This window comes from Anser cygnoides, chromosome 2 (genome assembly GCF_040182565.1).
Source record: "Anser cygnoides isolate HZ-2024a breed goose chromosome 2, Taihu_goose_T2T_genome, whole genome shotgun sequence".
In the NCBI taxonomy this organism is placed as follows: domain Eukaryota; kingdom Metazoa; phylum Chordata; class Aves; order Anseriformes; family Anatidae; genus Anser; species Anser cygnoides.
This window is the reverse complement of record NC_089874.1, coordinates 83996585-84125000: the sequence shown is the minus strand read 5'-3', so window position 1 is coordinate 84125000 and position 128416 is coordinate 83996585. Positions and strand designations below refer to the sequence as shown.

The window sequence follows — 128416 nt, the reverse complement described above, 5'->3', positions numbered from 1 at the left end:
TGCATCACCTGCTTTCATTCAACTCACCTGAAGGCAGCTAATAAACCAGTAGACAAGGTAATGTGTGTGTCTGAAAGAAATATCCTTCCCTCTTCCCTTTGCTGGCAATTAAGTAGCTGTCTTCTGTTGACCTGCACTTTTCTTTGGTGTAGAGTACAATTTAGCACCTTCTCAGGAACATCAACTCCTACACGTAACGGTCAAAAGCTGATTTTACATGCCAGCAACTGAACTGCTTCTGGAAAAAAAAAAAAAAAAAAAAAAAGGTGGAACCAAAATAAGACCACTTAAGAGTTTTTCTCACTTGCAACAGAAATAATTCTGGTGGTGCATTGAGTACGATTTTGCTGCCTAGTCCATAAGAAGATGCGTGGATCTGATGTGTAAAGAAAGACTTTGCCTGAGCTGCCAACAGCTCATGGCTGCTCGTGTGCTTTCTCTGAGCCAGCTGTAGGGATCACTGGATCCCTCCACAGGATGACACAACTCCCTGAACCAGAATGAAGTTATACCTGCAAAAAGGAGAGGGGAAAAATTCTTTCTGGTGTTTTCAGGAAGTTGAATTGCCTCAGCAGAGGCCAGTGCATGCCAGAACTACCACAGGGGAGTGCAGGGCCTTGTGACCAAGGGGCATGGGGTGAGGGAGCCAGGCCTTCCCTTTTTGGCAGCAGGAAGGGATCACGTTGGCTGGGTTTCCTGCGGAAGTGCAGCCCAAGCCTCCTGCCAAATGCTCAATCACCAGGCTGGAAGCAAGGTGAGGTCCCCAGGCTCTTCAGGCTGGAGCTGGCACCTTGCCTGGCACCCCAGGCCATTCCCCGGACACAGCCATGTGGGCAGCAGGGCGCATGCAGCAGGCCTTCCCCTCTTATAACTAAGAGAGGCAGGTCCATGCAGCAGAGTGCCAAACTTGGCAGGGCCAGGGAACCTTCATGATGCTCTAGCCTAGCTAACTTTCTTTGCTTTCTGCTTGGACCACGGCAGTATAGCTATCTATGCCCTCTCTGGCAGAGGGAGGATATGAAGTTGTGTCTCCTGCCACCATGGAGGGGTCAACTGAGGCTAAACCACTACTTCCTCGAGCTGCGCTATTTATTTTTGTGATCAGGAGACAATCAGGCCTTCTCAAAGGGTGTTTGTCAGAGATCTCATTCGTGGATGCCATTAGGGGTTAAACATTAGCTGGGTGTCTACTTACTGAGCACAGGGAGGGAGGGAAAAAAAAAAAAAAGAAAGAAAAAAAAAAGAAAGAAAAGCCAAAGGGAGTTCCAGGCATGCCCAGGAGCAGACCTTTGGGCACCTCAGGAATTTTCCTGGCAGGAGTGTAGGCACTTGCAGACTTCAGACGCCTCCAGGGTTAGGCAGTAGCTGAACAGGGGTTTTGAGGATCTAAATTTTGGCCGCGGATACCTACAGAGGCAGTTAGGCAGAGCTTACATGCCTAAACCTTTTTTGTGGCTCTAGCCCTAAACTAATATTATGGAAAATACCAGCAATTATTAGGGACTTCTTATCAGATTGGATACATATTCCCTTTGCATAACTTTACCATGGCCTCATTCATGTGGTGCTTAAAGAGGATGAATACCTGTTCTGCATGAGTAATTATGCCAAAGGCTCATGTGAGGGAGGTCGTTTATGACCGCTGAACAAGGCCAGCTATGTTTACCTACAGAGCTTCATCACTTAAACTAAAAATTGGTCTTACCACTAAGTCTCCCTTGCCACTTTGTTTGCCTGATTGCAAACAGATCCTGAATATGTAGTTGTGCTAAGATGATTGATGCCAAGATGCTGCACTGAACGGGAAATATTCTTTTAAGTGTTATCACATCCATGAGCATAAGCAAAGCCGTGTCACATGACAAAATGTAAACAGAGCATTTCTTAGAAAAGCCATTTATTTGCCTCCATGATTTATTATTCAGTGACATGTAGGCTATTTTTTCTTTGTTGTTGGCACTCACATTCATAATAACAAGGTACTTGACTTGAAGGTATTTGGCCAACCTTTCCAAAGTGCTATGTAAGCAGTAATCAGAGAGAGCTAAGTTCGTGAGTCAACAAATTGCTCTCCCATGCTGATCAAACAGTCTTGGCATCTCTATAAAAAAAAAATACAAAAGCAGATTTTGGACTAGCCTACCCAGTTCTCTCTCTAAAATTATTTATTGTATTTGCATTTGGCAGAGTTGAGGCTTGAAATAACCAAAGGTGCCAGTTGTTTTATTAATAATATTTTACATGTGATTTTCATTTACATTTAGAAGGATAAATGAGATATCCAGTTAGCCTCATGTTTTTTCTTGCCATAAACTCTGTTTCATTTACTTGACCTAGGGACAGATGCTTCTCTCATTTTACGCCATGCCCCCACAGCCTGTCATGGAAAGCAGCCTAATACTCGGGTCAAAGCTAGTCAGGTCAGTAGAGCTGAGGTTTATTGTGGAAAGCTTTCATTCCATCCCACACAGGGTTGTTATTATTAAAGCAAGTAACAATCAGATAATAATGCACAAGCTCCAGGCTTTAACAGGAGAAGGAACTCAAATAAATCTAAGTGGAATTTGTATTCATTTTCTATCGTCCATGTCCATCGTATGTGCTCAAAAATCCAGGCCCTGAATCTGAAACATATATTCCCATGCTTAGTCTTGCTACTTCACTGTGTAAACGAATGCCTTAAAATGAAATATATGTATTTGTGTAACTCATTGCTACTGTGTGCAAAGTGCATAGGGCTGCATGAATAATTGCATTTATTTTCAGCACAACTGCCAACTGGGAAACATTTTGGAAGCTTGGATTAAACTGAAATAACTTCCGCCCTCATTTCTTACATGAAATAAAAAACAAGAAAATGTCATTTTGAACTGAAAAGCTCCTTCTGACCCCCAAAATGAAACACTTCATTTTTGGACACATATAGTAAAAACAAAGGAAATTAAAAGGCTAGATTTCACAAAGCAAGAAGTGATGTTCTGTCCCCTTTTTGTTCAGTAACCTGTAAAAAAGATAACTCCTTCAGCTTCATGGGGTGTCTGAAGTCGTTGTCTCTCCTCCCTGAGGATGCCACTCACTGTTTCTGAAGTTAAGGGAGACAACCAGACTGTGACTTTCCAAGCTGTCTGCCAGCTGCTCAGCTTTCCTCCATGCCATCTGTTTTGTGCTGTCCCGAAGATGGAAGTGATACGTGGGGAAATAAGGTGAGGTACGGCACCAGAGCCTGAACCACTGCCTCCAAAGGAGCATGTTACCTTGCTATAGATGTTCTCCTGATGTACAAGTGGGGGTGGAAGCAGTTTCAAGCCATCTTCCTTTTGGTGCTGTTTCCTTTGGTCTGTATAATTAAATGTTCCCTGAACCAAGGGGCTGCTCTTTCTCGGGGAGAGAGTCCTTACCATCAGGCTACACAGTTAAGCCACTTTTTAAGGAAAGGGTTGCTTCAGCATTTGGTTTCTACCAAAGTGCTGTTAAAATAGTTTCACTTATTGCAGGACCACAAACATCTGTTAATTACGGGTCCAGGTTTTATTTCTTTCTTTATTTTAATAGCTAGGTCTTATTGACCTTCACTTAAGCACTTTTGAAAATTTTACCCCAAATAAAGACTGCTGTGTTGAAAAGTGCAAGCAATTGCCATCATGGGAGTCTTGGTTTCAAAGGCAGCTTGCAGACCTCATTAAGCCAATGAGCTTGCCAAGTACACTCTTCTCAATTCAGTGCAAGCAACGGTTAAGCCCCTACATATAGCAAAACAGCTGCTAACAGTAGAGGTTGTCTGACATGGGCAGAGAGAACTAAGTTCACCCAAGCAGACTTCTCTGTTTTGATATTAGAAGATCGTGGCTTACACTGGTAACAGTGGGAGCTGTGAAAGGAACCCTGAAAAGAAGCAGAACAGGACTGCTTCAACTTGGGGCTGATTGGTGAAGCAGAGCCAGGATCTCTGAGCCATTAAAAAGCTTCCTGATTGTCCTTTGTCCCAGGACTTCTGTATAGTCTTTGTCAAGAAGCATGGTTACAGTGAGAAATCTTGACTGATGCAAAACAAGTGATGGGCTAGCATGCCAGAAGGTCTGCATTATGCCATTGAGAAATCTTGTCTTGTGTGCAGGACAAAAACAGATTTTTGAGACATTTTGAGAAAGCAAGATAAGCAGAACCAACTCTCCAAAGAGTGGTAAGATGCTCCGGGCATTCAACAGATCCCCAAAACAGACTACATATTTGCATACTAAACATGGAGGGAGGAAAATGCCTCAGGTTAAACAGTGTTTCTATGCACATAATGCTTTCCAGCTGTTTGTGTGAAGGATACACTACAGGCACCCAGCTACACCAGTCTGAGGGGAGCAGATCCACCTTACATTATCATGGTGATATTCATAGAGCAAGACTAGCTTAAAAATCTTCCAGTCTAAAAAAGCAAGACAGATCATGTTAGTGGCATTGGTATTTCAACTCAAAAAAGTAAAGGGCAACACACAGACTCACAGAAGCATAGAGGCTACTGAGTTCAGCACAATATAGGTACTTTATACCCATGAGGGAAAATCCATGATGGGTCTCCTGATTCCAAGGCCGGTAGGCCAGTGCTGTCCACAAAATCCATCCTTCCTCTTGGCTAAATCATCCTTAGCACAGGATGTTTTCAAAAATAAGAGTATTTTCAAAGGGCAAGTGCCCTTTCCAATCTATTTGCAGTGAAGTTGCTAACATGAGCCCTCAATTCTAACTCAGCACAGCCCCTCAGGACATGTTTGGCTAAAAACACTCTTAGATTTAGGAATATCCCTACACTTTTATTCAGCCATAAACCCTTGCAAGCACCAACCCAGTACAAGAGCCAGAAGCTGCCCAAACACAGTTCCCAAGAAGTGAGATATAAGTGAATATCTTACAGTGGCACCACCATTAACAAGCGTTATAGCAAAAAGAAAATAAAGATTTTCTCTGGAACACAAATGCATGATAAAATCCCCAAGTGAACAGATCTGAGACCTTGTTTTTACATTTAATTTACAGTTTCCAAGTCTTTATCACTTCAGGTGGGATTTCACATATTGACCATAAGTAGAACACACCCCATTTTATAATTCCCTTATCTTACCTAAACAGGAGACAGATAATGACTTCTATACCTGCTCACACTTTGATAATAGAAAGCAGTGATGTATTGAAAGTTTCCTTATCACCTTCAGTTCCCACACAGGTGTTCTGGGTGATAAACTACTGAATGATATAAACAATGATTTCGGGTAAAAAGTAACAATTGATCGGTTAGAAAGGAACAACAACAAAAAAATTAAACATTTTCTGAGGGAGAATTGGCACTGAAATTACTCAAATACAGGAGCATAAGTGTGAATTTTGTCACTGACCATGAAGCAAAAATATTGAGGACTTCTCTGCAGTAATGCTTGATCTCACATCTCACAACTTGCACACATCTTCTCTTGAATTTTGCATTGATCTTGTTAGAGACTCACAGATATGATAGGAACAGTATGTTATTCCCTCTCTTTTTAGTCAATGATATGAAAATTAGAACAAAATATTCATTTGTTCACTGACAAGTCTGTCTCCAAGGGATGTTGTTATAGTACAGCCTTTCTGCAGCTATTCCTGAACAACTGTGTGGGTGAACTTTACTGAAGTTTTACTGTGAGGGCGGTGAGGCACTGGCACAGGCTGCCCAGAGAAGTTGTGGCTGCCCCATCCCTGGAGGTGCTCAAGGCCAGGCTGGATGGGGCTTGGGCAGCCTGGTCTGGTGGGAGGTGTCCCTGCCCATGGCAGGGGGTTGGAACTGGGTGATACTTCAGGGTCTCTTCCAAGCCAAACAATCCTATGATTCTATGAACTGTAATAAGAAAGCAGTTTTGGAAGAAGAAATCTCCATTCTGAATTAGCTCTATCATTTTTTCAGTTAAACTCTTTATTTTCCTGCAACTTTTTTTTGTTTGTTTGTTCTTGTTTGTTTGTTTTAAGATGCAATAGAGAACATATATTATTTTAACCATCTTTTCCTGGTGAAAGAAACTGAACTTAAAAGTCTTCAAGGCTTTATCTTATAGTCTTACCTGCGTTGCTGCCATTGTGCAATGAATCACCTCAGTTACACAGAGAATTATAAGAATTTTTTCTCTATGTTGCCTTTGAGTGTTTTCATTTTACTACTCTGAGGAAAACTAGTATTACCAAACCCAGACAGACCACTAGAAGTCTGAAAAAAAAAGCAAATGCACACCTGTTATTCTAAAAGTGCATGGCCACATCTCTGCTCCTCTGAAGACCACAGCTTTCTTGCCAGCCTGCTTTCTGGTCATTAGAGACAAAACTGGAAACCACAGCATGTGATGGTGTTTTTGAAACGGCACCCTCTGGCACATTTCCACAATCTGCATTTATTATTCAATAATGGGATCAACTAAGATAAGTAATACACAGAAACTTCTACGAAATATCAGGGAATAGAATACCATTTTAACAGAAAAGGGAATTCAAACATACTTTTAATTTCACAAGAAACATTCCAAGATTGTCTCTAGGACTTTCTCTAGAACAGCACAATCTCATGCTACCCTCCAGGGCAGGGCTCTGGCTTGGTGTTTATTCATGTGTCACCAATGAGCTTCATTGGCTACACTCAGCCAGTCAGACTCTTCATCTAAAGAACAGCATTGCCATTCTCTTATCAATTTCCTGTCAAGTTTCTTCCAACCTATCAGGAATAAAAGGTATTTCCAAAAAGGAAGTGGTTGGGGGAGAAAAAGAGTTCTTTACTCAGTGGCTTGTTGATTATTTCTGTCCAGTAATTGAGTCTCACTGAATACGGAAGTCCCTCTTAGATTCTGGAGATAACTTTTTCTTAAAAAAAAAAAAAAAATCAGATCTATCAATTTTTTTCTTATGTCTGCATCACACGTTTTCTGTATTTGTTTTATACCAGTCTGCCTCCAGGTTGAAAACGCCTTGACAGACTTTTCCATAATCACCTGTCTTTCACGTTTAGTTGTCTTTCTACCTAATTTCTGGAACTTGGCGTGAGACAACTGGTTAATAAGTTGGTTTTACTAGTGAGAGAAGAGTGAGAGAATGAGATTCTTTACCTTCCTTTTATCAAAGCCACTGTTTTTAGCTAACAGTTTAAAAACTTGGATATTTTCCATAAGGTAAAGTCTTGTCTAAATAGGTTTCTTTGTGCACCTACAAGAGTAACCAAGTTAAAGGTAGTGGTTTCCAAGCCTACAGTTTGTGATTAATTAATCTCAGGATTCAGTGGACCTCAGCTTCCCAGTGCTTCCTGTTTCTCCATATGATATGCACAGTGCCAGTACACAGGTGCAGTGTGGCACTACGCAACCTAACAGTACCATCCTTACAACATCTACTTAGCAAGAATTGTTTTCTCAAGCCCTCTCAGAGAGTGTTCTTCACTCAAGGCAGATAAGATAGGAGTTTAGATTAACAGCAGTGCTGGCAGAACAGTTATTCCAAGGGCAACTGTACAGAGTATCAAAGATCTCTTGATTATTCCTAAGCCTTCTGGATAAGCATCAAAAGTGATTAACACTTCTCAAGAAATCTCTTCATAGAATCAGGACCCCATAGATATAACCTAACATGCATTAAACAAAATAGGATAGAGCTTTTGAAGTATCTCTGCATTATTTTTATCTGGAGTTGCCACAAGCAGTCACGTAAGTATTTTTCATTCTTGCTGCAGTTCTTGTGAGTGTTGGCTGTGGATTTTGCCTCACACTCCAGCACCACTGCTGCTGTATCATGTCATTGGCTCTTTCTTGCTTTGCTCAGTCAGAGTCCAGTAGGATGCCACCATCTGTCAGAGCCCACGAGGAGGCACAGGGATTAAGAGTGGATTCTCGTGAGAAAGACAGCAATGTGAACAGGAAGTGGCCCACCAGGAATTCTTTCTTGGGACGGGCTCCTGTGGAAAAGAACAAACCTTTATTGTCACTATTGCAGCTTTAACTTTATATCTTTGTGCTCATCCTTTGATTCATTCTCTCTCCCCCCACTCTATTCCCATCCTTCGGGTGGGAAACAGGATATCTTGTGAAATTCTTTCCTTCCTGTGTGGGTCCACATGACATCTTTAATTAGCAACTCTCTGCAATGGAAGTGAAGAAATAAAAAAGCACAACTGTCCTGCTGAGGAGCTCCCAATAAAATTGCTTTTTGAACAGGTATTTAAGGCACTTTCTGTTATTTGCTAAGATAGTTGAGGTTAATATTTAACAATATTACAAAAAAAAAAAAAAACACCCCACAAAAATTAAAACATACTTTCCTGCTGAATGGGTGTCCATGAAGAACTTTATAAACATCATCCCTCTTTGTGTCTCTTTGAAGAAGCAAGAGTGATGTGAGGGAGACCTCTGCCTTCTTCCCTGGGCAGCTCCAGCCAGCTGCCAACTGCCATTGCACCTAGGCTGAGTGGAAATGCTTATTTCATTAATTTTACGCTGGGAGCTGGTCAGAGCTAGGTAGCCTTCTGTGGACAACCCCTGTGGCTGCAAGACCTTTTCTGAGGGTGGGATTTGATGTTACAGAGGAACACACAAGAGCGCTGGTTTGGAATGAGATAAAAACATGGACAAGACTGGCAAGCTCAGAGGATCTGGCCCTGATCCTTCGCCGCTTTGTCACTGTATAATGGTAACTATAAAATGCTATTAAGACTTATCTGTTTAGTATCTTTGTCAGCAACATGCACACTGGGATTGAGTGCCCTCTCAGCAAGTTTTCTGATGACACCAAGCTGTGTGGTGCAGGGATGCCATCCAGAGGGACCTGGACAGGCTTGAGAAGTGGGCCTGTGCAAACCTCATGTGGTTCAACAAGGCCAACTGCAAGGTCCTGCACCTGGGTTGGGGCAATCCCAAGCACAAATACAGGCTGGGCAGAGAATGGATTGAGAGCAGGTCTTAGAAGGACCTGGGGGTGTTGGTTGATGAGAAGCTCAGCGTGAGCTGGCAAGGTGCACTTGCAGCCCAGAAAGCCAACTGTATCCTGGGCTGCATCAAGAGAAACATGGCCAGCAGGGTGAGGGAGGTGATTCTGCCTCTCTGATCTGCTCTCATAAGACCCCACCTGAAGACCTTTCAGCTCTGGGGTCCCCAGCACAAGAAGGACATGGACCTGTTAGGGTGAGCCGACAGGAGGACAATGAAGACCATCAAAGGGCTGGAGCACAGACTGAAGGGAGGCTGAGGGAGTTGGGGTTGTTCAGTCTGGAAAAGAGAAGGCTCCATGGAGACTAAAGTCTCTAGAGGCCTTCCAGTACATAAACGGGATCTGCAGTAAAGCTGGGGAGGGACTCTTTGTCAGGGAGTGTAGTGATAGGACAAGGGGAAATGGCCTTAAACTAAAAGAGGGTAGATTTAGACTAGATATAAGGAAGAAATTCTTCACTCAGCGGGTGGTGAGGCCCTGGCACAGGCTGCCCAGAGAAGCTGTGGATGCCCCATCCCTGGAGGTGTTCAAGGCCAGGCTGGATGGCGCTTTGAGCAGAATTGGTCTGGTGGGAGGTGTCCCTGCCTGTGGCGGGGGGTGGAACCAGGTGATCCTTAAAGGTCCCTTCTAACCCAAAACATTCTGTGATTCTGTAATTATCTGATAAGGTTATCCTTAAATACCAGCAGTCCAAGTAACTGCCTCGACTTATGGATCTCTTATAGGATTGGCCTGTTCCTCACTTCAAGACTCACTGAGCTGAAATTTCATTTTCTAAAGGTCTCCAGGCTGCTAGTAGGGCTGCACAGCCCCAGGGGACATTAAGATGATCATGTTTTCTGATTTTCTTTTTTTTTTTTTTTCCTTTGGTTTGATTCTCTGATGTTTACCGGCATCTGGTAAAAATTATTTACACCACTACAGAGCAGCCTGCACTCACTTTGTGAAAACAAACAGTAACCACACAAGAAGCCAGAGTGGGGAAAAAAACAGGCTCTGTGTGCCAATATGACATTCCTTCAGCACCAAAAGTGCGAGGGTGTGAACCAGGAGAACTGCAGAGTGAAGTACGGGGTTGTGCTCTTGGCAATGTGTTTGTCACACCCCAAATGTGCCTGAAGGTGCAAACCAATGGAGGATCTCACCAGACAGTAGAACACATCTGAGAAGAGTCTCGCAGAAAAAAATATTCGAGACATTTTCATGCTGTGTTTATGCACCAGAGCTCTCAGCTGATCTCCTTTATTGTCCCATTGATGTGTTTGTCCACAGCTACTTCATAGCATAAAGTAACTGGAGTCAATTCCTCTTGATTTTCATACAGATCTAATCATGGAACAAGAATGTGCTTGGTCATATTCGTACTGGAACTGCATGTACAAAGTAAAGTTTGCACACCCCGATCAATTGGCTTGCAGCAGAAAATAGGAACTGGTATTGGTAATGGCTGAACCCATAACTCTGAGCAAAGATTACTAGTGTTTGAATATTACTAATGGTATTAAACGTCTTTATCATATCTTGTAAAGTGTTATCAATCAAACTACAGGTGTTAAGCAGGTAAAGGCTGTAGCTTGAGGCAATAGATAAGAACTTTTCCCTTGGATCTTAAGCACTGTTGCCTACCAGAGCTTTCCTTAGAGAAAGTGTCAGAGTATCAAAGGAAAAAAAAAATTTTTTTAGGGCTTGGGGCAGAAGAGGGAGGGGATTTTGTAGATAGTTTTAGGGCAAGCATTATAAACCTCTCAGAATGACTTTCAATGCCAATCTCCTTCCCAATCACAACCAGATGTTGCTTATATTTACAAAAGAATCTGTCTTTTTTTTTTTTTTTTTAAACAAGAACTTTCTGGTGTTAATAACAAGTATGTCTTGTGAACTTGTGAAATATATGGAAAGACAGTCAAGAATATGTGAGCCATGGGAGCTTGTCATACACCAAAGGCACCCAGAATAAAATGTGCAGCAACATTACACTGAGACATCTTAGCTGAAATGGGACCTAACACACATCACTTGGTTTGCTCTGGTCCTCTGCATAACACAACACAGCAAGTGTTATGAATATTTAATACACAGAAGGTAAAGAAATCAATTGCAATGCTATAACTGAAAGCCACTATAAAATTCTACTATTACTGCTGTGCTGTAAATTACATATGTTATTGATTCCTCTAGCCTCTTTTATAAGTAAGGTGACTTGGTGGGTTGGGGCCTCAGCCTTTAATCTGCTTTCAGATCCTGCTTGACTTTCAGAGTGAAAATTAATCTGATGGCCTTACCCTAAGCTTCCATTTAGGTATGTTATTAAGCCACCAGCCTGCTCAGGGCTCCTGTGAAAGTGGGCTCTGCAGAACAGTACTGATGTACCTCCACAGAGTGGCACAATGAAACTCTCAGAGCTGGGCCCACTTTCTCTGTTAAAATATGTGTGTTTCTTTCTGCAAGACCAGAAACAGCTGCACACATACCAAGGAAAAAGATCATACCAATGCCCAGCTGTAGTTTGAACCACAAGTTTGAATTTTTGAGAGATGAAAATTTGTAATTCATAGTAAACATTATTGTTATTGTTTTTATTGTTAACCACAATTTTTTCTTAAGTAGCTTTCTTTATACATTCTCCTTACTCCAAGGAGGAGAAGAAATTACCAAAAGGAAAGATTGGCTTAAGAGGCGTAAGTCTTAAGCAGCCTAAAAACAGGTGGAAAAGTAAAAGACCTTTTCACTTCCATAGCCACTCAAAGGCTTCAACTCACTTTTAAGATGGACACAAGTTTTGATAGTTGCTTTACTGGCTGGGAAGAAGGGCAGAGATGTATGAAGGGACCTTGCTTAAGGCTGGTACCAGGAAGCAAAGACCAGAAAATTGGCTACACATCTCCAGTTCTCAGTCCTTGCTACCAAACCTAAATTCTGAAACCATGGAAAATGCAAGTCAAAACCAGTTGTGAAATTTGCTCTGCTAGAAAAAGGCTCTGCAAAATTTTCTACTTATAAACTGATATCAGAACTACCTACCTCCTAAAATAAATCATTACAGATGAAACAAATTAAACTTCCTCATACACAGGTGCATCTTTAAATGAGTTGATTTTGTCAACATTTCAGCTGGCATCTGACCATCCTGTTGGTTCAGTTAAGATATTTTTAATATCTTTTATCACAGTGAAACTCTCCTGTAGCCTCTCAGCTATCATGAAGAGTCACACACTATGTATATATGAATAGAGTTATGCTATTGGATTTCTAAGGCAATGACCCTGTAAAGGTGAGAACTGCTTTGTGCCCAAACTGGTGGTGGGTCAAAATTCATACCCTTACGCTGAGCCTTTTAGATGCTGGAGACAACAGCCTTGGAATTGTGAGCTCAGGTTATAGCTACCTCTGTGGTCCAGATATGGATGAGCTAGCTGTCTAGATGCCTAGCCACAGCATTAAGAAATATGTAAGTTAATTTATCCCACTTACTACTGTAATCTAACAGTAGGAGATCAGCCCCTGATCAGCCCCAATCCCACTTACTAAGATTAACTAATTTGAGTAATTGAAGTGATCTTACTTAACATTTGCCTTAAATGATCTGGCAGTCTGATTCAGATAAGGTTTCAAACAGTCTCTGTGCTTTTGATCTCAAATTAGCTTCAAAATTAACACAGGCTTGGCTCAGATGCAGTCCAAAATCCCTTAAGTATATCCTGCACTGTAACCACGTTCAAGCCCTCTTCCTGATTCCACCAGCTTAACTAAATCTCATCTCAACCTCATACATCTCTATTGCAAAGAGGTGCTAGGGATGGTCTAAACTGTAGGATAATGCTGGAGAGCTGAGGGGAGCAGCAACACAGCACTTTCAGAAACTCCTGTGGCTAAAAAGTACAGGAAGGGAGGAAGGAGGGAGATCTCTCTGCCTCTTTCTTTCAAGTACTGTGATTTGATGGAATCTTTCTTATCTCTCTGATATATAAAAAACTGCCTGTGAGCAATAAGATCAAGAGCCAACATATCCTTTCAGCACAATTGACACTAAATTAATTTATATAAGACATGGTTAAAAAAAATATTTCTACAAGTGAAGCTCAAAGCGAGTCAGTGCCTTTAAGGAGTTTTCCTTCTACCTTATGTTGACTTCACAGCACTGGTTCAGAGAGAAGAGCTGCTAACATTAGAAGGCACGCTACACATGACATACCATTTCTTTTATCATAAAAAGCCTTCTTTAGCTGTAAGTATTTGCTTTTAACAACTATTCCTTTGTGCTTTCATTTACTAGGTCCAGTAAAGTTACTTCAGAACAACTCTAAAGACAGTATTTTCAACAGTGACTTAGAACCCTAACTACCAGGTGTGGAGCGCTTAGCTCACTGGTTTTCTAAATAGTGTGCCCCCTAAGTATGCAGACAGATGCCTGGCAGGATATTTCAAGTTACTTCTGCAACTCTTACAAAAAAAAAAAAACACCTTTCTCAGGCACCTTATTTACAACCTGATGTAACAGTATACCTTTGAAAATTGCTTTCTAAAGATACTTTGGCTCACATTTCTCTGCTCATGCTTAGGTGTTTCAGTGTTAATTCCCAGTTTTAAAAGCAAGGGAGCTAAGCTCAGGCTTTTAAAAGTACATAGGTGCAAATAGCTGTAGAAGTTCACCCAGGCACCTGAGGCCTATTGAAAGTAGCACCTATAATTTGCAGCTCTCTCTTTATCATTTGCCCTTTGCTTCTGTTGAAAGCAAAGATTCAAAAATCTGGTCCTATGTAGTGAAGTAACTTCAGAACGTGAGACTGAGGTGCTTAATTCCCTTAGAAATGCTCTACTTCGTTAACCTCAGGTCTACAGGAGTGTTTGTATATTACCTAAAACCACAAAGCCTGATTTTGATTAGGCCGTGTGTACCACTACTAGGTTATTATTCTAAGATAGCATCATGGAAAAACTTCAGTTATAACTTAATTAATTTAAACACTGTCATTACTTTTGAATGGAAGCATTTTATCCAAGCAAAGGATCACCCCAAATGGCTATATTTATACTGCAGAATACACAGGGCTCTAGGGTTCAGCTAAGGTCTGCAGTCAAAGTTATTGTATTAACACTTGGGTTACACTGCTGCCTACAGTTCCATATTTAAAGTTAGGGTGTAATGCTAGCTTGTGTTTAAACAAGGCTCCCATCCCAAACCTTATAAAATAAGCAAGATAAGAAAGGTATGGGAGAAGGTGCCTAGGTGAATCCATTTCAACTTTCATGGTTATGTTTGTAATTGTATGTATCTCTTCGACTACCCTGAAGCCACTACAGAAGGGGCTGTTTTCTCAGTGGAACTGCATGTGGATAAGCAAGTTAAAAGGAAGAAAAGGATGAAGGTTGGGCCTGTGGTAGGGGTACTATGGAAGAAAGCACAGAAATACTACAAATGATAGCCCTCCACACAAAAGGCAGGTATCTGTTGAACCTTGCTAAGGTGTTTGTAGCAACCTGTGACTTCCACTTGTGGAAAAGTGCAAATTTTCTAAAGCAAACACACATTTTGTAATTCTCACTTATGTAGGTTGTGCACAGAATATATGAACTTTCTTTTCCTAATTTGTGGTCTACAGATCCCTTACAAACAGCCCAAAGACATCAAGGGCTTCTCATGTTGCAGCTCACTATATTAAGAAAAAAACAGCATGGCACATGCCACACATATCAGCCAAATAAAAACATAATTCTTGGGAATGCTGGGATAGAGAGGGGGTAGTTTTCCTCTTCAGTTCATATTCACAGGTTTGGGTTTTTTTGGTAACTGCCTCTAATTGCCACAAACATATTTTGGATTTTAAAATATTTTCCGAGTACTGGAAGAGATTTCAGCTTAGTGTCTGTAGAGGAGACAGGCACTTCTATAGGCACTGCTTCTCCTCCTTACACGAATGATTTTGACAATCCAGGATACCGATGGCTTCAGCTAAACCTAATGGCAGCTAAAATGCTGTTCCTTGGTATGCGACAGGCCAATCTTTTTTTTTCTTTTTTTTTCTTTTTTTTTTTTTTTTTTTTTTTTTTTTTTTTTTTAAAGGAGACCCCCTTATTTGAACTATTAGCAGACTGCCATCACATAAGATCATATAAATTAATAGAAATGTTAGCATTTAGTTTTCAACATCCTCTGCACCCTGGAGGCTGGATAAGGTATTAGTCATCTCTAATTAACGTCGTCTAATGCTAGGCAGTTTCCAATGACTGCCACTATACAATTGCTTATGTAATGATTGGTCAATTTGTTGCAATATATCATCAGGATTACTGAATTATTGGTCATAATTACAATTGCAGAGTCAATAGCAGTGTCACAGCAAGGGTAAGTAAACACTACAAAATTATGAGGGATGGGAATACTTTTCTAACAGCTATAGCATGTTAGTGGCACAGAGACCACCCACAGCAACAGCTAAGCATGATGATAAATTCCTACTTTGAGAAGGTGGAAATGGGTATTTTCTCCTTAATGAACTGCAGTCAACTTGGTGACATCCCCTTAAAGCACCTTGCAGGTTTCCACCCACCAGCTGTGGAGCACATGTGTTGCTTGGTTTAAACTAGTTAAAAACTATCCACCTTGCCAGATTTGATATTAGAGACACCATTGTGAAACCATTCACACTTCAATCACCCCAGTTCCTGGTTTCAGAATTGGTCCGATCAGGAGCCCACCTTCCACGGCCTGTCAGAAGGATGCAGATGCTTCATTCTCCAAAGCCCAGATCCTCAAACAGTGTCTAGACATTTGATTTCAGGTATTGTTGACAGGTTGTGTGACATCTTGGAGAATTCACACCTCGCATATTCCTGAGAACAGCACCACATGGTCCTCTATGGAAGAAGAGTTTGATAGAAGTGACTACTGCTCTTCATTATACTTTTCAAAGAACAGAGTATTTGCTCATAATACTAATGGGGAAAAAAAAGTCTCTATATCAAGTTTAGTACTTTCGAGGAATCAAAACAAAAACTGTTTCAGATAAGATATTTCAGGTTTCACTCTAAGTTCAAGGTGTATTGGGAAATGGCCAGAGAGTTCAGTGAGTGGAAACATGACCAGCAAAGTCCAGCATATACTGCAAGAACCAAAGTCTAATCAGGGGAGTTGCCGAGATTTTTATATTATCTAGCTAATGCCCAACCACAGCCTCACAGGTTGAAAATGTGACTTCATCTCTTTAAACCAAGAAACAAATCATTAAAATTCAGTCAGCACAACTAAAGTTACACTCATTTAACAAAACAGTAGATAAATATATATATATATATATCCACATCAGAGACATTTATAGAAACTGCAGACTTGACTACCTATCTTCCTCCATTGGTTTCAAGTGAAACAGGCATGGAGGCTTTCTTTGACACAGCCAAACCCTGTTCAACCAGCTGTGGGTTTCAATCAAGTCACCCTTTTAGAGGAATTTGAAGTCAAACATTTCTAATTATTGTTATTATTATCATTTTAGAGCTGCCACAAAAGCCAAAAATCTGGGTAGGCCTCAGCAGTCGCGGTGCTGAAGCCAGCTGGGCCTGCTGCAGCAGCCACCCAGAGCCAACAAAGTCATGGGCCTGCACGCCTGCAGTCTGCTCCAACAGACCTTGCTCAGGCTGCCTTGGTGGGAAAGAAGTGTGCTCACAACTCAGCTAGAGTGAAAGTGACAGGTAATTTCTGAGGAACAAAACTGTAGCTGTAGCCCTGCACCCTTTTTTGGAAATCTGGCACAGACGTTTCTGGGAGAGGAGGTCTCGATCTGAGCTGGCTGGGTGACAGTGGAATAAGTTGATTTCAAAACTTTGTAGGTATTCCAGTTTTGTCTATGATCTTGAAATGAAAACAAAAGCTTTTCAGCTGGAAGGGTGTTGAAACATCTATTTCTGGGTTAGATGGATCAAGTTTTCAATCAGGCTTTCAGATCAGACGTGACCAGAGACCTCATCCTGGGGTAGTGAAAACTCCCCATTCATCAACACCAGCCTCTCTGCAAAATGTTTTGGCGGCCAAGCAGCAGCATATTTCAGTTAAAATATATTTCATCAAACATGTTCTGACCAATTCCAATCTTGAGATTGTGTCACCAGTTTGTGGAAAGATCAGTGTTAAAGAAACCTCATAAAAATAGAGGATTGGAAAAGAAGTAGAGGAGCTACCAGTCGGTCAGAAGACATTTTTCAGCAAAATTAAATATAGGTGCAGGCATATTCTGTTTCATCACATACTGTTCCTTCTAGGGGCCAGACAATGTCATTTCTCTATTTTGGAATAAGACTGTAAGACAAACATTTTATCTTCAGCTTGGGAAAAGAAAGTTACATTAATGTCCACCAAGACAAAAGCAGTGCAAAACAGAAAATATTAGAATTTAAATAGTTTCTTCTTCAGCTGTGTGCAAACTAATTTATTTTTTTTTTTTTTTTCCACAGGTTGTAATTGAATATCAGTGCCTTGATAGAAAAGTTCCTAGTAATCTGGAAAACACAAACCCATGTATACACACACACATATATAGTATGTAGGACCTATACATATATATGTTTGTGTGTACACACACACAGACACACCCCACATCTGGAGTTCCATTCCCACCTCCTTAATAACCACAGTTACAGTAATCAATTTCCCTAGAAGGAAGAGAACACGGCTAAGCTCAACAGTCTCTAATTACCACTATTTGTACAAGGTAATTTTACATTTCATTTGCACTAGAGTTGACAATCAAGTTAGAACTTTTCCCTCATAAGAATTTTTCCAGAAGAAAGAATGTTTGAAACGTTGAAAGATTGTCCCAAAGAAAGGTTCAGGGAATAAATGGGAGCTTGTTTATCTTTTTCAATACCTTTTCAAGTTGCAAAATAGGGAAAAAAAATAGGAATGTGTCTCCTCACACTATTGTGTTATCATGCTACAATGAGGTCCATATTGAATTCTTTCTCATAAAAGAAAAAATGAAAAAAAGAAAAATCAGAGAAAGCATAGTGTTTAAAAGCCAATCTCCTAATCAGCGGAAACATTACTATTTTCCATTTTAAGAATCTTACCACCTTCTTAGAGGAAGGTGAATTGAAATGTGATGCACATTTTCCACTGAATTTGAAACAATATTTTTAAAACACCTTTCTTTCCATGAGATTTCATAATTTGTTCTTTTATTTATTTTGAAACAAATTTCAGCCTATTCTACTTTGCATTTTGGATTCTCTCAAAACTGAAATTCAAAACTTCAAAGCAAGCCATCTCCACAGCCATTACTTTTGCATGATTTTGATCAAAGCCATGGAAATTCCTGGTTCCACCCCGGAATAATGAACCAGTCCAGGTTTCATTTGAAATCCAGCTCTGAGGAGCTGACTTACCTATCTGGTTTGCAAGAATCCTGCTGTCTTCACCTGACCTGAGAGCATCTCCTCAGAACAAAGCTCTCCTCCAGCTGGAGGATGTCCACGCAACACAGTCCCCATCCCCACTATGAAGGGGGGCACCAATGTTTTGCTGTCAGCCTCTAGTTTACCAATCTTCTCCAAGTTCAGAAAGCTCCTTCTTTCCGTGTCTTGAAGATCAAGGATTTTTAGCAATTCACTCACTAGCTGTGTTTGCCTGAAGAGACCCTCCCACTGCTCTTTTATCCTCTGAAGGCAGGCCAATTTTCAGCTACAGCCTGATGGTTGCCTGGGTTAACCTCTGCCTTGTTTCATGAGGCTTAGAAGGCCCGATACACCATTCAAATAGCGTGTCTGATCACACTCCCCTGGCAAATAAGCAGAAAATTAGAATTAGCTTCTTTAGGAAAGTGCCAGCATGAAGCTGCTGTCATCTTCCGGGGGGAATGCCCAGCAGGCAGGCATGCAGGTAACCCTTCTTTTATATTTAGATTGCAATGGGGACACAGAAAAGACAGCTCTGCAAGAACACTGTAACAACACTATTTCAATGTATCTACGAGGCAAGGCCACGGCGTTGTGTTTACTCCTACAGGGACTTTGAGATGAGCATCCTGATAGCACTTTTTAGCCCTTAGATACTGTGTGTATGACACTAGGATGGCTGTTCAAGATGAAGGCCACCCCTAACTTGCTCCACATACTTCATATTCAGGTATTCTAGATTTGAATCTCCATTTTTCAGTTCAAGGCCTTTTGTCCTGTAGGTCATCCTATTATCTGTAAGATTTTTTCCATCACACTGGTAGCCTTTTCCTCTCTTCTCGTTAACAGTGACTGCATGCTGAAGCCCTATCTAATGGCACAGGCAACAAGACATGATTTACTTCAACTTATTTTTCACTGTCCATACTTTAGTAAGGGGGGTGGGAGGTATCTGTAAGCAGGTCCAGGTTCAAATGCAAACATCACTGCAAAGGAAATGTCAGGTCTCGTGGCTGGTTTAGACTGCAGTCAACATTTAAATTATCCCTGGTGGGAGTGGTATCAATGCAGAGCAGCCCTCCAGGCACCTCTAGCTGACTCTGGGGATCTAATCCATCCTCTAGACATCCAGAATTCCTGGGGCACTTTAACCTTCCTAAACCTGGACGTTGCCAAAATGAGTGGAATTTTAAAAATACATTTTTACTTCAATGTTTGAAGTGTTTTCTTTCTTTTTCTTTCCTTTTATTGTTATATATATATATATATTTTTTTTTTAATTTGAAAAACTATGGAGCTCAGTATTCATCGTGAAATTCCATCTCCTTAGGACTCCATTCTCTCCTGTGCATTTCACTGATTTCCCCCAAAGCCTAAACATACATTTAACCATCTCCTGCTAAGGTCAATGGGATTTACTCGAATCCCCGTTCCCCGTGAAACACAGAGAAACCCAGCTCCCCTGTGCTTATAGCATCTAAGCTTCTCAGATTCATTCCACAGCGTGGCCTGGGAGAGAAATTGTTTCAAGGTGTGCACAGCAACTGCTGGTGTCAGTGAAGTAAAACCACCAAGGAGCTGTTGCCAAGGGAAGGAAAAATAAATAAATAAATAAATAAATAAATAAATAAATAAATAAATAAATCCCTGGAGCAAAAAGGAACACACAGGAGGAGAAAAGGGAGCAGAGCTGGAGGTGCAGGGTGCCCCCCGGATGCAGCCCTCCTTTCAAAATCACAGAGCTCACCACAGGCACAGGGTTTGGCTGAGCTTCTGTACCTGCCTGCATGTATCTGTCTGACCTCACAAAGGTCTTTTAAAAACAGCAGCTCTTACATTACTTCCTGGCATTTAATTACCCAATGGTGTGTCAAACGAGGGCATCCAAAACTGCTCAGTTTAGAAATGAGGGTGCCTGTGCAGAAGCACCAGAAAATGCCTCCCTGAAGACACCTGTGTAGCTGGGAGAAGGAGGGGAAAGAGGCAAAGGTGTGTCACTTATTCACGATTTGAAACACACCGAAATGTTTTCTCACCCACATTGATTTGTTGATATCCATTTATGGTGCAAGAAAATGGATTTACAGACCTGGAGGCAACAGTGTTAAAATTTATACAACCACTCCATGGAGCCAAATCTCCTTGGAATGCACTGCAAAAGATTCAAAAAGAAGGTAAGCCAGGCACAGGAAGGGAAGCATGAGACTGAGGGCAAAAGCTAAGGGAAAGACCTGCCACCTGATAGTCCTTCCCTTGATCCCGAGTCTTAAATTTTCTATTGTACATGCTGCCTGCCCAGAACAGTTTTCTCAGATTGATGCAGCAAGTATACAAGTATACGGCTCTCATGAAGCAACATGATACATTGACATGAGTCAAGTCAGAATCCAACTGTTAGAGCTTTAAAAAATAAAGCAATAAAATGGCTAGATAAGCAATCCTACTTTTTTTCACTTGCTTTGGGGTCATGTACATATGAAACTTTCTCTTCTGTTACATCTTTCATGGTTTCCAACCGAGGCTTCCTCCGCACAACCTCAGTGATAAAACAGTTTTGTCCTTGCTAACGACACCACCAGTTTCTATCACAGGTTTGAGTGGGTGCCTAAAACAGGTGCTTTGTCTCTTAATTCATCTTTTTTTCCCACCATGCTTTGAAAACACATTACACTTTCTGAAGTCTGGGACTGACTATCAGAATGGGATATTCCTTAACAGAAGCTTTTATAATTCCTTTCAGTATACAGCAGACAATAAACGACAATCCCTTATCCATTTTATTTCACAGATTTTTTCAAACTATTTTAATGGAGGTTTTACCCCAGAAAAACAGTTGAATCCAAACCTCAATTTTATACAACAAAGCTCACCAAAAGACAGAACAAATGTCATTAAGGCAGCGGTTGGTTTACACACTAAGCGTATTTTCCAACTAAGTTCTATTTGATCTAATAATGCAATGCTTTGTTTCAAAGCAAGTTCTACTACTACTACTCAAAAAACGTTCCCCAATGTCACAGTGAGAACATATTTCTCAAATATTAATTCACAGCATTTATTTTGAGGACATGTTTATAGAGGCTGTAAGGAAGTTCAGATAAAGTTGATGCATTGTGGCAGTATGTGAAATGAATTGTTTTAATTGGGAAGAAGTTTAAGATAATCTCTCAGATCTGTTTCCTTTACTGGTTAAAACCCTTTTGGTCGTGTCTGTGAAAGTAATGTTGGCCACTTTTGTTTATTTCTCTTTAATTGAAAGTTTTTAACCCTGATAGGAAAGCTGAAAATAAAGATGCTAGTTCGAGGGGCATCATGCTCCCCCAGTGCGTGTCCTTGTGTCCAGTTGCAGATATCTTAGTATGTAAGTGAAGAGATGATTTTTGCCTTTTTCCCTGAGTTTCTGTTCCAGTTGTCGTAACTACCATCTGCAGAAAGTAGCTTGGCTTTGCTGTGTGCCAATTCTAGGTAGGCTAGGGAGCTGCACAAAAAGGGGATGTAAATGCAGCTAGCTGTAAAATTTGTAAAGTTGGTAGAAACAGGACAGACTGACAAGCAAAGGGGAAATCCTCAGAGGTGTCTTACTGTAGCACAGAAAACTGGACATGAAGAAGTTATACAACTCAAATGCAATACTACCTTCTTGAACCGTAGTAAAACAATTAGGATTTTGCTGGTGAAGTCCGAGTGGAGGTCTGAAATCCAGAGGCTCTTCTCAACAATTCCAGTGATCCTGTGGCCTTGCTCAGATAAGAAAATATTTCTCGTTCCTGGCAGATTGCCAAAGTTATCTTTCTCCTCTGTTATTGTATTTTTTTTTCATTTTTTTTTCTTTTTTTTAATTATTATTATGTTTTTTTCCCCACCAACAAAGAGGGCTAAACATACAGATACTTAAGGAATTTCTCATATATTTGAAGAAGAAAAGAAGGGGGCTAAACAGACAATACTAAGTCACTACTGTTCCTTTCTCCAACAAACTAGAAACCAGGGACTTTTTCCAGCAGTCTCGGGTATGTTTGTCTAGATCTCACATCTCTCTAGTCCAGGGCAGAGATCCAAGGTCCTTGTGTCCCATGCAAGTTTTCTGTGAACCAGGACTGAGGACTCTGAGCAGAAGCCTGACCAATGCAGCCTCACTGCATCTGGGGTCCAAGCAGTGTTTCACTTTGCTGGGTAGCTATACCAACAGGCCTGGAACTTGTCCAAGTATCTCTAGGTCAGCCTTGATGTGGACATGTCACCAATATGCCCTACCTTCAGCTCTACAGAAAGGCACTGGCAACAAGTACCCATCTGTCCTAGTGCTCAGCAGGTACACCAGGTCACCCTCTGGTTGGTGAGAGATCCTTTTGAGAGATCCTTGTGTTGTCCAAGGCCTTCCACATGGCGCTTAGACAACATATGGGCCAGTGACAAAACACCTGCCTTTCCTCAGAGACTGTTTCCCATCTCAGACATAGGAAAATATTATTTGTTCAGCTACAGGTAAACAAATCTGACCCAATGGCTTTCTGCTAGTTTTTCTGTGCCTGGCACCCTTTGCCAGAACCAGCCACAATCAACACCCAATCAACCACAAAGCCTACAACTCATGATGTACTTGAGCATAACAAAAGCATTTCAACACTGGACTAGTTATGTCCATCAGGCTCTCAAGGAACCTTTGCAGATTTTAGCGGTCTCTTAAAGGTTTAGGGTAACACTTAACGAGCAAACAAACAAACAAAAAACAACAAAACACCCATGACTCCATTTCCCATTATCAGCAAGGAGACTTGCCTAAAACTTAGGATCAAACCACACTGACTGCAAGGGAACATGCTCATTTCTGCATTGCCTGGTAACCAGGTGATTTTTACTGAGGTGCTCAACATGCCTAACACTGGCCACTCACATATTAAAATGTTAGCTAGTAGCTTCTTTTTATACTGCCTCTGGAAATGTTGTACATTTGAAAATTTGGTGAGGGGTAGAACTGGCCTGCCCGATACATTTATGAATGTTGAAATGTAATTCATAGTTACTGCTGAGATTTAATCCAAATAATTTTTCTCAAGACCACAGTCATGTCCAGTTCTGCAATTGAATTAATTTTAATGTAAGTGAAAAATATCTTGGTATTAAGATATGACAGAGAACTAGATGTACTTCTTTGCCAAACAAAAGGACAGCTTAAGTCCCCAAATATGAGAATGACTTTTCTGAGTTGTTTTTTTTTTTTTTTTTTTTTTTTTTTTTCTCAGAAAGCACTATAGACAGAAAGTGGGGCAGGCAGATTTTCCATTCAAGTGGACAATTTTTGCAAAGGTTTAACTTCCTTGTTTAAATTACCTGAGCAGTAGGAGGGTGGAGCACCTTAATAATTTGCTTCTCTCTTTTATTACTGAATTAAATATTTAAAATATCTGAGGGTGTTGGGAGAGCGGTCGCTCTTATTGCATTCCTTTGCAGGCGGCATTGCTTTTGCAAGACACCTGTCTGCATGAAACTCTGTAAACGCTTCTTAACAGGTCCCCAGGTAGCAGAAAGAACACAGCTGCTAAAGAGCGTTAATGGCAGGACAGCTGCTTGGCTGACAGAATTGGAACTGGCACGATGCATGTGCTGGGACTGTAAACAGGAATGAATTTTCCTAAAAGCTTTATAAGTAAAAATGTTTATTTTTGGAATATTAGCAAAATAAAAGGAGTTACAATGTTCCTTTAATTTTAAGTCAAAACATAACGACATGCAGCTTTTAAGAAGGTTTATTTTATAGAAAAATCTTAAATTGAAACAAGGTGGCTTAGAAACAACTTCAGAAATACCAGGGATTTCTTCTATATGTATATATAAAACACACTTGGGCATTTTTTTGCCCTTAATGCATAGTAAAATTGGTCATGAAATCCTTCTTTCCATAAACCACACATCAGGTATTGGGGAACACTTTTCTGGCTGCCAAACCTGCCATTGATGGAAAATGCTTTGTGTGTGGTGCAAAGAGATATTACAAAGTGGGTGCAACAGGTTGTTGTTCACATGCTAAGATGGTGAAATAGAGGTCTTCTGTTTTAAGGACAGGCACTGAAAAAGACTCTTGATTCCTAGACTTCACTCAGCCACATCCTTCCCCTCTGAGCCAGAAGAACTCATTCAATGCCAAAAAAGTGCCCTATTTTGGTGGACACAACCTAGGCATGGACTCACCACTGCAATTATGAACCCAGCTGGACAGCCAGCGTCAGACTGGTTGCAAACAACTGACATCCTTGTGGAATCTCATGGACCTCTTGCTCAGATCAGTGTTGCCTTCTGGGCTTCAACTTTCACATGTGTAAGATGGAGATAGCACTATTTACAAAGTTTACATCGCCAGCTGCTGCAGTGATTTAGGAATGTTTAGAAAGTCTTAAGTCTCCTTTGAAGGAAGACAGAGCATAATTTGTGTTGGTAAAGAGCCCTATTTGCCTTGGAAAGTTCATTTCAGGACAGCAGAACTCAAACCCCTAGCAAGTGCTACGAGGGGAGTAGCAATGCAGCACTCTAGTCTTTACGATGTGAGCAGTACACACCTTGTCCTCTTGAAATCCTTCCTTGTTAGGATCAACAGAGACCTTTAAAAACCTGCAGAGACTTCATCATATTTCTTAAATTCACTCAAAGGCATTTTCCACCATCCCTACACTACACGGCCACGAAACTGTTGGTGTGCTGCATGAAGGGATGGAGACAGCGGATCTGTTACCTCTACATAGTTGTTTACAGCTTCTCATCTGGGGCTCAGTTTAGAGTTATTAATTGCCTTTTTCACAGCTGGCAGCAGAAGCCTCACATGTTGACTCAAAGCATGATGTGATAATTAGGCAGGGTGAGGAATCTTTATAGGTTTTGCTCTTTGGTAGTATTTTGCTTTTGATCTTCTCTGCTCTCCTTTCCAGGAGCATTATAGCATGCCAGCAGGAGCTGGGGGTGGGCCTTTCATCAACCTGGGGGGAAAACTTCCTCCCGTGCCCCACAGCAATCTGCTCTCAGTCCTAAACTTCCCATTTGGTTGACTGCTATGTGCTATCTGGAGCGCCTGTGAGGTGCCTGTAGTCAGAAGAGCACATATAGTGCACCTTCCACCAAAACACAGATCAAATCAACACATTAAAAGAGAAGCAGGAACAGAGTTCAGTAACAAAATGCACAGGCTTTTAATAATGTCTTCTCTACATTAACTTGGTTGAAACCTTGTATTTTGCTCTGCAGGTTAGGAAGGGTGAAGGCACATTGACCATAAAATATTCTGCAAAAACCAATGGACCTTTCTTGCTTGGGCTCCAAAGCTCCCCTTACTGCAAACTTGTAGAGACATTAAACTTATCCATTTTGCTGTTATTTATTGGATAATTACAAACAGAAGGTGTGGAAATAGTTATAAATATTAAGGAGTAAGTCCTAGAGCATTTATAGTTTTCTGAATGAATTGTTTCCCCAAATGTTCATTCTTGGGCTATTATCTCTTATCATTTCTTCCATATCTGGCCTATTTGTTGCACCCTATCCCTCTCCAGACTTGGGCTGACATGTAGCACAAAGGCAGCAGGCAGGTCTGAACTTCACAAATCGTCCCCCTGCCACTCTGCTAGGCTTTTAGAAACACAGCATAGTAAATAGAAGAAAAGTATCTGCCCTCAGAGGCCTAGCTGGTAAGAGTTTGGCAATATGCACAGAATAAATGAATGAGAGAAGAGTTTGTGTAGCTATTTGCTTTTTCTCCCCTGCAAGGGAAACAGAGATTGACGTTAATTAGGAAACAGCACACAGTACAATTACCTCTTACTCTGGGATGTGTGCTGAACTAAGTCCTAGAGCTGCTTTGAAAATGTCACTAGAAATCAGACATGGCTAAGATGCCTGTGAGACAGGTATGTAACTACAGACATGACAATGAAGTTGCTACCAAAGCATGTATACATTAAGAAATCAACAGCTGTATGATATGCTACACATAAAGAGTAGCTCTTTCCAAGATGATATCCTCACAATCTCATCTTGTCCTTCCAAACTGGTGAAAGTGCAAGTGTATCAGCCTGTTAGCAGGTTTAGCGTGTTGCCATGACTGTTTAAACTGTGGCAATGTAGAGAGGTATTGCACATCTTCTGGGCAAATGAACAGAAATTTCCATAGGAGACTTCATGCAGGTGCTCAGGAACTGAAGCGGGAACAGGAGCAGATATCTGGCTGTTACATCTTATCTGATGGCTAACATGTTGCTGCTCTTACCCCAGAGGTAGTTGAAAGGAGTAATCCCCTCTAGGGATATTAGACCTCCCTTTCACACACACAACAGGCTGAGCTGTGGCATTTTTTGCCCTCATACCTCTCTGCCTTCCCCTACTTCCAACTTCTATGCTGTGCTCCTGGCAGCAGCTGGCCAAGGCTGACATTAAGGAGCAAGTACACAAACCAGCAGCTCACAGGTTGCTGTTAAACAGCCATAGCAATGCACTACAGAGGTGGAAAAGGGCAAAGAAAAAGAAAAAACACCCTGTATTTTTTATTTTTATTTTTTTTTTTCTGGACTGGACCAAAGAAGTGGCCCAATTCTGAGAACCAAGGAAGGCAACACAGTCCTCTGCCACGTAAGCACTGGACTGTAACAAGTCAGTCCTTGTTCTTTCATGGCTTAAGCTTCAGCAGGAATTTTTAAAATCTGCATTCCTAAGGTTGCATCTTACAGAGCGTCTTCCACATAGACAGGAAGCAGTCATAGGAGTGAGACAAGCAATAAACTGGGCTAAATATGACCTACCTCTGCTCTATGATGACCACTTACATCATTAATTCCTGATTCATTCCTGATGAAGTTAAAGATACTATTCTAAAGTGTGCCTCAATCCTAACTGAAATACCATGCACAGCTTCATGGCTGACCATGGTGAGCGTTCTTTATGGCATCTCCAAATTAGTTCTACTCCACAAGTACCATCAGTCGTTGGACTGATTTTTGTGCCTTCAGCAGGTGGAGCTTAAACCATTCCTTTTGTTACTAAGGCTTTTGTCTTTATGCTTTGAGTTTTCCAGGAGGGGTCTGTTTGGGCTTCAGTCAGACTCATGTTATGAGCATCCAGATGGAACCAGACCTAGAAATAAAAGGCTCATCTCTTCCATGTCCAAATTTAAGTACCTAATGATCACTGAACTTTGAGTGCTACACATATGAAAGAGATAAGACAATATATTGGTGGGAAAATGGCACACCCAGAAGCTCCACTGGAGCTGAATCTCTTTGAGATTACACTAAACTGGAATGATACAGCAAGTTGTTTATTTTGAGTCTGAGATCCCAGATGTTAGGAAAAAATATAAACAGAGCATCTTCTTGTTTCTGACAACAGTGGGTTCTGAAGCTGTTGACAGGTTTTTACAGTCTTTAGTTAATCCAGACAGAAAGAAGAAAAAGTGAAATCCCATCACAAAAATTTGAAGCCTGCTATATTCCAAGGAAAAAATGAAATGTGATAGACGGCTGTTCTTTAACAGAGAATACAAACAGAAATAATAATAATAATATAATAATAATAATAATAAATCGGATATTTGCAAATGAACCTAGGCTGCAGAGCCTTGCAGTCTTTATGAAGGGAAAAATCTTATGCTGAGTGAAAGACACACATGCAACAGGGGCAAAGAGCTCCAGGGCAAAACACTGGAGGACAAACAGACCTTGACAAAATACTCAGGATCACACAAATGAAGAAGCCCACTGGATTTACCTGAGAAAATCCAAAGATGACAAAAGACTGGAGGCAATAAGGCAGTTTAATTTGGAACCCAGCAACAGATGACCCACGTAACTCATGGTATTATGACAGCTAACGCTTACCACAATAATGCCCAACGAGTCTGGACAGATACAACACTTTAAGTGACATTACTTCCTTAAAATGCATTTGGGTTGATTTCAAGACACAAAAATTACATCAGAACACACAAGGGCTTAAATTGCCTAGGTCTACAATAGGCATTAGGTTCAACAGAAGCAGCATTTTCTGACTATGGGAAAACCAGTGGAAGAATACGATTAGAGCCTCAGGGTAACTTGGGAAAAAGAAAAAACGTGCTATATCTAGACTGACAATAACAAGAAAAACTCCATGTAAAGGGAGAAAGCATCTATGGCAAAAAGGACAACACAGAAAAGGGTACTTCAGTTGAGACCCAACCCCAAAAGACAAAAAAGGAACACAAACATCCTCCAGAATAACAAACTATATATTGAGAAATTTGTGGCTCATTGATCTAGTGGAGCAGGAACAGTGTAAAAAGATGGAGCAATGGAAGAATTAAAGATGGCTCAGAACTCCCTATATATCAGAAAGCATAACATTTAAATCACCCAAGAAAGTTGCTTTTTTCAGTTTCTGAGAGCAAAATCCAGTCACAACTGACAACTTATGGCTTGAAACATCAAGAGCTCCAGCAGTGAGAGAAGACAGTTGTAATTCTTAGCTGTTGATAGAAAAAGGTTGAAATCTTTACTGACAGGAGTCTGTATTAGCTTGTTTAACTATCATCTCTTCACTGTTTGTGCCAAAAAGGACCTGGCAAACATTTTGAAAAAAGTGAATTAATATTTATTTTTTTTTCCCATCTACCGTATATATGATCTGCAAAACAAATTTAACTGAGGCTCATGCTGCAGGCATACACATTTCAGCCTTCAAGGAAAGTCTAGGATAGAACACTAAATTTGATAGAAGTCAATCTGATTTTAAAAGCCCTGTCCAAGCAGAATACAGAGCATAAAATCTTTTCATGCTGGAACAACTGCTTAGGATGTGACCCCACCGAGAGAGCATAACAATCTGTAGTTTGTTTTAGAGCTACTGGGTTGCTATTTCTCCACTGAGAGGAGGAAAAAAAAAAAAAAAAAAAAAGGAAAAAAAAAAAGGTCCTGAGAATAGTGCCTTAAAGCTTAAGCTACACAGAGACTCAAGGGCTGAGTTGGGACTCTGTAGCTCTTATCAGCATTAGGCACAGCCAGTTGGGATGCAGTAAAATGTAGTTCTTTCATGTATGCACTAGATGATCCCTGAATGCCATGCTGCTCCCTCTGAATCAGTGCTTTATTATTCAACTCCAGTGGCTTCCTACCAACTGAAGCAGTATTAAGCGTTGCACAGGACTTTATTAATAAACTTGTACATCCGCTTGAGTTTAACATATCCTAAGCTCGTACTTGCCATTGGAATCATAAATGAATCAAAACATTAGGATTATTGTTATTGCCTGGTCTGTACTTTCTGTCCTATACCCTGAAGGCCAAAGTCTTTTGATGCTTGTTCTGCTCAAGATCATACTACTGACCCAAAGCATGTCCTTGGGGAGTCCTTTTTGTATGCTTCAGGTTCAACATCTGTAAACCTGAGAAAATGCACTGAGCTCCAAAGAGAAACCATGTGAAACTCCTAATATCTGTCAAAAATCAGCAAAGAAATTGCTTTGAAATATCTTCAGGTATGAAGTCCATCAAATGCAAAAAGTGGCTGCCTACAATAAGTTTGGGATCAGGCCTTGGGGGAAAGCTCTATTATTACTGACTGAATAGTGAAAATAAAGTTTTTAAAACAGTTTTCTAATGTATCACTACGCTAAGACGCCACAATTTTGAAACCAAACTGTGGGACAAGAAAGCTGTTTCTTGCCCGGTTCTAGCCATTGTAATGGCAGACACCCACCTTCACAAGCACAAGAGTACCACTTCTGACTCTTAACCTGCTGTGGTCAGAGAGGATATGAGTATTCACCTTGGCAAACTGAAGAAGTGTGTTGAGCTCCTCTGGAATGGCACAGATAAGCTAGGGCTAAGTGCTTGTTCTCATAAAGTTAAAGAATCTGCTTGCAAGTTAAAGAAAAAAAGGAAAGCAGAAAATTCAGAAATCGTGAACCCATAGCTGCTTTCTGAATTGATTCCGTTTTTAAGAATTTGAATAGGACAAAGGAAGGAAAGTTACATACTGCTGTGGGTAACAAAGCAAGCAGGAAATATGGCTTAGCAGTCAAAAGAACACACACGATAAAGCTCACCCAAGCTCACAAACAAGAACAATATTTATCTCCTCTTCCCACCGCTATCAGAAAAATAGAGTCCCATATAAAGAGTGTCTCCATGAGCAAAGTGCTCAGATAGGAAGGGATCAGAAAAAGTAAGAAGGAAACAAAAATCTGAAGAAGTGGAGGCAGAAGAATGTGGTACCACAAATCAAAGAGAGAACAATGTGAACCTGAGATGAAAAAGAAAAGGAGATCTACTTTGTGATATCTAAATAGAGTGGGGTACAAGCCTCAAAATCAAAATGAATGTTTCAAACACCTACACTGAATTACCAGCTCAGCAGTTATAAAGACAGAGGTTAAGCTATACTCTTCATGTTTAAGTGCAATATATGTGTACCTAAAACATGGCAGTCTCTGAGCCCCAGTATTACCGAGAAGATGCTCTCTTGTGTTGCTGGAGATGCAACATGAGGGAGATGCATATAATGAAGGTGGAGATTTCAAACAGCCCCAAAGTTTAAAAATATCTAGGGGACAGGATCTGTTTTGGACCCAACTATAACAAGCAAAAATGAACCAAAGTTGCATTGAAGGAGTAATCAGCCTGAATCTATATCACAGATTGTTTGAAACCCACATTACTTTTTCAAGTAAGAAGTCTGCCTGTCCCATGCCTATTGTATCAGTTACTGTGCCTTTGTAATTAGGTTTCTGTCCCTTTCTTTATATATATATATTTATATATAATCCCTACACTTCCTGGCTTTAACTGGCTGAAGAAATGCTGAAATAGCATGAAAAAGTACTCCTTTCAAAATGTCTCCAATGCAGCCAAATGCTGTCCGTACCAGAAATCTTTCAAGAAAATTTGTTCTTATTTCCAGCTGGGCTATATCCAATTCCAAAAGTATTTGTTGATGGTGTGAGAGAAGTGTCTGGATATGGATAGTTATTTGAAATGAGCTTCTGAATTTTGGGTTCTGGATAAAACCAATACTAGAATGACCAGAGATATGTGGTAAGAAGCCACACTGAGGACAGTAAGACAAGGGGAGAGGTGAGTTGAGATAGCTCCCTCTCCTGAGGAAAGGCCTCCCAGTTTCCGTGGTCCTGCTGTTAGTGCTATTGCTGTTTCACAGGTGTTTCCCTGCACTTCCCAGACTTATTCTTCTGTCACCTCCATTATTCTCACTGCCAAAGGCAGCAGCTCATAACTACAGCCTCCCCTACCCACTTTCTAGACGTTTCATCCACACGCAACTTTCTCTTTTCTTCTTGTTTTGAAAAAAAAAAAAAAAAGAAGTCCATGAACACCTGCACAGACCTCCCCTATATCCCTCAAAATGTCTTGTAAAATTCTCCTCTGTCATGACACCTAAAAAAAAAAAAACTGAGAAGAGGCTGCTGGGGTACCAATACACTGCCTAAGCAATGCCAATGCACAACCTAAATACTGATCAGTGTAGCTGTAGTGTTTTCCCATGTTCCCTCATATCTTGGTAGGTACCTGTTTGGCAAGCCTTAAGGAGGCTGTCTTTTCACTCTGTTTATACAACAAGGAGTTTCTTATCTGTGGCTAGGACTCCTTGATCCTATCATCACACAAATAACAACAGGTAATGATTCAAAAGAAGTGCCAAGCAAAACATACAGTTGAGTTGTTTGAATTACTTTCACAATGTTGGAAAAAAAAAAATCATTATTTGATAGTAACAGAAGTGACTGAATCATGTGTTGGTTTTTGTTGTTGTTGTTGTTGTTTTCTTTTCTTAAGTGCTGTGTTTTTCCAAGGTTTTTGTCAACAATCATTGTCAGTTCTAATTCTCCAAACAGCCAAAAATCTCAGTGGAAATCCTGGCTCCACTGAAACCAAGTGCCAAATTTCCATTGGCCTCCACAGGCCTGGAATTCACCCGGTCACAACCTAGAGGAAGAATATTTGTAGTAGCAAGCCAAATAAATATATCCATGTTTTTTTATGAAAAAAATCAAATTGAGACCCTTTTTTCCTGGCACAACTAGCCAGGAGTTACACACAGCGATATAATATGAGATATGGCAGTGCTTAGAACAGGAAATGACTGTGGACACATTGTCAGGACAGTGTTATGCTATGCCAACGACTGAAGCAGAGAAAACTCCTAAGAACTTCTTAAAATGTTCCAGGAAATAAAATAAAATGAAATAAAAAAACAAACCCAGAAATATAATAGAATGCACAATGAAAATACCACAGTTGAAATTGCTGTGAGATTAAGATGAGACAAAGAGATAGTAAACTGTATTGAAAGAAAAACAGCATTGCATATTGGTTGCTGATAAGGTGACAGATGTTGCCCTTTGCAAGAGAGAGAAAGCATCCTGAGAGAGCTTTTCAAGAACTACATAGAGTAGCAACACAACAGAGTACCTTAGGAAGTAACAACCCTCCCAAATGCACGTCTTGATACAGAAATTGGTGATGGAATGGAACCAATTCATTGCATATCCAAAGAGCGACTTTCCTTTTCAATGGAATTAACGTTAGCTGAAGCATATGTGTGTGTACTCAACAGATCACACAAAACAGAAAATGACTTTTTCATGGATTATTAACAACTCATGTCTAAACAGGGGCAACTCATCCCTAAAGACTAGGATGCCTATGCAGAAATACTAGGAGCGAAACATCACTGTCAAAGGACATTAAAAATGCTTTCTACATCAGATGTCTATGATACTTTCAAATAATTAATAATTTTGCTTAAGGGAACACTTACTCATTGCATTAAGCCAGTGTGTTATATCACATTGAGTATAATTATTCAGTGAAGGAAGAAACAGCCTAGAAACATAGAAAAAATGTGTGCGCAAAATGAGTGACTTGGTGTCTGAATGTGCCTAGAGGCATACTGTAATAGACACACCAGTTCAGTATTCTGGGGGAGATAACTTTCTTTCCTGCTAACTGATCACTTCATGAAAATATTTATCTCATTCATTTTTTCAAAATTATAAAATTAGTCTACTTTCCTCCCACTGAAAATACAGACTTTTTGCAGTAGTTCTGGAGTCATACAGACAAAATCAGCCTGCAGCTTTCAGGTGAATAATTTAATAATAAAATTTGAGAGAATTGCTACTGGAACACCAACTTGCAAGGGAAATGGTGAATTCCCATGATGATTTAAAGTCATTATTGGAACATAAGATACATTTTTGGAACATTAGCTACTGCAATACACAGTTTATATGGCATAATAAAGGATATTTTTATGTAAGCATAAGAACATCATCAAAATCAAGTGTTTCTTCAAAAGCTTAATTGGCAAAGCTCCAAATTGCATTGAAATTGACAATCATTTATAACATATCAGTCACATCCTGCTAGTAACATGTTTCTACACTGCAGTACATGTTGCACGACTCAAAATTACATGCACTCCAACATACTGCATAATCAATTTCAATGTTTTAATAGTACCTTACTTGTTCTAGATGAGGTACCACTAAACAGTTTCCATATATATACTTCTAACTTTTAAAATCATTCTTTAGTGCATTTGATATGAACATCCAGCAGGGGGTTTTGCTGTCAGGAACTGGATCTTTGGACACAGACTCAATGGACAGAGGCATGATATAAGTGCACTCAGACCAGTCCTGTGAGGGAAGCAAACGCTACACAGGTGTACTCCACTCACCCATATCAGCCCACATCAGCACAAAACAGACTTGAGATGTAAGTGGATCTGCCACATATATGGACCAGAATAATGTTTGTTTTTTTTTTTTTACTATCTTTTCACCGAATTTTGCTCCATTTCTCTGTGGCTCATACACTTAGATCTTCAGACTTGCTTGAACCCCAGAAGATGCAAGTTTTCTTGCTAAAGAGTGATATTTTTTTTTAATTTTTGAATTATATTTTGAAACACAAATATTTTTTGTTCAAAATATTTTGTAGTAATACAAAAGAGTTTGTGAAAGAGGGTCTCTTCCGACTCACAGACCCAGGACAATAGTTGCACTGAACTATTGTGATTAGAGGGCTTCTCTTTGTTTCCTTTCTTACTCATGTTAACACTCCCCTGCAGCTCCACCTCACAGTCCCCAGCTCTCCAAATTGTATAAGAGGAAGATGGTTGGACCTTAGAGCAGTATTTTCATGTTATAGATGGATGTGCATTGTCCATTTTATGCCAAGTTTTTATACTTGTAATAATATTTTAATTTTCCCACTATTCTCTTTCTTTATCCTCTCTTTAACTAGACCGAAGGGGGTGATTTGTGTGTATGTGGAGCAGGGAAAAAGGGGGACAACCACAATAAGGACTTTTTTTTTTTTAATTTTAATATCATTAGAAATAATAAAAAATAAATGGAAGAATGAAATAAGAGCTCATGGAAACAATTTCCCTCTTCTCCTTCCTTTTTATCTTCACAACACAGTTTTCGTTCATTCAAACCACTGTTATATGACAAACTTATCTGACATCCTGGCAGTGACAAAGGTTATAAAGAGGTAGATCCAATGACAAAGATAGCTCTGCTATCACCTTTGTGATACGCAAGCAGCTTTATCTGCACATTGGGTGTTTTGCCTTCCTTTATTTTAATAAAGGAAAGAGAAGCAAGAATAAATCATACAAACAAAAATGCCATACTATGTGCCACAGTCATATCAGAAGGAAATGCTCCTCTGGCAATGAACTTCTCAGGGTTACTTCAGACCAGTCCAGGCAGAAAGATGACCTTAGAGAGTAAATGCAATTTATTTTTATTAAATGTACCTGTTGCTCATTTTCTAACTACAAATTTAATGTTATACATTAGCTATAGTGCTTTCAGTAGGAGGAGGGCTGTAATCAATAATTAGTTCCATATCCAGGAATTTTAAGCATGTGTTCCCATCTTCTAGATTACTATTCCACAGTGCATGGAATGGGTGGTTACTTCATCATCTAAAGCAACAAAGCTGAACTGAGCTCTCACAGCAATGATATATATATTATATTCATTGAGCATGCAACAACAGCACTGCTCTTAATGAAGAAAGATGAAAGAATACATTTGAACAGAAAGACCAAGCCAACAGAGGCAGAAGTGAGCTAATTCCACAAGAATAAACTCACAATATTGATATAGTTCAGCACTTTCTGCATTTGGTATAAAACTGGCACAGTTCTAGGGCACAAGGAAGTTACTCGAGGAATCATGCCAGTTATGTGGTAGAAACAGGACATATGTCAAAACAGCTTTGTTGGAGCAAACAATGCACATTGTACAAGTGTGTAAAGGCAGATGTGACTTTGCAGGTCTAGAAAGCACAACAAAGGAGCACACAATAGTGGGTACAATGATTAGAAGCCAGATGTCTCACAGGCATGAACCTTTGTTTTGGTTGAGGGAAAGAAGTATTTTCAGTTTGAAGGGCCCCGCTATACAACATCATGGGCACTCAGCCACAGAAATAAGCTATTTCAGTGAGTAGAATAGCAGGGGAAAACATAAAGGAAGTATGAGCTAATGGAGAATAACTGAATTCCAAAAAATCCAGTCTAAAAAGCCATAATAGTCTAACATTGGAAGAGACATTCTGTTAGAAGCTGTTTCAAGTCCTTTCTTCTTCACTATTTGCTTAGGTGTTTTGCCCTCACTTTAGATGGTTTCTTTACCTCTATTATTCCTTTGGGAACAATGAAAGCATAGCCCTGGCAATTGATTTTTATTTTTTTTTTTCTGCAGGATAAACAGATGAGTAAAGCTGTTTCCTTAGGCAACCCTAACTACTCTTTGCATGGGCTTTCTTAGATACTGTTCACAAGAAATTGTCTTTACAACAGAGGCAAATTCCTAAGTGACAAGAAAATAAAGACCCACTTATGTTTCCACACCTCACACTGAAGTCCCCCAGCCCCATGTATACCATCAACATGTTTATAAACATCACACTATTTTAATTTACTTGCTGGTTATTTAAGTTTACATATCAGCAAAAGAGAAGAAAGTTGTAAGACACAGCAATTTGGAACCCTTCCCACAGAGCAAGAGCAGCATCAGAGTGAAGTCCAACCACGTATGAAGCCTGTGTTACAACGCATAAAAGAAATTATCTTAACACACTGTTCTTGAACATCGCTCAGGATATGTGTTAAAAATATACCCAGCAGTTTTCTCATAGGGTCTGTAAAATTAAAAATCCGGAGTCGTTTTCAACAGTGACCATGCTGTGACTGCATACACAGAATGCAACAAGATAACACATGAATGCATGAATCTTGAACATACAAGATAATGAAAAAAAAAAAAGCCCAACAAACAGAGAACTGCTGACCAAACAGTGTTTTGAGAATATTTTTTTTTATATCAAATACAATAATGATAGGCAGGTTAACAATATATGAAGAGAAAATAGTTAATGTCTCAGAAGCATCAATATTTTATTAAGACCTAGATTAGATAACAGCTTGTTCTCAGTTCGTTTGTTAGCAGAACTTGTTTTGCCCCCAGCATCACCACGGGTAAGCTATGGCAGAATGAGCATGAAGACCTTGTAAAGAACCTGGTTACCCAACTATTTTATTGTTCCACTCAAAGCAATACTTGTCTTTTTTTTTTTTTTTAAAAAAAAAAAAAAAAGCTCTTTGGTAAAAATATCACACAACAGACAAGTCTAAGATAGGACTTTAAAGGGGTTTTTTGAACAGACTTTTTCTTTTTTATTTTTTTATGAAACCCTTTGATTTTAGGAGTCAGAATTACCTGGAAACACATTCTATTTTTAATCAGATTCAAGATCATTTCTTACCTGCAGAATACACTGGGAAAATACAAGAAGAGTAAGAGTGGAAAGAGAAATACAAGAGAAGACCTCTGTTGAATATGTTGAATGGGAATCCTATAGCTAGCAGAAATGAATGCCAAAGTCCCAATTACAGCTATTTATTTTTCCTAGGCACAATAGAAATTCACCTCATCCACAGACAAGAAGATGAAAAAAAACAGATACTCATTTTCCAAATAAGAGGGGGAAAGTAGCCCAAACCCCTCACTTTTTCACCTCATTTTACGGTCTACAGAGACACGAATGTCACTGTGTCATCTTGTCAATACTGCTGTCAGTGTGTACACAAACACATCTGTCTTCTTTATTTATTCAGTCATCAAAATTCCAAGTCTGCAAGCTAGTCATAATTATGGCTTCCAAAAGAGGCAGGCACCTGCCATTTACTCCACCTTTTTCAATTACATCTAATTGAAGACTTGAGCTCAAATAGAGGAAGGGAGACAAGAGTTCTTCAAACTGTCTAAACATTTTCTGTTGAATAGGGAAAAAAAAAAAAAAAAAAGACATCTACCACAGCTCAAAATAAGCCCTCCAACATGTCTGGCATAATAAAGAACTGGGATATGAGATACATTTCGTTCCTTTAAACACCCCACACCATGGAGTTGCTTTCTGCATGGATGAGTGCTCACAGCCAGAAGAAAAGTCAACCCACCCTCCAAGTCACTGCTGAAGCTAAACTATGAGTGAATTTCTTGGGTATGAGAAACTGTCTTGGGTGCTCCAGTAATTTCCTCCTTTGAAGAACAACCACATGATGGAGGGCAACATGTCAGAAAAAGGGGAAACAAGCAAGGGTGATGAAGTGCTCTTGAAGAAACCAAGCTTACCTGTGATCATACAGATGAGATGGACTGATCACAGATTATCTTCTCTAAGTACAGCTGTAAAATCCTAGGCAACAGCAACCTGATAGGCACTGAGCTAGAGTAACCTTCTAGGAATTAAAGGAGCTGGAAAAAAAAAAAAAAAAAAAAAACAGCTGGCTCCACTTATATAAGGGATGTAATTAGGCCTAACAGAGAGGCTGATTTTAGCCTGTGTGATCTGCATTAAGAGTAAATCCTTTCTGAAAGCATTTTTGAGAGGATGCTTCTGGTACTCACGTGTATGCATGTGTGTTGGGATTTTCCCTCTCCTCAGGCAGTGCTGTGAAAGTTTCTATCAAGAGATAGTAGGATGGTATCATCTGGAGAGAAGATAGGGAGAGTTAAAGAAAGGAATCCTTGTGCCAAATGATGCAATGAGAGAAGTTGACCATGTGGGTTGGTCTCCAGAAATCATAGGCAAGAAAAAATAGCTGATGTATTGTTAGCAAATTAGACTTATGCTAAAAACAAAACAGCCAAATGAAAAATATCTCACATCCATCAACAGAAGAACCACTGGTAACTTGTATAACACATGCATAGGGAAACCAGAGAAGCTAAAAATATAATAAATCATCATCACATCCATGATACATCCACAAAGGTGCACCAGTCCTGATAATTCAGTTCCCTTATAATCAAAGTTAAGATGATACTCGTAATCTGAATAAATGATATTACTAGACCAGCACTTCCCAGCCCCATTACTAGCTTCCTACATGCAGAGGGAACCTGTAGTGATTATAGGCCTAATTTTAAGATAATGGATGATGAGTGCTATTTAACCGTTGAGAATTTTGTTTGTACATAAAAATCTAAGCTGGAGGAATAAAACATAATGATATAATGGAGTTGTCCTAATGGAGTTGTCCTAACTGTTTGAAAGCCTAAAGGATTTAATGCTTTTGACTAGAAAGAATTGAGATGTCAGCTATTTTTCATCATTTATTCTGGCAGCTGGAAAATGCAAACAACTGTACCAAAAGCCGAAGTATGTGAGATTCTCTTTTGCTGCCTTTCTGCACATTTTATGGTTTCTACAGGGAAATGTGAGCTCATCACCAAACAGTTTACCAAAGCGATTCTTCTGGACAGTGGTGTTCCCTCGAATATATTTATGGAGAACACGATAGCATGGGTGCTTCCTCATCAGGGACTATTACCTAGGCCTTTAACTAGCTAAGCTGTATGCATCTGCTCTGTTTTTATACTGTTTCAAGGGGTGAGAAATTACAGCAGATAACAGTTCATTTTATTTCCTAGTCAGATGCTATAGCAGAAGATATATTTGACAGGTCACAAGAGCATAGCAGGAAAACGAGAGGTATTCTGTGGGTTGTAATAAATACGTACTCTTTATGCTGTCATGTATCCTTCCTTGTAATACGTAAAGACAAGAAGAGCTTGATTTGTCAGATTTCATCACTGAATATCTTTTTGTATTCTGATTTTTTTTTTTTGTAGCACTGTGTTTCTGGTGCTTGTTTATTTTTCCTATTGTCTCCATTTTTTATTAGCATTTTCAATCAGTTCCTATGCAGATGACATTGCCTCTCAGACAAGAGGGCTGATATGCAACTCATTACTTCCAGATATAATATAGTTTCCTGCAAGGATACATGTTGACACTGATAGGGGGTGCCAGATCTGATGATGCAAAACATGCAGAACTTCAAGTATGCTAAGAATCACATTGAATTCCTTGGGATTTCTTACATGCTTAACCAGAAACAGGTGTGATAATCTTTGCAAGACCAAGGTCTTAGTCTTTAAAATAAAATAGCAGGTCAAATTCATTTCAGAGATCACCCCACTGGCCAAAATATAAAAATAAATTAAAAAAAAATGCAAAATTGGGGAGCTTAGTGGAGTGACTTGAAAGATTAATTTGGCTTACTATCTTCACTGTTTGCTCATTCATTCATTCATTCAGAAATCCACCTGGGAAACTAGCGTGATTTCACTAAATCTGCTTCACAATTTGTGTGCAGTTGTAAGGGGATATAAAGACACAATATGCATGTACATTATTCTTTCATTTACCTCGGTAGCATCATTCTCCCTTTCTGTTGTGGTTTATAAACCTGACATTAACAATACGGGCTTCAATTCAATTCTCTTTCACTGACATGAGCAGAAAGCCTTGTTATTTGACAGCATGGATTAACCAGGTTCATGATGACCTCTGAGTTCAGAGAGAGATTGAGAAACTATACTCAAGTCTTTCCTTCTCCACCAAAGGTCTGAGCACTAATTAAGATTTGGAGGGGAAAGCAAAAACAAAACAGGCCTAACTGGGCTTAGGTAGACGACAAGTGATGCAGGTGAGGAAACCAACACAAAGTGGCATATCGCTAGTCTACTGGCTTGGAAACATGGAATTACTGTGGCAGGCTCAGGGCACTGCAAGTGTACTCTTCTCACAACACTGAAAACAGATTTCAGAATTGTATGAACAAATACACAATTACTAAACTAAGAAAATTCTTATATTTGCAATGAGGGTACGCTAAGGGTAAATTACCTCTTAGGACTGAATGTGTCTCTTATTAGACCTTGTTTCATCCATGCACAGCAAACGTAGTACCTAACACTGAGTGGTATTGAAAAACAGAAGTTTCTTTATATCTTTTGTGTCAATATACTAAACACATTGCTACCTAGTGCACCTTATCCTAAACTAGCATTCCCTGCTTTGTTGTTCCTTTTACTTCATAGTCACTGTTATTACAATGGCCATGTAGTTTCTTGTTCACGTACTTCAAATAATGAAGATAATGAACAACATTTGTGGTTTGCCTTCTGTACTGCTGTTTTTTTTTTTGTTTGTTTTGTTTTTTATTGCTTATTCCCAAGAGGGCTACCCTGTTCATTCCTTTTATACATACGTGATTGATAGCTCCAATTTTCTTATTCAATGTAACACAATTAACAGGGCTTTTTTAAAAGACCCAGCAGCCTCACAGACTTTCTAAATGGGGAAGCTGTGGGTGAGACTACATTTACTACAGTGCAAACAGAATAAATAAAAGGTAGGCAGGGTATATTGAACTTGAGCTTCCAAAGCGTGTTTTAACTCCCAGATCTGAACAAAGCCCTTTCATACACATGAAGGGGTGAAAGGAAGGCAAGGTACATTTCTCAGTGCAATATGACAGGGCTCAGGACCTGCAGGCTGCCCCTGAGCTCAGTGGAGACTCCTGATGAGGGCTGCCCTCAGGCAGAGCTGAGACCCAGGGGCAACTGCTTCTCCCAGACACGAGAGCCTGGTTTCACAAGCAGCCTGAAGATGCCCCTTCCAACTGAAAATAGACGTGAGCCCATCCTAATAGAAAGATGTGGCAAGGTAACCCCAGCTCAAGCACCCTGCAAGACAGGCAGAACTGCTCTGACAATGCTGAGCTGCAATGCCACCAAGCTCTGACAAGCAAGCACTGGTGGTACAGGGGTAGTTTAAGAAGTTACCTAACGTAGCTATGTCCAACTGTGTGATGCTGCTTAGGAATATTGTGTTGGCTCTGCACAGCATTGTGGCATGTTGACATAATCCTAGCTTTTCTTGCTAGATGGATTGTCTCTTTCTTGTCCTCCCCCCTTTACTCTGTCCTCACCTTGCTTCAGACCTAATTTGTCTCCTGAGCATTTGTTTTAAGGGTTGCGTGAATCAGGGTGACACAAACTTTCCCAAGCCAGTGTTGACATTCCAAGTGTGGTGAGATGGTGCAACATGCACGAGAAAAGACTGCAGATATTCACTCAAGCAAAAAGGCAGGTTTGTTTTTTCTAGAAATGTTTCATTTGTTCTAGCAGGTGTGTCTGATACCTTTTGCATAATGATAAACCCACACACATTCTTCATGCAAATAGTGACCCAACAGTTGCTTTTAGCTGTTTCAAGTAGTAAGTGCATGTAACAACCTGCACTTACATATACACACGTGTTTACAGAGCATTCATACCGTGCAAAGTAAACAGAGCCCATTGTGCTAAGGGAGGGACGCAAAGCACTGCTGCAGCAGAGGTGCCATACCATAGCCAACACAGTCCAAGTCAGTTAAAAATTGTCAGAAAAGCTCTTCAGAGATATGGGAATAATACCACAAACCTTATCTTTCTTCTCATGTCTGCAGCCAGATAATATTTTTTCTCTCAAGTGTGTTATTTGAAATGCCTCACATATCTCAACTATTCCTGTTCCTCAAAGGCTGTGGGAGCAGTGCACAGGGGCTGCTCGAAATGTAAAACATGAACAGCTGTGAGCAGGAGCACATCACCAACATCTCGCTGAAGGAACGAGCACTGTATTCATGGTATGGCTGCTGAGATTCGCAGATTTGTACCCTACCTTCTGAAGGGCTGCAGATAGTCCTCATTTGGGTATCTATGTATGCTCCATATAACTGCCCTTGCAAACTCAGGCTTGGCCAGCAGAGAGCTTCTCAAGTCCTCTATCACATCCTCTGCTAGCTTTCTCTTTCCTTAAATATTCCAGTGCTGTGCCTCAAAGGTCTGCAGAGCACTCCTTGCTCCAGCCCTCACTATTAACCAGATCAGATTATTACTAAGAGCTTCATTTTTGTTGTTAGTGTTTTCATTTAACAATTGAGCCTAATCTTGATAGATTGTTAAACAGTTTCTCACCAGAAAAAATAAATAAGACTATTTGTCAAAATGGTTGCTCTGACTAATGTCTGTGAACTATCTTCTTGAAGATCCTTCAAGGGAAGGGAAGGGAAGGGAAGAAAAGGGAAGGGACTCCTGTCTATGTGGTGATGTCTGTACATACCTAAATCTATTTTCTTAACACAGAATTACAACTCAAGCATGCAACTCTGCTACTCTAATGATACATTCATACAGTTAGCATACCTGAACTTTCTACTCAGTGCCAGTCGGTCAAATCAGTATCCTTGTTTGATGTAGGACTTTCACAACACTGCAGCACCTAACAACAAGCTTGGAGGGGTGATTTATAACAGATGAGTGGAAGTTGTTGGTCTGCCTCTCTGTTATACTTGCTGTTGTGAGCACTCTCAGGCATCTCTGCTGAGTTTAGTTTAACTTCACCCTTCTGATCCTACACCAAAATGAACTGAAGTGCTGACACCACCCACCAATGAGTGTTAACTGAAGCTGTAACCACTTAAGACCAAGTTTCCTGATTTACTTTTCAGACCTGGTGGCTCACCTGCATGTTTTTAATGTTTTCAGGACTGTCAGAGACACAGCTTTAAGCCATGCAAGCCACCTACAGGAGCAGTTCACATTTCCAGGTGTGACTGCGCACTGAAACATATTGGGAGTGCCCAATCAGTAGAAATACATTTGCAGAAGCTGGTGGCCCTGCACAGAGACATGGCACCATGGGTGAATGCCCAGCCTGGCAGCTCCTCTTTCACACAGTGCTCATTTATTCCTGTCACTTCATCTGACATGAGCAACGTGGTGGCTTCTGGAGCCAGTGTGAACATGGGCAACAGTCTATAATGGGAGTGTTTCAGGAGGTTGTAAATGAAAGGCAGGTATGCTCCCCATCAGGACTGAGATACTCTCCTTTGGGAGTTTTACTTTGAATTCAGTGGGGTCAGGATTTCATCCTGTAATATATTTACCATTCTAAAACAAGCAAAGTGACACAGACGTTGATAGCCAGATGACTAATTGTGGTTCACGCAGAGAGTTTCTGCTGTAGTTTCTGCTGTTTCTCCACTGTAGGACAATAAATATTTTATGCCTATTTGGGTATAACTGCAACATGCCATAAGAAGTAGACCAAATAAAGCCAGAAATTTCAAATAGGTTTTGATGCTGCTTGGGAGAGATTTTGATCTCCACATCTTCTAATATGTCAAATGTCTGATGAGCCTCATCTTTCCCTGTGAGTAGTTTCATTCATTTCATATTTTTCAGTTTTAGAAAAAGCACTAGAATCTGTCTCAATGTGACTAAGAAAATACCTAATAATTGTCATCAAGCTTATCTGATTGGCATTTTAGCTCAAGTTCCTACTAATAAAAAACTATTTGAGACTTTAACAGAAATGTAAATGTTGAAGTTTCACAGGTCATTGAGTTTTATAATATTGAGTCATTGGACTATTATACATTGATCGAGCAAATAGCAAACGGTGTGACTTGCCAAAGAGCATTACACAAATATTGACTAGGAATTGATGACAGTCGGCTACTCTCCAAGGGCTGCAAAAGTTAACAGGAAATTTTTACCCAGGGCAACTGCAAGCTTCTGCCTTAAGACAGACAAGTTTTTTTGGTTCCTTTTTGTTACCATCTTTTCTAGTCTCCTATGCTAAATCTAGGCAGTATACTTCCATTTATGTCAATTTGCTAGCTTATCTCTCAGTCATTTCTTAGCTCCAGCCATCTCTATTGCTCTCTTTAATTAAAAATATAAATTAAACAAGCAGGAATGCAAATATATGCAGTGTACTGCTCCATTTTGAACTATGATTTGTATACAGTGCAATACATTTTATCTTGAACAAAGAATATTTAATTACAAGCTTCTAGCATGGCTAGTCTTGATTTTACTTCTCCACCAAAGTCATGAGTTTGATCCCAGCGTTCTTTTGTGGACGACAGCATTTCAGTTCAGAAAGGAGAAAAAATGCACTGCCCTCATACAGACCTTCTCAGAGCACCACCTAGAGCAAAGGCCTTTTTTTCTAGCATAAGGTTGTCCACATGTATCACACACTAGGGTTTCTACAGAACAGAAAGTGCTGTTGAAAAGACCCTATGTTAAATCTGACCTTTTTCTAGGACATAGGATACTCTTACAGGGGTTTCAAACCATGTACCACAGTCAGACCCTGTTATGGTCTGAGGTAGGAGCATGCTCCATTTTTCTCCAAGCACAGCTGGAGGATGTTACCCCTGGTTTATCCACCTGGCTCAGAACCAGAGACCTCACCCACATCCACAGGGGAATGGGCTTCAATTTCCCCCCTCACCACAAAAGAATTTGAATTAATTCTCTTGAAGAGCCTGTAAGGCAGTTTGGGATTAACATCCTCTATTCCCATGGAAGCTGTTCCACACTACTTGGAATAATCAGATATTTTCTTGGCCAGGGAGAGCGTGTAGTCTCTTAGACATTCTGCTGGAGGGAAGAAAACAGTGTCAGTCCTTGTTCTGCTGCCTATTTCAAACTTTTGTGCTGCATGTTTAATAAAACAGAAACTGACATCAGTGTCTTCTCTCCCATGAAAGTGGTTAACACGAGATCACAGAATCACACTCAATCTCCTTCTTCCTTTTAATCTCCTTCCTTTTTAATCCAATAGATGCTGCATTAGTCCCTGAAAATTAGCCTAATTTCTGCAGGACAACAGTAGGCCAAGTGATACCTCTGCCAACAGAATGAGATACATCTTCACCATCCCCTGCTGCAGAGGAGGACCAGCCGAGCTCAGTCCCCAGGCTGCTCGCGAGACTAAAAGAGGGCCAGGCTGGGGCCATTCTGCTTCTCTTCCCAGCCACTGTTACACCATCAGCTAAACAAAAGGAACACCTCCATGGTCGGCTATGTCGACATGCCTTGAGAGGCTTTCCGTCACCACCTAGCACTCAGAGTCAGACATATTGCAAGGAAATACCTGTCAACACCAGAGCTGTGAATATTGCAATGCTGTCCTTTGTGTAAAATGCAATAAGCTTTTCTTTGGATTTGCATTCTCATCATTATTTTCCATCCTTCAGTATAGCTCTAAGCCACAAGCTTGAAGGGGATTATGTTCTGCTTCTAGTTTAGGAGCAGAAGTGTCTCACGAACAGCTTTTGCAATTTTCTGCCAGCAGAGGATACCCAGGACCAAACCTTCCCATAGGCTTGAGTACAGATTCTGCTTTGAGGATACAAGCACTCACTTCCACCATCTGTTTACGAGGAGCACTCAACATCCAACACCCCATTTCAGTCACCTCTACAATTCAGAGGAAAATACATAAAGCTACTTTTGAAAATCTACCATTTTTGTCCAGGCTCGCAACGTTTTCCAGCAGCTGGAGCTTTAGCTTTTAGTTTTAAGAAAGCTGAAATGGAACTAGTGCACCTCACCAAGAACATTTATCTTGACACAAACTCATGATGGATAGATCAATAGCTTCTTGAATCCTCATATCCTTTTCAAATTACTGCCCCTGATATATACCTGAGTAGGCCATCTTATCTGATAACTTAAACAAGCAACCTGTCTACACTTTAATTGTTATTGAGGATTAATGTTGTTTATAAAATGAAATCAATACAATCTCTATTGCTTATTAACTGAAACATTCTGGGCTCTGCTCTGTTTGCTTTGCTTTTCAATTAGTTTCTATTATTTTCCCTATTAGCTTTTACCAAATAGCTGTAGAAATAAACTTAATGGTTGTGAAACTGTTATCAGAGTCAACAAAGCCCCTTAATGGAAAGTCTTGTATATTTAAATGTAAAAAAGAATCCACTGTTTAATCATTTGACATTATGAGATAAGTTTATTACTATACATCTGTTCTGTGCTGGGCCTCGACTTTTTTTTCAAGCCAAGCAGTTAAGAGTTCTTGAGGGTTCTCGAAAGTTCAGGTGTCAGAACTGTTAAGCTGCTCATTACATGTAAGATGAATAAACTCCACAGTCTAATAGTCTCTGGTAAAAAACAGAAAACTGAGAGTGGGTAGAAAACAATGGATTTGCCAAGAACCTAATAACCGTTGTCCAATTACATTGTAAAAGTGTACTCAGTGCTGTGCAGCCGCTTAGTGTCTGAAATATCTTCCGGACACTATCCATGCTTCCTCCGTGATCCCAATTTACACCAGTTACACTGACTGTTGCAATTGCAAGGGCTTGTTCCTCCCTATCAGAATGAAAGGAAAGCAAGAAGTGTCAAAGTTTCTCAGCTCCAGCTGCACTCTTTAGCCTGAGCTAAGGTCCAGGAGGTGAGCAGATGATTGTGAAGGGCAATGGCTGTGTGGCAGGGAAGGATAGTTTTGAGGGTACTGAAAGGCAGCAATCTAGGCAACAAATCTCAAGGTATAACATGGTAGCAGTGCTTCATGCTCTGGTCAGAATCAAGAGGGTACAAATACGTTTTCTCAGTCTTTTGTTCTTCAAAGGAAGAAGACTTTGCTTCCATATTACTCAGCATGTAGAATAAGGAATTGTGAGTGTTAACAGACCTTGCAGCAGAAACTTTCTGTCTGTGGAAACACAGTTCTAGCATCCATGCTGAAAGCTACACCTTTACATGCCTCTTCTGTGCCATATCATGACCCATCGCTACTCAAAGCCAGACTCATTGGCAAATCTAACCCTCTTCGTGCATTGTTTGTGTGCTCTTGGTAGTTTATCAGGGCTTGGTCATTAAGCAAGCAAATTTCCACAGACAGTTATATAGCTGAGCGGTTGTGCACTGCCTGCTGCAGCTCAAACAACAGGCACTAAAAACAGTGGCACGATTCCTGCACGTCTGTGCAAAATGAGTCTGATTTGGCAGCGCCACCTCCACTCTGCCTTCACTGACGTAAGCAGAGAACTGATAAAAATGCAAGGCGCTGTTAAACAGGCCCACGACACACAGAGACTTTTGGATGCAAGCACATAATCCCTGCACAGACAGCGAGGACAGTCCACTCCCTTTACCATTTTGCTCCCGTCTGTGTATTCAGAATTACACTTAAGTAAATAGGTCTAAAAGTCACTGCAAACAGCACAAGAGCTGGCTAGCAGAGCCCATCTCGGGACAGCTCTGCACTCTTTTGGTTTGAAATAATTCAGTTGACTGAAATGTTCCTAGCCTTCACACAGCACAGATACATTCCAGGGTAGGGCGAGGCAAAAGGTTATGAAACTTGCTCAGGTGTCATTTATTTCATGAAAGTTTGCCGGTTATTATAATCAAATGTCAATTGTCTGTAATTGCTGTATGCAATGGAAAATCCCTACTTAGGACATGTTCTGCCACTAGCTGTTAAAGTACACTAACCCTCAACAATGAAGCAATACTTTAAAAATAGTTTTGACATGTAAGCAGGTCCAGGAGTGTAATTAGCACATGTTTATTTTGATTTTTTTTTTTCTTATGGCTTTTGCTGTAAGGAAACCACCCTATGTTTCAAAAGAAAGGTTCAATGCAGAATTAAAGAAATCTTCCTACTCATTGTAATTCATTGTAGTAATCTAAGTACTAATTAATAACACTTCTGCTTTGATGGCCTCTGTCTTGCCTTAGCTTAACAAATGTGGATGATTCTTGCAGTAATCTCACAAGACATGACTGTGTTGGTGGCTTATGGGGTAAAGATCAGATCACGGAGCACAACTGGAGCTCACCTCAGATGCAGTCATAAGGCAATATTCTCTGAGAGGGAGCTAGCAGTAAGAACTGCAAAATGAGTTGAAAACTGTTTTAATCTAGAGGGATTATTGTTCTATTTGAGAACAGAGAAATAAAAATTGGTGTAATAACTTTGACCAGGTGTTGGGCTGGGTGTGGCAAGGAACATCACTTTATTTTATATTTTTTCTTTAAAATGAAATGAATTAAAGGATTAGACACCAACGAAGTGAAAACTTAGAAAATCTTCCATTAGCCAACACCTTTTCAGTCTAGCAGGCCACGGAAAATAAAACCATAATGACAGTTTATATTTTGGAGCTGAGGATAAAGAAATTCAGATCAGAATCTAACCCCTGGGTCGGTTCATACATGGATGCAGTAGACTTGCCGTCACTTGCAGCTTAAAGTTGAGTCTGGCTTTCAGAAAAGATGCTAGGGTTCATATAGTCACTCTGGGCTTGATGCAGAAATTGTACTGTGCAGTTCTATGCCTTGTTCTATGTATATGGGAAAACACGATCCATATCTAGCCTTAAAATCTTTGGCTCTGTGGAAAGAAAAGACATTAATAGTGTTTCAGTAGTCAAGCAATCAGGATAGTTTACGATGAGACGTACTTTAAAAATTAAGAGGGCAGAGGAAAGAGATGGAGGAATTTCGGTAAGGATTTCATTAGCATGCCAAGACAGTCTAATGTTCCTCATCAGTGTCTGTACACTGTTTGTGTTATATTTTTGTTACAGCTGGCCCACTGTAGATGAAAATATAAGTGAAAGTGGGCAAAGGTTCCCTGAGCCTTTACCTGAAGAAGTCTTACATTCTTACTGAAATTATCACTACTCATTTTAACTGGCAAGCATAAGATAAATATCCAGATTTTGTGCAGGTACATAGAAAAGCTGCATTAGGTTGATCTGTATTATTCATTCCAGTGATCACATCAGCACTTTTAAATATATACATTTTCACTTTCCACAATGAGAAATGATGTAAATATGAGACCCAGTGGGACGACTTTTTTTTTTTTTTCCAACCACCGAATGCATGTTTACACGTGTATATACAATGAAGAATGGAAATTATGGAACAAACCTGAATAAAGGCACTGTTAAAGAAAATGCATGTTAGTATGCACCTACATAAAGACATAATTATGCATGCTGATTATTTTGAGAAACCACATTCTGCAAAATGACTTAATTCTGGTTATTTGGATTATTAGCATAAAAGGATGTAAAATTATATGTATTGGTATAGTGATACACTTCTTTACATTTACTTATGGAACTGTGCAACAATACAAACAATATTCCTAGAGCTCACATTTTCACAGCTTGAACTATTATGATTTTAGCTGCTATATTACAGCTCTCCTCTCACCATCTGCATCTATTCACTCCTTTGGACTCCTGTGACTTCATTTTAAACAACCCTGACCTTCATTAAATGACTTGGTTAAGGCTGATTTAGAGGCACAACTTTATTCTTATTAATATGCACGCCTGTAGGAAAATTGGAGAAATGGTCTGCAAAAACAGTATTCAATTTAGTAGAGACAAGAACAAAGTATTATGGTTTTGGCACAAATATACAACTCTACAGTCATAGGATGGAGAATAATTGGTTAGCAGTTCTTCAAAAAAGGATTGCAGAGTTATAATAAACTGCAGGCTGAACTTGAAATAACAGTGCTGGAGCTCTGAGCAAGATTAACCACAGACTGAAATTTTCAGAGAGAAGACATTTCAGGAAAGCACCTTGTAATGGTATATTTTATAAGCAGAACATGAAAGTGGTTGAAGTTCCATACCCAGTTTGCAAATGGCAGATCATTTTCAGAGGCTAATAACGGCTACACTTAATAGTTACTGTAAATATATAGGAATAACATGAGCATTCAAGAGAATATATGCCTAAGGGGGAAGAGAGAGAGAGAGACTAAGTGACTGCAAATGCTTGGCATGCTACCAAGTTTACAGGCGAAATGCCCCCAGATATTGCCATAGGAACACCTGTATTGGCTTGCACGTAAACTAGAATATCTGACCGTGGTCAGTGTCCTAGTGGGGCAGACGCTGCCCTGTGATCAGTTTGCTCCATCTGCACAAACACCAAGTGCTTGCTGTGGGCACACAACCCTAGGAGGAGAGGTGCAAAGCACAGCAACTGCAGAGAACTCAAGTAGCACAAAAAAATCCTTCAGATATCTAGAGAAGAAGCAAGAGAGTGCAATATGTACTTTATGGGCTTCTTCTCCTGAATGGTTTCTATTCTTAAAATTGATTACATATATTATTATTTATTTTGATATTATGTGTATATCATAACTTTCTTTATAGAAAGAAGCCCAAAGAAGCCAACAATATTTTAAAGAGTTATCCCACGTTTAGACTGATAACTCAAGTTTCACATGTTCCTTCTGGGTCCAACTTTGCTCAAAGTTGTCAGTGTTGTCTTATTTGCATTTAATTTCTGTCCCAATCTCATAAAAAAAGAAAAGTAAAATAGGATGTTACAGTGCACGTTCATAGACACCCAGATCGGATGCATTCAGTCAGCATCCATCCCTCTGAAATATCAGAAATGCCTGCTAAGAGTTAACCAAAATTTGCACAAAATACCAGTATGCATAATTAAAAGCTCTAATGAATGCTTGGCAAAACAGTGGCCATTTCTCACAAAAAGTTATAAATAGAAGGAATAGTGAAAAAAAGCCTGGCTGGAGGGTCTTTTCAAATGCCTAATTTTTACATGAAGCTTTATTTATTTATTTGAAGCAGTAGGATACAAAGTGTACCTTGCAAAGCTGATTAAACCTCACCACAGGTCACATACCCAGCTGAAGGGGTTTTATTTTTTTGCCTCCCAGACCAGTTCATATGAACACTACTTTGCAATAACAACTCTGGAAGCGATCTAGCTATACCTGGGAGCCAAAGCACTCTGCAGCAAGAACGGAAACAGCAATATCCTCTCCCAGCAGACCTGAGGATCTCCTGGTGAGATGCCAGTTTTCTGGTGGAAAGTCCCCCACGTTTTCCTGGATCGGTCTGTGCCTCCAACCTGTATCTCTCTCTTCCTGCCCTCTGGCTCAGCAACCCACCTTCTCCCCGGTCCTCCCTCCACCAAGCTGCCAGCATCAACACCGCTCCATAGCCTGTTGGGAGAGCATTTTTGGCTGAGCTCTCGGAGGCTTGGTACCGAGCTGCAGAGAAAGTGGCTCCGGAGCAAAGTTGTGGGCAGCGACTATGCGAGGCTGAGCGCTGTTGTGGCACCTCCAGACCCACCCTGAAGCAATTTAGTTTTGCCCTGTGAAGAGCCCCGTGGAAACCAGGGCAGCTTCTTCCTACAGCATACTCTCACCTGCGTTCCTGAATGCTGTGACTGAGCACACAGTGGGACTGAATCCTAAGAGAGGAATGATGTGATTTATGACCTAGCCGAGGAAATCGTCTGCATATTACACAGATCGTCAGCACTAGCCTGGAAGGAACATTTAAGAGCTAAGGCACCAAATACACAACAATGAGCACAGGGAAGCTACAAAGGACTTAAAGAAAAATGACAACATCAAAGGTAAATGAAGTGAGAGAGGACAACAAACTACACGGGCATTTGCAAGAGGATGTGGCTCTGAGGAAAATAACAATAAAGAAAACAGAGATAGCCCTGTACAGTTTTATGGTGTACATATTGATACGTGACCTCATGGAACAGACAACAAACGGTCCGGGCATGAGACAGCATTGCTCGAGCATTACATTTATCTGGAAATTGCTGCCTGGGAAAAAAAATATATGGACAAAAAGGAGCCAACCTGATCTGGGTCTGCCTGACACACAATTTAAACAACTGACTACAAAATCTTGTACCGGAACCAACGTAGCTCCAAACTCAGCCAAAGTACATACAAACGTAGGCTTATTTTCAAGTTCTTCTCTGATCTCACTGCAACTTATTGTATAGCCAAGGTCAAGCACGTGTTTCTGTTCTGTGCTAGGACAGGGCCTGAACCACCAAGGAAAGACAAGGAAGTTTTCTGGAGAATATGTATGAAACCATTACTGTGACTGAAGAAATTCTTTCCACCCCCTGGATTTCTTTTCCAATGCCTCCAGCTAAATTAAAAGCAGAGAGCAGACAAATTTTCATCGACTCTTTCAGCACATTATAATTAGGACCTATTTCATCATGTTAAACATCCTTTAGTCAAATAAATGATGATTTGATCTGCAGCATCAACAACAACAACAAACTGATGATATATAGCAATCCACGTGCATTTTGATTCTAGCTAATACTGTGCATATCCACATGTCCAGGGCCACGGCTGTGCCCAAGGGGCTCGGGCTGCCACCCCAGCACCTACAGTGCCTGCTGGCTGGGTCACCACGCTTCCTGCAGTTTTTACTCATTAATGTTCTCACACTTCTGTACCGAGTAATTCCCACATAAATCCCGAATCCTGACAATGGATTACAGTAACCTCTCCTTAACTTTTTTTTTTTTTAACTTCTATTTGATACTCTAATCGTGTTTACTTAGTAAGCTATTAAAGGTACATTATTTCGAGTTTGCTGACACAGTATGCAACCTACAGATACCAAGACCACAGCTAACAACATTCCCCAACTCTGTATGCTTTTTAAACTTGGACAGATGAATCTTTGCTGACTTTGTGTAGAGAACTATTAATGCACAAAAAAAAAAAAAAAAGCACACTGGTGCAATCACTAGCTTGATAGACTATTCATGTAAAACCTGATCCTCTGAAGGGATTGTAGAACAAACTCTTTCTGATCACTTCAGAAGTTCACATAGGCAACTCCTCCAGGATGTGAGCTATCTTGGATTTTCACACTTTTAAATTCCTCCACCATACTGTAGGTCCATGATGGGGAAAAGAGTAATGCCTTATGAGTGGAGAAAAGCAAGTATTATGGCTATAGTTAAGAAAAGTGAAAGGAGGAATTTGATGGCCATTACAGACCTGTAAGTCTGACTGCTATTGTATGCAAACACATGGAAGCAGACAGAAAATAACATAAGATGTACCTTGGGTTGATTAAAAAGGTGCCACAGGAGACTGACTCCTAATCTTTCTCTGAGCAATGATTTTCTTCTCTTCCTTAAATGTGGCAGGTTTGTGTCAAGTCTTCTAAGGCATCTGATATAATGGCACACAGGAGCTTACATTTTTAAACTAGAGAAGATATGGATTATCAGAAACTATAAAGCAAGTAAGGAGCTGGCAAAAAGGGGACATAACAGTATACAGTGCTGAAAGGGAAAATTGAACAGATCATCAACCTAAAGGAAATTTGAGAATATATAGAGGGAAATATATATATATATATATATATATTTATACAGGGAAAACTAGACAGCCTTGAAAATTAGCATAAAAGTAGAAAGAATAATATTTAGTAGCCCAAAGCAGAAGAATCTCCATTTGGCAGCTAACAAAGATTTCTGCTGGAAAACCAGCCAGTTGGAAGGGGAGGAAAAAAAAAAAAAAAAAAAGCAAATTTTGTTGACTCTGATACTATGCTGTGAGGCAGGGGACTGGCATGAAGCATCCCTCAGCACCCCTGTGGTCCCCCCCCATCTGCCACTCTCTTCTGGCCTGTACACCTCGATTACCACCCCAAAGAAACAAGTGGAGGGCACTGGAGGAGTGAAAGCATGCACACCTGTGTGTCTCTGGACATAAAAGTAGAAGGTGTATTTGGATAAAACACCTGAGAAGTACTTCAGCATCTCTTTATGTTTGCACATGCAGAATGACTGTGGGCTGCCAGCATGAAAGACCCTGTGCACCACTGCTAGTACATGAATATGACTTCCTAGTCAATCAGAAGTGGTTGTTGTCTTCACAGTAATTTGCAGCTGCTCCAGCTGGAAATGACATACGTGAAAGCCTATTGTACCAGAGATCAAAGTTAATTGGAAACACCCCAGATTTTCAACTCTGCGTTATAAGGAATGCTCTTAGCACCATTTTCAAAGAGCTGCTGCAGCCATCCACCAAGACACCCTGCTCCAGGGAGACTCGGCAGGCTTTCAGCACAATTACTCATAAGCTGGTTACTCAAAGCACTGGGGCTTGTGCATGCATTTCAATGGATGTTTTTGGACCACCTCTAACACTGAACTTCAATACTCACGGTTCTCTGCGTAAGGAGTTGTCGCATGAACAAAGTGAAATTGCTGAAGTACTTGCTGCCACACAAGTTCCCCGGGTGTACAGCTGTGAGTTGTTGTACAAGCACTGCTGGCATGTGCATTTAGCTCTGCAAATCCAGAAATTTTATGAGGTTCATCTAAACATAAATAGCTCTAATTGCTTGCCAAGTCCTAGAAAAGATATACTAGCTAGTACAGTGCAATCCTGGGTGGGAACAGGGCTACTCCTTTTCATCCACTGAGCAAGCAACTACATCTTCAGTTAATACAAGAATCACTAAACATGACAAGAAAAAAATACATAACTAAGAGACAATGTGACTGCATAAAATTTCCTCATCTATTTCTTCCCAAGCTTATGTCTGATAGGCATCTACAGATTGGCCACATGCCAGAATGGGCTACATTGTGAAAGACATGCATATTTTACATACATGGCATTGCTATATACAGAAAACAAGTTTCCTGCCCCGACTACTAGAGTCCAGGATAATATTTTTTTCCTAAAAATTCAAGAAAGTTAAGAAAAAGCATCTTATTCCATATTGGGGGGTGTATCCTATTCCATATTGAAGGGGAATATCAACAATTTTTATGGATTGAAAAGCCAAAGTGGAGGTGTGTGGGGGGAAATAAAAGCAAAAATTGAACACTCTACCCCCACCCCAATTGAAGTCAATCAACATAATTTTATTTTCTCATCTCATGTATGATTTGTTATTGTTGGTTTATATAGGTAGGAGTTTAGTTAGTTTAAGTTTACAACGAAATGAATTCCTGAAAATATTCTAATGGGTAATTTTAACAACCTCAGAACTTTTCCAAAACATTCTTTAAATAAGAAATAAATATAAACTGAAGATTTCTTAAAAGTTATTCTGGTTTTGACAAACCAGAGCTTGTCTGTTCCCCTCTCCCCGCAAGGAAGAGGCAGTTTGCTGAAGAAATTCCAGCCCACATTATCAATTATGCAAGTCCTGTGCTTTTGCAATAACCAGCTCAGTAGCCTGCATCTAGGTGGAGAATAACTAGTGACATGCAATCTTGACCTAATGAGCTTGTCTCCATAGGAAACTATACATCCAACTACACATGTAAACATCGCTTCAGTCTATTAATACCATCTGCAAGATTTCATTGGATGAACTGAATAAATTGCTGTCATTATCTTTTTGCCTGAAACCCTTTTCTAAAAAGAAAACAAAATTACTGAATAAAACATGTCCAATTAGATTTTTTTTTTCTCTCCTAATCTGTCTCACTGTGATTAAGCTAACACTTGCCCACAAAGGCTAGCCTTAGGCTCTGTTGTACAGTCACCCTTTCCATGTTTCAACATGTTGTTGAGTGTTTTGGTTTTTTTTTTAAGTTAGAAAAAAATAGCAAAATATTGAGTTAGATGAAGTTACCAGGGTTACTGTTTCTTGGCTACTGTTGATATGAAAAAAAAAAAAGAAGCATCATAATTTGTTAGGGTAAAACCATTAACAGTAACAGAGGGAAAAAGCTGTGGATGTGCCAATCTAATCCTTTCTCTGTGTGTGTTAGACTTTATTACTGATTTTCTGTGCTGGGCTTGCCCTGAGAGTCATAAGGGTTTAACTAATGGTTCCACCCAAGTTACAAAGAAAAAGTCAGCTAAAAGTGCCAGAACCAACTTCTAATAGGACTGCATATAAAACAAAATATATTTCTCAGAAAATCAGTATATCAAAAAATCTAGCTGATGGTCAGCACCAGAAAGGTTTTTTCAAGAATCAAAATTATGGAAGAACTTCTGTGTGTCCTTGTACTTCTCATTTTTTTTCCTGTTTCTTCCTTTTCTTTCCACAGCCCTTTCCCCTTCATGCCCTTTAATCCCACTCCATTCACTTGCTCCTTCCCAGTCTTTTGTCTAACATATATTGTCCTCTCATGAATTCCTAGATAGACCCTTTCTTTTTAATCATTTCTTCCTTTTGATACCCTGTACAGGGAAAATTTGTTTCCTGTAAAAATGAACAATTCTGGTTATTTACCTATCCTGAAATTTATCAAAATTTATCTAAATGGTAGCTGGGCAGTGCCTGAAGCCATATTTGTTAGCAGGGTATTGTTCTGAAGACAGAGAACTAGACATCATTCTGGTATTAAATATTTTTGGCATATTCAGAGACACTTTGGAGAAGAGGCAGAAAGGGTTAGATTGAAAGGATTAAATTACATGGACTGGATACCTCACTTTATCACAACTGAATATGAGGTGTTGTCCTCAGCAAGCACTCCTGGTCAGGAATTCACTAAAACTAGCCATCGATAGTTTGTTTTTTTTAATATTTTCCGATTACCTCTGACAGCTCTGGTGTACCACACTTGAAAACTTTAGTGGCTCGAAGGATTGAAACGTGCTATGCAAAATCTTTCCTTGGCAGAAATCAGGTCAGTCTTCAGCATCATACAGTACAATGAAACAGTATTTTGCAAAAGTGTATTTTTTTCCATGTTTTTTATGCTAAACTGTTATATCTGCATAGGTCATGTTATTGAACATGTACAGGGCAAAGCCTAAGGCCAGTTTATTAAAATATTGGGAATATTTTATCTCTACTAGAACTAGATGATGGAATTATAATCCTGTTCAGTAACAGCCAAAAACAGAGCTCTGAACCATTTCTGCCTCTCACAGTAGGCAATTGTAATCTGTCTTTTATCTCAATCGTCTGCTGGAGAGCTGTATTTTGCATGCATTTCCATAAATACAGAGACGTAAACTTAAAATCTATAGGTGTCTAAAAATCCTTAAATAAATGTTAACTTATTAAAGGTGCTCAGCACGATGAATGCACTTGACTGCACCAGGAGTTGTGGATATTAACCTGCTGTTGGATTTTTATTTCTCTCCACTAACTACTTACAGCCTATTCTGAACACTATGCTAGGGTTGTTTTTTTTTCTGTCTTTGAAAATGCTTCTTCAGTGCTGTTACACTAAACTTCTGCCACTGCTCACATCTCTCACGACTTTTAGTGAGCTCTGTGCTAACTGCTTTTTCTTATGCAGTTCTACTAAAAAACAAGATTAGGAGTTTTGTGCACCTCTGTGTTCATGGTGCCATTTATTCTCACAGAACAGAGACTCTCACCAGAATGGAAATAAAACATAGACCTTTCTTTTTCCAGCGTGCTTCGTCCTGACTCTTTCACAAAAGCTGATATGTATACATTATACATGTTCTCATGTTATCATGCTACCTCTATAACAGCGGGGTAGGAAATAATTCTGTCTGTATTCTATACAAACCATTGCAAAAGTAGAAGAGATTATATATAGTCCAGGTCAATGTTCATTTTGTATTCACTCTGCACATGCCATTTTCACCGTGGATGTGTTGTGAACTTGTTATTTGACTACACTGTGTTTTGTAAAGGCTGTATGATAAGAAACCCTAGACCTTTTAGACGGTCTGCTGAAAGTCCTAGAGATTTGAGAACGTGCTTTAAGCTAAAAGCACAAAATAAATGCCCTTGAATGTGCTAGTCAGATTGTTAGAGGGGCAAAGTTAGCCATGGCTGTCACTTTAACAGGCCGGTGCAACATAAATAGCCCAATGATATGAAGCAGTGCTACCTGGCAGCTGTACATGCCCTCCCTCTACAGTGTAGCTGCTCATTGGTGTAGACAATGACAAAGCTCTCTGCTGCACAGGTAAACACTTGTTTGGCCAATAGGTCACAATCTGTTTAGATACATCCTTCAGGAAAGAAAGAGTTTGCAGGAAAGAGAAACCATTGAATAACTAATCATGCTGTGCCAGTTTCCAAATCATATTTCCACTTGCACAAAGCCAACAAACACCAATGTCTCAAGGAAAGAGTGAAAGGGGTTCCTGCAGAAAGATTAGGGAGGATAACCAAGCAGTCCATGGGAGTGAAATATCTTGCTGGCCACTTGCACATACTCAGGACCACTTCAAAGAAGCAAGCAGGTCTTCAGCTGTTACCACAGAGTTTAGTGGAAAGTCATTTGATCGTGTCATTTGCTGTTCCTTAAAGTAGGAGGGAAAGAATGAATGTGTGAATGTGAATACTCTGGCCACAGTCATGCTGATCTTTCTAGTTGCTGGTGAATATGTAATGATACGAAGATGTCCTACATCTTCATATGTGTAAGTGCTTTAAGCAAACATGCACCCTGTTGGTAACAAGAGCTACCATCACAACCTTCTAACTCCAGTGCAGCCCACCAGACCTCCCTCTGTATCTGGTTCTCAGTGTGGCTACTTTTTAGTAAAAGAGCTCTGGGGAGCAGGAACTTCCTTAATTTTTGGCAAATAATTTTGTAATAATGCCTCAGTATAATTAAGGACAGAATTCAGTTAATAGCTGTAGCAAGCATTTTAATTTATTCAATCTGCTTTTAAATGTCAACAGTTTGAAGTACTGTTGGGCAACAGATTCCATAACCCCCAGACATAATTAACCTGCAATCAGGATAAGACAACTTAAGTAACATACCAAGGTGTACCTTAATATAGGATTAGAAACATAAAACAAAACAAAGAAAACCTCTGGCTAGCAATGGCCACTCAAGACCTCAAGATGAAAAAACTTCAAAACAAATGCAAACCATCCAGTTCTACTATGGCTTTGCTCTTTGATAGTTAGCTTTCACTAGGTAGAATATATTTGAAGGGACACTTAGGCTCAGCATGAGCTTAAAAGCAGGAGCCAGACACCACAATTTTGCAAGAGGGATTTTGAAACCAAAAATCAGCAACAGGCAGAAACGAAGAATAACAACTCATTTGCCCTCAGCAGGCAAAAGAGTTTCTTCCTCCTTTTACTTTTCCACCCAGCATAAAAATAAAACAAATCAAAACAAACAAACAAAAAAACAGTCACAGAGTTGTGCAGGTGATCTTCAGTTGCTGTATGAAGGAGTCTGGAGGAAAGGAGGAGAGAAGCAATAACTTTCACAGGTCTTTCATGCATAATCATCTTGTTAGCCCCAATTCTGGTGTGATAATGCCTCTGTCAGCATTTTGTCATGCAAGATGTCTAGAGTCCTTTGAAACTCTGAGAGCTAAGTCATTCACACCTGAAGGGCACTCCACTGTATCTACCCAGATTTAAACATAGACTTCTTTTACTTCCAAGGAGAGAATAATAAATTGATTTGTTGAATTATTAGTTTGATCCTGACTCAAAGAGGAGAAACACCTTTTGGCAATACCTGCCTTTTTCTGGCAAGTCTCATATCTCCATAACTATTTAAGTGTCCCAATACAGAATCAATCATCAAACATTTCTGTGCAGGGAGATCAGATTACTAAAGAGCAATGAATCCAATAAGGCAAGAAGCAGGAAAAACAAATCACAGTTTGTAATAAACACATTAAAATAAGATGTTTCTGTGCATGTGGAACAGTGTATCTGAAAGATTTCTAATTCAGAAACCAGAGAATGGGAACACGAACTTTTCCAAGATGACATAAGAATCTGGCAAATTTACCTATGCTCTACCGTCTTCTGAGATTACATGGGGAATTTTCTATTTAAACGGGGAAGAAATTTCTTTTATTTTGCCCTTTTTTTTTTTTTTGGTTCTCTCCTGTATATACTGCTATTATAAGGAAACTTCACACTTTCAGCCCTATAAAATACCTGGTATTTTCTTTCAGTCAGAAATGGGTAACATATTCACAGAATTTAATTTGTCACAATACTTGATTCCTACAACACATAGCTGTTGAACACAGCCAGCTGGAAAGCGAAGTTTCCAGCTAAAATATTAAAAAACAAACAAACAAAAAAAACCACCAAAACTGGCCTGAATTGTCATTCATTTTTATTATAACAACCTATGTTCATTCCTTTTGATGCATCCAATTTCAACCTTCCAACTGGAAGATTTCAAAAAGAAAAAATAATTTTATTGGAAAATTTTACTTATGGGCAATGCCTTATTTCAATGATTAAAAATAGCAATAAAAATTTAGCAAATGATTATACCATTAAGTGACACAAAGTGCTGAACCCTGGGATAAAAGTACACATGAATCTTAATTCTCTTTAGGCAACTCTTTTCTAATAAAATCTACAGGTACAAAGCCCTTTTGGGGGGTCTGCTGCTCATGTCCTTCAGGAGAGCTGAATGGGTTGGGTTAGATGCAATCATGTTCCAGTGGCTGCAATACAACTGTGTGAGCACACAGATGCCAAGATACCTTGTACCCTTTTAAGACTTCTGGTGCCTACGGCTCGATGAGTTAGAGAATAGGATGGAAGATCAAATTCAGATTTTATACATGACTCTGTAGCTAAGCATTGCTTTAGTTTAAAAGGCTATGTTCAACCACGAATCAGGAAACCTTAGGTGACACTTTATTTTGTGCTGGAGGTTAGACGAGAAAACCAAAGTTCCCTTCTAGCCTTTCTATATGCAGTAGTCTGTGAATTCTGGGTTGGTCCAATTCAGCAAGCTTTGCTCAATATTTCCTGCTTAATAAGTCTTCAAAATCTGATTTGCAAACCACTCCTACTAAATCCTCTCTTAACACCTCCAGAAGAGAGCCCAGATGCAGAAATTAATGTTTTCATGTAGATGGGTTATTTTACAAGGAGCTGACTAGGAAATGGACAGTTGTAGATCTAGCTTATAGCAACATCGTGCCTAAGTCTGTACACTGTTAGGGACAGGAATTGCCAGTTTAAGTTTGGATTTTTTCAAGGTTTTCCCTGGAATGGTTATCCACCTTGCAAGGTTTGAATTTTCATAGTTGGCTTGTGATAATCACCGACAGGAGTTTCTTAGGAGGGCTGACATTTCAGCAATATTGCCTGGGGAACTCTTGCAAACATTTGATAAGCTAAAGAGAGAGGTGGTAAGAAGAAGCCTGAAAAAGCAAGACAATGTTTCATGAAAATGCAACGTGATTTGGAAATGGAGGAACAGCAAGAAAAAGAATGAAAAGGACCGTTTATCTAATGATGATATATACCACCACACCCACTTGTTCTCTCTGCTCACCACCACACCCACTTGTTCTCCCTCTGCTCTCTTTCAGTCTTCTGCTCTCCTCTTATAAACAAGAAAACGACACCAATATCATCCTCTCTAACACTTTTCACCATAGTCCTAAGTATTTTATTATACAGATAAATTTATAGGGAATCTTCGTTATTTCCGTCTTGTAGACAGACTCCACACTCTATTTCCATATCTGCTCCTTTGAACTCATTTCTACATGATCTGAGTCTCTTTGATATGAAGGTTTCTTGCAAAGGTTTGTCCTTCTTTAGACAAGTACCTCTATTTGTGGGCATTAGAAATTACTTCATCATACCTGAATGCAGGACACTAAGCATGTATAGTCAAAAGAACTATGCTGTTTCCTACAGTAAATTATTCCCAGATTGCTGGCTTAGTCTCCCAGTCCTCTAAAACAGAGATTAATGCAGCCAACATTCTAAAATCATAATGATTTTTCAATAGTTCTCATTTCAACTAAATTATTCTGAAAGACACACTCCTACACTAAAGCAAAAAAAATGGCAGTACCAAAGATAATAGACAGGAGATTTCCTTCGACCCCAGACTCCATCTCATCATTCAGAAGGATCTTTCCTGGTACTGCAGAAGTTTTGTGCTTTAATATAAAACAACACTCTTTAAAAAGAACCTTCTCCTCATCTCTTCACTTCTACAAACCCTGAATAAGATGATTTCTATAAGAATTAGCTAAAATTTGAACCCACTAAGATCTGAGCTCCACTATCAAGTGAATAATGCAAGATTCACTTGCATATGGATGCATTTTACATATAAGATGGATTCAGATTTGCAGAACCAGCTCACGCCATGCAAGAAAGACCAGCAGCGACCAGCCTTTGCCTTTCTCTTTCTGCTTCCTGTGTATTTCCCAAGGCTAATTATCAAGGCTGGTCTCATTTTCTTAATAATACAGAGTTGTTACAGCAGTCAATAGGATCCTTCAGTGATGAGCTGCTTATGCGTGCCATTGCCTTTATTTTAAAAAGGAGCCAAGAAGCGAAGGGAACTGAGAAATAGAGAGCTCTTTAATGGGAAGACATCTGAATCTGAAGCCAAAAAGATCTACAGAAAACCATTACCTTTACTTTAAGGTGATAAAATACTCAGTACTGTAGATCACATGCTTCTCACTTCTCTGTGCCTGCTCCTAAGCTCTGAAATATCAATAAGATCAGATAAAATTGATTTAAAAAAAAAAAAAGAATTGTATTCACAGTTTAACAACAGTCATAACCACAAGTCAACTTTAACACACTTTGGCATGCTAGCCAGTCATATAGGAGAGTAACTTATCTCCACAGGACTGGAGCAACAGCTCCTTTTATTTTCAGCTTGTATGGGAACTGTTGGGGAATTATTTTTTTCAGAGGTCCATTCATAGCAGCCTTGGGGCAGGGGTAGCACAGTCTGAAGAAATGTCAGTAAAGAAGGTTTAATTCTACTTCACTGTCTAGCTTATGGCTTCCATACATTGTCCAAGGACTACACAGCTGTGGAGGAAAAACAACTCTTTCCCAGAGTTCAGTTCACCGCAGGACATCTCAGCCATGACCACGACATTAAAAACACTGTTAAACATAACCAGGCTGTAATATGCCCATCTACCCCATCACAGCAAAACTCAGAGGTCACCCCACCCCCATGTGGCCAGAGATATTACTCAACAAGTAGCATGCTGAACTGCAGGTTTAAATCAGGATATCTGGGGAGAAATCTGAACAGCTCTCCCATGCTGAATAAATTGTTCATTTCAAGAGCAGAGAATTAAGTTGTTTTTACCTTGGTAAATTAGTCTTTGTGATACCATCTTATACAGAAGCTATATAGTAGCCTAACCCAACATTAGTTACAGAAAGCCAGCCTTACAAAGCAGAGTTCCAGAAGAGCCTATCAGATGTTTTTGGCAACTATTTGCCAGCCATGGACAACATCATTAAATTCAATCAAGCAGCCTTACGGGTGCAACCAGGGAGGAGACATCTTCTACTGAGATTTGTAATGTGTATGCCTCCAGTGAAGTGCAGGACTTGGATTCCCTGGTTTTTGATTCAACACCTTTCATAGGAACATATACACACACCACGAGATGCAAAAAAATGAAAATAAATACATAAATAAATAAACACAAATAATGATTTGTTGACTTTGTTGTTGTGTTTCTTTTTAAGAAAGGTCACCTGCTGGGCTTGCTTTTCCCATTGAAGTCATGTCTTGCAGATGTGTTTCCCTTGGTAGGCCTAGAAAAGCAGAATTGGATGGAAACCCCAACTAAGCAGAAGACCATGGAACCGTTATTCACTGCCTGATAGCAATGAACAGGCATAGCTGCCTCTGAAGGTGCTCACCTAGCCACATAAGCATTTTTCAATTGCTTCTTAATGTAAAGGATAAAACCTTTTCCCTACTTTTAGCCTTTTCCCAGGGCCAACATCAGTGTTCTGTAATAATTCATCTCTGAGTAACAAAGTAAACAACATTACAAAATAAATTCTGAAGCCAAATATCTGATAAAGATGATTAATGCCTCATGAAATATCCAAGTCATATTTGCAATAATCGCAATATTTGAGGTGGATAACAGCAGAGAATTATAGGATTTGCTATAAAGCTGAATTATCTACAGGAAGTTCATGTGAATGTCACATTACCTTCTAACTCGCTGGTACCTGCCAGACATACTCCTCAACAGCTAGTTATTTGTTTTCTGGATTCTAGAAGTAGAACATATAGAGTTTTGAAATAGATTCTGTAAAAAATACCTTCAAAAACAACTTTGTTCTTGAAAGAAACTATATCGGCCTGGAAACAACTGTAGAAATATATGAATTTACCACTTATGAAGAGAATTTTGGGGAAATACTATTGAATCGTTGCCGTTTCCCAGTGCTTGTTCAAGACAAAGTTTGCCAGCAAGTGTACAGCTTTCTTCCATTGAAAAATGACACTTTTCTTATTCAGAGTAAATCACGTAGGTACATTCTGCAGTATATTTCCCAACACAATATAAACTTAAATGCTTGACAAATGTTTTGGGAGAAAAAAGACTGAAAGGTACCATTTTACAGCACCTCAACCATTTTCATAATATACTCAGCAGAACACAAGAAGGCTTAGGGATAACTTCCTTCTTTTCCCCTGTGATTGGATAAACAATTTCTCCTCTAACATAATCAGACTGTTTCAGTAGCTAGCCAATGCACAATAAGATAACGTGATAAAAGGAGTATAGGGAAGAAAAGTTACTATTGTTGGCAACCACTCACTCCAGAGTTCTCAAATTTATTCACTTAAAATTATCTATTACATCATCTTGTTAATAATGACTGAATGCTTTGTAAGGATTGTAACAAGCTAAATTCACAACTGGAGTTGTTCTGACTGGACACAACTTAACTGTTTTGTTTTGCTTTCACGATGCCTTAAGGTCCTCTTATAACCAGCCACTTCTCTGATGCTAATGAAAAGCCTTGCCACAAATACTCCAACTTAATTATTTTTCTATGACCACTCCTATACCCCCCAGCCCCAAATTGCACCAACACGAACACTGGTGGCAAACAAGCACAAACAGGGCATAGAAAAGGTCAAAGAAAATCTGTTTTCAACTTTAAAGGAGTTTCCCTGTAAAACTCTTTCCAGCACCTGCTGAGCCCTTATAGCCCCTAGAATTTTCTGTTCTCCTGAAAACTTCCCATTTCACATGGAACAGCAAGAAAGTAATATCTGGAAGAAAACTGGCAACGAGGAAGAGCCCTGTCTAGCCATTCACACCTACCTTGCAAAACTCCATGCTCCCTTGAATAGTCACTGCATGATGTGGGAGGAACACGGGCAGACTTTTCCCTCCATTTCTAGTGTCAACAAGCAGAAACAGGGAAAAACTCTGCAGGTCTAACCAAGCACGGCTGGCTGGGTAGGGGATACAGCTAAGCCACTGCACATTAATATGCAAAAGTTAGTCCTTTATAGCAGGCTGTACAGCTTTCTTTTTCTTAAGATGCACTATATTATCAGGAACCACTTGCAGATATCACCAAAAAGCCTTGCCTTTTTGTGCATCTAGGCTTTTATCTGGACCTTCTTCACCCACCAGCAGATTCAGTAATTACCAGAGACACACTTGAGCCCTTTCTGTGTGATTACAAATTCCCAGAGCAGGTGGTGCATGCTTTGCTCCAAGGGCTCAAGACAAAGTGCTGAGCACATTCACCAGGGCTTCTCTCCATGGTCACCACAATCCACAGCTCCACAGCACAGCAGGAGGCACTAACAGAAGTAGAAGCGTAGTTTTTATCTGTCCCTCTGGTGTTCATTTTATTGCTTCTCCAGAAGATCCTTGAAAAAATTCCCCTTCCTCCTCTGGTAGCACAAAGGGCAGTTGGTCTGAAATCAGCTTAGTCATGATCACCAGAGCAATTACAAAGTGCTTGTTTAATTGAAGGGAACCCTTTGTTATCCACACCCAATCTGATATTGTATTACCCTGCTCTGTAACTACATAGATTTATGGAGGTACTTGTCAACAATGACAATTTTGCTAACACATTCTAGGAAAAAGGAACATTAGTAAACAAGCAAGAAAAAAAAAAAAGGAGAAAAAAAAAAGACAGAAAAAAATGAGGAACTTTGGAAATGATCATCTTTCTTTTATTTACAAGGAACAAGTAACCTCATGAGAGTCAGGAATAAATGGAAATCAGCCTCCAGCCTTCACAAATGAATAATCATGTGTAGAAAACATAGTGTTTTTGTTAAAAATAAAGATGTAATTTGCAATTAACTGGAGAGCAAGAACTATTTCTTCTAGAGCCAATCTAATGAGGTTTTTAAAACTGGCATATTCTGATCTCATCTGTTTCCCTATGGGCAGAGAAGCCAATCTTGAGCTTTCCTGTTACAGATCAAAGTGATGGCTACAAACGTTAGTAAAACAGTCTCCCCTAGTGTCAGGCAAAACAGGATAAAAGGCAAACAAGCAAGAAATTGAGCACATGGATATGGGACTACATGGGAGGGTATTTCTTCTATTCCAAGAAAGATGGAATCACATCTACTAAATCCTGAATTTCAATAAATACAACATTATTATGTTAGAGTACTGGTTACCATGTATGTGTCAGCTCTCCAGAGGATCCAGTTTTTATTTTCCTTACCATTCAAGGACAGTTGTTCATATATTTATTTGCATTGCCATATTGCGGAGATGCAGGCTGTGATCAGAGGTCCATTGTGTAAGGTGCTGTACACACAGTTTATCAAAACAGCCTCGGCTTCAGAGAGCCTTCAGTCTAAACAGGGAAATTCTAGAAGTCCCAAGGGGAAACAAATGCCTGTAAGGTTTCCAAAAGAGAACTAGAATGTCTTTGGAAAGCATGTTTGGGTGGCATTTTATACTAACCTGAAATTTTGATGTTTTTGTTTTAGTGATATATTTATCTAGGTTTGTGTCATTAGGAGCCTCCCCTGTTACATTATATCAATTATATCAAAACAGTTTCAGAGAATAAAATTTATCTGAGGCTCAGAATTGCACCCTTAGTAAATCTTTGCTTAATCAGAGTCCCTTTTTAATCAGAAATTTTGCTGTTTAATTAATCCTCGCAATTCATCCTTAAGCATAAAGCACCAGAAATCCCTTGGCTATCCCTCATCTGCAAACATTGCAAACTCTAACTTCCATCACCAGAATATTTTCAAAATTAAGGTCCAAAAGATCTTGAGAAGGACACCTTGAATAGATCTTCAAAGAAAATTATGTCCATCTAAGGCTCACATAATAAAAATTAGCAAAAGAAAATAACAACAAAAATGTGTGTTTTATTACATATATTTGTTAGCATCCATTCAGAGACAAATAGCTATATATAAGGCACAATGAAAAGTAACCTCCTAAATATAAATATGCATCGGAGAGGGGAGCGCAGGTGTTTTAAGCAGAAAAGGAATAAATGGTGAACAGGAAAAGGGGTTCAAGATCTACATGTCTGGGAATGTTACTACTTGAGAACATAGTTCTACATCTCTCTTCTAGAAAACATAAGGACCTAGAGGGGAACACAAAAAAAAAAGGGGGGGGGGGGGGGACACCAAGAGGATGCTTATATTCACATTTATAAAGGATCAACAGATTGTCCTGGGGACCTTTGTCTTTGAACCTCTTCTCTCTTTATTCAGCAAAGGCATGATCCCTTTGGTCTCTGCATGAAATTCTGGATTCCCCAGAAATCAGTAGAAAAGAAAGATTGACAGACAGAAAACATGCTTACTGTTGGGCTGTGTGATTGGTGGAGTTGCACCTCTTAACATAATTTCTGCTAAAGTTACTATAGATCTGCATTGCAGTTCAGCCCAACATGTTGGCAAGAAGTGGAGATTTTCTGAAGAAGTACTACTTTTGCTGAAGCACAAGGTAAGAAGGAGGAGGGAGGATAACAAAAGCAAATCACAATGCAACTATTACTTAAACTAAGCAACACCCCTTAACCTTCCATTGTTAACATAAGTAATACACATATTCCTATTAAAAATACTGCTGCTAGATCAGTGAACAAAAATTGGACACGGAGATGTGTTGAATTGTTAGGAATTAAAGAAAAATAAATTAAAGAACTAACAGGTGGTACTTAGAAGATGCAAAGTAAATGGTAGCCATTTTCCACTTACGTAGCTGTTATTTTTCGATCCTATATTTTAACACTAGAACACATTAAAATTTCTTCACTGAAGTCAGATTACGAATTTCAGTGTTGTTTTTCTTTTAAGTGAAAAATGGCATTAGATACTTTTGCACAGGTAGCTGTGAATAACACCACAAATAATTTCTTTTTTCATACTCTATCTTTTGAGTTGCCAACAATGTTGATCTCTGCTAGACCTGGATGAGCTAATTTTGTAAAAAGCAGAACATGCCTGATGTAGTAGAGAGATTTCTGTTCTGATGCTTTCAAATCTCCTGTTCATATTCCTATCAATCACCGAAGTGAGTCATCCTTTTACTGGAAGAAATTTCATTTAATCTTGGTGAGAAAAACCTTGTATAAGAAAAGCTAGTTAAGCTGTATGGCAGCCTGACATGTTGTGTGGCAGATGGGAGACCCTATATCCTTTACTCCGCAAATGACCTTAAAAAAAACAAGTAAGTGGAGAGTGAGGAGAGAAGATAGCCCAAAGACATTTGAAGGCAACTACAAGTCAAGGGCCTAATAGAAAGGAGGCTGGAAAGTGAAACATGAACAACTTCACAACTGATGACTTCTGGTTGCTTTCCATTTCCAAGAAAAGGGGAGAGTGCAGAGCTACTGGATAAAATTTGCTAAAGCATTGTCATGTACGTTATTTTTTTTATATAAATTTTACTAACAACAAATTCCTAGACTGTAAGAGGTTTATCTAACACTGATGTAAAATTCCTTTAAATCAGTTGCTGAGCAAGTACTTACACAGTAGATGATTCATTTTGTTTTCACCTTTGCCAACCATCTCTGAAGAGGGGCCAAAGAAAACCTTTCTGGCATACAGAGATTCTTCTCATTTTGAGCCTAAAACCAAAGAGATTTGATCAATTTATTCATTGATGGTGCTGAAGAAATGATTTCCAAGAACTTTAAATATATTTCAATATTTCTGAAGAGTTTTAAAAGAAAGAACAAACAAGAAAAAACAGAAAAGAAGAAAAACAGGAGAAAAGTTAAGGGGTGTGAGGCAAAGACGGAAGTGGAGAACAAAGTTTTCCCGGTATTTTTTTAATAGGCCTAAAGTGAAGCCTTGGTGCTACTGAATTCCAGTGATGCTGCAACAGCAGCTTGGATTCAGCCTGGATTCAGCTCCTCAGTCATGTTGCTGCTCATACAGTGCTCAGCTAGGAATGCTCCAAGGAAAGTCCTGAGCTGTTCAGATTTCTCAGTGCAGCTCAGATGGTGCACAAAAGTGAAAAAAAAATCAAATATTTTCTAGATACAGCAACCACAGGGGAAACACTCATATAGGAAGGTTTCTATAGATTCTTGTTGTGATTGAAGTTATTCTTAAACTAGAAGGTATTATTTTTGTTTTGGGTGTGAGTGTTTTTTTGTTGTTTTTTTTTTTTTTTTGATTGGTTCTGTTACTGTTTTTAACTTGAACTCCAAATAGCAAATTGAGTCTTAAATTTCATGCTGATTCCTTAAGCCATTTCCATTCAAGTGGGACTAGTGGTTTGTCTACAGATTTGCTCTGGAGCAACAAATTCCTGAAATTTTAACAAACACTGGAAAAGCAACTGGCATTTAACAAAGCACTGAGGAGATGAAAACATGGAATTTCCTAGCTGAAGTCTCTATTACTTCACCACAATTCATCCGAACATGTTATTTCTCCCTGTAGCATTAACTGGAACTAGTGTATAACCTACACAACAGACAGAGAGGTTCCTATACTTTGGATCAGGTATTTTAATCTAGGATATTCTTTCTTTCTAGTGGAGGTTTAAGACTTAGAAGAATGTACAGGCTTTGTTATGACACACACAGGAATAAACTTCAACATTAAATTCACTAAATTAAATCTGTTATTGCCAAGGACCGCAATGAAGAGAGAGATTTATTCAGTATGCTTTCCACTAGGACCAAGAACTAAGGTCATGGTTTATGCTTGTTTCTTATGTAATGAGCACCAAATGAAAGATGCAAATGGATTCCATTCTTAAGACAGAGTTCAAATGAGCTATTTAATATACTAAAAGCTAGTGCGTACTGTATTGCAAAGTCCACAATGTTCCACAATGTCAATTGCTGCCTATGCCATTAAAGAAATTAAATGGATTGAGTTTCAAAAATAACCTGTAAGCTATTCAGAAATAATTTCTGCAGCCCCTCAAGATGAACTGTCTATTATAGCTGCATGGCAGGCAATGTTAGTATTAAACTCTCCCTTGGCTGCATGCTGGATGAGAACATGCACCTTGATCCTTCCAGCATAAGTCTGAGGATCTCGTGAACATAAGCCACCAAGTGAAGCTCTGCACTTCCTCCAGCTTCACACAAAGACCACATAATACCACAATTTTGCATTCTCCAAGTACCCACAAATCAGGTCAGCTGCAAAACTGTTCTAAGTTTATGCAAAAGATGTATGAATATTGCAGACAAGTTAAGACTACTCACAGCTTCTAGTCTGCATGGAAATAAACTATTATCTGCCCAGCTACAGATGATGGCTAAAATTTCCCACCTGCACATTTCCTGCATATTTTCTTCTTGTTTTGGTATTTCTTAGCCTATTATGTGGTAATCAATTACCACCACCAGGGAGATAAAACAGCTTAGGCAGCTCTCTCCTGGCAAGTATGGGAGAATTGCAGGGATAATTAATTAATGTTATAGTATGTTAATGTAAGATATTGCTTTACAGTTGGAACTTTTTCATAGCATTGTATAATTATACAAAAACTTCATCTCTGGTTCAGGAAGTCTCACAACCGCAAATCACAGGAGGCTGGAAGAACATCACTGCTTGCTTGCCCTACCCATACGCTCTTCCTTAGGTATCCACATTTAACCCCTTCGGGGAGAGGATTCAAGGCAAGAAAAACCCTTAGTCTGGCTTGGTACACTTGATATTGTTCTTTGGTGTAAGCAAGCACAACTTCAGACAGACATTTATACACTATTTTATTTCTTTTCCCAAGTCCTGTTAGATTGCTCTTCCATTAGGTGTACAACATGAAAGTGGAATCAAGGCTAGAGGAAGTGCCTATGAACAAGATATGCATGTACACAACCAGGATCTTGCTTCTAGTAACTGGTGAATTCAGCCCCAGAAAAAAAGTGACAGTATGGATATGGTGACAAAAATTATCTTATGACCCAGTTATGAGGTTAAAACCAAAAGAATCTGAAATAGTGTTGGTGGGAAGGAAAACTGGACACTGTCTGTGGCTTGTGATTTATTTTTTTAATTCTTTATTGACTCCTCATAAAAGTTTCAGACACTTTAAAATAACAATCAACCACGAAATAAATGTGTTATTCACTGAAGTTCTTTCAACTTCAGGATAAATTGGTGTCTGGCAGGAGTCAGATCTTTAAAGAAATACCCAGTGTCTCCAGTAGGTCACCTTTTCTTCTCCATCAGCTACCACTGTTAGTCTACCTATTGGCTTGGAGTCTGTACTTTTTTTACAGGTACCAGTTCCTTCAATCTCTGCCATTTCTCATCAACAAGTACTTGCTTAGCATCTAGTGAAGAATAAAAAATTAAAACAAAACAAAACTGAAGGATCAGAAATATATTTTTTCTGATTTTAAGAGAAAGGATGGTGTCTTCCTAATTATTATTTTTTGCTTCAATAAAAATTTTTGCAAATTAATCACCTCTCTATATAAAATAAAGGCTAAATAAGGAACAGAGGTTTGGAAATAAAAAGCTACAGACCTGTGTCTGACAACCATTTAGCACTGGTGCTTATCACAACACCAGCCTTAAAGTACATTTTTCCCACAGTCCTGCCACTCATAAAATCTCTCTTCCATGTTGATTGCAAGTGCCTAATAAAAGAAGAGTTTGTGATGGTATCTTTTCCTATGACAAACAAGTTTTCTGCTCTGCGCATTTTAGAAAACATGTAGGAGCTGATTACCTTTGAAAATTCTACTCCTCCATCAATTTTAGCTAAAAGAAAACAATGAGTTCAAAAGTTCAGAGGTTTGTTCAGATGGACAGGCACACACAAGTCCACAAGCACACAGGCAGTAGTTTTGGCTCATTTCTTTAGGAAACCTGAAACAAGAAGAAATCCATGCTCAAGAAGATAGGCCAAGACTCCTCTTCCAAATTGGCTATTGGAGAAGAGTTGCCACGAGGTTTACGTAACCCAGCCACGTAATGGCATTTGACCTACTGCATGGCTGAGCACCAGCTCTACCACCAGCAGCAGCAACACCCAGGAAATTAGCAGGTAGGAGGAGACAGGGAACAAAAGGAAAGGAAAAAAAAAAAAAAAGAAAAAAAAAGCTTTGCTAGCTGATCTTGTTGATTGATGTGATTAATTGCCACCCACGCAGGTAGGTGTTGCTACTGTTTATTTAGCACTCTGCCAGTAACAAGTGGTTGAGATTCCTTCTGGTTGCTCCACGGACTTTGTCTACCTGGAAGTCAAAACCAGTTGTATCTTATGCATCACCACCAACTAAACAAAACATCAGGAACATAAGATAAACAATCCTAAAGAGCTGGATAGCAGGGACACTACATGCACTTCTGACCTGCTAGGGTGCTGTGTGCAGGGGGAGACGGCCACCTGGCTTTATAAAACTTGTTCTCTGCTAAAATACCTCCTTCCTCAGAAAGATGCTAGTGTAACACTGAGAAAAAAGACTCATAGCTATATATACTCCTGGCACCTTGCATGCTTGAAGATCTAACTCCACCTCCCTCATGTGTTGTTATGGTTGGGAAAGGCAAAGTGAGGGGAGAAGGCAAAAGGGGAAAAAAATGACATAACAAGACTGTTCCACTGAGGAAGGAAACTTAAATTCAAGAACTTACAGATCACACAAAAGATGCTTGGAGCAGAAGCTGCTTTAATATTGGGTTTTGGTTCTGTACTTACATAGCCTGCCTGGACTGAATTTGGTAGGAACTGCTGCACTTACAAGGGATGGTTAAAATATACATTATATATTCAGACTTAGAATACATACATACATGCATTTTAATCCGCAAATACATCTTCCCAAAAATCCTTTCCAGTTTTAGTCACTGCTGAGTATATTTTGAATACATCTATGCAAGTGTGCAAAGGTTGAATGACTGTTCACTTTTACCCACTGGCACACGAAAAGACAAGTTACCACTCCCCTGTCAATCAAAGCAGTTAGCATTTCAGGTGTTATTAATCTTTCTAGAGATCCAATTTATTTGCACTGGTTTTCACCTATTAAATAAAACAACAGAGACAAGTCAAACATTTTCTAGGATTTCATTTTCAGTCTAGCTTGCAACATTTTTTCATCACATCAGGACTTCCCACTAAGCCTAGGATCATGCATCTCCTTCGGTAACATGCATGTCTCCAAGCCTGTTCTCAAGAAGCAACATGTACACCATCACTCTGCTAGTGAAAACAGAAAAAATCGGGACTCTACGAAAACATACTCTTGGTCAATGGTCTATGCCTTAGAACAGAGAAGACATGGGAGAAAAATAGGTAAGTTGATAACAAGCCAGTTAAAAAAGAAAAGCCATGGAGGGAGCTTTAAGCAGTTTGTGTCATGCTGCTTTGGTGCTTTATCTCAGCCAGGGAACATACTGAGTGTGGCTTTCCCAGCTGAAAATAGGTGTCCATTGTTTTCACTTTTGGTCAGAAGCCAATTAGTTGTCAAACAGGCTCATCACAAAATTGTTAGTGTGCATGGCAAAGCAAAAATACTTCACTTATATGCTCCCTTTGTCAGAAACAAATTAAAGTGCAAGTATTTCCAGCTAGAATGGGGTGGGAGGGTATATCCTTGTTCACAGGGCAATCAAGATGCAAACCTTCCTGTTAAGCTGATGAGAAAAATGGGTGAGGATTTATAGATGATTAGTCTGTAACACACAGAATAGGTGTTACACAGAATGTTTTAAATTCTACAGGACAACTCCTACATAATTATATCACCTCTTGATTGGATGAGTAGCACCTGGGATTGAAAATATACAGTTAGCTGCTGAGATTTTTCTTTTTGTTCTGAATGATATTTGCAAAGCATGGTAAGAAATCTGAATCATCACAGGTGCACAAAGCCAAAGTTGCACTGTACCAGAAAAAATAAACCTGTGCTAGCACTAACCAGTAACAACAAATCTGAGACGTATCACATGCCTGTTTCCGCCTATTAGCATTGCAGCATTCCTTTACTGTGTAATTAGCACTGCTTACCTGTCTTAGCCAACATCTCTCTGCGTAATATGCGGCATTAAAACTAATCATCCAGACATAGCAAATGCCACATTTCCAGTTCTGAGATATACAAAGCCCAACCTCTGCATGCTTCAGACTATGTTTCTGGACCTTGCTTCATACCAGCCAAAACAACCATCAGCAAAACAGTTTTTAGTATGAATACTCACAGCACCTCTAAGCCTAATGAGCAGCTGTTTGGGCAGCGGTTTCCAGGCTGCCCTTACAGTCCAGATGAGCAAGCTCTGGTGTGGCCACATCCAGGTTGCCAAGACCCATCCTGCCTGGGGCCTCCAAGACTGGCCATTGCATGTGCGCAGTATTGTGAAGAACGATGAAAAGCTGGTGCATGGCTGGATCTTTCTCAATATTACCTAAATTCTTACCTCACTTGCATTGTCTGGCTGCAACAAAGCTAGCCATTAGTATCAAAGACAAAAGCTACTTATGGCTCAGGAACTCTTGGCTACCTGTGTGAATAGATCTCCAAAAGGTTAGCAGAGTCCAGTGAACATTGTAGTCTACCAGATAAAGAAAGGAGTTAGGAAGAATATGGTCATGTAAGTTGCCCATGACAAATAGATAAATTCATGGCTTCATGAAGCCTAGACCTGATCATTGCACTCCAATGTCATATATATTACACTGCAGATAAACTCGTATTACACGTGACATCAACTTTTGTTCCTAGCCAGACTTTGATTTTCCAAGACCGCTATGACCACACAGTGCTACACCTGAACCACTAAACCCTTGGCAGGTCCATACTCTCCCTGTTCACTGAGCTGGTGTGCCTGACAATCAGGCAGTGTGGCCTAGGTGAGACAAATCTGCTTTAGATTCCATATTCAGCCACCAGGAGTTCCTGAACCAGTCCCATCCACCAAGTCAACAAAACCTCCCTGTGAATGCCGATGGGATGAAGGACAAGCACATCAAGGGCACTCACCCTGCCGTACCTACTGTGCATGAAATTAGGATGAGGGACACTCTGCCTCTTGGCCTGTCTTGGCTGGAGGGACCCAAACCAAATGATGTTTTCCTCATATACATCTCTTTTATGTTTACCACAAGCATATGTGACACATACGTTTACATTCTCTTCACAGTGGTACGTACCATGTCTAATGCCCCGTTCCCACCACGTGCACAGCTGAATGCGTGTAACACACAAGGCATGCCAAGCAAGTTTATTTTCAACTACTTGAGAGGATGTTTCTCCCTGAGGCACAGTTTCTGTCCAGCTTGTTTAGATGCCACAAATCCAAACCCTTGGAAAAAAAAAAAAAAGAAAAAAGAAAAAAGAAAAAAATTAAGAGAGAGAGAGAAAAGATATAGCTGAAGAACATAAACAAAGCACTGTGAAAGACTGCCCCTGGGAGGGAGCAGATGCATTACAATCTTAAAAATTAAAAATCCTGCACACACTTTGCCAGTTCCTTTCATGATGAAAGCAAATTTCATTAAAGTGACAGCAGTAGATTTCCTGCAACTGCACCAATGTCTTCCTGTGAAGCAAAGCCAATAAATATGTATATATTTAAAGGCTAACAAAATCGACATGCCGATAGAGCATTAAGAAAGGCATCGGGAGCCTCTGTCTCCCTTTCCACAAACATTCTTGTGTCAAGGCTTCCTTCCTGCAGCAGGCTCACCTTCACTAATATCCTCCTGCCTTTGCTTTTCTCCCAACAGCAGGTCAGAGGAAGGGACAGTCTCTTCTAGTGTGGTGGGTTACTTGCTCTCATGTACCAAAATAGTAACTTGTTCAACTGACACAAAAGAAAGAAAACATCCTCGCATCCTGTCCTGCTGCCAGCTTTCAAAAGGTAATTAAACATCCCCCTTTTTCAAAGAGCAGAGTTCTCCAGGACCATGGTGTTTGAGCTCTGATGTTGTCAAACAACAGGGGGTTGCTTAAGCTTTGAATGACCTTTCCAAAGACCTACAAGCAATTTAATGGAAGCCCTCTTCAGTGGAGACAGAAGCGACCGATTATCTGCTTCCTGTTGTATAGATTGCTTGGGGTAATGGAGAACTTTGATTCTCGTGGTCCTGAGGACAAAAATGAATTGCTTCAGGCACATTAAGGAGATCAGTATCCATCCATACTTCCAGTACAAAGAGGTTTTGCTACACAAAATTTATCCGGATTGTGTAAATTTTAGTTCCTCTTTCCCCACCCCATTCTGTACTCTTTGCCAGTTGTTTCTAATGTGCAAAAAATTGTACTAACTGCAAAGATCCAATCCCACCCCCAGATTAGGAAGTCATGCTCTCTAGGAGTCCCAAGACTGACTGTCCATGGCAGCCAGGTTCTGATGGAGCTCAGCACACCACGTTCCAGCTGCACCTGGAACCACCGTGGTTCCCTATCTGTACATGGGATGGTGCAGAGATGAAGGTAAAATGGGAGTTTAGTAGGCCAATGCTATGCTGGGTAAGAACTCCTTATATCAGGACAATTCCCATGTTCCTTTCCAATCCACAGAAAACATTCAAAAATAAATAAAAAATAAATAGCAGCACTAAGGAGCAGAATTCATCTCAAAATTCATTCTATGATTGGTGCTTGTTTTCCTTCAAACAGAGAAAATAGGAGTCCAAAAACAAATATTGGGTCAAATTCTTTGGGCTGCAATGCAGTAAACAACCCACTCACTCCATGGGAGATTTGCTCGATTAAGAACCATTAAGTCTAGCTCTGTTTCATGATTTTATTGTTTGCTGAAAAGTCCCTGGACGACAGCCTCCCAGAGAGCCAAGCCTCTGCAGCCAACGTGAGATCAACAAGTTATACTTTTGCTATTCCTGGACTCACTCAGTCAGGAGGACCCTTTAACCCACAAAGTGGAAATGAGGCTCTTGTTGTGCCATCCAGCATTCAGCCACTTTCTTTGTCTCAAATAGAAGGGGAGAAGTAAAGCAGGCTGATTTTCAGCTGGAGAGAGCCCTGTAGCAGGCAGGCTAAGGGGCCAGCTGGCTCCAAGCACGGCTCTGGCTTCTGTATTTTGTCTTTGCCTCAGTGAGATCATTCTCTGCACTGCCTTCTCCTCCCTCAAGTTTTCCTCTGCTTAGCCTATGTAAAATAAGACAATTACTGGCAGGAAGCTTGACTCAACTTTCTTCCCCTCTCCCCCAGATATCTGAGGGACAATGATGTTCTGGGGAAACCAGGAGATTAAAAAAATAAATAAATCCCTGTGTTAAGCTCCTTCTGCAGCACGGTCATTACACAAGACTCCTCTTTGCTCCCGCTGTGAGGTGAGTGAGAAGACATGGGGATACCAAAGCTTCTGGGGGAGGAAACAGTCATGCTAAGCAAGGCAACTTATCCAAGCCTTTTCAAGACCTCAGTGGCATGGCAAGGATTACCTTGTGTTTTTCAGACCAGGTAATAAAGGGAGTTACTTAAGGCAGCAGACTGCTTGCTGTTGCCTATGCCAGAGCCCAGAAAAGCCATGCTTCTGCTGTGGGCAAGGGAGAGTGGGGGACTGAAAGGTACAAACTGCTATTGTCCAGGGGTGACAGGTGAAAGAACAGCTTTCCTGAGACAGCTGTTACTTTCCCCCAGCTTTCTCATCATGCAAAAGAAGGAGAGGCAGCCAGCCCAGGTTTTCTTCAGGGCACTTCCCCAGCTTGGTGGCAGGAGCAGACAGGCATTAGCTCTTTTACCTTGGGCCAGCAAATTTAATTTTGTCAGCACCACCAAAAAGATGTCTGAACTAGCCGTGCTCAAACACAGGTCAGGGTCATCCTTTGGAATCTTCAGGAATATCATAGCAACCATAAAGGCCACAACAAATTAAAGCAATGCGTCAAACACTTGCTGGCATTTCTGGAAAGTACCTTCAGATAATGCTTCCAGCAAAATGCATCCTTACAGAAAACACACAAATTCTGCAGTTGTACAGGGGGAGGGGATGTTGGGTCAGGGCTTTTTTTTTTGTTTTGTTTCCTTCTTTGTTTTGACATCAGTTGCTGTAAATTTGGAAAGGAAAATAATGTGATAATCTAAAAATTTCTAAAGTAAATACATATTTTTGATTATCAGGTCAAAGCACATAGTAAAGCAGAGGGATGGTTCATAAGTTACCTGAGAGCATCCAAGTGTGGCACCAGCTCTGCAAGTGATTTATGACTGCATCAATGATATATTGATGTGGCCCCAAATGGAGCTGCCATCAGAACTCATGTCACTCTGAGGTAACACCACCAAGCACACCCAGGTAGCTTCTTATCAGTCTCAGGATAAACAGAGAACACAGGGTCAATTCCATTCCCTGGAAAACCCTCTTTGCTTTTCATCATGACTGCAGGGGACAGGTTTTTTTCCTACTTTGCTGGAAGAAGGGAAGGTTGCCTGGCTTTTCATTATGCCTCCTGGACTCATTATCTCCCATGACTATGGGCAGCACTACCCTAGTTGCCACAAAGCCTGGAAATATCGCAGCTAAAGACATCCCAATGTACGTGGTCTCCTCTGGATCAGAGTATGAACCTCTGCATCATGCACGTATTTGCCTGGCTTCTTTCTTCCCTCTGTGCTAGCATCCTAGATCCCATTGGACAAAAAGCATGCAGAAGGCCACAAAGATGAGGTTTTGAGAACAGTTAAGGCAGCAAAAAAAATCCTGGTATATTTTTTATCTGATTACCATGGGGAAACAAGACGGAAGCCGCCACAAATCTCTTCTACCACCCTTAAGTAGGGTGGCAGCACACATTTTCTCATGTGAAATGAAAAAAGAACTTAAATAAATTTTTCTAGCCTCAAAATGAAGCTATCTAGATCGAGTACTTAATGGATTTCAAGTTTCTTACATTTCTTAGACACTTGAAACATTTGGTTTGTCCTTCCATAGAGATTGAGGCAATGTAAAACATACAGAAAACCTTGAGGTACACAAATACACATGAAATCAACTGAGCTGAGCTCATTTGTACAACACTGATTTGGCACAGGGTAAAAGTATAACTCAACATAAAGAACTACTTCCTCCTTGTGTGTGAAGCTCATAGAAGTTATCCATACATCATTTGGGTTAATCAATAGCCCTAATGCTGTTCAGACAGTAGCTCCAAGCAGTTGATTTCTTTTCCATCCAGTATTCATCAATTTCACCCATTGGCTTAGTTTATAATTCTCCTTTATATCTCTGAAATCTCTGCCTACCAGCTCATCTTGATTTGTTATTGCGGGACTTCATTTTTAATTTATCATTGTGCAAAGTAATCCATTAAACAAAGCCAGAAGCTGGCAGGCAGACTGTTTTCTTTGAGGGTCTGGGGAAGGAAAAAAGGGAATTAGCTATGGAAGGAATTAGCTATGGGAAATGTCAGATTCTTAACCATTCCCAGTTCTTGTACTGCTTTTGATTGAAACTATCTGTTAGTGTTCATGAGAAAGGCTCTATCACTGTTGTCATGATTGTGTATCAGCCTACAGTACAAGATGGATTAGCTTAATATACTCCTGAAAACTAGACCTACTTTTCTCTACCCTGACCTATTTTTAATAGCTATAACAGGAGTTCAAAGAAAAGCTGCTCTGCCTGGAGCTGCACCTTCCCAACACGATTGCATCACCAACAGCCACAAGAACCCAACAGTCCAAGTAGCGAACTCTCATATGAACTGTGAAATATATTCTCACGCTCGGATTCATAAGCAACAATGTTAGTGGGCCAGACTCTGTAGATGAGTTGAAGTGATAAACAACCCCTTCCTTTCCCTATTGAGAACAAGAGAGTCAGATTTCCCACCACAGCTACTTGAAGGCAAAGAGCCCGCTTGCTTACAGGTGTGAAAGTGATTGGACAAGAGAAATAAATAACCCTAATTAAATGAATCTGACTGCTAAGCTGGCTTGCTCATTCAAACACCTCTCAGCTATACAGCTAAAATCTCTCTTTCCTTTTTCATTTGCCATTGTGGGTGCCCTGCTTTTGGAGGTCAACATCTGGAGCTGGTCAGGTGCATTAACCTTACCCTACAATGAGAGCACTCTGTCTTGGTCAGGTGTGAAAGGAGAGAATGTGGCAAGCACATACGAGGAAAAGACAAGTACAATCATCACAACTGAGCAAAGGTATGTCTGAACTTCAAAGGCAAATAATTTAGGGGATGGCACAGACCAACACTTCAGCCCATGTAAGTCACCCAAGCACCAACAAAACTAGTTGTCTGCAACAGATCACCCCTCATGAAGAATGGCTGCACAATCTGGCACATATCCAGACAGCCAGATGCAGGTCTGAAATAACTAGCTAATGTTATTATTGAAATTAATTGCTTCTGAGTTGCTACACCTTGTATATTTTAATATAAGCAGGTGGAGAACTTCTTCACTTTTAGAACATGGAGTTCTCTCCCCTCCAGCTCAAGGACAGATTCAAAGCAACTTTCAAGTGTCGTGGGTTAAACCCACAGGCAAAACTGCCTGCAGGGACAGTCATGTGAGAGCCCAATAAAGTCCACACGACAAGACAATTCAGGCAGGTATCCAGACAGTGAGTGGGACACCTCTAACTGCAAAGTATGCAGCAAAAAGTGTTGGTTGTGAAAAGCATGTTCTGTAACAAGATTCCAAACAGTGATATGGTGTTTGGGTCAAGTAAGAGAGTCCATTTTTACCTGTCAAATGAGTTCCCTTTGTAAAACCTCTCCTGAGGCATTTGCTTCCTTCCAAAGGCTCAGCAGTTTTTTAATATATTCTCTTCCTTGAAGATGTATTTTTGTTCTTAAGTTTTGCTGAAGAACTGGGCTATGTCAAAGTGATGAGAGTCAACAGCACCACTCCCACCTTTTCCAAGATTGCTTTTGGTGTTATTTTGATGCCTCAGGAGTCTTATTTCAGCCTTATAATAACCCACTTACATGTGAACAACTCGTAGTTGTCACTGAGTGATGTTTCATATCTCCAGGCTTCCCATACCAAGAAAGCTTGAGGCTTATTCTCTGTTTATGTTTCTCTGATGTGGGGCAGTGGTGCTTTCCTGCACACTGCTTAAAACTTTCCTTCCTGATAAACTGAATTTGGCAGGCCTTTGCAGTTGTCTACACATTGTACCACGGTGAAGTTTTATATGCAAATGACTTTGTGATTTGAGGTGAGAGTTGGCTGTATCACAGTCTATTATATCTGCAAGTCCTGCCACCCCAGGAACCTCCCTGTGCAATAGATGCTGCAGTGATTCTGCAGTATCTAGAAGCACAGCTTGCAAGCACAAACACCCCTGCAGCTCCCCTCAGCACAAGGGAAGGGAAGGGGCATTCAGCAGTGGTGGAGAGATTCCATTGCCTCTCACTGGCCCCCAGCCATGCTCTGGAGGAAAGGGGCCATCATTTGGATAACCAGAATGAGCTTAGGATCTTTGGTTGGAGCTCTGTTACCAGCCTCGTTTTCAGTAAGGGGCTGGAAGAGATGATCTTGCTGCTGATCATTATTTGAACTGATATGAAACTAGAATGTCTGTCTTCACAAACATTCACTCCACTGTATGATAGATGCTATTTATCTAATGCTAAACCTCTGGTTTCAAGATGTCTGGACAATAATTGGGAACTTAGTGGATGGTAGAAGACACTAGAAGGAAAGATTTTTTACTCATATAGGCTTGGATCTAGACAAGCAACAAAGAAGCTTCACAGATTTCAAGCAGGAATGTGGATAACAGAATTTAATTCTTTCCCTCTCAACCTGGATTTGATTTTCCTTTTATTCTGTTTAGTTTTCATCTGCCCACAACTTAACAGATTTCATTCACAGATGCACAGCCGTTATGGTTATAAAATCTTCCAAACTATTTTGACCTCCGGTATCTCATAAATCATTATATTTCATACCATTATTGAACCAAAAGTTTGCATTTAACTAACCCATGTTTTTTAGAAGGGCTTCTGATCTAGATTTGAAGGAACCAAGAATTGATCAGTGTGCCTTGAGTTTGTTCCAGGATGTAGTCCACCACTTTATGCTGAAATGTTCTCTCTATCATGTCTTGAAAGTACCCAGATACAGCTTTCAGACACTCTTGGTTGTTAGGCTATTGATTCTTCCAGAGAAAGGCAGCCTCGCAAGCAATTCGTTGTTCTTTTGAAGGCATTTATCCACTGTATTTTATTACCTTCTACTCAGTAAGAGCTGACTGGATGTTCTCTTCTCCTTCACACAGAAAATGGGGAATAACTTGAAATCATTTTATAAAGGATGTGGCGTGCTACTTAGAGACTGATTTGGAACAGAACCATTGAATCATTTAGGCTGGAAAAGACCCTTAAGATCATCAAGTCCAACCATCACCTAACACTACCAACTCCACCACTAAACCACGTCCCTAAGCATTAAATCCACACATCTCTTAAATACCTCCTGGATGGGGACTCCACCACTTCCCTGGGCAGCCTGTTTCAATGCCTCTCTGTGAAGAAGTTCTTCCTAGTATCCAATCTATACCTCCCCTGGCACAACTTGAGGACTTTTCCTCATGTCCTATTACTTGTCACCTGAGAAAAGAAGTAGACACCCACCTCACTACAATCTCTTTTCAGGTAGTTGTAGACAGTGACGAGGTCTTCACTGAGCCTCCTCTTCTCCAGACTAATCAACTCCAGTTTCCGTAACTGCTCCTCATATGTCTTGTCTTCTAGGACAATTTATTCAAGCTATTCTTCCTCTCCACTGCCATGGATTGTTCTGTTGAAGGAAAAACATTCAGGTTTTGAAGTAAACTGCTGTGGAGAAGTCTCACAGCTGGAGAATCTCATCTGTTAGTCAACAATTACCAGCCTTGCCAACACTCACAAATAGCTTGAAAAACCACAGAGCTTTTGGCATATTCTTGCACGACTGATGTGAAAAAGGTGTTCTCCTGCCTTCTCACCAGAGGGAGAAGACAGCTCTTACAGAACCCATTCTGCCATGAAAGCAGTTGGGGACGGTGTTTCTTTGGGCAACATTCACTGCAAGAAGGTTTTCACATCAGACTGGACGAGTGAAAAATACCAACTTTAGTTCAGCTAGAACCACATAGTTGATGAGATAATTTCTCCACATCTCTTTGGGACCACAGGAATTCCTGCTGAGCCCAAATGAAGAAAAGTGTTTGGGTACACAGGTGTGCTAGGTGAAGAGCATGTTGCTCTTTGGAGAGGCAGAAAGAATTTTCCCAGGTTCCTTCAATAACAAAAGAAGTTGGTGTGGGGAGGTGTGTGAAATCCACCTGTTCAATTTAAAATTTCCTTTGGTGTTTCTTTTTCTAGTTCTCTGTTGTCCCCAGGCTCATAAGAAAGAGGGATTAAATTGCCAAGACACTTCCAGCAGTACTAAATCCCTCTGCCTATAAGGAAAATAAGGTCTGCTCCCTTACCACTTCTTAAGAGGAAAGGGGACACATTCACAAACACAGGAATGAAAATATCTTGGCATTTTATCTTGATTTGTTGAATTCAGAAACATAACTACTACAACTACCTACTCCCAGCACAGCTTCTGGTACCACATCCCTGCTCTTCTCTCCTTAATCCCATCACCTCAGTTCTTGTTTTCCATTTTCAGCAACCAAATAAAACACATTTGCAAGGGAGTCGTGTGCTGATGGGGAATGGTACACTTAGCTGCTCACATGATCTCCTCCTTCAACCCCCTATAATAACTCCTAATCATTCCTCATCGTTCCAGTATCCTACTGACATACCTCAGTAACAGCAAAAGAGAGCTAAAATGCTCTCAACCAGAGCAGTCCAGCTTTACTGGGTTTGATGAGATTGTTCAGGTTCATTGCAGCCCTTGATATTAAGAAAAAACACTTACACAGATGTTTACAAGCTCATTTCATGTTTCTGTCAGAATAGCAAGAAGTCACTCAGTGATTCACCATGCTTGCTTTCCTATCTTTCTATCTGACCCTGCTGTCCAAGTAACATTATATAAACTACAGATGTTATACAGACTTCAGCAATCCACCCTGCTCTCCCTTCAAGATGTCTAAACAACCTCCTGATGCACTAAGTGGAGTGCAAATACCACAGTGAGGTTTGTTCACATGCTCGGCTCCCCAGCAAAACGCTTTGGCTCTCACAAGTGATTAGTACAGTAATAAATACTCACTTATGTTTACTGTGGAACTCACAGAAAAATGCCTGGGTCTCTGTTGGGACAAATTCCCTTAGCTCTCACTGGTGCAATTGTGAGAGCTTGCTGGTGTACTGTCTTATGCTGCTGTGAAATAAAACATTTTGCAGTGGCTCAGCATTAAAAGATGTGAGTTCCTGAACAGGTATGCAGAGGAGCTTATTCCAGAACGCAGCACTCCTTTGCTAAAAAAAAAAAAAAAAAAACACCCCTGCTAACAGGCAGATCCCAAGGCACTCACCCACTCACCCCTATTTCATCTACTTTCAGGGACCTCCTCTACCAGTAACTTTGCCTTCCAAAGCTGCCCCTGCAGCTCTCCACCCTGGCAAAACTGAGCAAGCAACCCAAGAGCAAACAATACACTGTGACCTCTTTTACTCCATCCACTTAATGCATAACAGACTTTGCATTCTTCTAAGGCTGTCTGGAGACTCACTGGTTTTGTTTTGTGTCTATCACGGGTTGTCCATGGCTTAGCTGAAGAAACATGGTACAGACACACATGTACACATGCATATAAACATATACCTGTATACATTTTTAGCAGTTATAGGCAGCTATAGATATATATAAGCTAGGCTATGTATCTATGCATGTATACATAGGCAAATCTCACATGGGAAATTTGTCCCACTGCAGGGAAAAAAAAAATCTAACAAAGAAGTGACCCTTTTGACCCCTGGCATACCTGCCTTTTGTAGGAGAGGGCTGTTTATTTAAGGAGATGTTTTGCAGATGATTGTATCTTTGAGAGATGTAACTGCGTGCTCACACTGCTGGTTTTAACCAAGATAAACTGCAGAAGTAAAGAAGGGAATTTTTGAAAAAAGAAAAAAACTTGTTCTGACAAAGCCATTGCTCTCTGTTATGCTTTACCAGCTTCACAGGTATATTTTCAAAGGACACCTGGAAAGAGCTGGTGGGAAAAAAAATGTTTATGCAACTTTTGTGTAAACTTCCTTTAAAAGCCTTGGATGTTGGAGGACACAGGAAAGCACCTGTCCACTGGCACTCCCTCACCTGATTAGAGGCTTTGTCACCCCTTGGTCACCACAGGGCAGATGCTTTTTTACTGCCAGAGATCAGATATTCCTGTTTGACCCAACCTGATGAACTATACAACCATCTAAATGTTAACAAAAGGAGACTTCATCACTCCAAGGAAAAGCTGCCACATGATTTCAGATCCTATCTGATTTGTCCTTCAGTAGATCATCTATCACCTTTCAAAGAACTGTTTTTAAAAGAGAGATCACCATCCTCCCTACCTGCCCAAGTTAGACAAACATGTTGGTAGTGTATTCATCAAAGAGCAACAAATAAGGAAAAGATTGCCCAGGTAACCTCTCGGATGATAGAAACAAGCCATTTTCTGGAGTCTTTTGTTTTCATTAAGTCTTTGCATCAGTCTTAAATCTCACTGGAATGAGCATAGGTTTAGGTTTTCTAACTTTATTAACATTATTGCTTTGAAATGTTTAGCGTACTCACAGGGCTAGATCTCAAACCTCTTTGTAGAAGCTTGCAAATAACACTATTCCCTTCAGCAGACAAGAAATCTAAGGCCTAGAGATCCATTGAGGATGCAAGATGGTTCAAAACCCTGCACAGTGAATGTTTAACAGATTAAAGACAAGGAAGTTTGCATTTTATACTGTTTTAACTTTTTAGAGTGATAAACATCACCGTGAGGAGCCTTTACATGGGAATCTGCTACTTTTCTTAAGAAATGACCTTCAACTGAGTATTTCTTTTCTCAGTAGTTTCATTCAGAGAACAAGCATTTATTTATGATAGGAACACTCAACGTTTTAAAAAATGCTATAAGAGTTTATGGAAAATGTAGAAAAGAAAAAGGAGGAAGAGAACACAAGCAGTCTTGTCTTGCCCTAGGGCTCATTGTTTATCCAACCTGAATTTAACCATCCCTTGTAACAATCAGCCCAGCCCAGCCTATCTCTCTAAAGACAATACTCTTGAGCATTAGTGCCAGCCAACCTGATTGCAATCGCTAACCTGGATTCAGACCCAGTTTATGGAAATGGCAAATTGAATTTTACCAGACGCAGAATGAGCTAACAAACATTATCATGAAGCCCTGCCCTTTGTCAACACTGCACTCCTGTCTCCAATCCTGTGTAATGGATTTGTTATACATGTTCCCACATAACTTCTAACTGTGCTAAAGAAATTATCACTTCATTGCATCACACTAGCATTAGAATGTCAGAAAAAAGAACTGCAGCTTGACTGTTAGAATGGAAAAGGGAGACATTAGACTCTGGGTGTTAAACAGGATTTCTACAGAAATCAAGAGTGGAAGATTCTGGACAGTGGTGAAAATTATAGGTAATTCTGGCCCACTAACAGAAAGGGTCTGAACAAAAATACTTAGGCAAACTTAAAGGTAGTGATTGCAGTAAATAGTTAAGGATGCACTCTCTCTGCAATTAACGTCATAACTTAAAAAAATATTGATTGAATCTTTCATTCAAAACATTTGTGAAAACTTGTTTTCCTTTATATATATATATATATATATATATATATATATTATGAGCCAATTTTCCCAGGAAAATCAACTCAAAAGAGAAATTCTGCCATGAATGGGAGAAAGCGGGCCACCTACTATTAATTCAATGCTGCTGAAAGAATAATCTGACTCACAGATAGAATTGCAATGAGTAAAGAAAAAGGAAACATTGGTTACGTGATGATATTCATCACTCCAGCCAAAGTTTGTTGAAGGCTGTCAAAACTTTAAAAAAAAAGGGGGGGGGATTTTGTTCCATTGAAAAGCTTTTTTTTATTTAAAAGCTAAAGTAACTGCAATTAAAATAGATACATGAGTGAAGTATATTATTACAGAAAAAAAAAATCATCTTTTTCCTCCCTTGCTGACAAATGGATTTGGAAAGTTTTAGAAAATGTAATAAATGTGGGAAATTGTCTTTTCTTCCCTAAAATTCTTTTGCCACATTTAAAGAAAAATGAGGAGAAGACTTTTTAAACATGTCTTTGAAAGGAGGACAAAAAGTATTAAATTCCAAAATCCTTCCTTCAAAAGAAAAAAGGCTTTTTTTCCATATTGAATTTTTCCCATCCAAAATAAAATTTGACACTGTTATTTAGATATTTTCATTCTTCTTAAAAAAGAAAAATGTTCCCTCAAGCCTAACCACGCTTCTGACAATTTGCTCAGGGACTGTAGTTTGCACACAGTAACTCCTTCCTCACCCCTAGGAGAGCAAGGCAATCATTACGTCCTTGACATCTTGTGGTGGCGTACATGAGGAGGAGGAGAAGGAGGAGGAGGAGAGAAGATTGCAGCAGTTTGGAAAACCTGCATAGATCTCTTCTCCCATCAACTCCTGCTTGTCGAGCTCCCATCTGCACAGCTAATTTTGCTGTTTCTGAGAAGAAACAAAGGCTGGCCTGGTTCTGCAACTGGATCCCCATCAGACTGCAAGCTCACCTGCAGAGATGATGAGTCTCACAGGCTTTAGGGCCATTCGTGCTTGCTGCTTCTGGCTTCCATTGAGCTAGATTTTTGTACTATCTTTCTCTGAAACTGGCAGTGTTCACTGAGGAGTGAGGTGCTGCTCACTGGAGGAAGAGAGCTGGAAACCAGCCTGGAGTTAGCTGGCAATTGGTACATCTGGGGAAGATCAGAGCTCCTTGTTTATGCGCAGAGACCTGCTATGCAATTTCCCCTTCCTTTTATTTTCCCTAATTTGACTAGAAATCTGATCTAATCCTGCCCACATTAACCTGAATTCACAGCAGCACCTATCTGCCGTGCTTGCTAAGCCAGGAATAATCAACTAAGAAATGCAGGAATAAGTGGATCTGCTTCAGCTAGGAATAGCACAAAGATTTCAGAAAAAGGGAGATGGGTGGGAGATCCACCTACAGCCTGCTGGGGAACTGGAAGGAAATAAAATGGCGCCTCTTAAACTGGCGTGCCTCCAAAAGGCAATATCTGAGCTTTACTCTTTCAGTAATTCCCATTAAAAAAATAAAATTATCAGAAATGTTTATTCAACAGTGAATAAAACGCTCAAATCAGATAGGCTTTATCTGATAGTAAGGTAATGACTGACTACCAAATCACATGGCAGCAAAACATTTTTCATAGATGTGGTAATGTGCCCTTACCTGAAAACTTCTGATTAAACAACAGGGGAGTGGGGGGAGGGGGGGGGGGGTTGACCATAGATAAGAACAGAGAAGTCACGTAACAGTGCAATAATAACAACACAGAGCAAGTCTCTCTGGAGGGAAAAAGCATTTGGGCATTCACCTACAAATAGATTTCTGCCTCTGTTCTGCCCTGCAGTACTATTGCCTTTGAATTAATTCAGTTCACCCGGGCAGTTGTTTGTGATCAGGGGTGGGATCTGATGATCTTTAAGGTCCCTTTCAACCCAAACCATTCTGTGATTTCACCATTTTATTTCTGTGGCTCCTATTTCAGGCAATGACAGATTCTGAAAGACTTATATTGTTTATACAAAATTCACAAATAACAAATCTCTTTGTCAAATTATACAACGCTTGTTATATAAGATATCTAGAAGTTTCAGTTGGACTCCCAGGAAAAGAAGAAAAAAAAAGAAGAAAAAAACTCTTATTTTCTTAGGGAACATTCTTAAAAAAAACTGTTAGACAATTACACAGCAGTAAAGTTTACAAGAAGCAATTTACTTTGTCTAAATCCAATATACGCTAAGTTGTTGGCAATTTTCACTCTTATTGTATTGCAGCTGCTTTAATGGTCTGTGGAAGTAGCAATTTCATTGCTAACCATTAATCTTCAAACATTTTTAGAAACTCATAAGAATGAGCCTAGAAAGTCACAGTATCAGAGAAAACAGGGATGAAATGGACCCTGAGAGGTCATCTAAGTAGGATCAGTGATGCCTAAACCAATCCTGGCAGACGTTTGTCTAACTTTTCTTTAAAAGCCATGCTAATGAAGGGAAGAACACAGTAAATTTCCAACAAAGATTTAAAACTTCAACTCCATTTCAAGAAATATTCTGAAACATACTTTCCTCTCCTGGATAAATTTTCCTGTTAATCTCAGTGTAAACATGTTTACAGGGTGGAAAATAATTAAGCTGTTAGCCACGAAACACCATGAATCCCATGAGACAAGTAAAATGCTTCTTATGTTGGACCAGAGGTAACTCTCTTTCCAATTCAGTGGCTTCTTTCCTAGGTGCTGCCAGACGCAGCAATCAAATCAGGCATTATACGAGTGTCACAGGACAATTTGCCAGACTGAGGTGCAGGCTGTTGGAATACGAGGGTGTTTTCAGAAACTGAAGGTGTTTCCAGAAGAAATGAGGTTTTGATATGAGGCTGTAGACCTTCTGGGCAATTTCTATGGCAAAAACTTCACCATGTGCTGTTCAAACGTCAGTGCTTTTGAAAATGTTTCCTTTTGCCACCTAACCAATGCCCTACACAGTCTACAGACAGGAAAAGGATAAGCCACAGAAGACAACTAAGAGATTTCAATAATCCAAAAGTGAACTTAGAGAAACCAAAAAGCTAACACTCCTACAGGTCTGCAGCACTTTCTTCACTGTGATCAGCTTCCTCCTGTTTAGAGTGTTAATATGTCCTACACAGATTACTTTGCCCTCACACACCCACCTACATTAGGTAATCCCTAACACTCATTTTGAAGATAACCTGAATGCATCTGCAACATCAGTTATTCAAAGGCAATAGCTGTATCAAAATAAGGCATTTGCATTCGACACCATATGCTGGTAACAACTGGAGCACCTTTGTCACACATCTCTCCTCATAATGCTTGGGCATATGGTATCCACATGGAGGAGATTGCTCTTTAACAGTGGTTTCAGGTGAGATCCACTACTTCTGGATGAAGAAAACCATCTGCCCTGGTCCCAGCTGCTCCTGCTTCCATGGGAAATGTCAAGGGGCTCTCCAGGCAGCCCACTCTGCCCCAGGTGCTGAGTGCTTTGCAGGCTAGCTGAGTCTGTGTCCCTGAGAAAGTGCAAGGTGCCTATTTCCCACTGCACTGGGACACAGAGCCAGGAACAGCCCTACAGCCTGCAAGGCAGGTGCCCAAAATGGGACTTCCAGCCCGTGCAGCTGCAGGTGCTGACAGAGCTTCCCTGAGACCTTCTGCTTCAGGGCACCTCTTAAGAAAGTCTTTGCAATGACTTGCAGAGTCCCTTCTCATACTTACACATGGGTTGACGTGTACAACTTTTTCCTTTTTTTGTTTTTTTTTTGGTCAGATTATTTCCACCCAATTAATAATAACCTTGAATGTTCCATCTTCACCATCAGCCTCACTATCCACCCAGGTTCACCAAGGTGAAGCCATAAAGAGGGATTCTGTCTTACTGTTCAAATTACTAATGTGAAGAGAAGCTGGGTATTATTACAGTTACACATTGCACACATATCTGTTCCACTACAAAATGCAATTCATGTTACATAAATGCATTAGCAGTATTGCATTTATATAACAGCCAAGATGACCCTAACAAGGAAAATATGAATCAGCTTGCCCTATCAAGTAAGTAGCCTTAAAAACAAATCATAGCAACCTACAGTTTCCTTTTAGTCAACCAAAGATTGCTCATCAGAATACAAATAACTGACATTTGAGTCAGAAATTTCACAGAAATTAACATTTTAATATTACCAATTAAAGAGTCTGAAGACATCACTGTAGTTTTAACAAGAAAAAGAACACTTGGGATTTGAGAAAGAAATTCCCAGGAATTAACTTATCCCTTCTTAACAGAGAGGTTTCTTTTTTGGAAGTACACTGTGTTCTCCTTACCAACTGGTTCCATGAACTGCTCCAAATGTTAAATATCTATAGAACAGCTCCAGCTTTGAACTATGCTAATGACCAGACATCAAGCAATTTTCTCTGGGTAGGAAAACAATTTCACTCTTGGATTGAGTTATCTAAAAGAGACACTTCATATGCAAAAAAAAGATTGCTGTATATGCTATCTGGTACAGTTCAGTGCAGAACTAGCAGACTTTGACACAAATCATTTTGGCAAAACGAATGTGGCTTATGGAAGACTTTGCTTTCTCTTCTCGCTCCCAAACATTTGCAGTAGACTCAAGTATGCCTGTTCTTTGATGCAGTGAGGATTAACCTCCTACTTTGTATGCTCATCTGATGAAGTACACAATAAAAAGAAAACACTCTTACAAGTGACCCAGAAAAATCTGAGTACAATTTGGATAAATCAAGGATTACAGCATGCACGGCTCACTCGCCTGTTACGCTTAGTAATGCTAACGCAGACAGCATGATGTCTGTTAAAGATATGTTAAACATGTTCTCGTGAGCACAAAAGAAAATGCAGTGTCCTCAATGGTTAAAACAATTATTAGCTTGTAGTGGACACCAAATGCCTAAGGAAAAGATGTCTAGTGATACTTTCTCCGTGCTAATACCATCAGGTTTCAATATCGCAAAGATTCTGTTTCATGGGCAGTTTCTCAGGGAACAGCATTTCCTTACTCCATGTGGACTGTTGTAGCACTTTTAGCATAAACTCAGAGGGGGAAAAATGCTTTCCACAAGGTTTGGTTCTATTCCAAAGAAAAGGAAAAAGAAAAACACCCACTGGTCTACTTGAAACTTGAAATCGGTCCTTAGCATCTGGAGCCAGAGTGACCTGGACTTTGTCAGGACTGAACATAAGCATGCAAGTTCCAGTGGGCTTACACGCTTGCTCTTCCTCTTGCACCTAGGAATATTTTTTGGCCTGTTCACTTAACCTGTTGCTACACAGCTCGGCAATGGACTCCCGGCACCAGCACTTCAACTGCCTTTAGAAACAGAGGTTTAATTTGGTTTGGCCGGGCCCGAATTTTAGACACTTGCCTGCTGCACCATTTGACAACAGATCTCTCTGCTCAGCAGCCAGCCATAGCTCCTAGCCCCTAACATTCCTGAGAGCTCAGCTGAGCTTCAAGACTGATGGTTATTGCCTGTAAGAAAACTTTTAAACACAGCACATAAGCAGAATATTCAGATGGCTGATCTGCAAGGAAATGAAAGGCAATTCCTCCAAATCGAGTTATTAAAACAAACTGCTTACCCACAGCATTAAACATGCTGACAATGTATGGACTGAAGTTAGTGTCATTTATTTATTTTTGTGCAGCTATAATGTAGGAGGGACCTGCCAAATCAGAGGATGGAATTAGCGATTACAGTGTCACTTGGCTTCACTGTTCAATGTGCATGCATGAAGAGGCACGACAACAGATCCAGACGGATAACACGAGGAAACAGTTGGTACATGGTGGGATCAGTATGTTGTGCAATTTAAACAAACACAGTGTCTAATATCAAGCAGGATGAGTCACGAGCATGCATACGATCTCCAAGGTTTGTCAGCGAGCAGATGCAGATCCCCATGCTTCTTCCACATGCACGCAATTATTGTCTTTAAAGGCAAAATTTTCCATGTTCAATATGACACAAAAAATGGCGTAGTGGTACGGCCCTTTATGGGCATGTTATCAGGCACACTATGACAACATTTGACTTTCTGCAATGTTGTCAGAAACAGAGAGGACCTTGCACTATGGCATCATGCCAGAAAGTATAAGCACTCAGTATTGCAGGGCAGCACTATTTCCACTGCTTGTTCAATGTGTGAAATCACTGTGTAGGCAGAAACACAGGGTAGATAGGAAACTGAGTCAAAAGACAACTAATAACTGTTCTTTCCTATCGATTTAACCCCTACAAATTACACTTTTGTGGATGATGATATGCGATCCTCATTAACTCAAACCTGAAAGAAGACTGTTGATGTTTACACTAAGGCAAAACAGAGTCCAAATTCCCAGAAGATTTCAAACCCTTGAACAAAAGGTTCTTGAATAAATTCAATTGCTCAGTCCCCCCCCAAAAAAGTAGTAAGGCCCCTAAGTTCACAGTTTGATGAAAGAATATCTTACTTCCCTAATGTATTCAATATTTATTTCAAGATAGGCTTTACAAAGATTTCCAGAGAAGCTGGCCCATCTCCATATCATTGTTTGAATAATCTCCTTGTCTTATAGTTTGGCTTTCCCCAAAAGACAAAGGATAACACACACGTGTATGTGCATGTACACATGGATTTACTCATCCATGCACAACGACTCTGTGTTTGTGCCCAAGCACCATGCAGGAGATTAAGAGAAAAATCACATCACTGAGAACGTGGGATAAACATCTAAATACCCACAATCACTGCCAGAATTGTACTTGATTAACCATCTATCATGTGCTACAGAGGCACATTGTGTCACATGTCACAAAACTGTCTGGAGGAACAACATGAGTTCAGGCTGAACTCATGAACTGTTTCCTTATGCCATTCATAGAAAGAAATATTGTCATTGGCTGCCCTCACAGCAAAACTATTTTCTGATTTTAGGCGAGATTTAAAGGCGTTGTAAAAACTTAAACTCATGATGAAAACTGGTAAATTATTTCCAGATTCATCCAGGAGAAAAGTGTTTGTAACATGCCTGAAAGATCTGACGAAATACAGTAATAGCTATCTGTAGGGCATGAGTTCTTCTGTGTGTTTCGTAGCTTTCCAAGCTCTACAATGCAAGATCCCAAGCTTGTACAACCTGACATGATTTTACTTGGTCAGCTAGCTATACACTTCAGTCTGTGGTACGTAGATACCTAGTCACCCATGGACCACTTGGGAGATGCATGGCACCAAACACAGCTCTTTTCCTCGTCAGGCATCTATGCATCAGACGAACAGACAAGTGCTTGAGATTTCATTTACTTTTTTTACACTAAGTTTACCAAGTATCTCTGCTCTTGTGAGACAAATTTTATTTATTCATTCATTTTTAAGTTTTACCCTAGTAAACCCCTCTACTTTTTTTTCCCTCTATTCTTTCTTGATCACAAGTAGTCAGAATGTGATAAATCACTGAACTGCAGCCTGCAGGACCTCCAGCGTAGTTATGTTATCACCTCTGCTTCAACCAGTTCCTTAGCTCATCAATTAGCTAATCAAACCCAGATTAGTCTTGCATGATCTATCTGTTGTGAATTCATTTTGTATTTCAACTTGTTTCTACATGTGTGTATATCTATATACTAAATACTTTCTAAGGTCACACCTACAACCAGAGGTAAAGACTAGCATGGATTAAATCCAACTTCATTCTCTTCCCTCTTCTAAGTTGGGGTCCTTTTTTGCTGTTGTACAAATGGCTATTCTAGCTATGCTACACCATGACTCTTGAAAAACAAAAAGACTGGTGGAAAACTGGAGGAATGGCGGTAGACATAACAAGCTAAGAGTACAAAACTACTAATTCTGATAAAGACAGTCTAAAGACTGGATATGCAATCCAGATGCCATAGAGAGGGTATAGCAAGATTGAGAAGGACAGAGGAAATAAACAGGTACATATATATATATATATATATGTTCTATATATGACATTTATATTGAATATATTAAATGTTATTTATATACATATATTTATTTAAAACAAGTATATAAAACACATATGAATATGCATATATATATATATACACATACATGCATAAATTATATATATCTGAGTTATAAGGACTGGATAAAAGACCATGTTCTCCAAGAAGTTTTATGATGCTATGCATCTTTCTAAGAGCACATATTCCCAAATAAGCGGGTAGAAGCTTGGGGACTGGATTCTTCAGAGCAGCATCTATTTCTGCCATCAGTTACATTAAGTTTATGCGGCAAGGTTTTGGCATCGGGGACCTGCAGGGGTGGCCTCTGTGAGAAGAGACCAGAAGATGCCCCATGTTAGATCAGAGCCAGCTCCAGCTGAGCGACGATGGTTGGGCCTCTAGGAGAGGCAGATTTAAGACAGGTTTAAAAATCGTGCACAACAGCACATAGGAGAGGTGGGCGAGAAAACATTCGAGAAGCCACCCTGCAGACACCAGGGTCAGTGCAGGAGGTGCTCCAGGCACACAGCAGCACTTCCCCTGCGGCCTGTGCAGAGGCCCCTGGTGGAGCAGGCTGTCCCCCTGCAGCCCATGGGTCCCACACGGAGCAGATCTCCACGCTGCAGCCCGTGGAGGAGCCCCCGGTGGAGCAGGTGGATGTGGCCTGGAGGAGGCTGCGGCCCATGGAGAGCCCCCGCAGGAGCAGGCCCCGGGCCAGAGCTGCAGCCCGTGGAGAGGTGCCCACGCAGCAGCAGGGGGTCTGGGGGGAGCTGCCGCCCGTGGGGGACCCGTGCTGCAGCAGTTTGCTCCTGGGAGATGGACCCTGTGGTACAGAGCCATATGGGAGCAGTTCTTGAGGAGCTGCTGCCTGTGGGATCAGTTTGGGAAGGACGGCATCCCGTGGGAGGGACCCCACGTGGAGCAGGGGCAGAGAGTGACTGTGAAGGAGCAGCGGAGATGAAGTGTTAGGGACTGACCACAGCCCCCATTCCCCCTTCTCCTGCACCGCTCGGTGGGAGGAGGTAGAAGAGGGTGGATGAGGGAAGGTGCTTTTAGTTCTCACTACTCTAGTTTATCAATAGATAACACATTAACCTCCCGTATGCTGAGTCTGTTTTGCCCATGATGATAATCAGAGTGATCTCCCTGTTGTAGTCTGCCCACAAGCAGGCTGTGGCTTACTCATAAGTAAGTCCAGACAGAGCACTTGAACAGTTTGCTGTAACTAGCTGGTATTTGTAATTCAAGCTACATAGACAGGTCACCTGGAATACTATGTTTCTCTTCCCTAATGAATTAAGTCCTAGAAGTTGGCTTCTGGTGGGAATACTCATGGTTCTGCATTCGTCATCTGTACTAAACACTCTCGGCTTTCTTGAACTTTCCTGCCAGTAAACACTTACTTGAGAGCTGGAACACAAAGAAAGAATTTGTTGAAAATTTCTAATGAGCCTTTGAAACAGGCAAAGTCATTTGTTTCATGTTTATGACTAGCATTCTGAGTTCCTGACCTGGTCAGACCTTAAGGTGGTACCACAGAGTAAATGTTAATTTGCAACAAATAATATATAAGAAAACTGGCCTCATTTGACTCACTCAAATGCCACAAGAAAGGGCTGGTACTGGGGCTCTTCCCCAGGATAGCAAGCCAAGAAATCCAGTGCTGTGCCACTGTTATCCACATATTTCCTTCTGCATCTTCTGTCCAGCTACAATCTAAGTGAAAGCCTTCCATATAAATGTGTGAAATCTTAGTACACAATCACAAGATCCCCCTTCCTTCAAGCTACATCATTTCCCACACTCTAGCTCCATGTTTTTCAATGAAATGAATTACCAACAAAATGGAACACATGCAGAGACCCAGACCACATTAAGTGAGATTTGTCCTACCTATCTTTAACTGTTTTAAAAGCCGTCTGGCTTAAACTAGCTGCCCAGACTCTCTCTCTAGTCAGTACAAAGAGCTATCTCCAGCAGAAGGATCAATCCTTGCATCTTAGAAACCCAAGAATACTGCTCTGACCTCTTTTCTGTAGGCCAGATCAAGCTTCCCAATCAGACTAGGTCTTGGATGTAGAGGCACATCCTTGGCCACTCTTTGTAACAGCAAAAGTAGCCTAAGAAGGCACCTGATTCATTCAGGAAAACAAGAATTCTCCTGAGCTACAGAAGCCCAAGGGCAACATCTTCACGACAAGCGCAAAGTGCAACACAGTTTAAAAAAAAAAAATGCATTTACTGGGGGTAAAAAACGACGCTGATTTTCTATAAGAAAATACTTTCAACAGAAAATCAGCTATCATACTATTGCAAGTAGGAGTGTGCCTTTCGTCTAACATTGCTATAGAGTGATAGCACTTTCAGCCTGCTTCTTCTTACAGTCCCAGGAGGAAGAAAAACTTTCGCCAAGTCTTTTATTTTTTCCCTATACTGAGTGTTGGCTTTCATCATTACAGAATGGGAATTCTGCCACCGATTTCAAAGACTCCATGATCATAATTGTAACTTTAACTTTATATTAATGTACATGTGTTTAATTTAATTGCTTTGTTTAGAGATAAAAGGAAAAATGGATTTCAAATCTCTCAACTGATTTCACGTCACATGTTCATAGTTCTGTAGTTAAAAAAAAAATGTATGCAGCTTTTTCCTCCCCCCACGGGGAAACAGCACTATAAGAACCACACCTATCTGTGTAATGAAAATAGCTATTAAATATTTACATTTTCTCCATTGTAATGGAAATTTCACACTGTTCTAGTGTAAAACTGATTTCTCAAGTCCTTACAATCTAATGTTTTAAGGGTAATTTTATGTAAATCTGTCTGAAGAGTAGGCTAGAGGCTTAACCACCTGAAAAAAAAAAAAAAAAAGAATGCTTTAAGGCCATAGCACTGCAGGTATAAATCAGTGCAACTCCATTACTGGAGTTGCAGTAATTTATACTTGCATAATTTGTTTCAAAAGCTTAGTCATTCTGAGGCAACTTGTGACAATCCATAATCACTTTTATAGAAGAAAGGACTATGTTCATCTTCACATTTACATAGATTGGAAGTACATAATTGGATCATGTGTGCAAAGGAGAATTTACCTCTGAACTCAGGTCACGCAGGGAAGATTTGTCTTAACAGCAGTCACATTCAGATTGGGAGAGGAGAAGTTTCACAGAAACATTTACTGTAACTTCTTAATGCTGCTGTAAACTTGGGGTGCTGTGCAGCAGCAAGCATGCTCCCCACCCCCACATCATGGCTGCTAGCCAGGAGAGCAGGCATAGATCTGGAAAAATCTGCGCCCAGCTTCCCCCACAAGAAAAAGGGGCAATATTGTTTCCTGTATTTAGTAGCCATTTGCAGTGAAAAAGGGGAAGAGAAAGTATTTTGATTTCTTTTTTCCCCTAATCCTAATTCAGTGTTAACATTCTCTGAAAAACTATGGAAGTCTCAGTGAGTTTCTAAGCCACAAGACTAAGACCTAAAGGATATTTTATAAATCACAGCATCCCCTTCCCTCCCCCCCCCCCTTTTTTTTGTTTGTTTTGTTTTAATGTGAATAACTAGTTCTTGGTTTACTTTTTTAAACCTGGCCTTCATTTCTGTATTCAGGTAAAGTCTAAGATAAATTCATGATGGTTCCATTACTCTTATCTTGAAGCATTCCCTTTAACTCATATTTAATGGATTGATCTACTGGAAAGATATGTATGCAAGAAGAACTGCTTTGTACTTCAATGGGAACAACCTCAAATGTTAACCTGAACTCAGACTTCCTGCAGATGAAGGAAGTTTGACAAAGATCAAAACATCTACCTAACTGTAAAAGGGCTTCTGCACATGCACTGTTGTATACATAAAGATAGACCTTGTGAATTTTTAGCTTTTTTCCCCTCATAGAGTGGATTACACAGAGAAAGCATGTCACTAAATACATTGCTAATGGAATGAATGGGACTGAAAGATCATGAGAACCTAATAATGCTAGTCCTATCAATAAACGTTCATTAAAATAATCATTGGTATTTACTTTATTATATATTTATTATTTTTTGATTGTTTCCTATTGCCAGTGAGTCAGAATACAAATAGCTGCAAATGGAGTCCTATATAGTTACATCAGAAAAAGATGAAGTAGTTGTAAGAAAGAAAAACTGTTTTCTATGTACTTGTTTCTCAGACATAACTGCAAACCATGATAATGACTGTCAAACCTGCATTTTCACTTTAAGCATGTACTAAGTTAGAACAGGCTTAGGCATCTCACTCTGGAAGTCAAATAGCACGTAACACACTCACTTCAATACTACCTCAATGTTTCTGTAAATGCATTATGCTTACCGAGTTGATAAAAAGAATCAAGGGTAGCCAGAGCTGAGCTCATCACTTTATTTGGTGCCCTTGTCTACTGAAAATTGCACACCTTATATAGTAGTGTTTTGATTAGACTCAGGTAAATGTGATTATATTCTTTGAGCCTCCAGTAATCTAAGAAAATTTTGCCATACGCAAATAATAAGAGAGAGATCCCAAAGTCTGAATGAGTAGTTATTCAAGAAATATTTTAAAAGCTAAAGGTTCCAAATATTTCTAAAAACAGGCATTCTTGTGTTAACACTGAGCTTGCCAGCACATCACTACCTGGTACCATACGAGACCTTATAGATGCCAAGTGTTTCAGAGTGACAAAATTATACCAGGAGAGCATGAATAATCACCACCAGCTGGCAAGTGAAACTACCTTTGAAATATGCTATCTTTTGCCACATCCTAACTTGTATTTAATTAATTATTATTTAATTTAATTATCTGTTCATTTTCATTTATTTATTTATTTATTTTAAGTCAAAGAAGACTTGCAGAAAAAGACTCCTTTTTCCTTTCTTTCTAATTCAGAAGTCTTGGAGCATATCTCCAACCTGCTGAACAGCCATTTGCTTCAAAAAGAGGGAGAGATTACCATCTTTCTCTTGGACTCTCAGACTACCCATCTACACCACATGTTTAAAAAACACAAAGCAAGAAGTAATGCTAGCAATGTCCAAGTTTCCACATCAAATTTTACCCAGACCTCTGACCGTTTCTGGATGCCAATCCGAGTCTTGGAGCCAGCTGAGGGGAATCTCACGCTGAGAGAGGAACACAGAGGACGCTCTTCTGGACCCACATGCCCTGTGAAGGAGAAAAACACTCAGTGCTATACTGCTGCCTCTGCTGAGGATCCTTCTCCAAGGCTCAGGACTGCAACATCCCTCTTGTTTCCTGACCTTGTGACAGACAGTCTAAAGGCAAAGAAAATGCTGGGTATTGTGCTGCTAATACATGTTCTGCAGGTGCCATGGAGGGGCTGCATGAAGTGTAGACAAACAGGGCGTATCTCATGATTCAGGCTAAGATTTGGCAGGGAAAATGATGGAGGAGAGTTATTAATGCAATATTGCCTGAAGCCATTACAACCTTCCTGCAAAATTCCTCTGCACTGCAGAATCCTTCTCCCACAAAGCGGGGAATGATTCTGGGGCTGCTGTAATCAGAAGCAACAAGAACAGAAACTACCAGGAGGCTATTCTCACTTCATAGCAGATGCAAGAATATTTTTAAGTTGTGGTGACTGCTAGTTACATCTACTGTACTGACAACAGACCTCCACTCATTACAAAGTGACAGCACCCTTCCCTAAATTGCTTGGACTGAAAACAAAAAGGGCAGTCAGCATGACTGACAAGAGAAGTCAGAAGACATCAGTCTAATTGGTTGCCTGATCACCTTCATTTATCCATCCTCTTCCTGGTTCTTCCTCGAGAGCTTTGGTGGGAGAGCCAGTTCCTATACCCAAATTCCAGTACTTACAGAGACTGACTCACACATTTCCTAAAAATATGACACTGATTTTCTGTAATGTTTGTTTCCTAAAAGCCATAAATCTCATATTGCGTGAGCAGTCATCATTTAACTAATACAATTGCTACAAGAATAACAATGATTGGCATGAAGAAGAGTCTGAAAATGGCAGATCCTGATAAACTTAATTACTCCTTGACCCAGCCCTGCTATCAGAACTGTATTTAACTGAACAGTGAATCCTTTCCATGCAGTCATAAAACAGGTAACACCTCAAGATGCAAGGCTGTACACTTTGCTCACTGACTGAATTCTTTTTGCTTGTCAGGCAGTGGGTGAGTTTTAAGCTCAGTGATGCAGTTCACTTTTCAATACTTCTTCTCAGGTAGTTGGGCCTGTTAAAAGACACCCCCTTCCTGCTAAACACCAGCACATTCTTAGACAAATCGTCATCCTGAAAAGCAGCTGAAACAAATAAACAGTCTGACTGAGAAGCAGAAAATAGTAAACTGACTACAGGTCAAATAGCAATAGATGTTTCCGGCTCTCTGCATACCAAGAGTGCTGGAGTTTTCTGCTCACTTGATTTTTGGCAAATTACTCTAGAGTAATTTGTGCTCTGTCCCTCATATGTTTTGTGCTCTCATGTTAGTCATTTCAGTTCCATGTGCCTGTGTTTCCGCACCTGTAAGATGGGGTAGAAAAAATATTACCCTTTTTTCTTGATTAATTGTTACATGCATGTAGGATCCAGCTCAGGCCACAGGCAATTTAAAAGCAGTCCTGCTCTATGAATAATCTTTCCATATTTGTCTTACATTGGTAGAATATATATGTACCTATATAGCTCTTAAGGGAGTACGTATACATGAACTTGTTTTACATATGTGGACCAAGTTTCTTATTCAGACTGAGCATGTTGACATTTTGTGAGCACCTAAAAATTGCAGGCCTGGTTTTAAACAAGGTATTTTGGAGAGCTGCACCAACTTAGTGTGTTTGTCTCACAGCACCTCATACTGAGTCTTATTTAATTAACTCAGTTAGTTAATGCCCATGTCCTACATTGCCTCTACCTTCAGTTTTCCAAAAGATCTCAAAGTCACATCCTGCCGCTTCTGTAAGGACTCATCACATGGTGGTGTTTCTAGGTTGCAGATCCAGCCTGCTACATTAGATACACACTTCCTCACATGGTTCACCAGTTCAGGAAACATTGGCTTCTTTCTCTCATCTGTTTAGGCAACTCAGCAAGGCTTACAGGTGCTGTGTAATCAGCTTGCTGTAGTGAGAATCACTTTTGTTACACAGATCATTTATTTAGAAGAAAAAGAGGATTAACTGCTGAGACTGAAGTTACCTACAGCATCTGCTACTATTCTACTTTGTTTTCTCCATAATACCTAGGAGTTGGGAAGAATTTGGTGATTTCCTCAGTCCACTGGAAGACAACTATGCAAAGACACGTGATGCTACTTAACATGCTTCCTCCACAAAGAGTGTACAAATTAGTAGCATTTAGATGGAAGAAAAGCTGCATAACTTTCAGCTGTTATCTTGTATCTGATAGCACAGGATATCAGAAAGCTGCATCTCATAGCCAGTGGCAGCTATTTATGAAAGTACGTAAGAACAAGGCAAACATACAGCAACATATACTGTACCAGCTATCCTTCTGTTTTTTCAAATCTGCAGCTTGGACACTTTGGAAACCGTAGGGGTTGCATGCAGTCTTTGAGGTTAAGAATACCCTGACTTCTTCCTCATGGCCTGAGATACCCCAGTCTTTTAAAACTGAAGTGCAGAACTACATAAGCACTAAAATGCTACTAAAATAAACAAAGGAACAACAACCAAAAAAAAAAACAAGAACTCTTTGCACTAGAATGGCTTTGGTATATTGCATGTTTGCTGTGGAAAACTCTGTGACATCATACCTAGCTGCTCATTTGCAGTTGAGTTATCTAAAATAAGCCAAGCATCTTCAGATTTTCACGGCAAAGACATACAAAACAGGTAAACAAAGCAAAATCTTCCTAAATTACATAGAAGTCCTTAAGAAGCCTAATCTTCTGCTGTTTTGGCTATTACTTCACCATTTTTGTGACCTAGTCTACCTTTGCTTCCACCTCAGTGCTCCACATAGGTCAAAGCAGTTGCCAAGGGTCACTTCCTCAGCTCTGCCCATGCCATTCTTCTGCTCACTTAGCACTCTCCAACCAACACACACAACCTTCTTGCCTTGACTTTTCACTTGAAGAGTCACTGACAAATTAACTTTATGCTGTCTTCTTGTACATCTTTTAGTACATCTCAAACTGTGATTCTTCTCCTGCAGCCTTCTAGTAATTCTCCCAAGTACTGATATGCATGACTCTAGGCAATTCATTCTAGAAAAATCTCTAAACCCACTATTTCCTTTTCCTTCAGATCTTACTTCACGATAAATGGGTAGGGCAGATGATAAACTGGGGTCTCAGCTTATAATTTGCTGTCATTTTTGTAAGTGTCTGCACTTACAAGATGTTCACATCACTAGTTTAGAATAGATTCTCATGTCACCATTGACAGATTAATTCCAAACACATCAAAGACCTTCCGTATAAGTGCAATAACAACTCAGCTGCTCTGGGACTACCAGAAGCAAAAAGCTAAGCATAAACTATACGAGACCTGTATATAAATTTTCAAAAGGAACATGAGCTCTGGGGACAGTTTTTTAGAGATGATTAGACAGCTCTCTTGAGCCTGATCATTCTTAGAGACTCTCATAAAGACATTGTTTTGAGACCCCCTTTTCATCTGACACAGTTCAAGCACTCCTGTTAGCCCTAAACCATTCTGACCAAAAAGGGATGTTTCTGTAATATAACTTAATGGAAACTGTTACACCGATACCAGTTTTACATAGGACTTGCTGACATACAATCTCCATGACCAGCAGGAAAAAAAAATATATATATATGAAGAAAACCAGTAATAGTTGTCAGTAGCAACCCATCATCTTTTGCACCCCAATTATTCTTGCTTCTTCATGTCAACAGCCTACTAGCTCCTGTGACACGCTAAAGTCAGAACTTCACAAAGAGAGGGCATGATTTTAACTTTACAAAGTTTTAGTTTCACTGTCTCCCATGGAACAGCTCAAAAAGCAGAGCTCTCACGCAGTTCTGTAGGATCAGAGCAAAAGGCCATAAGCAATACAAAAACAGTCCAAGTTCTACCCTATGGAGTTGCCCTACAGACTAATATTGCTCAGCTGCTATAAATATTCCTATAAGTAAATAAATAGCAAGGACTTTAAAGAAAAATGTTGCCTGTAATTTTCAGGTTAAGCCATGCAAGATTTTCCTAAGTTCTGTGCAATGAGGAATTCCTAATATGTGTTTTTCAAGAAAGACACCATTTAGAGAATCTCAGGTCTAACCATTCCTCAGGCTTTGGAGCAAATCCAAATATGCATGATCCAGAAATGAATAAGATCACTGGAAACCAACACTGCATTTTCTTTAAAGTAGCTTGAACAGATGTTATATGATAGATAAATGTGATAATAGGCTAGCATGGAAGAGATGTAAGGCTGCCCTGGAAGAGGGGACATGGCACTGACGTTACCTTCCAGTTATACTTGCTGGCCTGCATACAATAATGTTAGAGGGGAAGAAGATATATCAGAACCGGAGCTAGGCACTGAGATCTAAGAGTAGCTGAAAGGGAAGTAAGTCTCAATGTAGACTTTGCTATTTCTAATTTTGTCAACAAAAATCCTGCCTCAGGAAGCAGGCAAGTTTGATCTTGTGAGGTATATGGTCAACATCTTAGTGCCCATATAAAGGTCATCCTCACACTGTTAAGATGGATTTGATTGTCAGACATAAAAATTGCCCACGTCCTCACATATTTTACCTGCATGACTTTAGTAGCAAAAGAGCTGACATGTTTCTCCTTTTCCACATACTACAAATATCTCCTTCCTGTTTTGAGGTAGAATGAAACGTGAAGGTGCTAAAAATAAATTAATAAGCCTGTCCCCACCTCCCAACCACTCCAAGAAGTCATTCCTGAGGTATGACTTGTCCTTTCAGAATCAGGAAACGTGTGAACGCTTTTGGGGTGGAGAGAAAAAAGAAAAAAAAAAACTATCATGAGATTAAAATTGCAAGTCCTTCTCCAAAGGCTTAAACACACTTCAGATAAGAATCTTAAGAGACAGGAGAGCTCCAGACATTTTGAGCTTTACCCTTCACTTCTTCCTGACTCAACTGGTTTAGGTTCTCTCTTCAAAAGGAGGAAGAGAATGCACCCGTGTGGACAATTCAATTCATCATTCCATGTTTCAGCTTGAAAATATTTTTTTTCATGCTCCAGAACGTCTCAGTTGGCATTTCCCTGCTTCACAAGTCTAATTAAAACAACCCTATAGCAAACTACAGGTAAGCCAACTCAACTACATGGGTTTGGCTTTTTATTATTATTATTATTTTTCCTCTAAATTGACATCTACTTGTTTCATTATTCCATAGTCAAAAAATCCTCTTTTACCTCTTTTTATTTGAGTCATGCCCTTTTTGCCCTTACTCAGGCAAAAATTTCCTCCATTCCAGAGAGCCCTGGCAGAATACTGCTAAAACCTCTTGAGAGACCATTCATTTACATCTCTGTTCAGACCAGCTTGAACCACACTACTTCACTCCCGCTCCTGAAGTGCTTGTGTGTCTGAGTTATTAGCATGATCCCCACACCGAAGGTACTAACGTGTGAATGCTCAATTCTCCCATTTGCTTTCCACCTTTTGATCCAAGTAACTCAATAATTAGCATTCTGCTTACAGCATCAGGGGCAGAACTACTTACGGGTTATAATAGCTAAGCAAAGTAGAGCAGATGCAGAGATGGAGAGATTTTTCACAAGTGAACTTGCCTGGTAACAAATCAGCTTGGAAGGCAGGAAGCCATTTGGAGGCCACATGAGATGCATTATCCACTCTTTCTGCCTCACATTTCATGCTTGCACCACCTGAGTAAGATGCTCATTAATCCTAGGATCCTAAGTTTGGCAATTTTAGCTGATGGGTGAGTTGTCATAAAGTCTCCTGTCAGTTGCTATTTGTAGTGATCATGCTATAAGCTTGACATGCATTGCATTGTTCAGGCTGGTTTTGTTCTTTTATTTTGCTTGGGCTGGCTGCCTCTTGGAACCTCTACTCTGCCTACTTCCTGAGGATTAAAGCATGTCTTCTGGGCAAGGAGACGCAGGGACCACCTGCAGATTCTGTTTATACATCCAGCGTTGCAGCCTGATTGATCTCACAATAGGACTGCATAATGTAAACACTTCATTATTCCGCTAAAGGATATGTGCTGTACCACCTAAGGTCCCCTCAACCAAGAGTCAGTTTTAGATGGTTAAAATCTGCTAAGCCACACCAAAAGAAGCTAAACAAAGGAAAATCCATTCTAGCACCATTTAGAAGTCTCTAAGTTAAACCAATTAAATGTTATTAAGTTGGAAACTTTATCCTACACCTTTATTCCAGGACTTTGCTACCAAGTCTCAGCAATGCTCAGGCACACTGCTTCTGATGTATCACTCCAGTGTGTCTGGTAACCAACAAAAACCAGATTATCAGCTAGGATTTATTCCCACCCTGGGACTAAGACACGACATACTCAGCCTTTGTAATGTCTTTCTTGACATGGATCTGGCCCATGCAGGACTGGTGGGAGATGAAGGACCAATTTTGGACCTGCCCATGATCCACCTGGAAAGAAATGGGAAACAAAGGAGAAGCCTCTCCTCAGTTGTTTTCAACACAGCGCCTCTTAACTATGCCACCTCCCAGCCTGCCACAGCAGAAGGTAGGGGGAACCTTTCTGTTCCTCCCAAAGGACAGAAATTAAGAGCACCAATACTCCTAATTAATTCCTACAGGAATTTATATTGGCATTTCCATTCACTATATGAGAAACTGAGAAAAGAAGCCAACGCCCACCCCAGATTTTAGGAGGGCAGTCACAGTCGGCACCGAGCAGCTCACGCTACTTCCCACACTGAGTCTTACGTTACCTTTCTCCCTCTGCCCAGGAACAAATGCCTCCTCTTGGAGCAAAAGGACACGTCAAGGGCAGAGTCATGGCCATAACATTGCATATGCTGGGACTCAGGCTTAGCTCTTATGAGTATTTCAAAATTGTTCTTGTGGTTTATTTCTCTTTGGGATTTGTTTGTTAGTTGTTTTGTTTATTTAACAGCATTAATTAAAAACTAAAGGCACACCCAGCTAAACCAAGGAGCGGTAATCTGAGGAACTGCCCAAGTTCCTCAAAAGGGAGGAGAAGTTTACCCTGAATTTATCTAGGTAGCTATAAAATAAAAAAAGAAAAGAAAAAAAAAAAAAAAGGAGCATGTCAGTGTCCTCAGTGTCCTTAGTGCAGTCTGCACACATCTCAGACTGCTTCTGAAAGCATAAACCAAAGTGATTGAGTTTAATTCAGATTTAAACAAAGCAGCCCATTTTGATTAGTAAACAAGGCATGAGCATGCACAGATTGCCGTTGTATCTGTTCAATTGGGCATTCACAGTTTCAGTATAAAAAGCAACCATAAGGTCTTGATTCACTAAGACATAAGCAAGGCATGTAAGCACTTACTAAGGTCAATGAAACTTAAAAAACATATGTACTTCCATGCTTTACAGAATCAGAGCTTAATTGTTCAGCAAATTGCGATAGTTTGGTGTTTACACCAAACAAATTATCAACTAAAATACCTTAGAAAAAAAAAAAATTACTTTTCTGCTTTGGATCACATTGTAGTCCTTCAACAGGATGGTCTGTGAATCTTTACAGTGGTGGAGCCTGTCTGAAAAATGGATGTCATCACTCTGCTAACTGGTATCAACCCTCGATTTTGATGATGGACACCTACATTTAAGTCCCTAAATTCACATGCAAATTCACAGATTAGTAAATAGGAATAGTGTGAAATCTGAGAATTTTTGTAACCTTTGAAGTCATACTAAGTTCATTTCAATCCTAAAAGTAGGTTCTGGTGCTTCCAGTCTATACTCCCAAGAATAAAAAGACATTTCAGAACTGAAAAAATGTTGATATATATAATGAATTGGGACTCAGTCAGAACCTCTGTGATTCTGTCTAGAAAGATATATGTATTAGAAGAAAAAAAAAAATGCTTACATTTGACAGAGGATACATACAGCCATGATTATAAACATAGCATCAGCATTGGTTCAGGAAGGATTTCTGCCTGAAATAGGCTTTGATAGATAAAATTGCTTTAAAAGTGCTCTGGGTTAGAATTTTCTCTGTACTTTTCTTAGCAAAACTCCTCCTTGAAGATCTCTTTTTATATGGAACTACAACATATACAGTTTATCCTATTTCTACCAGCAGATTATTAGAGGAACAGCTCCTTACTGTGTGAATTCTTCCACTGTTTTATTCGGAGGAAAGCCTTTATTGTGAGAAAGGAAATAAACCCTGTCTCTAAATTCCTGCATGCATGATGCTAGTTCTCCCTCCTTTAAATCAATAGGAGTTAAAGTGAGTTAAAAATTAACTAAATCAAGTGCAGGATCAATCTGCTGGTTTGTTTTGTTGTTGCTGTCATCTGTTTGTGGTTTTCCTTACAACTTCCACCAAAATATGAATTTCTGAATTTTCCACAGAATTCCTCACTAGGCCAGACCTGCTCTGTTGTTGCATGCAGCTATTATCTCACCCAGTCGTTACTTACCTCGATTGCTGCAGGACCAAGGCATTCCCTCCAGAGCCCTGTTGTCACTATTCAAACACAGGACCAAGACAGTAGCACTCCTTGAAAACTTTCCTACCACCATCATTACACAAGAGAACACACTTTACACTTAAAAAGGCACATTTTTTGCCTGCAGAGAAGAGCACTACTGTGCAGAAGACATAAGAGAGTTTTTTAGGAGAACAAGGCTCTGCCCCAGCACAGTTCAGCAGGTGTACCTTGTCAAGTCCTTCAGCCTCTCAGGGCTTTGACGTCTTCACCTGTGAGCTGATGGGTAAAATACCTCAGCACCATAGAGGAGTCTGACAAGACTATGCTTTATAGTATTCCTAAACACAACCTGAAATCTTGTGCACAATAGAAATCCTTCTTAGGGAATAGGTCTGTAGAGCTTAATAGAGATTTATTTATTTTTAAGAGTTGCATAGCTATAATTCAACTCATTCTGACTCATGTGTCTGGACTTGTTCTTCATGGTTTCTTCTTATGTCCAATAGCTTGTCTTTTATACTGCTTTCCCTTTAAAAACTTTCCCACTACTTTTGGGCCTGTCTTGCAATCCTAAAGCAGATAAATTCTGATTTATGCTCTCTCCTAAATTTGCAGCAGCAGAGAGGAAAAAAAAAACATTTTATCTATAAGGAAAAAAAAAACTTGCTTATCGCTTTTCCGTCTTTCTCCCCAATGTGCAGTGCTAGCAGAACTGTTTGTCTTAGTCCCCTGTGTCACACATGGCAGAAGGAGCCACGCTTCTAGGTTGGCAGCCTCCACTGGAACAGCATCCTTCTTACAACACACATCTGCGGGAATGACTGGAAATCAAACTCTGTGGAACATCAGCGCTATTAGAGATGAAGCTAAGCTACAGGTTTGGAATCCAAATCTGAGTTTATTTCCAAATTAAAGAACCGGAGACTCGTTTCAATATTATAGAAACAAAGAGCCATGAGGTTTTGATCTGAATCAGAAAACTCAGGCATGTTCAGAACCTGGCTTTTGGTTTGGGCCCTATGCCTAATCACAGCTGGTTATAAAGTGATTACTCAGCACAGCTTGTCCAGTTCATTCATTTTGCAGTCTCTGTACTACTTACTTCTGTGCTGTTATGTATACTTGGCATCCTTTACCTGCTTTTGTCTATGATCAAGTAAATTGAAACAATTTTTTGCTTTCAAACAAAGGAGCTAAAATGCTGGATGGCAGGAGCACAGAGGGGAATCACCTCAAACATTTCAGTTTCTCATTTCTGAAATCCAGAGAGCCACAAAATGTAGGGGTTTTGTGCTCCTAAGTAACTTGAAGTGAGCTGCTACTGGTATGAAGCATGCAGAGTTTTTCTTTGTTGGTGCTACCGCTTTATAGTGTTCAAAAATAACCCAAACAGGTTAGGTAGTAACCGAGATATTATCTGAGTAAATTTTACCTCAGGGGATTCCTTCAGAGTCAAAAATGTTTTAGTCTGTCTGCACGAATGTGGCCCCAAGGAAGATTTTACAAGCAAACAAGTTGAACAGCACAAAAAAAAAAAAAAAAATAGCAGGCAAACACAGAAAGGGGGGAGAAATTAACAGAAAAAAAGCTATGACACATTTTAGTAGTTATGGTTTTTAGTACCTTGGTACTGATATTTGTCTGTCTTTGTAAAAAATAAAAGTACATCTGGGCTTTTGTAAAAATGACAGCTTGCTTGTTTTGGTTTTGTAAGAGGCACAGGCAGGTCCAAACAAAAATCCCAGATCCAAACACCATTTGTGGTGGGAAGAATCAAACTCCCAGAATACAAGCACTCCTTTAATTCGAGTACTTTACAATACAAATCCTCCCGTGTCTCTGGATTACACTGCTGGGCATTGTCTGACCATAAAGCCAATTTAATTTTCTAGGGCACGGATGATCTTTCAGTGCTTTTGAGTTGATGTAGAGAATTTTACACCACTTACTTCTTCCACTGCCAGTTTAATAAGGAAAATAACTTAAGCCAGAGGTGTCTCTGTCCCTTGGTAACCCTGATCTGCATATACAGCCTCTTGTGTTCACAGCAGCCTAGTTTAAGGTAGAAGAGAGAGAGCTAGTTCACTTTCTTCCCATCTTCTGATCCATCTTCTTTTCATATTTGTAGATCCCCGCTTCTTCCTCTATAATAAGCAAGACCAAAGCTTTAGGATACTCATATAAACGCACAAACTGTATGAATGCTCATACATCGGTATTTGAAATCCAGATTAGAATAACACTGAATCATCCAACTATGTCTCTTTATAAAAGTAGAATCAAGAAGGAACCTACCTATGAATCCAGATGCCATATTACACCAACTTATTTGGATTACGTTATATACAGCCTATTGGATATGAGAATTAACACGGTGCACTTTAGCTGCTATTTTCTCAGTGGCACAAAATAAAAATGAACAAATAAGCCTGACTCATATCTTCTCTCCACATGCATGCTGATATTAATAAGTGTGTTTTTTTTCACCTGCATATTTGCACAGATGCTCACAAACAGCTATGCAAATAAGTGTCTGTCTGTTTATATGAAATTTATACTATATTATATTGCACATATATTTAAAATACCTTTAATAGATATTACATATATGTAACATGTTTATATACATTCATCCACAAAAGAATGCATGTTGTGCTATGGTTAAAAATGTCTAAATGTGTCACACGAAAAATATTTTGCCAACTGTCCTACTCTCTATCATAGGTCTGTGAATACAACAACTCAAAGGGGGGGAAATGAAACAAGAACAGTGTTTCAGCATAAATACTCCCACCCCTTACTAGCCAACCAAGATGAACAGATGAACAAAGCCACAGGATATATAGATGATCGGCTACACAGCTTCAGCTAATTTCACTGCAAGTTGATGTTAGGCACAATTTTGTATCCAGTTCACTTCCACTCTACCCATTTAGGTTAGTATTGTGCATAGAGTACATCAGCTCTTTCAAGGAACATCCGAATTAAACAAGCCACTAACACTAGATAGACACAAAGATAAATTCAACATATAATGTGTCAGAATTATTTGTGGTAGCCAAGGACAAAAAATACTGAAAAAATATTTCTCTCCAATAAGCACAGAGCAAACTGAAAGCCAAATCAGTTAGAAATTTTGTTCTTTACTCCATTTGTCCAAATCACTGACTTCTGCTAGGCTGCACCAAAACTGAACTGTATTAAGGTACTTCTGAATCAAGCCCAAGCTGAGTTCATAGAGAGAGAGAGAAGCAGAGGCAGGGAAGTCAGAACCCTAGCCAGGGACTTGTGCCAGAGAGTCCTAGCCAGGTGCTGTGAGCCCAAACAAAGCCCAAGAGGATGCAGAGAAAGGAGCAATGTGGGCGATCAGCATCCCAAGGCTTCCTCCCTGACCCTGTTTTGGTGAGCAGTGGTCACAGCCTATGAGCAGGACTGATTACACCAGTGCAATCAGGATATTAGCACAATGTGGGACATCAGTCCAAGCTGTTTGGGGAAGCACTCCAAGTATCCCCATTGTATAGAGAAGGAAATAAAGTATGCAAGGACAAAATGCTTTACCATGAGGCTGGAACATGTAAAGGCAAAAAGACAAAAACTCATGTCATTACCTTAGGTTGAGATTTTCTGGTGCTAAAAAGATCAGTGGACTACTCTGCTATCAGTTAGAGAAGAATAGGCCTTCAGGGGACCCCCAAAAGTCATATAGACTATTCTGGTGCCCCAAAGTGGGGTCATTTCCTGGATGTATTCATGTAAGTCTATTTCTAAAAGCCTCCAAATGTCCTCCGTAGCCAAACCTGTTCCAGTGTGCCAGCACAGTTTGTTCTGTAGGTACATTTGCAAACTTAGCATTCACTTTCATTTCTAGCTTTCATCTTAAAGATAGCTCTCCTCACAGGGGTTGGTTTTGTATCCCTTCCAAACATGACAAATAATAAATTGATGAGAAGACGTGAGCAAGACCAAAAGGCGCAAAACAACCCAACTCTCTATGAACTACTTGAATGAATTTCTTCATTGTCTAAAAATGTTCTTGCCCTTTTACTCTTAAACTTCACTCATCAGTCATTTTTGTCTCCGAGGAATAATTAGTCTGAGAATTTCTACTTATCAAGGAAAGCATGCTCTTGTTATTTTTCATTTTTCATGGTACCTACAGGGATGATAAATTCCTGGTTGTTTACTTGGGTTTCATAGTAGTTAAGGCTAGAGCCATGGATGCAGAGAGCAATGAATATGAGCTACTATCAATGAAAGTTTTCACTGCGCTGTCCTTTTACTGCAGGCCTATTTTTCAGAGGAAAGCATCCTGAGAAACCCCTGATATCCATATATGATATACTGACTGATTCCCCAGCAGTACTGAAGATACTTTAGATTTTCATCCACAGAAATAATAGCATCAGGGCTCAAATTTCAAGCTGGCACCTACTCCCCCTTCTTCTGTGACTCTAACTTGAAGAGAAAGAATGCTAAAATACAGCAATGCTTTCCCATATGTAGGTAGTTCCTTGGTGTGAATTAGAGACATGCACTCAACAGAGACATGGGCAAGCCTGAGGCAATTTATTGAAAGCTGCTGCAAAGCAAAATATTATTGCTCCTTCAGAGTGGGAAATTGCATTGGTTGCTCCACCCTACCAAGAGAGAATCTTACAGACGTGGGTTCCATGATAGGACTGCTCTTTGGAGCTGAAGAAAGAACATCTTCCTCCCTACTTTCTCCTTCTGTAATTCATCTGTAACAATGCAGTAACACTTAAAAATGATACTCAACCTGGAAAGGCTTTGGGTCCCCCAAGTAGCTCTTGGGAGGCCCTCAGAGTTACAATGGGATCTGCTCCTCTCTTCTCACATAGATTATCTGCCTTCCAGAAATTCTTACTTCTGCCTCCAGATCCAAGGAGAGCAGGTCTAGTGGCACAGGTTCCTCTGGCACATAACCTGTACTGGCTCCAGATGGCAGGGGGTGGAGGCAGCGATCCTCAGGCCTCACAGACAAGGCTCCACAACTGCCTCCATGGAGGCAAAACTTCCCAAACTGGTTCAAAATAGCATACTGTTGTCATCAAGGAGAGCTGTCAGGCAGTGGAGTCTGCAGGCAAACAAGACCTTTTGTATTTGCAAAGCCTCATGTGTGAGCTGTTTCATTCATCTGGGATGAAGTTAAATAGGTGCTGGCTTGTGTTTGAAATATGTCCAAGGTGGTTTACCTGAATGGTATTCATGTCAACAGAGTTTTATCACCTTTAAATTGTTTTTGTTTTATTTGCCTACTCATAAGCCATTCCAGGGAGTGTTTATGGTTTATTTAAAGCCTGGTAGGACTGGGACAAGTTGTATATCATTGCTGTTTTTTTTTCATTTCCTTGATCAGCTTAACCTACTACAGAGAACCAAGGTCAGCCTAGGTTTGACCAACAACAACAGAAAAGCCTTTTCTCCAGTGTCTGACTCCGGAGAGCTATAAGGCCTGTAAATGCCTTATCATGCAGTTATTTGTAAGCACTTCCTGGCTTTTGCACCAGACACAGTCTGACTCAGCTAGTGTAAATAATTTGACTAGCTCCCCCTACAGATCTGACGTATTTTTGAGCCAAAGTGTTTACTGCAAGTGACATTCTTCAGAAGAGATTGAGAAAACTTTCTCTGCTGCCAAAAAACCTAGCCCAAGTGCAACGCGTCTCTGTTGGGGAAGACAGCTGGTCTCAGAGAAGACAGCTAGTCTCATGGTCTTGATTTGGCCACTTCTAGAGATGGAGATTTCAGCACCATCCTGAAAGTTTTTGTTTATCAGATGACCTCAGCCTTAGAGGAACATAAATAATACACACGGATTTCCCATTTCCCCATTCCAACAGCTCTTTTCTCAGTCTTTTCTGCCTCCTTCCTGTTTCTCAACTTCCTTTTGGCTTGTGAGTTTCAGGAGAAGACATCACATTCCATCTGGTCTTCAGCAGTGAAGTGCTCTTCACACAGCTAAAAATAAGCAGTAAGCTGTTTTTTTGTTTGTTTGTCTGTTTGTTTTTAATTATTTTTAACACATTCAAAGGCTGCCTTAATCCCTTTGGCCATGATATCAGCCTAGGAAGACCTCTGAAGCTACTTGCCCACTGATCTGAAATCCTCTGCAAAATCACGTCCTCCAAGCTGTATCTCCTCCCTTCTCATACCATCAGGCAGCTTTGTAGGCATGGCCAAGTACTTGTTCCTAGATGCCCCCACTTGCATTTGCTTGCATTGGAGCACATGCTATTAGAAAGGATGTTTCCCAAGAGACCTTGGTTACCCTGCACATCTTGTCCTGCATAAAATGAAGTCACGGATTCCTATGCTACACTAAACACTCACAGATTGCATGATGGCTGTCTCATCATTTTGGAAATGGTTGGCTTGTTTCTCACTTAGAGTAAATATCTGGGCCTGTACAGGCCTCCGTTACACTGGAGCATCAGCTCCAATGTCTCTACAAAACAAAGCTACACCCCACTGTTCTGACTCAGGGAGCAGTAAACACTGAGGATAATGCCTGTGTGCAGGGGAATGTGTTTGCTAGCCTCTTGTACACATCACGCATATTTTACTAACACATCACCATGGAACATAATAGTCTCATGCAATCGCTCCCAACGAGCATCACTCTTCTTTCACTGGCATGTTTGCGTGAGCATCTTTTCAGTTTCAAAGCGTCATTGCAAACACAGAAGGAAGTTTTGAAACACTTCTCATCACCAAACTTCTGTGCCAAGGAGCAGCTACTCTTAATGGTTTCAAAACAGAAAAGTTGCCAGCTACAGAAGGGTGGACCATGCCTGTCCACAGCCACACAGCCACTATGGCAAGGCTGTAGCTGCCACCTCACCTTTGGTTCCTGGGTTCTGCTGCTGTGTGCTGGTACACAACAGAAGGAAACACTCACGGAAACATGATGGCAAAGATAATTCAAATCAAAATTGCCCAATCCTGAACCAACATTCTGAAATTTTCCAGAATAGTTTTAAAAAGTGCTCTTGCGGGTTGATTAATAATTCTCAAAGAATTTTCCAAAAGAGGAAAATAATTCCATCTGGCAGGGTGCTAAAAGGAATTAATATCCTCTCATTGAAGTAAAGGCCAGGCACTCTAGTTATCATTACTGCTTCTCTGTGCCAATTGCTGTACACAACAGACCTCAGACAGTCTCTTCTGTCCTCAGGGAGCATCTAGTCACACCATCTTGGACACAAAAGCAAGTTAAAAGGTATTAGAAAAAGGCTACATGAAGAAGAGTTTTCAGGATCTCAAGGTGTGGGCTGTTTGTTATTGTTCTGTTATTGTTTTAAATAAAAGGCCAACTCCGTTAAGAAAAAAAAAATGCAGTTGTAAGAGGTTTTGTCAATGCTGGGAGTTAGCAGGGAAGACAAGGAGCTCAGTTTTAGCCAGGTTAAACAATAACTTGCTACTATTTGTGGCTGGCTCCCAGAGGACCAAAGAAATTAACTCGTGGTTAGTTAAATAATAGTTTTATTAAAACAATGATCGGATCAAATAACTGGCATGTATGTGCAGGAAGTCTTTCAAAATACTCAGGTCCTGCAAAAAAGTTAGATCAAGAAAATGTCTTACAAATGTCTGATCCCTGAAGTAACCAAAGCCCATAGAAATTGGACGCTTAAAAAAAAAAAAAAAAAAAAAGGAAAAAAGATTTTTAAACCTTAATCCCAACATTCTCTCCTAAGAATAACACAATTCTCTACTTTCAGTGTTTTCTCTTCGTGCTGACGTTTTCATTCCCTTGTTACAGTAGAGAAATCATTTTTTTCCTGCAACCACAGCTCTTTTTTAACCTTTTGTTTTATTTTTAAAAGAGAAATAAATGAAGGATTAGGCTATGTGGTTTCATATCCTCCAGCTGAGTTGTCCAGTGAAAGGAGCAAGTAACTAAAGAGGAGGAAGGCTGACTGAAGGACAAGACTTTGGATATCCCACAAGGTGGGGACAACCACGGAAGTGCAGCTCTGAGACCTACCGTAGGTACAGCTTGGCACCTTCTCCCGAGGGTACATCTCACGTTTTTGTCCCACCACAAAGTCACTAGCCACCTCTGCACATTCACATATTTGCAGGCCCTGAGAAGAGCAGGTCTGGCCCCAAGTGATTTTAATGCATCTGGACTATGAGACTGGTTGAGTGATTTTAATGCATCTGGACTATGAGAATGGCTGGAGAAAGCCACAGCTCCCTCAGTCTCCTCCTGCATGTCATGATGAGCACTGCCGCTGGCTTGGCGACTGCAGAGTCAGGTCTGTGGTGAAATTGCTCTGAGCAAAGTTACCAGCGTTGCTATGAGAGGACTGCAGTATATGGAGCAGACTGTGCCTGAAAAGGGCCAAATTGCCTCACAGAGTTCAACCAGAGTGCACAAAGGCTGGGTGTCCTCAGGCAGTATTTGGCCCCTAATCTCTGCGTTTCTGATCCATGGAAGTAATTGCCTGGTGGATGTTTTGTGACTATCGGAGTTTGAGAAGGCAGCACCAGGTACTGAGAGTTGTTTATATAATCCACAGCGCAAATGGATGCTGTCAGCAAAGCAATGTGTGTTCAAAGAGAACAGTGACAAAGAAAGTCTGTTTTCTTCAAAACTGAGAGTGAGTTTTCTTAGGTGTAAATACATGCACACACTTGTGGCAGATATCCATCTAAAGGTGAATTGCTGCCCCTAACCTGTGCTTGCGTCTATCAGTTTACATTACATTCAGGTAGTGGTGAACACTGCCTTTTGGGTGGGTGTAGAGTACTTCACAAGCTTTTTGGATGAAGGGCAGGTAAAAACTTGCTTCGTCTTGTATCCAAGATTCGAGTATTTACCTGTTGGAGCCCTGCATATTAAGGCCCACGCATTTACCCTGCAATACAACATGGAATTTTAATGAATTCACGGACTCTCAAGGCCCCCACCCATCTCTTCTCAACTGAAATCCTTTGCATTCCTCTCAACTACATCTACTCTGCCTGCAATGGTGGCTGACCTGACTGGGAACAAACACATTAAACAGAGAAAGAGTCAGACTTTTCCAGGTATCATCTAAACCAAAGCAGAAAATGTCCTTCCTCTTTCAAAGCACAAGATCAAAAAACTCTTAGTTCTCCCCTCCCATGACACAATTTAATAGCCTACATGGCACTAAGGTATATAGCATCACAAGCCAGGCTTGATCACTTTAATCTTACTATTAGAAAAACCACTCATGCTCAAACACAAAAATGTTTGTGGTGAACAGAATCAACCGCTTATCTAAAGGAAAAAATCAAAAATAACTGTGAGGTAGAGCTTTGCAGAGTCTTGAACAGATTTACCATGCTGCACATCATCGCCATCCGGGGGGGAAAGGGGTGTGCATAGATACTAATTCCCAGAATGTAGCAGAATCCATTTTTCCAACCAATGCTGGAAAGTACTAGGTATAAAGTGTTGTCTTATGCCAAGGGAGAGGGACTATGCTGCCCAGAGAGAAAGATGTAGGCAGACAATTTCTATTTAAGAGTCTCAAAATGTGATGGAAGACCAAAAAAAAAAAACCTCTAGATATTGTCAATCTCACATACTGTCTTGCCAGCTACTCCTGGAAAAGAAAACCAAACATTTATTTTTTGGAGGGAAGAAGAAAGGAGGGAAGAAGAAAGGAGGGAAGAAGAAAGAGAGAGCAGAGAAGAGGAGTGGCATGGCAGCTGTGAGAGAGGCAGAAAACAAAGGATCCAATCTTACAGCTCTTCAGTCCTTATCTACCTCTGGCCGGAGCCCAAGGGACTACTGTCCACTGGCAACAGTGGTACATCTTCTCATGCCAAGATCACCCAAGTGAATTGGCTTGACAAATCCCATAGCAGATAATAGTATTTCAGTTACAATAAGATTTGACATTTCAAAGCAAACTTCTTAAAAATACAACCTGCCAATGACAGTCAAAATTAAGTTTTGGATTAAGAAACATTGGACAGCTCTATGTTCTTTTAAATCCCAAGCTCAGCTTCAAAGGAGATGGAGCAAGATGAGTAATGCATGCAAATGATTGTATTCATATTTGAACACAAATCAGAAATGCCTGTCACTGAAAAAATCCCTCGGTTGGTATCCCATCCTAGGAATCAGACAGTGTAACTGAGTACAATAGTACTAGTACATGTGCATACTAAAAATAGCTTGCTTGCTACACTCTAGGAACTGAAAGTCTATTTCACAAATATACATAACATGCAGGTTGTAATAGTTCATCAGATATTCATCACATCAGTGTTTCCCTCCCCTTCAGCTACTTTTGCTGGTAAGCCCCACATTTACAGCAGTTCTTTTAGCAAGAGCTTTGCATTTACTTTTATTATCACTGACCTTACATCTCTTTCTCCCAGTGTCTCTCATTTTATAACTTGAACTGCTGTCCAGGTATTCAGTCCTTCTGACATTACCACCCACTGTTGCAGCCAGTTTCGTTAGCACACTTCCATTTTCTGTATGAGAGTCATTAGTTAATTAACACACAAGATTGGTCCTGAGACCAATCCTTGAGAGCTTTCAATAACTTCCTTCCAGTCTGAGAGGTTTCTTTTCACTTAAATCTGTCCTTTAGCTTTCCTACCACACACCATTTTTCTGACATTTCCCAGTTTCTCTCACTGTTTCACACACTAAACGATACTAGCAGCTAAATGAGAGGGACTGCATTTCCATGGCTAGAAATATCAGTGATTTTATCAAAGGTAGTGATTAGGTTTACCTAGACAATGCTAGATCTACCCTTGTGTTTTATTCCCTTTTTCCATTCCCATTTGACCTACTCTTTCTTTTAGAATAGTTGCTACCAATAACATGCACACTACTGGCAGCACGCACAGGATGTCATTGCCAGTTCTTAAAGATGAATCTATATCCTCCAGTTGAATGGTGTCTTCTGCCATGTGTTAAGTCCAACAGAAAACACCGTTGTTGAATCTGCAACCACATGTATCAGTCTTTTCCAAATTCTGTGACAGCAAGGCTCTAGCCTTCCTCAACATTGAGCTCCTTGAGTTTTTTTCCCCCACTTCAGCTGAAACTATTTTGAATTCCACTAAAAAACCTTCTACGCCCATGTATTCAGTGTCTGCATCTAACAGAAACAGAAGCAAAGTATCTAACAAGTTTTTGGGCCTTGACCATTTTTTATCATTATTTTTTATTTTGTTTTATTTTATTTATATGTCTGAAGGACCTTTTGCTATTTAAAACTCTTTTGCAGAGTAAAACTCGACTTCTGCCATTTCTCATTTTACCCATACATTTCCTGACCTCTTACATGTGGCTTTCTTTGCTGACCTGTTATTTTTTCTACTCCTTATTCAGTCAGGTCTGGTAACTTTTCTTCCATGTTTTCCACTTTGCAAGATACATCTGTTCCAGATATTTTTTGCACCTTTGCCTCAAAGAAGGGACAACTTCCCTTTAAAATCCAGTTCTCTTGAGCTCTTCAGGCTCTAGGCTAGTTCCCTAAACATATCAAATGCCATCCATCTGGAACTGAGAAGCTTAGCTATAGATCTGCAACTGTTTATCATTCATTTTAATTGAAATTGAAATCCCTTAAACCAAGGTTATTTTCTACTTCATTATACAACTTAACAGTGTCAGATCTAAAACAGTATTGCCTCTTGCTATTTCAGTGACTGGCAAGGAACTCTATTGGTTACTGATTCAGAAATATCTGAATTTAGCTATCTGTTCACCTGCATAATCCAGGAAGTCAAGCCTCCCATAATGACAGACCTCTAATAACAATAGCAAGATCTTTATCTACCAAATCCAGTTCTCGAGGTCACTGGCAGATACACCACACTGCCTCAGCAATCATACTTTCCCAGCATTTATTTGGCTCTATTAGGTTGGTTATTTAACTCATGTTATCTCTCCTTATTTATCTCATTAAAGGCTTACAGTAACATCACACTGTTTACCTTCTGTCTTTTGCAAGCTAGGTATGCTTCAGTACCTGTGCTCCTCTTAGTCGCTACTCCCCTAATTCCCACCCTCCCCTTCAGTGACCATTTCCAGGTCTACAAATAACTACTTAGCCCCATGTCCCATCTTCTTTGTCATTCTTAGATATTCACTTAAACTAACCCCACCTTTTCCAGGTGGAAATGAAGTCTACTGTTTTACTCTTCTGGCATCTCCATTCAGTAACATGCCATGCCTGGCTAGTTTCTGTGAAAAAATTATGCTCAGGCATAATGTGCAACCCACAACTTTCCTATTAATCTCCACAATTGGTTTGCTGGCTCTGTAGTGCCTCAGTTGTCATCCTCTTCGTTCCTTGTTAAAGTTTTCAGCTAAAAAAAAAGTCCTTCTCCCCACCCAGTACCCTCCTGGTTACCATATGTTTAATTTCATATCTGTAGGACCACTTCCTACCCTTGGCTCTTGACTATTCATGCTCATTTCTTGCCTAGTACAAGCACAGCTCCTCCTCGTAGCATGACGCTAACCCAGATTTTAGCTATCATCAAGGGAAGAAATCAGCCTTGTACCTCCAGAAGCAGAGCCCATAACCCACTCACAATATGGAGTCCATAGAGTGATTCTACCACTGCAAACAACAATTTATTTTGGCCAGATTTTTATTTCTGCTTCATATATTTATTTTTCAAAGGTGTCATTAATAGTTTGATCTCTGCTCCCCACCTTATCCTCTTCCTCAGCATTTACAGATATTAGCATAGTGAAATATAAATGGCGAAGAAAGAGTTCTTTTGCATTATTACCTGATTTATATATATAGTCCGGGTTGCTTGGGAGATCTTCACAGAGGGCTAATATTCTTACATAATATCCTTACGCTATAATCTCCCTTATTCCTACCTTAAATCAAACATAAAAGTACTAAAACTCTATCAACTTTCTCCCTTTAACACAAATAAAAATAACTGTGGTTGGCAAACAGGTTGTCTACTCTCATATTCTCCTACTTGCTGGAATTTCACCTTGCGGGAGCTCATGCAAACCATTTTTTATTGGCTTTGGTTAACACGAGTTCAAATAAAGTCAACACTCAAAGCCAAACTTTCAAAAGGTGTCATATATTTTACCTGCTTTGAACTCAAGGATTTTGCAGGCTTTTCCTGTAGATCTGCCAAGGTTAGCAAAGTTCAGAGAACCTAGCCCAAATTGCAAGGCTGCAATAAAACCTGAAATGGAGATTCATCTACTTTGAACATTCATGACAATTGTTTTACACAGCTATCTGCTTGGTTCTTTTGACACCACAAAGAAAAGGGACAGGAGGGGATTTTTGTATATTATCACTCAGAAAAAACTGCATCAAGAGCTGTATGTTACACTATTGTTATCACCATATCTCTGTCACTGTTTCTGTTTTACAAGGAACTGGTGTTGATTTGAAATGAGCCATAACTCAAATTCTGAATTCCAGCTCTTTGAATGCCCCACATGACTCAGTTTCATACCTGCTCTAACAATGCTGTTTTCCAACAAGGGTCCAATGTCTGAGCCATATTAAAACATGATATCTTGCTCATGTGGCTGGTCTTACAGCCTACTGACGTCATTCAAGAGATCGGTCACCTCATATAGTCACACCATGATCAAATTTTTTCCCACACCAAGTCTCAATCAATCACAATGTTCCTGGACTGCCTGCAGATTGGAGGTCAAGAAGTTGTGTGTGTGTATAGCTCTGTGCACACGCTCACAAAAATGTTTCCCTCAAAGCTCTACATTGAAAAGACGAAAGCTGGGTTTCATTTATGTTCCGCCTTTGACTGTCAAAACAAAAACAACTACAAACCATAACCGGAAGCACTGCTAAGGATGAATGTATATTATAGGCATTTCTTCCTTGTTCTCATCCTGCATCCTATACTGGTCATTCTTACAGTAGGAATACAAAACTACACAGTGACCTGCACTATGGGTACACCTGGACTTGCCATATGATGTACTTCCATTAAGAAGAAGCTATTATAAAAAGGCTGATTAAAGAATAAAATTTATCATTTATGACAAAAATATTACTCCAGGAAATATTAAAAAAAAAAAAAAGTAAGCTGCAAGGGTTGTAAATAGGTGCCCTAGATGCTTTCACAATGTACACATAAGCATTTCAGACATACTGTTACTGGCATTTAGTAAGAACCACACGGATCACATCTTTACCCTGTGCCTGTTTCCACCAAGGACAGATGCTACAGGTTTATTCTATAAAGTAACAAACAGTGCAGCCTCTCAACCTGTCCACTGTATCCTCAGTAATACTGAGGCTAGAAAGTCTAGAGAACCAGCACGTAGCTGCTGGGTCCCTATTTCCAGGTGGCATCTCTGCCACACGGCAGGCTCATTTTGGCCTCTGTACCATGTAACAAAAAGACACAATCAATTTAAAGAGGACATGAAAATACCAGGGTACTGGTTAATCACATCTCAGGCCACTGCTACTGACATATTTGCTAATCTTTTAAAAATTGAGGTGGGTGAAGAAAAAAAAACAAACAAGTAAAACTCTCTTCCTGAAAGATAGTTTTAGATCACAAACTGTGTGTTTACAAGAGTTGCAGCCCTTAGTTTGGCTCTTAAATGTGGACATATGTAAATTAATAAAGTATGTAGAAAACCCCTGTTAAAGGTGTGTTGACTTTGCCAATCCATTGACCTCCAAATCCTTTCCTTAAGACGTACTTTCTCACTCTCTCTCTCTTTGCAGATTAGTTCAATCTGCTCCTGGGTGCATACTCTCTCTTTCTCTAATGTGATTAAATAAGCTCCCTGTCTCCCCAGGCTTGTGCAACTGCCTCTCGCTTAGTCACCTAAGCGCTGTACAACACCCCAAAGGAGTGGAGTCAGCTGAAACAGGAGCGTTCCCAGCTCTGACATGTAAAGTACTTGCACTCAGTGCTAAATAAACTTGGAAAAATGTTCACAATGCAGCTGTGTGCACAAGATGCTGCAACCGCAGGGCAAGAGTAATTATACACAAACAAGATACTTAGGATTTATGTTCCCCTCAAATAAAAATGTGCACTACTCATGCCAATCTCAGCACTTCATGGTATGCCTGCAATCTGAAGCAAAGGAACAGATCCTCTGCTAGGGTTAACAGATTAGATACCATCACTGCTTTATTTTCCAATAAACTTTACAGGCATTCTAAGCATTGTTGGTAGACATTGACACCCTCTTCACCACAGAAGGCTGAGGACTCTTGGGAGGTCCTTCTAAATGTCTTTTTGTGTTAATGGTATTTATTTGGACAATTTGCTATCGGCATATGTTGGGGATTCCTCTTTGGGGAAGTTACGGGGTTAAAGCTGAAGCCCACAGGAATGCTAGACCAGAATAAAATTTGAAAAGTTTCAGGAAACAGGCACAAGTATCCCAAGACCATTCCAAGCAAAGGTTTATCTAACTTACAGTTTAAATTCTCTTGTGAAGGAGAGCACCAACTGCTTGTGCGAGTAGCTTTTTGGAAGCATCTCTCAGAAAACTATTTCTCCTAATAACCAACATTAATTAAATTTGTTGCTAACAAAGTCGATTTCCCCTTATCTTAGCTGTTTTCACTGAAGAAAGGATTGATCACTGTCCTCTCCATAATGACTTTTTAAGCATGGTCATATTTATCATCTGTTTTTCTAAGAAAAAAAGTGGAGCCAATACCCTGGTTTTCTGCATTTTGAAAATTTCTCAGCATTCTTGTTTTGCTTCTCTGGATCTGTAATTTTTTTCAAGTACAGCATCAACAAGCAATGCCAAATTCAAAGCAACATATGGAAAGAAATATTGACTTCAATGGGCCTGAGACTTCTCAGCAGCCATTCTCCTGAGGCAGACTCAGCAATGACCTATGCAGTGTTACTTAATTAGATTCCCATACTATAGCATAGTCTCACTCAAATAAATAAATCGAGAGAGACTTTCTTAAAGTTACTTTTATACCTGCTTAGCTCTGCATGGTGGAACCTGAAAAGGTATGACTTGCACACAGAGTTGAAAGGTGGCTTCATAAGCTATGTTAACGTTGCTACAAACAAGGAAAACTCAACAAACAACTTTCAGGAGTACTTTAGTAAGCAATTGTTCTCTGGCTGGAATGCAAGTTACACCACACTAGACCCACTTCAGATTTTGCCCCAAGGAGCCTGAGAGCTGGGTGGGAGACTGATGGGCATTCCCACCAGCCTGTCAGGCTGGACAAGCTGCGAGAACAAGTAGTCAGTCTGACGTTTTTGTCTTCCTTTTCTCAACCACAACCAGGAGAAAAAAGTTGATGCAGATTTCAATCTTTATATTTAGATCAAGTTCAGTTAAAATTGTAAGAGAAAAATGTTCAAGAGTTCACCATTTTCTTAAACAAATTAAAAAAAAAATGGAATTTGCATTCCTCTGCTTAGAGGATTTGTACAGAGTGAAGAGCCAGTCTATGCAAGTGGTACATGAGCAGCAGCTGGCTCTTCGCAGGAGGCTGCTGGAACCAAAGGAGAGAGACATAGAAAATAACTTGTCACACTGCAACTCCAGACATCACAGAGCTCTCATTATTGTGTTCTGTCCCAAGGGGGCCACTGTTTCTACGAGGCGCCTTTCCTGCTTCTCACCATACCCTTTGCTACGTGAAAACATATATATTAAAAGCCAGGCATGGGAAAAAGATGGCAGTCCCAAAAACCTGCAGCAAGGAGGCATGGAAAAATATTATTTTTCCTGCTAGCAATTGTTTGGGTTGACAGAACATATCATTTCTACTGTGAAAAGGAGCGTGTGTACTGAGCTCTGTGAGCTCATCTTGGTATCCCTGCCAGTGCCAACTAGTAGCAATTCAGAGCTCAGCTTGTTACTGCAGATGAATTCATTACAGCTGTCAGGTACCTGCCAATTTAAACCTTAGTGAAAACTGGTCAGAAAGTCAGTGACTTTAGAAACCAATACAGTTCTACTAGTTTCGGAGGCTCAAATGGACATATGCAGAAGATACCTTCCAGTAGCCCATTTTGCAATCAATTAGAAATCAAATCCTTTGTGCTTGAAACAGGGTGGGGGAAAATATTTTGAGACTGCAGTTTGATCTAAACACAGCTCTTACTTGTGGTTTGGCAAAGGACTCTGAAATGCTGTTAAATCAAAAAGGCATAGAAAACCTGCAATTGCCGTGTCTCTGCTTATAAAAAAACATTTTAAAAAAACCACATGCATCATTCAGTACACAGATGCCACATTCTTCCCTACCCTTATTTAATAGCTAGCTGTCAATCTATGTTGAAGAGCAGTTACCTGACATTACCATAACAATACTTCAAAGCTTTATATTAAATATGAATATCTTACTAGGCAAGCCCATAGGAGAAAAGAAAAAAAAAAAAAAAGAAAAAAAGTGCCTTTTCAGTCTAGAGATACAAAATTGGACTTCTTTGAGAAGAGATGATAGAGTGTAACTACACGGGAGTGTGGATCACAGATACCCCTGACTTCTCTTTACTGTAATTAAGCAGAAACAGATCAGCAAATTTCAGTCTGCATAAGAAAGATTTCTCATCTCTATTTATATTAGCTGTGGTAGAGAGGAACCTAAATGTGAACTGAGAACTCTGGCCATTACCATAACACATAAACACTTCTGCCGTCGTCCAGGAGATGAATTATGCCCCTACTGTAAGCATTCACTGCGATGGAACCTTGCCTGTGTCACTCATTTTGGGAGACCATGCCACGTGAACAAGCCAAAAGAACTCAAAATTTCTTTCAAGTTGTGTCAGTTTTATACTGAGTATGGGGAACTGGAGCTGACATTAAAAACACCATTTTGCAGGCAGGATTAGAAAAATATAGTGGAAGACAAAGACCTAATGAACATCTGGGACACACAATTGCATCCCGTAATTGAGAGTAGTTGTGAGTAGTAGTGAGAAATCTAAGCATTGAAATCCTGTGAAAAAAGGACCAGGTGCTTAGGTGGAAAGGAAATACAGTTAGGTGGTAGCTTACCAATATGTAGCACCTTCCATTCCCTCTGCAAGGGAGCGGAGAAGCCCAAGGCCAGAGGGCAGTTAGAAAGCAGAAGGCAGTAGGTGTTTCCCAGAAGAATGTCCAAGAGCAAACACAGAGTAAGCACCAAGTATGTCCCCTCTCCTCCCAGCACGCCTTGTGACCACATCAGATGAGTCCCAAAATTGCAACCTTCCTTAGGAGCCGCTGTCATGAAAGCTATTGACACCAGCCTTCATGGTCTGAAAACCCTTCATGCCAGCTTCCCATTGACTAAGCCTTCCACATCTCAGTCAGCTTTTCACGGACCAGAAACTGAATGTTGCAGGAATGTAGCTGTGCCAGTCCTCAGCATTATAAGACATGATTACATAGACTTCTGACACGTGAAACTACACAGAGGGAAGCCATTAGGAAATGGGACCAAAAAAAAACCCAAGCATCTATGAAAGGGGGGGAAAAAAGTAGGGCAAAGAAACTTCATTCCAGAACTCCCTCCCTCACAAGAGAGAGACAAAACCCTGAACTATTACAAAGCCCCTGAACTATTCAGCATGAGAAAATGTTTCTATAAACCTTTTTCCAGTATCCCACTATAGAATGGTTTGTCACCTTGGTGACTATCCTTCAATTTTTCTTTCTTTGAACATAAACAAAATATGAATTGAAGATGGACTGGAGTGACAAATCCATCAGCAACTTCTCCCCCCACAACCCATATGCCACAGGTGATAAAGTTACCTACATGAGAGCAACAGCACCTACTCAGTACTCGGAGAACCTATTCAAGGCAGGAAAGCTCCTTATTCAAGAGTAGAACAGTTGTGGGCAGGGCAGAGTATTTATAAATTTGTATGCATTGTTGTTTACTCTAATTGGATTGCTTCGTGTAAGCATTTTGACTGAAACAAGATGAGATAATGGGAAATCTGACTGCTGGAAGCCAGCTCAGTTTTAATTTGAATACATGTATTTATTTAAGCCTTCACAAGTTTTCCCATTGGCTCTGCATGTGTGAGGAGCTAAGACAATGAAGAAATAAACTGTGAGTGCTCAGAATGGTATTTGTGAGCTTGCACAGGGAGGGAAAAAAAGCAATCAACAACCACAGTAGTGGATGTGATGAGCTTTTTTCCTAGTGGTTCACTTTACATTTGTGTTTCCATCTTATTCTGAAAGTGGGTTTTTGTGATGTAGAAGAATGGAGAAGAGGGGGAAAAAAATTCAAGAAAGCAAAGTAAATCTCTTACTTATTCACACTGAGTTTTCTATTAGCATATAAAAAACTTTCTACATCAACTAAATTAGAAAATATAAGGTATAAAGCTTTTGCTGTGAATCTAAGCAAAACATCACATCTAAATAGCTTGTGTTCACATGCGTGTATGAACATGTACATACTCATTTCACATATGTGCAGACCTAAATGTAGACCATTCTTTCCAGAGGAGTTTCTTCTGTACTCGGAGATTAGCACTTCTCAGTAAGAACATCCACTTTTGAGTCTGTTTTCAAGCATTGTATCTAAACTAACAATAGGCCTAAGCAGCAAATCTGAATTCAGGATCAATCCTCTCCAGAGCTTCATCATAAAATTTACTGTCTTTGAGCTTTCTG

The 128416-nt window shown here is 40.0% G+C and overlaps 1 long non-coding RNA gene across 2 annotated transcripts; it reads right to left on the bottom strand.

Moving 5' to 3' along the window:
* Positions 1 to 7430: 7430 nt before the first annotated feature.
* LOC106043839 (uncharacterized) lies at positions 7431 to 109386 on the bottom strand. Of its 2 annotated transcripts, none has more exons than XR_010829509.1 (6): positions 108784 to 109386; positions 100259 to 100359; positions 83094 to 83259; positions 75681 to 75832; positions 69082 to 69180; positions 7431 to 7948 (listed from the first exon to the last, which is right to left on the bottom strand). It is a non-coding gene; the product is annotated as an uncharacterized lncRNA (long non-coding RNA). The 2 variants fall into 2 exon arrangements; XR_007168089.2 differs by lacking the exon at positions 7431 to 7948 and adding an exon at positions 48742 to 48971.
* Between the last annotated feature and the right edge of the window lie 19030 nt (positions 109387 to 128416).